Below are 102,475 nucleotides of genomic sequence, written 5' to 3' on the forward strand. Positions count from 1 at the left end.
ATATTTTTTGCTTTGTCATAACATACGCTGTTACTGGCTCGTTTAGTTTCTGATAGGTCGATTTGCAGAACAGAAACACATGAAAAATCGACAGACTGGAACCCAGGCTACTATTGACCAAGTTTAATGAAGATCCACTCAGCAGTTCAAGGGGAAATTCATTTAAAGATATTTTTATTTTTAACTCTCATAGTCCCATGTATTATACCAGATTATATCAGATTAAGCCAAACGCCCTTTTTTGAACAAATCTAAAAGAGCTGTACCGAGCCTCTTCCATATATCAAATGGAGACAATGGCCAGTCCCACCTACATGAGCAAAACAATGCAATCCTCCTTGAAAGAGGCATAAATCATTGATAACTAGGGCTCAGAATAAAATCTCAACAAATTTTACAGTTTTACACATTTATTAAAATAATTTGATTTGTGAATTCAATGTAAATGCAGACTAGACAATACATGATTCAGAGCCAAAACAATCACATAAACATGTTGCTTCAGAAATCAGTATATCTTAATGAAAACAAATCAAAATGAACCAGATGTGATTATATGTTACACATGTATTATAAAGATGTAATTATTCTTCGTTTTTTCTAGAAAAAGTCCACGAGTGACATTCTTATTTTGCAAAAATTAAATGTACCGGTACATTCTCCTTACAAATATCTATGTTCTATGCACAGGTATGACACCTGTTTTTTTAGTCTTTCTGACATATTTAAATGAACAACAGCTGTTTATAAAACTCAAATGCCCTCCATTATTTTCTTTTGGGAAAAAATGGATATATAATTGTTGTATGCTGTGGCCTTGACCAAAGCCCTAAAAAACAATACAGGTCATCTGCTGACTACATGCAACCACCCTATACGGTTGTTAGCCAAAGTGTTCTTAAATTATTTAGCTTAAACCAGTTTCTTGAGGTCACTGTAGTCTTGATGACTCCCATAAAAATACGGTTCACCCTCTGCCCACAGGCAATCATCCTATGAAGTTTGTTAACTCTATGCCAAAGCAGTCTGTAGTTACACAGCAGAAATTGTGTTCAGTCTTGGGAATGATATGTCCTTGACCTTTGACCTACTAACCCCCAAAACAACAGGACCATCTAATGGCCAAAGGCAAACATCCTATGAAGTTTGACAACTGTAGGCTAAAGCATTCTATAGCTACTTAGTGGAAACTGTTTTCTGTCTTGAGGTCACTGTAGCTTTGACCTTTGGCCTACTGACCCCATAACAACAAAGGTCATCTACTGACTGCAAGTCATCAACCTCTGAAGACTATTGTAAGGCCAAGCATTCTCTAGTTACTGACAGGAAACTGAATGATCTACCATTATCAATGAGCAAAGCAATACACACCCTCTACTTTGAAGAAAGGCATAAATACATACATCTTCTAAGGGACAATGACACAGACAAACTATATACAAATGAAAATATTTTAGTAATATTACTTTGTTTGTTTGCTTTGGGTTTAATGCCGTTTTTCAACAGTATTTAAGTCATGTAATGGCGGGCAGTTAACCTAACCAGTGTTCCTGGATTCTGTACCAGTACAAACCTGTTCTCCACAAGTAACTGCAAACTTCCCCACATGAATTACCAGAGGTGGAGGACGAATGATGTCAGACAAAATGTCTTTTATCAAATCGTCACGGAGAACATACGCACCGCCTGGGGATCGAACTCGCGACCCCGCGATCCGTAGACCAATGCTCTCCCTACTGTGCTAAGCGGGCATGTAATATTACATATTGCCATGTCATGTGTAAAACTCTAACAAACTGAATGTATTTTTTTACTTAAATATGCACAGGTCACTTTTTTGTGACTGGTGTCAATAAATGTTCTATTTTAGTGGATACAAACTAACTATCAGCCTATGCATGGCTGTGTCTATGTATGCTTTTTCTACATTCCTCAAATGTAAATGTAGTTTTTGTATTAGCACATAACTCTCAATACACTGAAATTGCATACTGAGTATACATAACTGAATGGAAATTACTTTCATTATGGGTCCACTACTATAAGAATGTACCTCTACAACTGCTTTTATGTATCTTCCATTCACAAGATTGTGCTGGAAAATTATCTTTTAAACAGATCTTTTAATATCTCTTCTCTCACACAGATCATAACACTTGCCTATCATTAAATACAATGACCAAGTTAAAATAATAATGCTGATAGACCTTGCTTTAGTATTCCAATCACAAGTAGATTTTATCAAATATAATTGTTAAATTACCTCAACTCATTTTAATACTAAATATCACATAAGCTCAAAGGCTTTTGCCGTAACCATACAAAATGGACATAAAAAGAAAATAAAAAGGTTTAGTAAAATATCCTAACCAAGTTTATTCATATAAAGCTTTGAATGTAGGACAAAAAATACAACAGTAAAAACACAAAGATGACCACTACCTGACATAATAACAAAACAAGACATCATTTACACTTACCAATTATGAATGCAAAATTAATACAATAAAAAAGATCAAAACATACTGCAATAATTGAAAAATGAAACCAGTCGTAAAATGGCTCCTATATTCCTCTCAGGTAGGGGTATTCCTCTGTTACTCTGTGGTAGAGGTTGTAAATGTTGCCAGGTTCTATTTTATATTGATGAAGCTCAATATATTCTAATGCATTTAATACAGGACATCTTTACCAGAATGAAAATATCTGAATTTCATAGTTGAGACATTTACTTTTAAGATATTAAAGGCACCTGCCTCCAGATTTTGCTAAAAATGATCTTTCTTTCGAAGAAAGAAACTAAAGTTTGGTAATATTATGAACACAAAATATGAATTTTTGTTTCAAAACTATTCTAAAAATGCTAAATCAAGAAAAAAAAAACAAGAGCACCGCCTTGCAGGTGCTGACGCTCATCTGATTTTTTTGTATAATAGAAAAATTGTCCTACTCACGATTTTCTAAGTCCAAAAAGGGCCACAATTCTTGCAAAAAGCAGGATGGAGTTATGTTTCTTGATGTACAGAGTCAGCTTATGATGGTGAACAACTGTTGCAAGTTTCAAAGCAACAGCTTTGATAGTTTAGGAGAAAAGTTTACCTAAACAAAAAACTTAACCAATAAATCTGATATTTTCTAAGTCCAAAAGGGGCCATAATTCTTGCAAAAAGCAGGACAGAGTTACGTTTCTTGCTGTACATGGTCAGCTTATGATGGTGAACAGGTGTTGCAAGTTTTAAAGCAATAGCTTTGATAGTTTATGAGAAAAACTGACCTAAACATAAAACTCAACCAAGAAATCTGATTTTCTAAGTCCAAAAGGTGCAATAATTCTTGAAAAAAGCAGGATGGAGTTATGTTTCTTGATGTACAAGGTCAGCTTATGATGGTGAACAAGTGTTGCTTGTTTCAAAGCAATAGCTTTGATAGTTTATGAGAAAAGTTGACCTAAACATAAAACTTAACCAAGAAATCTGATATTTTCTAAGTCCAAAAGGGGCCATAATTCTTGCAAAAAGCAGGATGGAGTTATGTTTCTTGCTGTACAGAGTCAGCTATTGATGGTGAACAAGTGTTGCAAGTTTCAAAGCAATACCTTTGATAGTTTAGGAGAAAAGCTGACCTAAACATAAAACTTAACCAGGCAATGCCGAGGCCGACGCTGACGCTGATCAAGTGATGACAATAACTCATCATTTTTAAAAAAAAAAATCAGATGAGCTAAAAATGACTGGGAATCTAACCCGAGCTGCCACTGCAATAAATAAACTTCCGCTGTTGTTACCAATGCCGCTATGGAGGATTAAGTGTTCATTACAAGTTAAATATAGATATTTAAAATCAAGGCAGTTTATCTTGAGTAAAGTGTTACAATCATAAACAAGAGGGTCATGATGACCCTGGATCGCTCACCTGAGTAATATGAGCTACATGTTTCAAATGTCAAACTGATGATAAAATATTAAGAAAGTCAGTAGGTCACATTCATGGTCAATGAAATTCAGTTTTACGATTGGTGTGCAAAACTGTGTATATCATCAAAATTTCAAGGCTGTATCTTTAAAAACAAGAAAGTAGGTCAAGGTCACAGTCAAGTGACATCATATTACTTTGGGTCATCAGGTAATTATAATTAAACAGTCTATGAAATAGGTTCAAGTGATTTTTTAAGTATTTTTCCTATATAACTCAGTGACCCCAGGGTGGGGCCTCTTTAACCCCAGGGGCATAATTTGAACAATTTTGGTAGAGGACTACTAGACAATGCATCATGTCAAATATCAAAAGCCTAGGTCTTACAGTTTCAGACAAGAAGATTTTTAAAGTTTTTTCCTATATAAGTCTATATAAAACTTGGGACCCCCAGGGCAGGGCCTCTTTTCACCCCAGGGGTACAATTTGAACAATTTTGGTTGAGGACCATAAGACAACGCTACAAACCAAATATCAAATGTCTTTTGATTGAGGACCATAAGACAATGCTACAAACCAAATATCAAAGGTCTAAGTGTTGTGGTTTCAGATAAGAAGATTTTTAAACTTTTTTCCCTATATAAGTCTATGTAAAACTTGGGACACCCGGGGTGGGGCCATATTTGACCCTGGGGGATAATTTGAACAATCTTGGTTGAGGACCACTAGATGATGCTACATACCAAATATCAAAGCCCTAGGCCGTGTGGTTTTGTACAAGAAAATTTTCAAAGTTTTCCCTATATAAGTCTATATAAACCATGTGACCCATGGGGCGGGGCCATATTTGACCCTAGGGGGATAATTTGAACAATTTTGGTAGAGGACCACTAGATGATGCTACACACCAGATATGAAATCCCTAGGCCCTGTGGTTTTGGACGAAGATTTTTAAACTTTTTCCTTTCGGTTGCCATGGCAACCAGAGTTCTGCATGGAATTCAATTCTTTGAACAATTTTGAAAGGGGGTCACCCAAGGATCATTCCTGTGAAGTTTGTGCAATTCTGCCAAGTGCTTTGCAAGAAGAAGATTTTTTTAGAAAATGTTGACGGACACACGACGGATGACTGATGACGGACGACTGACGATGGACGACGGACATTGAGCGGTCACAAAAGCTCACCATGAGCCTTTGGCTCAGGTGAGCTAAAAAGTAGTAAAAACAATTAATTCTCATGTGTTTCTATAACATAAAGTCTGTCAGTAATTAAGTTGCAAATATTCTTAAGAAATATAGCATTAATTTCCAGATATCTAAATAAATTCCTTTTTTGTTGTTGTCGAACGATCTGGAGGCCAGTGCCTTTAAGAGTAGGAATACATTTTACTGAAATCTTTAAATAATTTCCATTTCTTCAATGCTTCATACCCTAAAACGCAAGTGCTACATTGAAAAATTCTGAACTGTAAAAAATTTATTTTACTAGTATCTCAAATTGTTAATAAAATATTTACAGATCTGTCAAAATATTTCTACAATCCTGCAAACTTTCACACAAATATGGCAATGTCAGAACATTATTTTTCTTCCAAAAACTGAATATCTGCCTTAAGAATGTTTTATAGATAACCTGAACACAAACTTGATGTTATATATAATGCATGTCAAACATGTTTGATATGAAGTCACTCTTTCTTGTCTGTGGCGATTCTATTCTGTAACATTCGTACTTCCGGTTCATATCTGTCTATACACAATGTTCCATTCTCATCAAAAAATTCGGCTACTGACTTTGTAATTTTTCCACTTCGAGATTTCCTTGAGGTGCCATCTATGAAATTCATGCTTAATGTGTACTTGTCGTCGTATCTGCGGGAAAAAAAATAACACAATATAAGTCACGAAAACAGAAACATAAACATTTTGAGAAATATGTTTGTTTGTTGTTTTTGTAAGTCAAATCCAACACAGTTTAGGACTTTAAGTTATATGGTGATTTTCTGATTGTCATGGTGAAGAAATGAACCCAAGTGATCCCACTAGCATAATTTCATGGTGAAGGAATGAACCCAAGTGATCCCACGAGCATTATTTCATGATGAAGGAATGAACCCAAGTGATCCCACGAGCATAATTTCATGGTGAAGGAATGAACCCAAGTGATCCCACGAGCATTATTTCATGGTGAAGGAATGAACCCAAGTGATCCCACGAGCATTATTTCCTGGTAAAGGAATGAACCCAAGTGATCCCACCAGCATTATTTCATGGTGAAAGAATGAACTCAAGTGATCCTACGGGCATTATTTCATGCACAGGTAAGCACCTGCGTCAATTTAACAAACCTTCTGCAGATCAGCTGAATGACTTCCTCTCTGAGCACCAGTCCATACAGACTGGCTAGTTGCTCTTAGTCAGTAACCTTGACTGCTCAGGCAGACAGAGACCCCTTAACAAATGTACTCACCATGGGCGAGTGTAGCATTCCAATTCAATTTTGCTCACATGGACGCAATCCCTTCTATAAATGAGACTTTTAGGACATTTGTGTCTTTCACATTGAAAATTAATACATAGACATCACAGTAAAGTTTTCCTAAATTATTGCATTTGTAAATATACTACATGTATATTGAGACAGGTTTTGTCAAGGCATGTGCAATAAAATGGGAAAAACACATTCAACCTCTGCATTTGAGTTTGGTTTCAATTCATTACTTAGGCTGATTCCCGAACTGCTTGCATCGGGAGTCAGACTGCACCCGAATTTATTGAGTGGTGAAGTCCTTAAAAATATCGTAATTACAGTCTAACCTGTACTAACGGTCACCTCCGATCAGCGGTCACCTCCGTTCAGCGGCCATTTTATGACGCCCCCGACGGATTTTCCTCTATTTTATCACTTTATTCAGCGGCCACCTGCCGTCCGCGGCCAGCGGCCACTGAAATTGCCTCCCGACCGCCGTATTTGACCCCTTTCAGCGGCCATTTTTCTTCCAAAACCAATTATTTTTAGGCAATAATCGCCGAAGATACCCGATTTTGAGAAGCACGTGGTTGCTAAGTTTCGCGGGACTTCACCACAGGAACGACAAAATGACATGAGCTTCTCAATTAAAACTGATAACCAATCCCCTTTTGTTATGATCAAATGGCCAGTAATTATCGGTAATTAGCGTGTCACACTGTCACCTCGTGTCAATTTTGTTGTTCACAGTTTGACCTCGGTTAAAGATAATACTCGATAACTAATTAGTAGCATAATATTTGTGAATTTTTTTATACTTCTGTCATCAAAATACTATTAAATTTATAAGAAATTAATTGTGTTTGAAAAAAAATATAAACCACTCTATCTTTTACGGAACGTAACGGCAATCTTAGATTTAGCGTAGACAATAAGCGCCGAGAGTAGCTTCCCTTACCAAAATGGCGAAAATTGTAAACAAACTTGTTTTGAAGTTGGAAAATTGTCTGTAACAATTTTTGTAGTAAAGAAAATACGCCGGAGTTTTAGATTGCTAAGAAGACCATTCGTATTGCGAAGGCAAATGCACGTCATTGTATCCTGGTAAAATAATAATGGAAAACCCAAAAAGAAACGGGCTTAAAGGCTATAGACTGGTCAGAAGTCTGAAAAATACATATACTGGCTGCACCTCCGGTCAGCGGTCACCTGGCTTTAGCGGCCAAATTGTCTGGTTCCCTTGGCTGGCTGCTTAAGACAGGTTAGACTGTATGGGTAGTGGGGACCATCAGAAAATCATAATCATGGGTAGTAGTTCTCATAACAAGAGCTGTCCGTAAGACAGCACACTTGACTTTTCTCAGTGCTTGATACTGAATTAGAGCTTTGCCAGTAAAAACTTTATAAAACTTTAACCAAAAAATTCTAAGTTAAAAAGGGGCATAACTCTGTCAAAATTCAATCAGAGTTATGGTGATTATTTCTCCTGGTGTAGACTTTGATAGTAAATAACTAGTTTAAGTTTCAAGTCAGAAGCTTTGATAGTAACAGAGATATTTGACTTTATCAAAAACTTTAACCAAACATTCTAAGTTTAAAAGGGGCATAATTCTGTCAAAATTCAAACCAGAGTTAAGGGGATAGTTTCTCCTGGTGTAGACTTTAAAAGTAAATAAGTATTTTAAGTTTCATGTCAATAGCTTTGATAGTACCAGAGATATTTGACTTTATCAAAAACTTCAACCAATGGTGATGGCGACGGCGCCGCCGAGGCGACTGCAATAGCTCTATTTTTTCTTCAAAAAGTCAAGCTAAAAATTCTTTATGGGTGGTGGGTTGATTGCAAAAATATTAAAGAAAATATGGGGGATGGATGTTTGACAACTTCTCTTAATCAATTACAGACATTAATTTTTCCTTCATTTTTAACTTTAAGTCGCTAGACGTGCACATGTGCAGAGACTGTGCTCACGCATGTGGAGAAGTTGGACTGCAGACAATGTCTGCAAATGGATGCAAAAGATTGACTTTGGACAGCTGGAGGGGAAGTTTTGAGGTATAGAATGAATTCAGGGCTATGTTATTTATAAGCCGTTTTGTCAATTTTTTACAGATCATTTTGATCTGTTATATGGAAGACATGAATGGAATGTGCTTATGGAAAATCAGGTGGGTAGGGTATAGGCATGTTTCTATGCCAACACATTTGACGTTTACCCAAAAACTTTTTGTTGGTTTTGAGATTTAGAAATTGAAAACGATAAATACTACCACTGTTGATTATAGCAATAGGCCTCTCCAAGTTTGGATTTCTGTTTTGTAAATTTATGGCAAACTTTGCAGTTTTTGAAGGAGACTTCCTCAGGGCATGTTTCAACCTTCTGTTTACCCACTGGGAAGCTTCCTTGCATGAACAATTTTACACACCAAGCAATGTTTTGAACTTTAAATGAAGAGGGGCAAATGACCATTGCTTTTATGGAATCATCAACACACAGCAGTAGCTTGGCTCACTTCTTTTTGAAGAGACGATCAAGAGGGTATTCACTACAATATTTCACTTACTTTTTCAATATGGAAGATAATTCCCATCTGTTATCTGGGTCGACTCCTGCCCTGTCTTTGTCTAGGGCTACCAGAAATATCCCCTTCTCCTTGTATGTTGTGTACACTGTTAACACACCCATCAGGAAAAAATAGCTTGATATGGTTAAGGAAAGACATGAAATTAACATGAAAATTTGACAAATTGCTATCCGATATCAAAATTAATGTGTTTTTGCTAGTGCAGTGTCATTGTGTATAAAGGAGATATATTATCACGCATTTCAAACAAATAGCATGTTGTCTACATTTTGTTTTTGTCTGCTTTCAACAGAGCAAGAATGGCTTTATTACTGCAAACACACTAGCTTTCTGAAAGCATTTTAGTTTTCTCAAAAAGAGGTGATACTTCATTCTTCTCCAATGCACTGGTTCTAATCCTGGTTCCTGCTTATGTAAACAATAAATATTCAAAATGAGAATAAAATATTCAGACGGCTTTGCAAGATGTAAATTGTATACTAGGCATAATTTTACAAAATTCCCCAAACTGTAGCAAATTGTTTGTTTTGGGATAAGCACCATTTTTCAACAGTTTTTCAATTATGCCAATGGCAGGAAAAAGTTAACCTTACCAGCTTTCCTGGATTCTGTACCAGTAAACCTATTCTCTCCAAGTAATTTCCAACTTATTCATACAAAATAGATGTACAGGATGAATAATTAAGACACAGTCAAAGTCTTCAAACAAACTGTCACAGAGATGGTTGTAACAATCCCAAGTTTCAGAGATCTGCGCTCTCCTTATTTCACTAAGTTGGCAGAGAACGCTGTTTTTCTACAGTATTTTAGTTATGTTACGGCGGGCAGTTAACCTAACCAGGGTTCCTGGATTCTGTACCAGTACAAACCTGTTCTCCGCAAGAAACTGCCAATTTCCCCACATTAATCATAGGTGGAGGACAAATTGTTAATGAACAAAATGTCTTTTATCAAATCATCATGGAGAACATACAGCCCACCCGAGGATCCAACACACAATCCTGCGATCCGTTGATCAGTGCTTTCACAACTGAAGTAGGCATTGAGCTAAGAAGGCTGGTTGTGTAGTCAATATTCCAACACATGATAATGAAATCATCAGCATGAAGAGGTATAATTGTTTAAGAGAAAAGGCTAAAAAATTCTTTGTTTAAGAAAATAACTGTACAGAGACTGTCTGGGTGATTAAATGAAGAACTATATGACTGATTTTCAAATTAATGAGGTTTTTTCTTTTCTCTTTTACCTTAAATCAGTTCAGTTCTAGAAAGTGTTTTGGGAATAAATTTGTGAAATTTAAGCTTAATGGCCCGAGCAGTTTTAAAATTATATTAAACTATATACCGTAATTGAGCCACACCATGAGAAAACCAAGATAGTGCATTTGCAACCAGCATGGATCCAGACCAGCCTGCACATCCGCTCAGTCTCGTCAGGATCCATGCAGTTCACTCTCAAAGCCTATTGCAATTAGAGAAACCGTTAGCGAACAGTATGGATCCTGATCAGACTGAGCGGATGTGCAGGCTGGTCTGGATCCACGCTGGTCACAAATGAACTATGTTGGTTTTCTCATGGTGTGGCTCATATATCTGAATTTGCCTGTGCACCAAAAACGTAACATTTTACTTGAAGGCTTGTTTACAACTGCCCTTTATTTCTTCAATGCAAGTTCTATTGTTTAAGCATTCATCTTTTATGTAGCTTAAACCTTTTACATTTTAAGCAGAATACTTTTTTTCATTAATTACATGTACTGTAGATACCCATGTATAATGCGCACCCGTGTATAATGCACACCCCGATTTTAGCCCAAAATCCTGGGAAAAAAACATTTTTGGTCAATTTTTAGGTGGATGGAAAACGAAAGTAGAGTTTACATCGACAATGGTAATAAATTTTACCTCCGCGGCGGAGAGCAGCATTGGTCTCGTGGTACTATCGATTTTTGTTTTCTCGAAAATAAAACCAGTAAAATATTGTTATATTTGTTGTTCTTTCTTTTTTAATTAAATATTTTGAATAAATAGAAAGCAACTGTTTCAGTATTTTGGAATGGTATCTTTCAAAATGACATGAGCTTCTCAATTCAAACCGATAACAAAAGGTGCGATAGTCTTTTTGTTACGATGAAATAGCCATTAATTACCGGCAATTAGCCTGTCAACTCGTGTCAGTTTTGTTGTTCACAGTTTGATCTCGGTTAAAGATAATACTCGATCTTTAATTAGTATCATAATTTTTGTGATTTTTAAATATTTCTTTCATCAAAATACTTTTAAATTTGTATGAAATTAACTTTGTTTGAAAGAAAAATAAACCATTCGATCTTTTACAGAATGTAACGGCAATCTTAGATTTTAGCGGTTACAGTTAGCACGGAGAGTAGTTTCCCTTTACCAGAATGGCGAAAATCGGAAACAAAACTTGTTTACAAAACTTGTTTTGAAGTTGGAAAATCCTCTATACCTGTGTATAATGCGCACCCATGATTCGGGGGTGGTCCCGGGGGTAAAAAAAAACTGCACATTATACATGGGTATCTACGGTATATCTTATGATGACCATTTTTTCACATCATGTGATGGCATCCCCAGGGCCCTTTGCTGAATATAGTGAGAAAAAAAATATCATAATTTAAATGGTGAACACTACTTCATAACCTTCCAGCTTTTAAGACAAAATGTAGTCCCCTGTGCACCTGTCAGTTGATAAGTGTCTGATTTCTTTTATTTTTTATACAGAATGTTTTTTGTTTTTACTTTATTTTCCTGTAAAATTTTATTTTTATATAAAATTTGTGCAGAGTGGGATTTAAAAAAAAAAAACAATGTCCACAAATATTTGAATAAACATGCCTCAAACCATACACTTAGACCTATTATCGATCATAAGTAAAAAAAATTTGTCACACATACATTCACTATAGCATCTATATTCGATGAACTTATAAATCACAAGCTAAATATTTTCTGATTAGTATTTCTCAAAACTTTTCCCAAAGTTATTTACTTGTAATCTGAAGTATTTGCTATCATAAAACAAGAGCTGTCCGTAAGACAGCCCGCTCCACTATTTGGCAGTTTGACAGTAAAATGAATATAGTACGTTATCGGTTAATCGCATATCCATGATATTCGCATACGAACTTGAAGCACCGATCGATCCCTATATAATTACCTTTAAAGTTTTGCGCATAATTGCATTGAATTTTTAATCCGTCCCGCTTAATTGCATAAAACATTTGGCTAAAAGTCAACTAATTTGGTCGCAAACAGCGATAAAAATGATCAAAAGACGCTGACATTTTACTGTGAATTACTCTAGCCGATCAGCTGTTTCACGTCCCCTAGTGACAATCGGTGCGTGACAAATTCGTCAACGTGTGAATCACTCAGGTAAATTGGAAATTTAAATACGGTAAGTATGTACAGGTGACGTACTGTTACACTTTTAACATTCATTAAATAAAATAAAAGTTTCTGATATGAAATATAAAAAAAACAAACCCAAAACAAAACAACAAAAAAGATCACAATTTAGCGGCAGCGCGTTCCATACAACACATGCGATTCTCACACTTGTAGCAGTTCTTATGCTACACCGCTGATGATGTTCTACTTCCTTCTTATAATTAGGACAGTACTTTCGCTATCAATTCGTCGAAAATACTTCAACAGTATTGTCGTTTACAGCTTTATTTGTTTAAAACATACACAGGTATGATTAATCACTCCATTAGTGACACATTTTCCAATTAATGTTGCCGTATTGATTCAAAGTAATAACCATTGCTCCTAGAGCAGCCGAAGCATACCGAAACAGATGCCATACACGTGTATTCGGATAAACAAATAGCCCGGTTATTCGCATATTTTGCTTTGACAAATTGGGTATGCAAATAAGCGGACTCCACTGTATATGTCTCAATAGGAGACCTCTACTTCAAAAGGAAGATACATCAAGGGACATAATTCTGTCAAGAACACAAATTAGAGTTATTGGGATTGTTACCACACATGCAGATGATGATGGTAAAGATATATTTTGAGTTTCAAGTCATTATCTTATATAGTACCCAAGTTATGTCCAGAAAACAAAATTTGTTAAAAAATTTAAGTATGAAAGGGGCATAATTTGGTCAAAAATACAACTCAGAGTTATGGGGATTGTTACCATACATGCAGATGATGATGATAAAGATATGTTTTAAGTTTCAAGTCTTTATCTTATACTGCATTAAAGTTATATCCAGAAAGCGAAGATCGCAAAAAACACTTTGGGCATAATTCTGTCAAAAATACAATTAGTGTTATGGGGGTTGAAACCACACATGCAGATGATGATTATAAAGAAATATTTTCAATTTCAAGTCATCTTTTAAAGTACCAAAGATATGTCTATAAATGAACCTTTCCAAAAAATTTAGCATGAAAATAATTCAAGTATAACAACTTTGTGACCTTGACCTTGGGTATAATGGGCCCAGCCCCTGCACATATTTTGTTTGTCTGCTGAACAATGCTTATGTGAACTTACAGTAAGATATAAGCAATAGTAACAAAGATATGACAGAAAAACAAAGGCTGCCGAAAAACTTTAACCTTAAAATTAACCCAAGTATAACACCATGGTAACCTTGACCTTGGGTATAATGGGCCCAGCCCCTGTACATACTTTGTTTGTATGCTGGACAATATTTATGTAAAGTTACAGTAAGATATAAGCAATAGTAACAAAGCTATGACAGAAGAACAAGCTTTAACATTAAAAATAACCGAAGTATAACACCTTGGTGACCTTGACCTTGGGTATAATGGGCCCAGCCCACATACTTTGTTTGTATACTGGACAATGTTTATGTGAAGTTATAGCAAGATATAAGCAATAGTAACAAAGATATGACAGAAAAACAAAGGTTGGCGAAAAACTTTGACCTTAAAAATAACCTAAGTATAATACCTTGGTGACCTTGACCTTGGGTTATGGGTATAATGGGCCCAGCCCCTGTACATACTTCGTTTGTATACTGGACAATGCTTATGTGAAGTGTGAAGTTACAGTAAGATATAAGCATTAGTAACAAAGATATGACAGAAAAACAAAGGCTGACGAAAAACTTTAACCAAGAAAGGTCACGCCGACACCGACGCCGGGGCGAGTAAAATAGCCCCCCATTCTCCGAATAGTGGAGCTAGTAAAACTGACCATTTGAATTTTCAACCCCTATGTCAAACTTTGCCTCATTATTTTGCAATTCACCAATATGGCGCAGACTCCAGTGAAATACAAGATGAGTAGTTCCTCTGTGACAGTAAAGGATACGATAAGACACAAATGATAAGGACAGGTCGAGATTCTGGGAATGGATTGAAGTAGTCCCATATGAGGGCGAACATGGCAAATCCTACTGCAATGGTACATATAAACAGTCGTCCGTCCATCAAACTGTGGCTCTCCTTAAACCCAAACTTGTCCAACATCACCTGAAAAGTAATAACTGTTTTATTCAAATCACCCACACCAGGATAGAATATAGACATCTTTTATTGGCTGAAGGTGGGAATGGAAATATCTGACTTGAGGGTAGCTGTTAAGGCAGTAACAAGGCCCTGCTGAGTTACTACAACAGAGTTTCCCGAAAACCACATATTTCCATCTATACCTTCAACAAGTATTAGATTTAGTGCAGTCTGTATCAATAAATAGAAGAAATTAAGCAAAACAAATGCTTTTCTTGTAAGCACTACTTTATTATAGTAGCATGTGAATTTATGCATTCTTGACATAAATTACACCTTGTGAGTTATCTTACATTCTGGGGTGCATGACAAGCTTTTCAAGCACTGGCAAAAACAAGAAAATCCTGTCTGGCATGCAAGATATTATCGTCACATTTTGGTGAAATGACCAGAGAAACAATTTCTGTTCAACAAAAAAAGCATATTTTTCCGTCTTTGCTCCTTCTTTTGTTCTTAATTTAAAATTATAGTAAACTGCATTACCGTTTGAAAGAGAACACCTTTGAAAATCATTGTTTTTACCTTCTTAGCACCATCATCTAAAGCATTTTTCAAGGCAGCTGTGTCCCATTTGTCAATTTTGACTGGTTTCTCCTCAATGTTCTTCCACTGAAAGAGATACAACATACATAATGGTACCCCGTTCTACTTGAGGAGTAATACATTCTCAAAATGCAAGACTTTTGCACTAGCCATATGAAGCACACAGAATATATATTCAAAACCAGACAAAATTGATAGGTAGAAAGCCCTTTAAATGAAACAAAATTACAGAATGGAAATTAAATTTCACTGGTTGGACACAATACTGTCGTAAGTCCTTCTTAATTTAAAGGTAGTCAATCAGATTTAAGCAACATTTATGAGATTTTCAAGTTTTCATATTACTGTGTTACAGATTTATTTAAGGAACAAAGAGACCTATTAAACAGATACATATCATTCCTCATAAATGAGCCGCACCATGAGAAAACCAACATAGTGGCTTTGCGACTAGCATGGATCCAGACCAGCCAGCACATCCGTGCAGTCTGGTCAGGATCCATGCTGTTCACTTTCAAAGCCTATTGTAATTAGAGAAACTGTTAGCGAACAGCATGGATCCAGACCAGACTGCGCGGATGTGCAGGCTGGTCTGGATCCATGCTGGTTGCAAAGCCACTAAGTTGGTTTTCTCATGGCACGGCTCAAATAATGTTTACTCAATTAATACTAATGCTATAATAACTATATCTTGGATGGGAAACTCAAATTTTAAAAGTACTTCAAGTGAAAATCTTATATTAATGCACTCAGTGAACACAAAATTATTGAAGTTATTGTTTCGAACAAATCCAGTACAGGACCAAATTCTGAATAACCACCTTTAATATGAGTTACAACAGTACTGCTTTCAGTCCTCATAATAACTTCAAAATGAATCAAACTGAATCCTTAAAACTGAATCCTTCATCTTATTTTCCTCATTATTAATTCTATACACGGTCATAGCAGGACTACTGAAACTTTATAGTGCTCTTACTGACTCATAAAATGACAAATAAAGTGGTGCAACAGGCAGGTTTATTTTATTATCATGCCTATAGTTGCCTGAAAGTTAAATATGCATAATAAGCAGTTTCTTCAGCATTAGAAAAACTAAAGATATTCAAAATGCATTCAATATCATGCACATTCCCCACACCTTCCTCATAAAATAATACAATGTACGACCTAAGCAATCGTTAAGCAGAACAATCCTATTCTTGTAGTTAACTTGTCTGTATATTCCTTATTATAGAAAAAGTATCAGCTTACTGCTCCGCAAGTGACAAGAGCATTAACGCATTAACGATCTTAACAACTTGGTCGCGGAGGCCTCCTGTCATATGTTTCCGTTGTATAATATACTATGAAATAATAACAGAGCGCTAAGCAAGACAACTCTCTCCTGTAGCTGACCCCTTACTCTGACCAATATTACTGCACACACCACCAAACCTATACCTTTAGCACACTAAATTTCTAAAATGGACCAGTCCATCATTCATTCTGGGCAATACCATTTATGATTTGAAGGGGTATTCACTGAAAATCACTGAATGAATAGCGAACAGTGCAGACCATGATCAGCCTGCACGGATCTTGGTCTGCACTGGTCGCAAACTTAAGGCAGAATGACTTGCCGCCAGCAGGCTAAAGGTTAAGCTGTCAAACAAGGAAGAATTACAATGTTGCTTAAGTCAGGTGGAAATTAAAATGTCAATCTGGGAAGTTAATTCACAGACTGCTTATGGCCAGTGACTTCTTAATATAGGCAAAATATAGATATTTTATATATTGCTCCAAAGCTATATATTACCACAACTTGCGCTTTTATCACATGCAATTATATTACAAAATATATACTGGTAATACTAATAATATATATTGTTATACTGGACTGTATTTCTATCATGCAAAACTACTGTAACTGCATATAAACAAGAGGCAGATGTAGTTGTTCTTTATTGAGGTGACTATTACTAGACTAAGGCAAGCTGTGAAACATGTATTGATTACATGACTCAACAATAAAGTTACTGTAGAAAACGATGATTTTGCATGATAAACAAATTCAGTTATTTTGCAGATATTTATCCAAGCATATTCATTCTCTTGTAATTCACCCTGCAGTATAAAATCTAAATGTTTACATGTATATCATTATGACAACATAATTCAAAGACATCTAAAATCAGGAGAAATTACTGGATGTAAACTTATCATGTAACAACACAAAACATTAAATTGTGTTCATAAGGTAATGGTCCTTAGGCAATCAGCAATGCAAATATGTAATTAATTCTGTGATTTTGGCATTTCCCGGCTAGTATTGTAAGTTTAAACAGGTTACTTTTAAATTGACCAATCGCCAAACGTCCATTCGCTCCGCCTCTCAGGTCACGTGGTATGGAAATGCAAAACCTTCGACAAAGAAGCTTCAAAATGACGGATACGATAGTGCTGAAGTGATGTCCTTTACGATGCTGGCTAATATTTCTTTACTTACAAAAGATCATTATAACTAATAAGTTTGCATATTGTATTTTCGTATATTTCTCAAATTCTTATCTGAACTTCTATACTGTATTTTTGTATGTCCTCAAATACTACACTTCATTTCAACTATATAACGTTTTCAAATGTAAACCAGAAAATATTATAAAAGTGCTACATATTTAACACAATATGAACTTATTGAACAAATTTACGTGAGGATTAGTATACTTTCTGTCACTTTATTAACATTTTGTTAAATATTCTAAATTCTTGATATCATTTATTTATTCATTCAACTTTACTTGTGTTAATTCATTTAGGGTATGCAAACGGCTTCTCTTTTGTGGCTATTAAACTGAAATTAAAGAGGTGGCATTAATACTTATTTTTTTAAAAACTAGCTAGTACGTTTTATTTATAGGGGGTGGGTATGGGCACCCGAACAGTCACTGGTATTCCAGCAGGATTCACCCAAGTCCGAGGCTGTGCCCAGTTTGGGGATTCTTGTGCAATTTCATTATGAAGACATTTATTTTAGAATTCTTCAACATTTCAAACCTTCATCTATATTTGAAAACCTCAGTGGTATTTACTTTATCAATAACAGTCTTTTTAAATGTCTAAAAGCGTAAATCTTCATTATGTCTTGTATAGGTAGGGCAGTACTTAAAGATGTTCGAAAAAAAATGAAACACTAAATTTCTGACTTAAAAAAAGGGTTGCCGACCCAATCAGTTCTCTTTATCTGGCCATATAACGCTACTAGCGGTTGAACATACAAACATGTACTTGTTCATTCACAAAATAAGTACCTTAATTAATTTGGAAATCAGTAATTACCCGGTATATGTTTCAGCTTTATTAATTCATTACAGATCTTTTGTAAATATTCGCACTAATTTATTTTTGTCTTCGCCAAGTAGCTGTTAATTTTGAGTGTACAGTTCACTTTTTATTATATAATATGGTATAAATACATTGAATGTGGTGCTACATTTTAATAACTTTTAAATTTGATGTAAGATTTAAGGTCTCGAGTTTATTCATCTTCAGCCGACATACTAGGTGCTTTTTATTGTAAAAAGGCCAAAGTTTGCATGTGGCTGGAGACTCCTTTTGGTAAAGGGAAAGAAATAACTTGCACAACTCGAACTTCACTTCCACAGTTTAGCAATAAAACAGAGTTTTAACAAGATTTTAAAGATAGATGCTTAACTTATCTACTAACCTCGACAACCAGCTTGTCGAAGGAAAATGGCGGCAATAAGTGCTAAACACGTGTGTGTTAAATATCATTATCTGGTTGGATCATAGAAAAGTTTGATTGACAGGCGGCGACTGGTCAATTATATTAAATACCACAGAATCACTGTTAATGTCCGACAGAAATTTTATACCAAATCTGATTGGTCCAAGTCCTAAACACCTGAAAAGAGTCTCACATACAACCTAAACCAAGATGATTACATGACTTTTAAAGTGTGGTACTGAAAGCAGAAAAATCCTGCAGATCTGCGCAAATTGCTGTTTCGCTTAAAACAACATATTACGGTATACACGGTATAACACATTTTCTATAATTGTGAATATTGACAAGCACCAAATTCATTGCAAGATTAATATATCCATCTCCCTTGTAAATACCCCTAGGTCTGATCCTGAATCCATTATATCCTGCAATGTTAACAATATATGTATGCTTACATTTCTTTATTTACAACATAATTACAGTTGCACTATAAAACAGGTAATCCTGATTACTGTAATACAGAATGGAAAAAAAATTGAAATTTTGTCTAATTCTGATTCTTTGTCTTCAAATGGCATCCTGTGTACATATAAATGTCTTTATGCATGATGTTCCAATTTATAAGTAAATGAAATATACAATGCCAGATATATGTATAAACTGCAACATATTCATCATGATGAAAATACATTCTCTTGTATGATTTTTAATATAATTTATGGTGTAATATCATTTCACCAATTCTGACTTATTCTTATTACAGTTATAAGTACCTTTACAAGTCTTGCATATCCGTGTTCAACAAAAAAACAACACAATGTGGCAAGCAAGAGCTGTGGGAGGATAGCAATGCTTGCCTTGTCATTTGAATGAATGTAAAAGTAGAAATTAATATTTTAATACAATTTTGTATGCAAATCAGAGTTTTGTGACCTGCACAAAGCATGTCAGCTTATCATGGCAGACAAGTGTGTGAAGTCTGAAACGGGGCATAATTTCATAAAAGTGCAAGGAAGAGTTATGAAGCCTGTAAACTGCATGTCCGATCATCATAGTGAACAAGTGTGTGAAGTTTCAATCCATTCCCATTAGTGGGAATTGAGACACCAGCTTAAATTCCAAAACTTAAACAAGAGGACCATGATGGTCCTGAATCGCTCACCTCTTCCCACATGATCCAGTTTTGAGTATGACGTCGTTTTTTCTATTATTTGACATAGTGACCTAGTTTTTGAGCTCATGTGACCCAGTTTTGAACTTGACCTAGATATTATCAAGATAAAAATTCTGACCAATTTTCATGAAGATCCATTGAAAAATATGGTCTCTAGAGAGGACACAAGGTTTTTCTATTATTTGATCTATTGACCTAGTTTTTTAAAGCACTTGACCCAGATTCAAACTTGACCTAGATATCATCAAGGTGAACATTCTGACCAATTTTCATGAAGATCCATTCAAGGGTATGGCCTCTAGAGAGGTCACAAGGTTTTTCTATTTCAAGACCTACTGACCTAGTTTTTGATTGCAGTTGACCCAGTTTCAAACTTGACCTAGATATCATCAAGATAAACATTCAGACCAACTTTAATAAAGATCCCATGAAAAATATGGCCTATAGAGAGGTCACAAGGTTTTTTCATTATTTGACCTACTGACCTACTTTTTCATAGCACGTGACCAATTTTCGAACTTAACCTAGATATCATCAAGATGAACATTCTGACCAATTTTTATGGAGATCCATTGAAAAGTATGGCCTCTAGAGAGGTCACAAGGTTTTTCTATTTTTTGACCTACTGACTTAGTTTTTGACCGCACATGACCTTGTTTCGAACTTGACCTAGATATCATCAAGATGAACATTCAGACCAACTTTCATGAAGATCCATTGAAAAATATGGCCTTTAGAGAGGTCACAAGGTTTTTCTATTATTTGACCTACTGACCTAGTTTTTGAAGGCACGTGATCCAATTTCAAACTTGACCTAGATATCATCAAGGTGAACACTCAGACCAATTTTCATGAAGATTTCATGAAATATATGGCCTCTAGAGAGGTCACAAGGTTTTTCTATTTTTAGACCTACTGACCTAGTTTTTGACCGCACGTGACCCAGTTTCAAACTTGACCTAGATAACATCAAGACGAACATTCAGACCAACTTTCATACAGATCCCATGAAAAATATGGCCTTTAGAGAGGTCACAAGGTTTTTCTATTATTTGACCTACTGACCTAGTTTTTGATCGCACGTGACCCAGTTTCGAACATGACCTAGACATTATCAAGGTGAACATTCTGACCAATTTTCATGAAGATCTTGTGAAATATATGGCCTCTAGAAAGGTCACAAGGTTTTTCTATTTTTAGACCTACTGACCTAGTTTTTGACCGCACGTGACCCAGTTCCAAACTTGACCTAAATATCATCAAGATGAACATTCTGACCAATTTTCATGAAGATCTTGTGAAATATATGGCCTCTAGAGAGGTCACAACGTTTTTCTATTTTTAGACCTACTGACCTAGTTTTTGAAGGCACATGACCCAGTTTCGAATTTGACCTAGATATCATCAAGGTGAACATTCTGACCAATTTTCATGAAGATTTTGTGAAATATATGGCCTCTAGAGAGGTCACAAGGTTTTTCTATTTTTAGACCTACTGACCTAGTTTTTGACCGCATGTGACCCAGTTTCGAACTTGACCTAGATATCATCAAGGTGAACATTCTCACCAATTTTCATGAAGATTCATTTAAAGTTATGGCCTCTAGAGAGGTCACAAGGTTTCTCTATTTTTAGACCTACTGACCTAGTTTTTGATGGCACGTGACCCAGTTTCGAACTTGACCTATAATTTACCAAGATGAACATTCTGACCCATTTTCATAAAGATCCCATGAAAAATGTGTCCTCTATAGATGTCACAAGCAAAAGTTTACGCACGCACGGACGGACGCACAGACGTTCTTGACCTACTGACCTAGTTTTTGACGGCACGTGACCCACTTTCGAACTTGACCTAGATATCATCAAGATGAACATTCAGACCAACTTTCATACAGATCCCATGAAAAATATGGCCTCTAGAGAGGTCACAAGGTTTTTCTATTATTTGACCTACTGACCTAAGGTTTGAAGGCACGTGACCCAATTTCGAACTTGACCTAGATATCATCAAGGTGAACATTCTGACCAATTTCATGAAGATCTCTTGAAATATATGGCCTCTAGAGAGGTCACAAGGTTTTTCTATTTTTAGACCTACTGACCTAGTTTTTGACCGAACGTGAACCAGTTTCGAACTTGGCCTAGATATCATCAAGATCAACATTCAGACCAACTTTCATATAGATCCCATGAAAAATATGGCCTTTAGAGAGGTCACAAGGTTTTTCTATTATTTGACCTGCTGACCTAGTTTTTGATTGCATGTGACCAAGTTTCAAACTTGACCTAGATATCATCAAGGTGAACGTTCTGACCAATTTTCATGAAGATCTTGTGAAATATATGGCCTCTAGAGAGGTCACAAGGTCTTTCTATTTTTAGACCTACTGACCTAGTTTTTGACCGCACGTGACCCAGTTCCAAACTTGACCTAGATATCATCAAGATGAACATTCTGAACAATTTTCATGAAGATCTTGTGAAATATATGGCCTCTAGAGAGGTCACAAGGTTTTTATTTTTAGACCTACTGACCTAGTTTTTGAAGGCAAGTGACCCAGTTTGGAACTTGACCTAGATATCATCAAGATGAACATTCTGACCAACTTTCATAAAGATCCCATGAAAAATGTGACCTCTAGAGGGGTCACAAGCAAAAGTTTACAGACGGACGGACGGACGATGGACGACGGACACTGCGCGATCACAAAAGCTCACCTTGTCACTTTGTGACAGGTGAGCTAAAAAAAAAGAAAAGAAGAGGCCTATTTTGTAAAACAAGATAAAACAGAGTTATGGGACCTGTGCAATGTAAGTCAATTTATCACAGTGAATGAGTGACTGAAGTTTCAATCCATTCCCAAATGTGGTTACTGAGATACCAGCTTGTGTGCAAATCCTAACTAAACTGGACCACTGACGCACAGGTGAGTGCAACAGCACTTTGACTACCTATTCTTCGAATAGTCAAACTAAAAATTGTTTAAGTATACTTCATACATATTGACTGAAATGTGTTCTAACATATAATTCATTATATTTTTTATGTAAATTTGGAATAAATTAAGTCCATGAGTTAACCTTAAGAAATGATTTGAAGCTCTATGTATTCCATGTAAAAGTAACAGACAGAGTCACACAAAAGGCCAGCACATGTAAGAGCTTACGAGATTATAGTGCTTCGCAATTCAAAGTGGTAAAACCCTTTCAAGCTTATCTTCAAACAAGAGCTGTCCGTAAGACAGCCAAGCTCGACTATTCGAAATATTGTCCCAGAGGCAGGAAAATATTACCTAAAAAGGTTAAATATCAAAAGAGTTTTAAGTTCAAAAGGGGGAATAATTTGACCAAAATGCATATCAGTTATGGGACTTGCTGCTATGAACTAGTTTTATAACCCCTAAGGCACATGTGAAGTTTCAATTCAATATCTTCATTAGTTTTGGAGACAGAAACTCGCATGTAAAACTTTAACCAGAATTTTCAAAGTCCAAAAGGGGGCATAATTTGCCCAAAATACATGCCAGAGTTATGGAACTTGATCCAGTGAGGTTAGTAATTGATCTTGAAAAAGAAAAAATAAGTTTCAAATCTACCGTATATGCCTTTTAGTAATAGCTGTATGTACTTGCACGCAAAACTTTAACCAGAATTTGCTAAGTCCAAAAGGGGGCATAATTTGGCCAAAATGAAGGTCAGAGTTATGGGACTTGCTGCTATCAACTAGTTTTATAACCCCGAAGACACGTGAAGTTTCAAATCAATATCTGCATTAGTTTTGGAGATAATAACTTGCATGTAAAACTTTAACCAAAATTTTCTAAGTCTAAAAGCTTAAGGGGGCATAATTTGCTCAAAAAACATGTCAGAGTTATGGAACTTGACCCAGTGAGGTTGGTAATTGATCTAGAAAAAGAAAAAAAAAGTTTCAAATCTATATGCCTTTTAGAAATAGCTGTATGTACTTGCACGCAAAACTAACCAGAATTTTCTAAGTCCAAAAGGGGGCATAATTTGGCCAAAATGAAGGTCAGAGTTATGGGACTTGCTGCTATCAACTAGTTTTATAACCCCGAAGACACATGTGAAGTTTCAAATCAATATCTGCATTAGTTTTGGAGATAATAACTTGCATGTAAAATTTTAACCAAAATTTTCTAAGTCTAAAAGGGGGCATAATTTGCTCAAAATACATGTCAGAGTTATGGGTCTTGACCCAGTGAGGTTGGTAATTGATCTAGAAAAAGAAAAAATAAGTTTCAAATCTATATGCCTTTTAGAAATAGCTGTATGTACTTGCACGCAAAAACTTAACCAAGGTGTGACGCCGATGCCAACGCCAGGGTGAGTAGAATAGCTAGACTATTCTTTGAATAGTCGAGCTAAAAAGGTCCTTTGAGTAAGGCTAAACAAAACTAGACAAAGTTTTTTTTCAGGGTTTAACACTGTTTTTCAACAGAAATACAGTTATGTAATGGCGGACAGTTAACTTATTAACCAGTGTTCCTGGACTCCGTAGCAGTACAAACTTGTTCTATATAAGTAACTGCCAACAAGTGGAAGACAAGTGATTTCAGACACAATGTCTTTTATCAAATCGTCACGGAGAACATTTGCCCCACTCCTGGATCGAACTAATGACCCTGTGTTCCGCAAGACCTGGCTCTCCCTATTGAGCTAGGCAGACAGGTGCTTTAAAGCTTTTATATTCCATGTGAGACTAAAAGACTAAACAGTCTTAAATTCTTTGGCCTTGTGAATGGGATATTTAAAGTTACCACATAACTATATTGTTTGAGTGACCACATAAAGCAATAGTAGCAAACAATATTTTTGACATGTTGGCACATTGCATATTAATTTAATTTATGATCTAACAGAATCCAAGGGTATGATAATCCTGTAAATATTATGTTATCATACGCTCTGTCATGGGTACTTCATAATTATATATCTGATCAACCTTCTTGCAACATTTTGGCACTTTCTTTCCTTCATCTCTGACGACAATGTGTAAGCACTATATAAATTATGCGTAAAAAGGCTACTGATGCAATAGACAAAGCATCAAAACATTACTTCATGCATTACTTCACATAAGCTTGAGTATTTTACTGTTGGCATAAAATATGAAAAATCAACTTCCTTATTTTTCCCACTTGAAAGAATAATAGTTGTGTATATTACATGTATAAAACTAATAAAGAGTACACTTCTACAGCTACAGGTTACAAGCGGAGCCATTTTAAATCTATATATATTTTTTTTATTTTTTATTTTCATACACTAAAATTTACATTATAATATAAGGGTGCAGATGGGAATATCCGACTTGAGGGTAATGTTTCAGTGGTACCAAGGCTCTGCCCACTTACCAAGTAATCAGTTGCCAGAGAGCCAGATATTCCCATAAACGGGAAGTACATCATGATGTAATAAGTTCTGGTTATGTTTTATCATCTGCAGTGAAACATTCGGGTGAAACACAATATAGGGAGCATTTAGAATATCACATTGTTATACATGGTTTTCATAAATTTCCTAACCCTTTATTGCAATTTAACATTTACACTTCATAACACTAAATATGAAGAAGTTCTGTGCCAAATTTTATTGATCTAGCTCAAATAGTTTTCAAGCAGTGGCAAAAAACGCATCTAGAAAAAGTCATTTTTGAAGCGTTATGTTGTTGCACTTAAAATTTTCCATATTTTTCAAATAAAATAATGGTATGATATTATATATTTCCATGTAAATGTGTGTTATCAGCATAAAGACAATTTTTAAGGATTATTTTGGTGTTGGATTTGTTATGAGTGGATGAAAATTGTTGAAGCTGTCGAGAAAAATGTGAAATGGGTAAGATGATATGCAGTTTTTCACTGAAATTCCTTCCTTTTGTTATAATGAATAATTGCAATGTTAACATTATTTTTTCTTTAAGATTTTGGTCCAGAATCATTTCTCTGTTGTAATAGTACTTAAAGAAAAAAAATCAAAATCATGCATTTCTGAAATTTAATTGTATGAATTTTTGAAACTGAAAATCAGATTTTTATGAAAAGTTGTAGAGTCCGTAACCAATTGTATTTTGTAGATTTGTAAGATATTATGAGAGTCTTTACTGATTTTTTCTTATCAAATTTAACTTTTGACATTAAATTTTTATGCTATTTCCTTTATCGTTAAGTACATTTTTGCTGTAGCACCACTAATATGGTTACGGACACTACAAAAACCCTGTAGTGTCCGTAACCTGTCTTTCAATGGTGTAAATAAACATTTTTTTAAATTTTATTTATAGTTATTCTTATGAAAGTAATAACTGATTTCATAAGTTAATTAATCAACTTTATTTTTCATCAGCTTGTTGATGTTGCAACCACATTGGAAAACCCTTATTGTGGCATCTTTATAAACAGCATCATTTTCTGTTGCTGCAGCATGAAATGGAAAGATGTCATAGCAAACATGGAAGCGACGAGAGATAAAGAATCACTATTTTTTTCAATATGGAAGGTTCACTGATGATAAATTTAACAAAGTCTATGAATAATTTCACTACAAAAGGTAAATTTTGTCTATTTAATAATGCTACTTGAAACTGTAGTGTCCGTAACCAGAGCTGAAAAAATTAAATCTTGCATCTTTTTACAGAAAAATGAAAAATTATCATTTTAAAGTTTATTATTATTGAGAAAAAACAAATATATGTATTTGTTGACAAATATTTTCAGATATAAAAATATAGATACAGTTCAAAAGTGCTAAAAATCATGTTTATCATCTAAATTGCACAGATTTATATTAAAAATGTAAAGATGTGATAATGATAATTAACTGTTATTCACTAAGACAAATTTCTTCAGGAGCATCATTGTTAAGATAATTCAAATTCATGTAGCTTACAATAATGTTTCTTTTCAAAATGTTTCAGCGGGACGGTGTTATCTGGTTACGGACACTACAGAAATTAAAACAGTGTAAACAAGTGAATGAAGTATTGCCATGCAATACAAAGTCCCCTACTGGAAGGCACCTAATTTTTTCTACTGCAGTATAACATAATGAACTGATATCTGTCAATGATGTATAAACAATATTCTACTACATATACAATATGTTATAACATTATAACAACACACTTGGATTAAAATGTGCATATATAAAAACCCACAGTTGTTTTCATATTGAATTTTTTTGGCTGATTATAAAAATGTTATCATGTAAGTTATTTATAGTAACAACAAAGGGAAATTAATCTTTAAAAAAAAAAAAAAAAAAAAAAAAAAAAAAAAATTAATAATATAAGTCCACAAGAAACTCTTTACCAGGTAGAGATAGGTCAAAATACACCTAAAAATTGGATGTAACATGCATGCTGTACCACAGAAAAGTGGTCTCGATTTTTCTCTACTGCCAGTAATAAAAAGTTACAATAAAATCTATTTATAGTAACAACAAAGGGATGTAATTCTAAAAACAAGGGTGCCTCATGGTGGTGAACATTTGGTCCAAGTTACATCAAAATCCCTCCATGCATGAAGAAGAAATGTTCCATACAAAGTCATTCTTGAATTTGACCTTTGACTTCTAAATATGACCTTGACCTTAGACCTAGGGACCTGGTTCTTGCGCATGACATGTTGTCTCATCCAGGGGAATATCTGTGCCAACTGATATCTAAATCCTGCTTTGCATGACAAAGTTATAGACCGGACAGGAAAAAAATCCTCTTGACCTTTGATCTCAAAGTGTGACCTTGACCTTTAAGCTAGGGTACTGGGTGTTGCGCATGACATGTCGTCTCATCATGGGAAACATTTGTGCCAAGTAATATTAAAATCCCTTCATGGATGGCAGAGTTATGGACGGGACAGGAAAAAAACTCTGTTGACCTTTGACCCCCAATTGTGACCTTGACCTTTGAGCTAGGGGTCCGGGATTTGCGCATGACACGTCGTCTCATCATGGGGAACACTTGTGCTAAGTAATATTAAAATCCCTTAATGAATGTCAGAGTTATGGACCGGACACGAAACAGACCCTGTTCATGCTATGTTAACATTTGACTGCTAAGTGTGACCTTGACCTTTGAGCTAGGGGTCTGAAAGTTGTGCATGACATATCGTCTTATTATGAGGTACATTTGTGCCAAGTAATATTAAAATCCCTTCATAGATGGGAGAGTTATGGACCGGACAGGAAAAACACCTTGTTGACCTTTGACCTCCAATTGTGACCTTGACCTTTAAGCTAGGGGTCCAGGTTTTGCGCATGACACGTCGTCTCCTCATGGGGAACATTTGTGCCAGGTAATATTAAAATCTCTTCATGGATGGGAGAGTTATGGACCGGACAGGAAAAAAGCCCTGTTGACCTTTGACCTCTAATTGTGACCTTGACCTTTGAGCTAGGGGTCTGGGATTTGCGCACGACACATCATCTCATCATGGGGAACATTTGTGCCAAGTAATACTAAAATCCCTTCAAGGATGGGAGAGTTGTGGACCGGACAGGAAAAAAGCCCTGTTGACCTTTGACCTCCTATTGTGGCCTTGACCTTTGAGCTAGGGGTCTGGGTTTTGCGCATGACACGTCGTCTCATCATGGGGAACATTTGTGCCAAGTAATATTAAAATCCCTTCATGGATGACAGAGTTATGGACCGGACACGAAATTGCGGACGGACGGAATGACGGAATGACGGAAAAGAGCATTCCTATAGTCCCCAAAACTGGTTTTCAACCAGTAGGGGACTAAAAAAACCCCACAGTATTACTGAAATTTCTGTTTAAATTATTATACAACTTATAGTTCAAGTGAATAAATCTTTACGAGTATTAATGATTAAAAGTAATATCTAAAAACTTGCAAATGAAAGAAAAATCTCTTCAAGAAGTACAAAGTACAAACCATGTGATGACAGGTACATGTATATTCATTTAGATGAGATTTTATATTTATGTGATGGGCAAATAGTGTTCTATGTATGTCTGTCTGTCAGTTCATTCAAAACCTTGTGTGTCAAACTCCTCCCACCATTAGACTGCTCTGCTTCAAACTTTCATAGATGAACAGCCTTGATGTGTAGATAACCATAAAAGAAGGAATTTCTCAGTGACTATTTCAACCACAGTCATGATACTATGATGTTTTTACATAGAAATATTGAATAAATCTAGAAAAATCTTGTGTGTCCGACTCCTCCCACACTATTCGCCTGATTTGATTCAAACTTTTCAAAGATGAACAAGCTCAAGATGTGTATATTACAATAAAGCAAGGAATTTTTTCCTGTGACTATTTTACTACAGTTATGGCCCTTTGATAGTTTCTGTTTTAATCATAAGGAATATAGAGAAACAGTTTTATGTGTCCAACTCTTCCAACACTAGTAGCCTGATTTGTTTCAGACTTTCACAGATGAACAAGCTTGATGTGCAGATGACCGTAAAGGGAGAAATTCTTTCTGTGACTGTTTTTACTTTAGTTATGGCCCTTTGATAATTTTTGCTATATGGAATGTAGTATGATAGGGGAAAATCCTGTGTGTCCAACGATTCCCAAACTTTTAGCCTGATTTGCTTCAAACTTCAACAGATGAACAAGCTTTATGTGCAGATGACCATAGGGGAAGGAATCTTCTCTGAGTATATTTTTACTGGCAGCAGCTATGATCATTTTTGCTTTATAGAGAATGGCACAGTATGTGTGCGCATCTGTGTCGTATGGTTATAATATCTAGTTTTATATTGCAATTTAATTGCTTTATACGTATGTAGAAGTATTTCTGATTCACTGTGCATTTGTGATTCAGATATAGAGTTTTGATCTGATGAGGCAGCTGCAGTGCTGAAACTTAAAAGGCACCAAAATGCTGAATAGGTTAGAAGAGGTTAAATGGCAAGAAAGGCAGAAACTCAATCCAGGCCAATGTGAAAATTAAAAGAACAAGAGGACCATGATGGTCCTGAATCGCTCACCTCTTCCCACATGACCCAGTTTTGAGTATGACGTCGTTTTTCCTATTATTTGACATAGTGACTTAGTTTTTGAGCTCATGTGACCCAGTTTTGAACTTGACCTAGATATTATCAAGATAAAAATTCTGATTAATTTTCATGAAGATCCATTGAAAAATATGGTCTCTAGAGAGGTCACAAGGTTTTTCTATTATTTGACCTATTGACCTAGTTTTCAAAGGTATGTGACCCTGTTTTGAACTTTACCTAGATATCATCAAGGTGAACATTCTCACCAATTTTCATGAAGATCTCATGAAAAATATGGCCTCTAGAGTGGTCACAAGGTTTTTCTATTTTTATACCTACTGGCCTAAATTTTGACCGCACATGACCCAGTTTCGAAATGGATCTAGATATCATCAAGGTGAACATTCAGATCAATTTTCATGAAGATCCATTGAAAAATATGGCCTCTAGAGAAGTCAAAAGATTTTAATAATTTTAGATCTACTGACCTAGTTTTTGACCGCAGCTGACCCAGTTTCAAACTTGACCTAGATATCATCAAGATGAACATTCAGACCAACTTTCATACAGATCCCATGAAAAGTATGGCCTCTAGAGAGGTCACAAGGTTTTTTTATTATTTGACCTACTGACCTAGTTTTTTAAGGCACGTGACCCAGTTTCAAATTTGACTTAGATATCATCAAGATGAACATTCTGACCAATCTTTATGGAGATCCATTCACAAGTATGGCTTCTAGAGAGGTCACAAGGTTTTTCTATTTTTAGACCTACTGACCTAGTTTTTGACCGCACATGACCCTGTTTCGAACTTGACCTAGATATCATCAAGATGAACATTCAGATCAATTTTCATACAGATCCCATGAAAAATATGGCCTTCAGAGAGGTCACAAGGTTTTTCTATTATTTGACCTACTGACCAAGTTTTTGAAGGCACGTGACCCACTTTCGAACCTGACCTAGATATCATCAAGATGAACATTCAGACCAACTTTCATACAGATCCCATGAAAAATATGGCCTCTAGAGAAGTCACAAGGTTTTTCTATTATTTGACCTACTGACCTAGTTTTTGATGGCACGTGACCCACTTTCAAACTTACCTAGATATCATCAAGGTGAACATTCTGACCAATTTTCATGAAGATCTCATGAAATATATGGCCTCTAGAGAGATCACAAGGTTTTTCTATTTTTAGACCTACTGACCTAGTTTTTGACCGCACGTGACCCAGTTTCAAACTTGACCTAGATATCATCAAGACGAACATTCAGACCAACTTTCATACATATCCCATGAAAAATATGGCCTTTAGAGAGGTCACAAGGTTTTTCTATTATTTGACCTACTGACCTAGTTTTTGATGGCACATAACCCAGTTTCGAACATGACCTAGATATCATCAAGGTGAATGTTCTGACCAATTTTCATGAAGATCTTGTGAAATATATGGCCTCTAGAGAGGTCACAAGGTTTTTCTATTTTTAGATCTACTGACCTAGTTTTTGAAGGCATGTGACCCAGTTTCAAACTTGACCTAGATATCATCAAGGTGAACATTCTGACCAATTTATATGAAGATCTTGTGAGATATATGGCCTCTAGAGAGGTCACAAGGTTTTTCTATTTTTAGACCTACTGACCTAGTTTTTGATGGCACGTGACCCAGTTTCGAACTTGACCTAGATATCATCAAGATGAACATTCTGACCAACTTTCATAAAGATCCCATGAAAAATGTGACCTCTAGAGTGGTCACAAGCAAAAGTTTACGGACGCACGCACGCACGAACGGACGACGGACACCGCGCGATCACAAAAGCTCACCTTGTCACTTTGTGACAGGTGAGCTAAAAATGTGAGAGAAAGAAAGGATTGTAGAATGAGACAGTGACAAGAAGTAGAGAAGAGTAACTCAAAACTAGATTTGTTAAGAAAGCAGAACTAATATCAAAAGCACATGATGAAGGAAAAAGAGTGGAAAGAAATTTTTGTGTCTGCACAAATAGGATCTGTCATAGGAGATAAGAGACAATTTGTTTCATTTATAGATGAAACTACTATGACTGATAATAGGGCTACATTTTCAACACCAAGACATCTGAAAATTTGAAAAAAAAAAGTTACAAAAAGATTATAGATATGTGTACTTTCGTTAGATAATTCATAGTGTAGTGTCCATGACCATGAACTTAATTTCTTTTTTCTGGTTAGTGACATTCTTGAGTAAAAAAGTGTGTTAGTTGTGTGATATGAATACAAAGTATTGATAATAATGTATCACTTAGAGAACTTAATATTGCTTATTAAGTTACAAGATTTCATGAAAACAGGAAGTTTTCAGATTTTGCTATTCTGTTTTCTTTTTCATTGGTTTTAATTTGGCAAGTTGTATATTTTTGTCTGAAGAATATCAAATTTAAATACACTTTCCATTCAGATATCATTTTAACATTATACCAAGTAATTCATGAGTGGGTTTAATGTTTTTAACATAATCTAATGCAAAACCATCTTGAGGCTTTTTTGTAGTGTCCATAACCAATTACTGGTATCTATCAATATTTAGGATTTTTTTGAAAATTAATCACTTTCCCTTTAATCCAAGTCATTTTGTTTCAACAAAGACAGAATTTGTGTTGATTTTTCATTAAGTTTTCATCATTAACACTAGGGCTGTCATTGATAGAAACGATATCGATGTATCAACGATATTTTTTGGTCGATCGATTATCGATTCCCATTTTCAAAAATCGATATTTTACAGAGAGAAAAAACTACCCAAATAAACACTCAGACCCTAAAAAACAACTAAAGTTCACATAGTTGTAAATTTGGATAAATGCAAAAAAAGGAGTGAAGGCAAAATAAAAATGAAAGATGTCATTAATTTTTATGTATTTCTTTTATTTCATAAATACAAATACAACACAATCAAACAGAAATATGGAAAGTAGGCAATAAAACTTAAAATAGCATTTACAGGAAGGTATATAGTATGCATATGAACAAATAGGTTGTTGATCTAACTTAATAATCAATATATCGATGTATCGTCGATATTTGTCTTCTGATATATCGGTATCGTCGATACGTCTAAGACCCAATCAATGACAGCCCTAATTAACACCGAAACTGAAGATGTCAGATGATTTGAAATATACATGTTTTTTTAGCAACAAAATAATATCCAACAATATGTTTCTTTTTTCAGTATCTATGCCTTTCCCAGTCCTATTTTTGCCTTGCATTATGTATTTCCATGTGTTTGTCCTACAAAACAGTAAAAAAAGTTCAAGTTTATCATAAATTTGAAGCTTTATTTTACAAAATGTACCACTTGTAGTGTCCGTAACCAGCAAAAATATGCATTTCATCAGCCTTTAAAAATTACATTTCCAATGCAAGTACCAGGAAACCACTTAAGTTGCTTATACTTCAAGTACACTACTACGTAGAAAAATACTTTTTTTGCCAAAATTAAGAACTTATTTTTTCACCTCCAAGTGCAACACTACTGTTCCCTATATTGTGCTTCACCCGATTACATATTTTCAAAAAAGAATGTTTATTTCATCGAGAAATATATGACAAGGAACAAACAGAAACTAGAAAATGCTTTTGTAAAAAAGCGCATGTCTCCCCCAATGCAAAGTCCTATAGGCAAGAAGTCAATAGGGGTCAGGAGCAAAAATCAAAGAGACACTGATGGTTGGCTGCAATAGGGATCATCTACTTGGCATGTCCAGTCATCCCGCTAAATTTCAACACTCTTGGCCTAGTGGTTGTCCAGTCACTGTTCAGGCTCCTGTGACCTTGACCTTTGATCAAGTGACCTCAAAATCAATAGGGGTCATCTACTCTGCATGTCCAATCATCCTATTAAGTTTCAACATTGTAGGTCAATTGGTTCTCAAGTTATTTCCAAAAAATGATTTTACATGAACAGGCCACTGTGACCTTGACCTTTAACAGACTGACCCCAAAATCAATAGGGGTCATCTACTCTGCATGTTCAATCATCCTATGAAGTTTCAACATTCTGGGTCAACTGGTTCTCAAGTTATTGATCAGAACTGGTTATCAATGTTCAGGCCCCTGTGACCTTGACCTTTAACGGAGTGGCCCCAAAAACAATAGGGGTCATTTACCCTGCATGAACAATCATCCTATGAAGTTTCAACATTCTGGGTCAAGAGGTTCTCAAGTTATTGATTGGAAATGGTTTTCCATGTTCAGGCCCCTGTGGCCTTGACCTTTAACAGAGTGACCCTATAATCGTTAGGGGTCATCTACTCTGCATGACCAATCATCCTATGAAGTTTCATCATTATGGGTCAAGTGGTTCTCAAGTTATTGACCGGAAATGGTTTTCAATGTTCAGGCCCCTGTGACCTTGACCTTTAACAGAGTGACCCCATAATCATTAGGGGTCATCTACTCTGCATGACCAATCATCCTATTAAGTTTCAACATTCTGGGTCAAGTGGTTCTCAAGTTATTGACCGGAAATTCTTTTCAATGTTCAGGCCCCTGTGACCTTGACCTTTAATGGAGTGACCCCAAAATCGATAGGGGTCATCTACTTTGCATGTACAATCATCCTATGAAGTTTCAACATTCTGGGTCAAGTGGTTCTCTAGTTATTGATCGGAAATGGTTTTCCATGTTCAGGCCCCTGTGACCTTGACCTTTGATGGAGTGACCCCAAAATCAATAGGGGTCAATTACTCTTTATGACTAATCATCCTATGAAGTTTCAACATTCTGGGTCAAGTGGTTCTCTAGTTATTGATCGGAAATGGTTTTCAATGTTCAGGCCCCTGTGACCTTGACCTTTGACGGAGTGACCCCAAAATCAATAGGGGTCATCTACTCTTCATGACCAATCATCCTATGAAGTTTCAACATTCTGGGTCAAGTGGTTCTCTAGTTATTGATCGGAAATGGTTTTCAATGTTCAGGCCCCTCTGACCTTGACCTTTGACGGAGTGACCCCAAAAAGAATAGGGGTCGTCTACTCCAGCAGCCCTACAACCCTATGAAGTTTGAAGGTTATAGGTCAAATGGTTCTCCAGTTATTGCTTGGAAATGAAGTGTGACGTACGGACGGACGGAAGGACGGACAGGGCAAAAACAATATGTCTCCTGGGGGAGACATAATTATCAAGGAACATTCTGTATTTGATTTTTTAAAAATGGGTAATTTCTGCATGAAACTACATGTACCATATAGATAGATGTAGTTCTTTATATGTCGTGTACTGCACGTGAGTCATCTTTCACCCCGGGATATAAGATGAAACACCAGTCCAGCATGATAAGTATGATAATATTGTTACTGCCTTTGGTATCGTATCCAAAATGGAAGGTGAGAAAGCGTAACTACTATCTCAAAACAAATCAAGAAATAATAAATGTTTTAATTTTAGATAAGATTTAAAATGGCTTAATTACACTGATATACATAAAACAGGTTCAGTAACTTTTGCTTGATTCACATTTATTACATTTAGAGATTTTTACATGGTAGTAGTTTAATAATATGTCATTCTTAAGCATGTTAAGGTGTCTGGGTCTGGCTGTAGCAACTTTTTAAAGAAATGTAACCTCATTTTCCTTTATAGTGAAAACAAGAGTGCAAGAATGTCACAATATACGCCCGTCACAGCAAATTTCTTTACTCTAGCACCTGTATTTGCAAATGGAATTTTAACTTTGTGGTTGTTTAGTAATAACTAAGTGTTTTGTTTTTCTAAGTCCACAAAAAAACTCCTTACCAGGTAGAGATACCTTAAAATACACCTAAAATTGGAAAGTAACATCTATGTTGTACCACAGAAAAGTGGTCTTGGTTTTTCCCTACGGTCAATTATAAAAAAGTTACAATATAAGTTATTTATAGTAACAACTAAGGGAAGTTAATCTTAAAAAAAAAAAAAAAAAAAAAAAAAAAATTGTAAGTCCTCACAAAAATCTTTACCAGGTAGAGACTGGTCAAAATACACCTCAAAATTGGATGTAGCATGCATATTGTACTACAGAAAAGTGGTCTCGATTTTTCCCTATGACTAGTAATGAAAAAGTTACAATATAAGCTATTTATAGTAACAACAAAGGGAAGTAATTCGAAAGAAGGAAACTGCGCATGACACTTCGTCTCATGATGGTGTATAATTGTGTCAAGTTACATCAAAATCCCTCATGCATGAAGAAGAAATGCTTCGGACAAAGTCATTCTTGTATCTGACCTTTGGCCTCTAAGTGTGACCTTGACCTTAGACCTAGGGACCTGGTTCTTGCGCATGACACTACGTCTCGTGGTGGTGAACATTTGTGCCAAGTTATATCAAAATCCCTCTATGCATGAAGAAGACATGCTCCGGACAAGGTTTTCATTCTTGTATCCTTTGACCTCTAAGTGTGACCTTGACCTTAGACCTAGAGACTGGTTCTTGCGCATGACACTCCGCCTCATGGTGGTGAACATTTGTGCCAAGTTATATCAAAATCCCTCTATGCATGAAGAAGAAATGCTCCGGACAAAGTTTTCATTCTTGTATCCTTTGACCTCTAAGTGTGACCTTGACCTTAGACCTAGGGACCTGGTTCTTGCGCATGACACTCCTTCTCATGATGATGAACAATTGTGCCAACTTTCATCAAAATCCCTCTATGCATGAAGAAGATATGCTCCGGACAAAGTCATTCTTGAATTTGACCTTTGACCTCTAAGTGTGACCTTGACCTTAGACCTAGGGACCTGGTTCTTGCGCATGACACTCCGTCTCATGATGGTGAACAACTGTGCCAAGTTTCATCAAAATCCCTTCATGCATGTAGAAGATATGCTCCGGACAAGGTCTGTGGACGCCGCCCGCCCGCCCGCCCGCCAGGGGCGTTCCCATAATACATCCCGTTTTTCAAACGGGCGTATAAAAAGGCTCTTGAAAAAATCTTCGTGTAACCTTCTGGGCCATGGAAATACTTCCAGAATGCTTCATAATTCAAACAAAGGACCTATCAACATGTATATTTGATATCTAATTCAAACTTCCTGTAGCAACATTAACAAGATTTAAATAATTTCCTATTACCACTATTTGCAATTTTTATAATTTAAACTAAATAGCAGTAAGTACAATTAAAATGTAAAATAAGTTACGGAGCATCATGTGAATCAAACATTTACTGAATGAACTAAAAATAAAACTCAAGGATTTTTGCAGAGTCTGAACTGCCATACTTACAACAACATTGCAAATTCATCAATATTTCTTGTAGAAAATTATTGAAGTATTTAATTTTCTGGTATGGGAACAAAGCCATACAAAAACTCAAAGGCATGCTTGAAAATAGTCATTTATACATTCTGTTAATTTCAAGTGGCAAATATGACCAAAGAATATATATTTTTTTAAATGCTACTACCAATTTCTAATTTGTTAATCAGTTTTCTACATTCTGATGTACAATCTGAAATTCATGGTACTTTATGCCACTTAGTACATGTATTAAACTATCTTTTACAATTTCAACTGATATACACAATTGCTTGAAGTTATGGCCTGAGACAACCTTAAATTTCATTTCTATAAGAAAAAGTGCGAAACATTCCTGCCATAAAAAAACAAGAGGGTCATGATGACCCTGAATCGCTCACCTGAGTAATATGAGCCACATGTTTAAAATGGCAAACTGATGGTAAAATATTAGAAAGTAGGTCAGTAGGTCATATTCATGGTCGCTGAAAGTTAGTTTTAAGATCGGTGTGCAAAACTGTACATGTTATCCAAATTTCAAGGCTGTATCTTAAAAACAAGAAAGTAGGTCAGTAGGTCAAGGTCACAGTAAGGTGACCCCTAATTGCTTGGTGTCATCAGGTAATTATAATTAAACAGTCTAGGAAATATGATCTGATAATTTTTCAAGTATTTATTCCTATATAACTCATGTAACAAGTGACCCCCAGGGTGGGGCCTCTTTTCACCACAGGGGAATAATTTGAATAATCTTGTTAGACATCCTCTAGGCAATGCTACATACCAAATATCAAAGGCCTAGGCCTTAAACTTTCAGACAAGACTTTTTTCCCTATATAAGTCTATGTTAAATTTGGGATCCCCAGGACAGGGCCTCTTTTCACGCCAGGATTATAATTTGAAAAATTTTGGTAGAGGACCTCAAGGCAATGCTACATACCAACTATCAAAGGCCTAGGTCTTGTGGTTTTAGACAAGAAGATTTTTAAAGTTTTTTCCTATATAAGTCGATGTAAAACTTGGGACCCCCTTGGGCAGGGCCTCTTTTCACCCAAGGAGCATAATTTAAACAATCTTCATAGAGGACCATTAGATGATGTCACATGCCAAATATCAAGGCTCTACACCTTGCGGTTTTGGACAAGAAGATTTTTAAAGTTTTTCCTTTTGGTTGCCATGGCAACCAGAGTTCTGCCTGGAATTCAATTCTTTGAACAATTTTGAAAGGGGACCATCCAAGGAACATTCCTGTGAAGATTGATGTAATTCTGTCCAGTGGTTTTCAAGATTTTTTTTAGAAAATGTTGACGGACGGACGACACACGACGGACATTGAGCGGTCACAAAAGCTCACCATGAGCCTTTGGCTCAGGTGAGCTAAAAATATATATTTAAAAAATTATTTTTTTTTGAAAATGCTGTCTGACAGAAGAAACTTCAAACATCTGTGGCATTTATTAAATAGGCATTACCTCTGACCAATTTAGCATTGTAATAAATTGTGCAGCAGGAAAATATTTATTCATGATACTGTAGATAAGGCAGAATTCCACATTGAGGCTTTTTTTTAGCAATTTCATGTTTAACTACCTAATTCACAGTGTAAAGAATTCTTGAAACTTGGGGATATGTTGCAAATTAATATAGGAGAATAAGCTGAATTTTTAATATTTGAGCTACGCCATGAGAAAACCAACACAGTGCATTTGCGACCAGCATGGATCCAGACCAGCCTGAGCATCCACACAGTCTGGTCAGGATCCATGCTGTTCGCTAATGGTTTCTCTAATTTCAATAAGCTTTAAAAGCAAACTGCATGGATCCTGACAGGGCTGCGCAGATGCGCAGGCTGGTCCGGATCTATGCTGGTTGCAAACGTATTATGTTGGTTTTCTTGTGGTGCGGCTCATTTGTGAATAATGCTATTTACTAATTCAGCTTATTCTATAATAAGTGACGAAGTCAACCATCACAAGTATTACCCAAATTACTGAACACATCGATGGTCCCAAAGCCATTTAATGCTAGACAAAGTTTTTTGGAAGAAAAAAATTGCATGTGTCCCCATGTTTTAACAAAAAAATTAAAAAGGCCTTATTTCAGGAAATAAGACTGTGGAAGTAAATGTTAAGAGGAACATTTCACATTTTGGAGAATCATATGCTGAAATTATGAACAGGGATATGTAGACATTTTGCATGAAAATCACAGGGCCATAACTCAGAGAACAACAGCTGTCTAATGATAGCATGCCTGACTATTTGAAGCCTTTCCATTTTATACAAAATGTACTAGCTTACATACAAAAGTTTTTGTAACTAACTAACTTGTACGACAGGGATATGGAACCCGGCTCAGAATAGACAATTCATGATGCTAAAGACTTAAGAAGAGCCTGAAAACATTGGGTACCATAGTTTCTGAGGTACCTGCTTACATGTACGTTCCAAACTTTTACTAAAATTGTCTTAAGTAAATTACGGGCAATATTTTGTTAACATATAAATCAAGAGCTATGAAACCTGTCACATGGTGTCAATTAATGATGCCAAAAATGTATGTTAGTATATAAAAACATACAGTAAAGTATTTTCTGGGTAACCAGTTCACATTTGGCCTCTAAGTGTGACCTTGACCTTAGACCTAGGGACCTGGTTCTTGCACATGACACTGTCTCATAATGGTGAACATTCATGCCAAGTTATATCAAAATCCCACCATGCATGAAGAAGAAATGCTTCAGACAAACTTCAATTTGACCGTTGACCTTCAACTTGACCTTTGAGACAGGAACATGGGGTTTGCACATGGCACTCTTTCTCACTGAGGTTAACATTCATGCCAAATATAAACAAGGTGGGTTCATGCATGTCAAAGTTATGGTCCTGACAAACTTCAATTTGACCTTTGACCTCCAACTGTGACCTTGACCTTTGAGATAGGAACATGGGGTTTGCACATGACACTCCTTCTCATTGAGGTAAACATTCATGCCAAATATAAGCTAGATTGGTCAATGCATGTCAAAGGTACGGTCCAGACAAAATCGGACGGACGGATGCACGCAATACACCGATCCACCAAAAGTGATGACTATCAAGCTCACCGCAAGCGGGCTCGACAATAAAAAATCAAGAGTTTAACTTATGTTACTTTGCCAATGAGGTTATCAAAAGACTTGTGCGCGGTCCATTTTCTACATAGATCAGACCATACACATCAGATTCTGTATTTATTAATACTGTTTAGAACTCACTTAATCGCTTTAGTTTAATTACTGATCTGGAAAAAAGGCATTATCTGCAGGTATACTACTTTCATTTACAAAAAAAACTTTCAATATACATAAAGTGGTCAGGGTATTACTATCACCACCATTTTGCCCCCTTAACTAACCTGTTGTGTTTTCAAATCCTCCTACAAATAAGGAAATATCATTAATATTGGCAGAACGTTTTCCTGAAGCACACAGCTCACCACTATTGAAAACACGTGAAAAGAGATTCACAATAAAAAATGCATACTTTTTAATACATTTAGTGTTCTCTTTACAATGCCTTTGTGGGAATACTTTTAGATCTGTATTCAAGGATATTATCCTTGAATACAGACTTAAAAGTATTAAAACCACAAACCTGGTGGTATCCACTGTCAAGTTAATTTCACTGTCAAGAAAATTTTAAAGAGATTGACAACAGAATAAGTATGTATGCTACTTTGTTCAATAATTACATCTATAATTCAATGTAAAACAACTGACTGAAAGAAAATTTTAAGCCTTTCAACAACTACATTCTCTGTTAAGGTCACTTTAATTTAGATTTTTGGACCAAAGGGTCTAGCCGTCACAAAACCGGAAGTCTGGCCTGTAATAAATTTGAGCCGCACCATGAGAAAACCAACATAGTGCATTTGCAACCAGCATGGATCCTGACCAGACTGCACTGGACTGGATCCATGCTGGTCGCAAATGCACTATGTTGGTTTTTCTTATGGAGCGGCTCAAATTTTATGAATTCAGTATTTTTCAATTAAAATATAGTATTGTGCTTTAGATAGTAAGTTGCTTACCTACATCAGAAACAATTACAATTTTGTTATTGTGACAGGGAAAACATGGACAAAATTAATAGAAGTTTCAAAAATGAAATGTTGCATTAGAATATTTGGTAAATTTGGTAAAATATTTGAGAAAAAATAATGAGTCTAGAAGTGTTAGAAAAAACTCATTTTAACTGATTAAAATGATATAATATGCATTACACAAGTCATGACCATAAAAGATTTTTTTTCTTTTATAAATGTCAGCTGGGATAGTCTGTAAACTATAATAAACCTTTACACCAAAAATAGAAATTAGCGACTATTTCATCCAAGTCAGCCCCAAGTTGAGAATTATGAGGTATATTCAACCCATTTAAAGTTTCAACATTAATGAATATTAATGTTTAATTTATTGGAGTAAGTAAGTTTGACCAGAATAATATGACTTTTTTGGATTGTTTAACATCTTCGTTTTCCTAACAGTAAAATGCAGATACGGGTAAGGCTTTGCGGGATGACAACTATAAAATAACAGATCATAAAATAAGTCATCCCGAATGCCAAATAAGTAAGGCTACAGACCATGTATCTAGTTTACCAAACGGCTAGACATTTCCATTCTGGAAATTCTAGGGAATCACTTAGCCGAACTAATCCAACACATACAGTTTGTTTTATATTGTGATGGTCAGTGGCTGCAAATTTCAGAAATTAAAAAGCAGTCACTCAGCGACAGCAGTAGACCTTTGTCTCTAGGCAAAGAGTTATAAAAATAAATAGATCGGCAACTTGAAAGGCAGATAAAGCAAATCTCGCCAACATCCCGCGGCTGCAAACGAGATCTCGTTACCGGAAGTCTCCACGTGCCATTTTGTATGCAAATGATATGACACAGACACTGTCAGTTATTAATTATCACCGTATGACCACGCTTTTTTGAAAGTAAGAAACGTGTATTTATCTACCTATCTATTTATACTGCAGCGCTCCTCTCTGCGAGTATTATGTGCAGCTGCGCACCTGTACAAGAAGTTAAAAGTAGATTGGATCTGATAGGAGGATAAAAGTAATACACGGTGTGTATTGCAGTATAAATACAGTTGATAGTGTTAAAAACAAGAAGGATTTACAGATAAAAGCAGTTTAAAAACAGGTCTATCATGTTAAGCACAGGGATATAAATTAACACTCAGACCCTATTAGCCAACTGGGCTCCTTACAGGCAAATTCTAGGGGCCCAGCCTAAAAGTTAGGGGCCCAGCTATTATTAGCGGAAAAATATACAGTGGTTTAGATCGACAAAATTAATAATAAGTCTTGTAATTTGCTTCCTGCCAAAATAAATCAATTTCTTAAATATAATTACAGAACACTCGTCAAACTCACACTGAAAAGGGAAGTTGTAATCAACCAGTGCATGACATGTTCTAAATATAGGGCACAGGTTCTCAAACACAGACGCACTTAAAGTTTGAATGATTTTTGCAGCACTAGAGGATTTGGGTTGTTTATGGGCATTTTGACAGAGACTGCACGCTTATGGACATCTGAATTCTAGTATTTTGTTACATTGTCGAGTTACAGGACTCTCAACCCGTCACGAAATTATTACTTGTACAAAAAGTACAAACCATGTTGCGGTCGGTGTTCTATGCAGCCGCGGCCTGTTAACATCTCTACCATTTTTCATTAAAAGTCCTCATTGGCCTTTAGGTCTTTTAATAATCCTGATAATATTTCCTTTCGCCGCGACCGGCCGTTCTAAGCTCTTTAACAACCTTCAATAAACCTCTACTTTCTAGTGCTGTATTTCTATGGGCGCAGCCATTGTAAGTGACGGAGTAAATGATCCGCGTATTCCGATTGGCCGTAGTATATATCGGTAATTTTGATTGGTCGATTTAAGTGACGTAGTAGTGCATATTAATAAGACAGTCTGGGAAAAACCCAGAATATTGACATTAATAGGAGAATCCAAAGCCATTCGCCGGCTGGACGACTATTTTGGAAAATTGACTCGACCAGCTTCAAATCTGGTCGCACTGGGCGAGTGTTAATTTATATCCCTGAAGCATTGTGTACAAGTTTGGTCACACCCTGTTTAAACTGATTCAGGGTGGGGGCTTGCACAAGTTGTACTGGAAGGGCATTCCAAAGTACTATGGTGGCTGGGAAGAAAGAGTACTTATAGTAATTACAGGGAGTGAGGATCTGAGTATAGGAGTGGGGATGCATATGTCTTGTTAGACGGGATGGGGGACTGACATAGGGGGGGAGTGGCACAGCAACCAAACCATTCACTATCTTGTAGAACATATTTTGTGCTTAAGACTATTTCATATTAAAAAAATGTTGTTTTAGAAGCTAACATGTATTTTACATGTAGTTTTAAAGGTACAAATTGCAACTCCATGCTCGCTTCACTAAGATAACGACGAGTAACGCTCGGACGCGAGATTACAGCCAGTTGCCATTCTGTGTATTTTATACTTCTTTGGTCTAGGGAATCAATGTAACTGGTAAGTGTAGAGTCACTGGACCTATGCTCGCCCAGGCACATGCTCGCCCATTTTTTAATTTGATGCCAGATTGTGTAATAAGGATGCAAACTTTTATCAGATGTGTTGTTTATTTTTTGTACCCTTTGTGTCTCACTATCTGTCCTCACTTTTGAAGAGTTTCCGGTTCCGGTCAAGGTCGATAGCAGACGAAAATAAAAGTGAAAGTGAAACCAAAAGTGAAAGTGGCCAAAAAGAAACATGACTTAAAATAAATATTTTCAAAAACACTGGTTAAAAACTGTTGCAAAACTAAAGGTTAAACATATTATGAACTTTTTATGCAGTTTATTTCAAACTATCAGACCAAATAATGATTTTATATCAGCAAATATTCGTCGACTCCGGGCTGTCAAAATTGTTTTCGAAATGCTGCTTCCAGGGCAAAAACAATTACAGACAATTTTACCATCATCTTTTACATCTAGTTTATTTAAATGTAATTAAAAATATGTTTTTTATGCAATTTTGTGATTCGTCTGCACCCTACCCATAACTTCTAGGCAAGAATGCTGCATCATTAGTTTTTACAGTAAATACGTTTTGATAACTTCTATTGTATAACTATCATGCTTTTTGCGGGAGTAAATATGTTGTTGAGAATACTGATAGATTAGACTAAATGTTTATCTTGTCATTAAATACATAAATGGTTTTCTTTTAAAAATATATCCACTGGGCGAGCATGGGTCCTGTCCACCTGGAAAAACGATGGAAACAGTATAGTGGTGTTATGCCCGATTTTCAAAGTCCGGGATGTAAGTGTTTACTAAAAATTGGGTCATTTGAATGGGGCAATGCCTGGGTAGAACAAACAAGGCAAAGAAGTTGATATATAGTATTACAATAAAAATATTGTAATTTTAATGCCTTTTCTGGGCGAGGACTGGTCCAGTCAGTCTAAGTTGTAACATCCCTTTATATCTAAAAATACTGCAAAGCATTTCGAAACTAATGACCTGTTAAAAGATTATCAATTTCAGATGTTCTAAGAATGTGTCCAGTTAGAATAGGCTGAAACGCATTACTTTAAATATTAATGTTCAAACGGTTATGTGCCCGGACACTATGCAACATATGCATCGATACATATGGAATTTCCGTAAGTGTAAACAGATGTTAGTTATATCAAAAGTTTAACAAATATCACTCATTGAGATTACATTTAAATTGCATAACGTTTAAATTGTATCAGCATCACAGACCAAGGGTAAAATTGTGATTTTTACCTTTCCCATTTTGATTTCTGAAACAGGAAGTACACGTCGACTCACTGATTGCTCCCCCTGATTCCTGACTCTTCAATGCGAAGGAAAGCGCCAAAAGTAAACAACAGAAAATAAATAGGAAATGCACGTTGTTTATTCAAACATAAACTGTTTAAAGTTCTCCAAAATCGATTGCGTAATTGAACAATGCATTAAACCTTGGGCCATCAAATTATTATGGTAATTCATGCCTCTTTATTTCTTAGTGGTACAGTATAACTTGCGTCTGGGTACGAATATTCGTCCCAGATATGTATGTATGTATGTAGATTAGATTCGAACTATTACAATCTTGACTTCATAAGCAGCTATCTGACATACATAAGGTGAAGAGACAGTTGCATTTAGCAACACTAGTTAAGCACAAATCATCAAATTTAAATCTTATATGAACTGACTGGGCCAGCAACGTCTGTTGTAGTAGTTCTGGCTAACATAATTTACTTAAGTCTTAAGGCCTAAAAAAAAACATTTCTTTGTTTCCGGTAACATGCTCAAAAAAATTAGGGTAGGTAGGTCGGAAAATATTTTTTTTTTGACATTTTTTTTTATTAAGGGAGACTTTTCGGAAATTATTTTTTTGTCAAAAAATGATTAAAAATAAGGGGGTTATGCCTTTAGAGCATCAGTAAATTGATTTCTAACATCACTGGCCATGTTTAAAGCATAAAAAGTGCAGTTTTGCATCTTTTTGTTAAAAAGTTGAAAAAAATATTCTCTAAGGCCATAAAAACATTTAGGGTCGGGCCAAAAATTTAGGGTAGGTCGGGATACCGGAAACAAACAATTTTTTTTTTACGCCTAACTGATGATGTTTTTATTTTCTGATGGTCTTGTCCATTAAGTAATGGCGAAACCCAATTTTGTTAACTAACCAGTATCAAACCGCAACATCTCGCACTGTCTCTTGTGAGAAACTAATGAGGCCTAAAAAAAAAAGTTGTTTGTTTCCAGTGACATGGCCAAAAAAAATAGGGTAGGTAGGTAGGCATTTTTTTTTTTTTTTTTTTTTTTTTTTTTTTAACCTGCATGTAACACTACCGTAGTTTCAAACAGGGAGATTATAAACCTTATAAACATGCATCCTATTGTTTTGTTTGATTTACACCCGAATGTACAATGACTGATGATGTTTTAGCAATATAAAATGCCGTTTGATTGTGTATTTAAATATTATGAAATAAATATTTGCTTTACATGTTTGCGTTTTGTTGTTGTTGTTTTTTCATTTCCAGATTTATAAGCCCATCCGATTAGCTCAAGGTAGATCAGTCGATCTACGGATCAAGTGGTCATAGGATCATTGTGTCCTATATCATTCATAGGGGTGTAACGATACATCGAACTATCGATGCATTGCGATACTAAGTGTCCCGATAGCATGCATCGATAGAAAAGTCACGATCCAATAACAATCGCCGATAGTTCCTTCAACAATCGATAGTTTCGATAGTTTTGAAATTTTTGTAAATACAGAAATAATTAATAATTTATAAACCAAGAAACAGAGCCAGCTTTCATTTGCGCCTCGGAGAATGTTAACGTCTCCATTACAATAATTACCCTCACGGAATTAAACTACCAAAAAGGACTGAGAAGTCTGGGAGATAATTAATAAATTTAGTTTCTTAGAAACTTTGATTAAATATATTTAAATAACCTGTTAATTTTAGATGAGAAAATGTGCTATGGACATAGAGAAAGAAGGCTCAGTATATACTTGTATTATACAGCAAACTGTTCGGTAGGGCCCTTCATTTAGTGTTGGTACACCTTAATCCGATCCGTTAATTTTCGTCTTTTTTGATGCTTTGGTTTATTAAACATGTTGACATTCGCAACAAAATGGCCGATTCGTTTGAGTATACCTTGCATAGGTTTATTGTTTTACTTATTTTTCCAAAGCCAAGGAAGGCAAGAAATATTTAATGTTAGAATTATTTCTGTCCGTTTCAGTTATACAAACATCTCAATGTGTGTTAACAGCAATTATAAACAGTGCCGTCTCTTACACTGTGTAACAATGCCAGTTGGTAGCTTTACTGTATAAAATATGATGGCCGATAACTATTGCAATAGTATTGCAATAGTAACCTGCAATAGAATAGTATCGCAATAGTTTTTAAGCGATATCAATAGTATTGCAATAGTCAAAATTGGCCTCAATAGTCACGCCTAATCATTCATTCTCCGCCGCTAATTCATGTGGAGAAATTGGCAATTACTTGCGGAGAACATGGTTTATATTTAATTAAACGTGAAACTTGAATGAAATCTTGCTGTGGATTCTCTCTTTAAACAATATAATTTTAATATTGAATATTATACAACAACCAACATTTATATTTCAAACTAAAACCAAGTAAAAGCACACTGGCCAGGAATATGACTTGCATCTTTGATCTGCATTGAGATTAATACCATCAGCCCCTACCCCAGTCTAAAATTCTGGATTAACTGGAAATGCCAGACAATGAAATTTTGACTGGTATGCCCAAATTGTGAATTATTAAAGCTGCAAGTGGTTGTTCAACGTCTTACTACTACTATAAGTCCCATCTAAAACCTGACTTTTCAAGCCTCTGCAGGCCTCGACCTTGACTTTTTTCAGCAGGTCCACCAACTGCTGAAATCTAGTAGACCTGCTCAGACTTTAGTGGACCTCCAAACGTCATAACTTCAATTGACTTAAAGAAACAGGGCTTATTTCTAAAATAATTAAAAATGGAAGACTAGCAATCTGTTATCCCGAAAAATAATTATTTTGTAAAGTGTCCCAAAATATGGACACAATAATCATCATCCACCCGACGTCGACCCGTGTTGAAAGTGAAAAAAAAAAAAAAAATTAACAATTATCGGTAATTATTCTGATGATAAACTAAGTAATTAGCCTTGTTTTCATCATCAATTAACACCCCCTCAAAGAGCTAAAAGAAGTGTGTCAGTTATTATGGCATCTGAAGTGGAGATCAAAGCGGTATAGTTGCCCGAGATTGTCATGGCATTACGTCATGTTTTCGCGCCATGTGACACATCACTGTCTAATCGTACTTTCTCGATTCCTTAAATTGTTGAGAAGAAATCAATAAAAAAGTTTTTTCTTTATCTTTTTTTAAAAGGGAATGTGCAATATCCCGAATAAACTGACATGTAAATGTGTCAAACCGTGAACAATGATAGTGGATAGCCTACCTCTGTGACCTATTTGCCCTCAAGGAATTTTACATTATTGTTTGAAAATAATATCTAACAAAGTGTTGTGTCAAAAAATACATATACAATGAATAATTTAAAATTTACTAAAATCAGCAACAACATCATACTACTTTATTTTAAAACCACATTTCTATTTACGTTCACGAGGTCATGTAACCTATTCTGCCGTGCTAACAGAAATCTGTTTGCCAAAAATCGTTTTACTCCATGTATTTAAATTGCTGCCGCTTTTTCATTATTTAAGATTTTTTAATTGTGTTTTTTGTACATTTTGGTCAAAAGTCTGAATTTTATTACCATAGTATGTACCGTTTATTTACTTTAAGAAAGAAGTAAATAATCAAGATCACGCTGTTAGAAATTTTACAAAACATTATATGAAAATTTGATCGTTTTTAAAGAATTTTGCCTACATTCCTGTGGATATCTTATTAAAATTGTTATAGAACTCAAACTGTATTAGTTCTCAAGCGGTGTTGAAAATTTGAAGCGATTATATTAAAAAATGAATGCACTATACGCGTTTTTTTGTGTCAAAAGTAACCGCGATGTAAAATAGATATTACAATAGGGCGCACGTGCTTGTGGAATGGAAAATTACCAGCACGACGTTTTGATATTTTTACGATTCGCGGGTAAATTCCAGTTAATCCAGGTAATTTTGCCTGATGTAATTTCTCAATTTGGTAAAGTTACCACGAAAAAAACCACTCGCCCGATCGGTGGAGTAGTCCATTCGTGCAAAGAGCTATAAAAATAATAATATACTCATTTGCAAAAATATGCGGCCCGATTTTACCGCTAAAAAAGTTTAGGGTCGGCGGTAAAAAAATAGGGTAGGTCGGGTCACCGGAAACAAACAACTTTTTTTTTTACGCCTGATGTCATGCAACCGCTCGGAGCATGTGGTTATTTTTAAAAATCAGGATCAAAATTTTACCTATTTATGATCATAATTTAATCATAAACATAACCCTTTTCAATAAAATTAATAAAAAACATACCTTAGAATGTTTAAATTCCCAGAAAAGATCAATAAATAACGATTCTGTACAGCCTATTGGTTTTCAAAATCAGCGTTTTCTTTCCTTTTTTATAAAGTACCCCTAAAAGGACTTTTTCCCAATTGAAAAATACAATCTTTTTTCCCAATTATCATTTGAAAATTCCCCAAATGACCAAATTAAGTTTGCATTTTGATGATTGCAGAAGAAAAACTTAGTTACATTGACATTCACCATGATTTAACCATTTAAACAGTTTGTTTGATGCTATTTACATGGCGTGAATTAAAGGAAGAAGCATTCTAAATGATGTTATTAATTAACTATAAAAATTCCGAATCTGAGTTAAAACCCTGCTATTTTTCCCAATTTATCCGGTACCGGACCTTATCCCAAAAGGGCAAAAAAAATCACTGAAAATGTAGAGTACCCTGCATGATCAGGTGACAACTGCAATGGCGGACAAAATATTGCAGACATGGGTACCAATTTGAAACTTGTGTGTATAACTCGTGTTCTAATTATCCAAAAAATAAAATTAATAATATTTTAAAGTAAAAGGTGAGTCCATTGCATTTCATTTGATGAAATTATAGCGTGACAGACTTCTGGCACGATTCCTGGTTAGGTTTCAGTATAGGATTTGTTTCATCTTAGAGATCCGTAACAGCATACAAACATCTCTGACTCTGAGCTGAATTTTTTTAGCTACTGTCATAGCTGAGGTGTTTATATGCTGTCCTGGATCTCTGAGCTGAAATGAATCCCATATTGAAACCTAACCAGAAATCATGCCAGAAGTCTGTCATAATTTCCTCAGATGAAATGCCGTTGACTCACCTTTTACTTTAAAATATTTCTTATCAATTTTTCTTTTGATTTGACATAAAATTAGTCTAAATAATGAGACCTCGGTTATACCGATTTTACATTCTGATATTTTATGTTGTCTACCTAGAGGTCTCAACGAGAAACAATCAAAACTATGGTGGCAAATGTGATCGATGGAAATTCAGATTTATCTGTAGTCACGGAATTATTTCGGTTGTAACTGCTTACCTGTTTTAAATCGTAAATGGTAAATAAAAAATGTAAATAAATGGCATATTTATGAAGATTTTCTGTTTTTATAAAAATTAAACCTCTAACGATTCGAGTTGTCTTCATGTAATGGCGGCTGAAAGAGCGACCAATGAAAACTCTTTGTGTAATAAAAATAAATCTGCACTGTTTGAAAGCGGTATGTGAAATATCGATACTAAAGCCATTCCAAATTGATATGTCGTTCGTTGGAACGACCGCATCAATAATTTCATTCCCGAGAAAAAGAAGAAAAAAAATCACCCGCCCGCACGTATATGAAAAGTCTCCGAAATTGTTTTTATCTTATTATGCGGTCTGGAATGATAACGGTAAAACAGATTTTATCGCTGTTTTAATGCGTCAGGGTGATATTGATCGGATTTTATGCGTTCATTATACATGTAGCTGATGACCCAAACTCAAAAAGTCAGGAATTAGGGGTTGTTAATCATTTTGTTTTAAATCTTGAGTGTCCATGCTAGTGCCACACATCGCCTTCGATGTGCCGGTAGGTGATGAAGTAGGCACGTTCTATGATTGTTCAATACATTGAAAAGAATGAAGCCTGACTTGTAAGTTGTAAGACGTGCACGAGTGACAAGAATGCAATTAAAATATTTGGATTAAACATAGAACTATTGTTCAGATATAAAGTTTTCAAACCACTTGTTATCAGTTGTTCAGTTCAGTATGTTAGATTTAGAGCCAAAGCCGATTGCTATCTTAAAAAAAAAGTTTAATTGTTCAAGATCCTGACTGATCATTATATTATCTCGCCCCAAATCTTTTTGAAAGTAGATAATATATAACTTCTTTAGTACAGCAGTCAGATATTCTAACAAAATGCATTTAGTCAATTGTTTAAAAATTGTTTAGCTTTTCAAATAAGTAGTGTATATAAAAATAACTTTTAACAAAATCTGTCCTTTTATAACCCCAATTTTCCCTGGTGGTATATTAATTGGCTGTGAATTGATTCAAAGAAAGAAACTGAAAAGAACAGACCTCCCCAACTCTTAAATTTCTATGTCAATCAAATCACAATAAATAACACTTTTAAGGGGTAGGGGGGCATGTTGGGATGATTCTTTGTCCGTCTGTTACCATTTTTGACTGAAATGAACATCTACTGAAAAACCTTAAGCTGGCCTTATCTTATATGTTAGTCCACTCAGGTGCCTGTTTTGTCTTAAATATTCCTCATTCTCTGCCGTTAACTAGGCACGCCTTCAGATTGATGTAGAAAAATCAAAATTGAAAATTAGACACACATCCCTTAGTAATTATAAATACAAAATAAAAAAAAAGTTATTCAGTGAATTTTGGCAAGAATTCATTTGCAAAATCATTCATGTAGTCTTTAGAACATGTTTAGGCTATCTACTGTGATTGTCACACTGTTAATAATTGATTTTTTTTGTTATTTCTAAGGAAATGTTAACTTCATGTACAATGATAACTGCCTTCTCAAGGGTCTCAATAAGAAAAAAAAAATAAAAAAAACACCCGCTCGCTCCATGTAAAATCTACCCGCCTCTGAAAAAATCAAAATTGAGAAGAAAAAAAATGAAAAAAAAAATCGCTCACTCGCTCCTATTTTTTTTGAAAATTTTCCGAAGAACTATTAATGAATTTGGTATGGCCTAACCGGCGTAATTCGTGTGATCAAAAATGAGCATGTGAGAAAAGGTAAAGCAACTGAAGGTATTTGGCTTCAATAGGAAGTGAAGAAATGTCACCATTTCTGATTTTTGATTAGGCAGAAATTCATTTTAAGGTATCCAAACCGCAATACAACAAATATTGATGCCTGGTAGGCTCATATAAATTTTGGTATCATTTGAAAGTATGAAAAAAAAATATATAAGTTATGAGACAAAAATATGTCAGAATTTTTATTCTTTAACCTGAGCAATGCTCCTTGTGCTGTAGTGATGTAAAGGTAATGCTGAATTACTTAACTTGTACATCCAAGTGTAATCCATATAGTTACAGTTTTTAACGTGGGTGGCTACTAAAACTAAAATGTTTTTACTGTTTTTACGACGCAATGGTTCTACACCGTACTCATGTGTTTACCTGTGATTGGCCATTTTCCAATATGTAATACACGCGTGTTAAACCTTGGCATTTTTTAACTGCCATAGTTTGAAAGTTTCTCAAGGAATCTTGGTAATATATACATCATCGGAAAGGAAAGATTACAGGCTTTCTATGTATGTATTTCTTTTTTTGATCCATCGCTTTATTCTAATGTAATTCCCACCCGACGGATTCCATGGGGTATTACGTACGCATAGAAGAAAACCTTCCCAAGTTGACCCAAGACATTTTTTACCTTTTCCAGTTTGTACTCTGATGCAGGTATCGACAAGTCAAAAAAAATACAGCGATATTCAAATCTCTAGTACAATTATTTGGACTAACATTAAATAAACCATGCAACAAATTCTGAACATAAACATACAAATTCAGGTCTTTACACCTCTGGGACAATACACCCTGGGACTTTACACCTCCCAAACCTGAGACATTACTCCTCCCAAAAGTTTGGGATAATAATTTTATGTGATTTTAAAACTTGATGATAACCAGTACTTGTTTGTTTATTTATTAATTTATTCATTTAATAACAACCAATTGACAATCCTTTTATGAGTTTCCAGGTGTAATACAAGATGTTTACTTTGCTAACAATATGCTAATCTAATCATATCTCCACTAATGGGATTATCGACAGGTGCTAAAATGATTGCTTGAATAAACTGTTGATTGTTTAATTTCAATTTAATTCATTTCTCTTGGGTCATAATGTAACAGAGTTATGAATATGTTTATTGATTTTAATTGTGAATTTCTTTTTATAATACAATATTTAGAAAGGGTTATATACGAGGATTGTTCAAATATGAATGCATCTAAGCACATAAAAATGTATCCTTGATAGATTTCAATGAAAATTTTATTTGGTCCCCTCGAAGTATTCACCTCCAACAGATATGCAGCTTGTTTTCCAATCCATGTATTTGACATGTAAAAATTTGTTGTACATGTTATGTGTATGTTGCTTCAAAAATAAATATTGTTTAAACTAACAGATACGCAAAGTTTCAGTCTTCTAATCCAATCCTTGAAGGCATTTTCATAGTTTTTAGCTCACCTGTCACAAAGTGACAAGGTGAGCTGTTGTGACCGCTTGATGTCCGTCATGCCTAGTGCGTCGTCAGTCGTGCGTCGTCCGTCAACAATTTCTAAAAAAATCTTTTTCTTGAAAACCACTGGGCAGAATTACACCAAACTTCACACGATTAATCCTTGGTTGGCCCCTTTTCAAAATTTTTCAAAGAATTGAATTCCATGCAGAACTCTGATTTCCATGGCAACAGGAAGGAAAAACTTTAAAAATCTTCTTCTCAAAAACCAGAAGCCCTAGAGCTTAGATATTTGGTGTGAAGCATTGCCTAGTGGATCTCTACCAAATTTGTTCAAATCATGACCCCGGGATCAAAATTGACCCGGCCCCAGGGTTCACTTGATTTTACATAGGAAAATCTTAAAAAATCTTCTTCTCAAAAACCAGAAGCCCTAGAGCTTAGATATTTGACATGTAGCATTGCCTAGTGGACTTCTACTAAAGTTGTTCAAATCATGACCCCGGGGTCAAAATTGACCCCGCCCCAGGGGTCACTTGATTTTACTTAGATTTCTATAGGAAAATCTTCAACAAAATTTAAAAAATAAACCAGAAGGCCTAGAGCTTAGATATTTGACATGTAGCATTGCCTAGTGGACCTCTACAAAATTTGTTCAAATCATGACCCCCGGGGTCAAAATTGACTCTGACCCAGGGGTCACTTGATTTTACATAGGAAAATCTTCAAAAAATTTCTAAAAATAAACCAGAAGGCCTACAGCTTAGATATTTAACATGTAGCATTGCCTAGTGGACCTCTACAACATTTGTTCAAATCATGACCCCTTGGGTCAGAATTGACCCGCCCCAGGGGTCACTTGATTTTACATAGGAAAATAGATCTTAGATATTTGACATGTAGCATTGCCTAGTAGACTTCTACAAAATTTGTTCAAATCATGACCCCCGGGATCAAATTGACCCTGCCCCATGGGGTTACTTGATTGTACATAGAAAAATCTTCAAAATTTTCTTAAAAAAAAACCCAGAAGGCCTAGAGCTTAGATATTTGACATGTAGCATTGCCTAGTGGACCTCTACAAAATTTGTTCAAATCATGACCCCCCGGGGTAAAATTGGCCCGGCCCCAGGGGTTACTTGATTGTACATCGGAAAATCTTCTAAAAAATTTCTAAAAATCATCAGTTTGATATTTGAAACATGTAGCTCATATTACTCAGGTGAGCGATCCAGGGTCATCATGACCCTCTTCTTTCTAATTATACTATGAAGACACTGGACTGTTGCAGAACCGAGGTGTTTGCGCTGCACAAATTTTCGACCAGAAAGGTATTTTTTATGCCCCCGAAGGGAGGCATATTAGTTTTCAACTGTCCGTCCGTTCGTTAGTTTGTTCGTTCGTCACAACTTTAACTTTTTGCATGAAGGCACTTTACTTGCGAACCACTGCACCCAGGACCTTCAAACTTCACATGCTGATAGTACTTATTGAGTACACGACCCCTACTGACTTTGGGGTCACAAGGTCATAGGTCAAGGTCACCAGGTCAAAGGTCAAGGCACTGCGGGGGCATTTGTCACCATTAGTGACAGCTCTTGTTGAGCCTTGGGAATAAAAAGAAATCACATGGGGCTAGGTCAGGTGAATAAGGAGGGTGAGGGAGCACAACAACCTTTTCCTGCTTCGGAAAGTCTTGTACAATAGATGCCTTGTGCGATGACGCATTGTCATGTAGTAATCTGACATTGGCCAAACCAGTTGCGGGTCTTCGATTTTTGAAATATTTCTTCAGTTTTCGAAGAACTTTAGTCTTTTAAAACTTCGCATTTACGGAATAGCCTTTAGGTACAGCAACCTGAATGGCAGGACCCTGAGTTGTGAAGAATATGGCATACATTACCTTCTTGACACTCATGGTCCGCTTTGCAATGCATGGTAATTTGGAAACTGTTTAAGCAACATTTTTGCACATTGCACGCGTGCCTTTTTCTGCTCATCTGTCAACAGATGGGGAATCCATCTAGCACAGGTCTTTCTCATTTTCAAATTACGTTTCAGAATTGTTCGAGCTGCTCCTATTGAGATGCCAGCCATACTAGCTATTTGCCTAGCAGTGTATCTTGCATCAGTAGCAACTATTTCTTTCACTCTAGCAACCATCTTGGCAGACGTTGCTGTTTTCGGCCAACGGCCATGTGGTGCATCTTCTGTTGAAACTAATCCACATTTGAATTTCTTAAACCAACTAATAACTGTCGAAAAAGACATTTCATTATGCCTATAAACAGAAAAAGACATTTCATTAAGCCCATAAACAGAACATGTTTCATCAAAAATGTCTTTACACCCTATGCCAAGAATACAACGATTCTTAATATAGGACCGTATTTCAACGGCGTTCGCAGACCTTCTTCCAACCATTTTTGTATTAGTATACACAAATAGGCAATGGTTAGCGAGCGATAGACACAGCTAAAGTGAACGGATTTTAATGGGTGTGGTATCAATGTAAAGCTAACCTGTTTATCTACCCAATAGTCTTAATTTCCTCATGATTTTTGCATATTCAGCGAGATAACATTCTAGGTGCATTCATATTTGAACAATCCTCATATAAAAGCTTTTAGTCTCTGACAGTATCTTGTTCATAACTGAAGGAATTCAATTAAACCTTGATGTACTTGCTCACAGTGACAATGTTCATTATACATGTAGTGTGACCCATTTTGTACATACAAAATTTGGGTTTCTTGGTTAAATTTTTTGTTTAGGTCCACTTTTTCTCAAAATCTATAAGAACTACAGCTTTGAAACTTTGCACACTTGTTTATCATCATTAGGTGACTGTGTGGGTTAAGAACCATAACTCTGATATGCATTTTATCAGAATTATGACCCTTTTTGTACTTTGAAACTTTGCACACTTACTTATCATCATTAGATAACTATGAAGACCAAGAACCATAACTCTAACCTACATTTTGTCAGAATTATGGCCCTTTTTAAACTTAGAAATTCTGAACTGTAACTCACTGAGTCATTTCTTACATGCTATCCAGCACTTGCAGACGAGCGATGGCACCCGTAGGCGATGCTCTTGTTATATTTTTCAGTGATCTACTCTCATACATATGTTATAATATATCCATATATAATAAGAAAATTGTTTTATTCAGATTTGTTCTCTGGAGGATTTGAGACAATAATGTGACAGACAAAAAATCAAACATCTTGTGAAGATACTGTGATAATACACTGATGACAAGTGTAACAGCATTTGTAGAAGGCTGGGACTTTGTACAGACCCTTGGAGAGGGAGCGTATGGAGAGTAAGTCATTGCTATTTCTTACTTCTGTGAAACTAGTGCAAGCCATATGGTTTTGAGCTTGCCAATTTTAACAAGAAACCTACGGCTTTATTTAAGTTTTAGCCTGCTGGCGGCAAGCGACCAGTTCAGACCAAGATCAGCTTGCACATCAGGCTGATCATGCTATTCAGTTGGAAAATTTTCAGTGAACATCCCTTTGAATAATAAGTGGTACTACTCAAACTGAAAGAAATTAAGCAGGGAAAAGGTTAAGCTGAGACTTCTAATGCCATTTTAAAACTGAGATTGAACTGTTTTTGTCCATTTAACTCTTAATAATATTAACTTCAGTATTCATCTAAACCCTGTATTACTTTCTTACTGCAAGGTACAAATGTATTGTGTGAAATTACTTAATTTTGTGGGTATGAAATTTTGTGGTTTTGGCCAAACTGTTACTTTGTTGGGATACAAATTCATGAATTTCAACTTTTTCATTAAAATAAAATGAATCAGAATGGGATTTTTTGTACACTGGGGGTTTTAATTTTGTAGATTGATGTAATCATGAAATCCACAAAATTGTGGTCCCTGATGAAAAATATTTTTTTCTTTCTTTATTAGAGTGAAGTTGGCTGTGAACAATGAAACCCAAGAAGCGGTTGCTGTTAAAATCATCAATTTGGAACGAATGCCACAAGCTGAAGAGAATGTCAGAAAAGAGGTATTGAATATTTCCTTCTAAATTTGATTAAAAGGGTAGAGGTACTTCATCTTAAAATGTCACAAAAGAGGAAGTCACTGTGAATGTTGGACTTAAAACTGAAAGTGTAACATGTAACATAAGAGGTAGCAAATGATTAACTTAAAATATCACAGTAGAGGTAATGATTGTATGACTTAAGCTGAAAATGTCACTGATGAGGTAGTGAATGTTAGGCTTTAAAGGAATACTCGGTGTTTTTCCAAGACACAGAAAGAGACTGTTTTATCAAATTAAATTTTGCTATGGTGAACACTGTAACTGTGAAGTTGCAAAAACATGACAAATTGCTGATCAATGATCTGAACATGAAATTCAAATTGGCATTATCTTTTATTATGGCAAAAATGAATTACATTACTTATTTGAAGAGAAAAGTGTGCTATTACATTTAATAGCAAATTTCATTTCCTAACATTACATATTTAGGTTAAGTTAGAATATTTATGAAAATTGTGCAGATATGTGGTCAAAGTAAGAAATAATTGACCTATTTTAATCAAATATGTCAGTAAAATGTAAGAAACATGGATTCCACATTAATGAAAAGGATTTGGGCCACACCATGAGAAAACCAACATAGTGCAGGCTGGTCTGGATCCATGCTGTTCGCTAACTATTTCTCTCATTGCAATAGGCTTTGAAAGCGAACAGCATGGATCCTGACCGGACTGTGTGGATGCGCAGGCTGGTCAGGATCCATGCTGGTCGCAAATGCATGTTGGTTTTCTCATGGTGCAGCTCAATTTTTAGTTTTCCACAGGTCTCTGAATCCCTTTAACATAATATGTCACTGAAGAAATAATGTAATTTAACTTAAAAATGTAACAGAAGAGATAGTGAATGATTGATTTTAAGTTTGAATTTCACAGTAGACATAGTGAATATTTGTCGGAAGAGGTAGTGAGTGATTGATTTTGATTTAGAAAATGATTAAATTTGTAAGTATTTGACTTTGGAATGTCCTTGAAGACGTACAATGATTGACTAACTTATAGGTCTACTCTAATTTCAGTTTACAGGTAATGAGTGAGAAGTTGATTTTTTAGCTTGACTATACAAAGTTTATGGAGAGCTATCCTACTCACCCCTGGCGTCGGCATCTTTCCTTGGTTAAAGTTTTTTTTACACTTCCTCTTTATTCTCCTGATCTCTGTACTTACTTGATGGATTTGCTTTAAACTTGAAATAGACATTCCTCATCACCACCCACATCATATGGCACAAGGGCCATAACTCTCACACAAATATTTCTTGAATTATCCCCCCTTTTTAGCTGACCTGAGCAATGCTCAGGTGAGTTTTTCTGATCGCTCGATGTCCAGCGTCCAGCATCTGTCTGTCGTCCGTCAACATTTAGCTTGTGTATGCGATAGAGGCTGTACTTTTCAACTGATCTTCATGAATTTTGGTCAGAATGATTACCATGATAAAATCTAGGCCGAGTTCGAAAATGGGTCATCTGGGGTCAAAAAAAAATCCAATCTTAATGAAAATTGGTCAGAATATTTGTTTCCATGAAATCACTATGTCAAACATGTTTACACTGTTATGATGTGTTTATCAGGTGAGCGACCTAGGGCCATCTTGGCCCTCTTGTTACTTAGAATTTCAGGTGAAAGTTTTAATGCACTTTCACTCTATCTCAGTTATTCCTAAATGGATTTGATTCAAACTGAAAGTAATTGTTCCACATCATCTCCCACATTATATGACACAAGACCCATAACTCTGGTACCAATAATTCATGAATTATCCCCACTTTTTACTTAGAATTTCAGGTTAAAGTTTTGATGCACTTTCACTATATCTCAGTTATTAGCTCACCTGAGCCAAAGGCTCAGGGTTAGCTATTGTGATCACTCACCGTCCGTCCGTCGTCCGTCCACACTTTCCTTTAAACAACATCTCCTCCTAAACCACCAAGCAAATTTTGACAAAACTTCACAGGGATGTTCTTTGGATGGTCCTCTTTAAAAATTGTTCAAAGAATTGAATTCCATACAGAGCTCTGGTTGCCATGGCAACTGAAAGGAGAAACATTAAAAAATCTTCTTGTCCAAAACCACAGATCATAGGGCTTTAATATTTGACATGAAGCATCATCTAGTGGTCCTCTACCAAGATTGTTCAAATTATCCTCCTTGGGTCAAATATGGCACCGCCCTGGGGGGTCACATGGTTTACTTTGACTTATATAGGGAAAACTTTGAAAATCTTCTTGTCCAAAACCACAAAGCATAGAGCCTCATTATTTGGTGTGGAACATCATCTAATGGTCCTCTATGAAGTTTTTTCAAATAATGCCCCTGGGGCGAAAAGAGGCCCCGCCCCGGGGGTCCCAAATTTTACATAGAGTTATGTAGGAAAAAAATCTTCTCGTCTGAAACCGCAAGATCTAGGCCTTTGATATTTGGCATGTAGTGCCTTGTGGTCCTCTACCAAGATTATTCAAATTATTACCCTGGGGTGAAAAGAGGCCCCACCCCGGGGGTCCCAAGTTTTACATAGTCTTGAATAGGAAAAAACTAAAAATCTTCCTGTCTGAAACTACAAGGCCTAGGCTTTAGATATTTGGTGTGTTGCATTGCCTAGTAATGGTTATATTGCAGTAATTCGGTCAAAAATGTGCTTCCGTGGTGTAGTCGAAAGAAGTCCCTAATAAATAGATCCTATTGTTAGCTCGACTCGAATAGGGGAGCTATCCTACTCGCCCCGGCGTCGGCGTCAACGTTAGCGTGAGCGTCACACAAATGTTAAAGTTTGCGTACCACCCCAAATATTTTCAAAGTCCATTGAGATATTGCTTTAACATTTTGAATATTTGTTTACCATCATCACCCCAGTCTGTAAAAAGGAGGAGGCAACTCTATCAAGCATTTTGACTGAATTATTGCCCCTTTTCGACTTAGAATATGCTTATTGTAATGTTAAAGTTTGCGTACCACCCCAAATATTTTCAAAGTCCATTGAGATATTGCTTTCATATTTTGCATACTTGTTTACCATCACGACCCCAGTCTGTAAAAAGGAGGAGGCAACTCTATCAAGCATTTTGACTGAATTATTGCCCCTTTTCGACTTAGAATATGCTTATTGTAATCGGGGCCAGATGGGTTTGATCCAAATTTAGATTAGTTGTTCAACATCAACACTCACATCATATGACACAAGGGCCATAACTCTTGCACCAGTAATTTATGAATTATTCTCCCTTTTACTTAGAATTTCAGATTAAAGTTTTGATACACTTTCGTTACTAAATGGATTGATTCAAACTTAAAATAGTTTTTTCACCTTATCACCCACATCATGTGACTCAAGGTGCATAACTCTGGCACCAATTTTTTCATGAATTATGTCCCCTTTTACTTAGAATTTAAGGTTAATTTTGATGCATTTTCACTATATCTCAGTTATTATGAAATGCATTTGATTCAGACTTGAAGTAGTTGTTCCACATCATCACCCACATCATATGACACAAGGTGCATAACTCTTGCACCAATATTTTATGAATTATGCACCTTTTTGCTTAGAATTATACTTATATAGTGTTTTGAACCTCTCTTATTACTTAATATTTTTGACACAGACTTAAGCTATTGTGCAATATCTTCATCCACCATTGGAGTTATTAAACACTCCAGTGACAGCTCCAGTACATGTATCCTCAGATGTGCCCAGTTACACTATCCAGCATCGAAATAGTCAGGATTATGTACAAAAATGTTGAACCATGAGAGCATGATATGAGTTGGGGGTTTGTTTTGGTCACTGTTTAGGTATGCATACAAAAGATGTTGAACCATTAGAGCATAATATCAGTTGTTTTTTGGGTCACTGTTTAGGTATGCGTACACAAGATGTTGAACAATGGGAGCACAATATCTGTTGTTTTTTTGTCACTGTTTAGGTATGCGTACACAAGATGTTGAACCATGAGAGCATAATCAAGTTCTATGGTTTCCGTAAGGATGACAGCATACAGTATATCTTCCTGGAGTATGCTAGTGGTGGAGAACTGTTTGACAGAATAGGTATGTACAGTGTATAGAACAGGATTAGACTCCATTTGTTAAATTCATATTTTCATCCCCAGTCATCACAGCTTGAAGACTGATAACATACATGCATCTTCATACATAAATCTCTGAAACCTTTCAAAAAAAAAAAAGAAATGGTGTTGACAAAGGGATTAGTTTGCTGTTTTTATCCCCTCTAAAGGCAGAGGGATATTGTTTTTGGCGTTATCTGTCCATGTGTGAGTGCATCCAACCTTTGCTCACATTAGTATTATCTCACCCCACCCTTTAAAAGAAGAGTTTTTTCCCATTGATTTGTTTGAAAAAAGAAAGAAATTATAATTCAAGAAATGTTGAAGCTAGAATCACCAAAAGTCACTGAATGACATAATTATGCCCTTAGCTCACATTTTGTATCATCTCCCTTGTCCGAGTTAAAGCAAAGTTTTTACCCTTGATTTGATATTGTTTCAGTTCAACAGCTTAACACAGCTGGCCACTGAGACTTCTCTAGAGGCAGTAGAGAATGTTTAAATCTGTGACTACTATTATTGATGAACATGCAATCATATTTTTTTTTTTAATTTTCAGAACCTGATGTAGGCATGCCTGAAGTTGATGCAAGTCGTTATTTTAAACAACTCATCAGCGGAGTAGTGAGTTCTTTGTTTATAAGTTGACAGTGGTAAACTTAGTCCATAGGACCTGGGTTCAGTTCAAGACTGGCCGCTGGAATTCTGAAATATCCCACTTTTAAATTACTAGTTATAACCCCTTGGGGCTAGCAAGTTGTATATCAGTGTTCTACACCAGGCATGTTAAAGAACCAGGCTATCTATTAACATAGCTAGGCTATATTCAGTATCAAAAGATTTCTGTCTCTGTTCTGTGGGATTATTCTTTGTTTGTCTCTCTGTTCAGATGGATGAATTTCTCCCCTTGAGTCGCTGCGTTTGTACATAAAGCACCTTCAATCATGGAACTTTAGGGTGCTATATAAATTGTGTTATAAAAAAAACTATTAATATATTTGGTTAAGACTTACACCTGTACCTTTAAATTTATCAAGATGCATAATCAAACCATGCTCATATCGTTTTGAAGTTTTAGCTAGGAAGGGCTTGCTTGTTAGTTTCATCATGTTTTGCTGTATGAGAATTGAAAGGGTAAGTATACTTGTAAGGGAGCTTGTTTGTTTGAACTTCAAAATGGGGTTGGGTCTTATTATATTTGCCAGATAGTTTTATGATACCTAGTTTGTCAGGGATCGAATTTAACTTTTTTCCCACCAGCAAATTTTTGCTAGTGCCATTTTTTTCCACTAGCAAAATGACGGGTTCTACTAGCAATTATTTAAAAGCTGTTTACATGCTAAATTTATTAAGTTGTTTTATTCGGTTTTATATAAAATTTCATGGTCCGGACAGGCCGGGACTGTCTGGTTTCGAAAGTATGATATGAACCAAAGTTACTTGATGATTCTTTGGACGTTTGGCTGGACTTGGAAGTTTTAGGTTTTTTCAGGTCACTGCCCCTTGTGTTGCTAGAATTTCCGGTCTCCCTGGGCCTTTTTTTGCACAAAGAAACTTGTTATTTTCCTCTCTATTTCTGCAGAACTTCGCGAATCACCAACCAAAATGAAAACAAATATTGTGTAAGGCTTACTTAGATATCTGATAATTACATTTGTATAAAGCAACAGGCGTCTACAAGAGGTCACGTGATTATCGGTAAATTAACTACCCCAAAGGAGGTTTTAAAGAGCAAAGGACAATTTGAGCGAATTCTATGATTTTAGAACATGATCGCGAAAAAATTCGAGTGCCATGATTTTCTACTCTCATTATTTGATTCTTACTCTAATTTCGCAAATTAGAGACCGCTAAATTCGATCCCTGTTTGTGTGCTAATATTTTGATATTAGATATAATTAGTTAATTCTTTCATGTGAGAAAGTCATCCTGCTGGCTTACAGAAGGTTGTTGGTTCTACCCAGGTGTCTGTCCATGATGAAATATTGTCCTGAGAGGCAGCTGTGGGTCTTCCTTCACCATCTAAAGCTGGAAAGTCACCATATGGCCTATAGTTGTGTCGGAGTGATATTAAACCCAACAGAAAGAAAATAATTTAATAAATGTTCACAGGTGAACACAGACTACTATATATATACAAGAAAATTGCAGTATGAGAAGGTACCATAATTCATAGAGCTTACATCCATTGCTAATTTAACTGTCCATGAACAGACAGGTAGCAACTGTTGGGTTGCACATATAACTAGCTGACACATTTCTGAGTTCACATTTATGTCATATGGAGAAGCTGACACAATGTCATGTCATTGTTCATTTTGCTTTCTCAGCCTTACAGTTCTTAATCTTGATGTCATTATTGTAAATATTCCTAATATATACTTGTTTATGTGTAACTGACTGCTTTTAACTTCACATAGCAAAACAAAAAGAAAACAAAAAACAAAAGCATTGACGAAGTTGTGAAATTGTAATTTCCTTTCAGGAATACCTACATTCAAGAGGTGTTACACACAGAGACTTAAAGCCAGAAAATCTGCTCCTGGATGACTTTGGCAAGTACCGGTAGTTCATATCTTGCAACAATACTCAGTCTGTTTAGCTGATCTTAGGAAATCAGTCATGTCATACTTTGTGTTAATTCAGGATGTTTAGGTTTAATGTTTCTCACAGATGACAGAGCTACGAGTGAAAATGTAATATCTATTGTTCACTAGTGGATCATACATGTAAAACAAACATATTTCTTTTTTTATGTTTTTTCAACAGGTTTAAACAAATCTTGCATATTTTAGAACTGTGAAAACTGTGAAATTACCATTATTATTCACATGTCACCAATTCACTTGAAAACGTATAACTATCATGTAATATTGTCAATTTACAGACAACCTTAAGATATCCGATTTTGGTCTTTCAACTGTGTTCCGGTATCAGGGTCGGGAGAGATTACTAGAGAAGTGTTGCGGTACTGTACCGTACGTAGCTCCGGAAGTTATCAGTCGTAAACCCTATCATGCTGAACCAGCTGATATCTGGTCCTGTGGTATCATTCTGGTTGCCCTGTTAGCTGGAGGTATAAGTCATTAGCCATAAATATATGTTTCTGCACAAGATTAAGATATAGTAGCTTTACTTGAAGTCTTTCTGTTGCTTATTAGTTAACTTACCTGTGGTCACCAGGGAGCATCCTACGTTAAAATTTTAGGGAGAAGTGACTTCTCCCTCCACAGAATTTAGGGAGAAACCAAGGAATTTAAGGAGAAGTTTCGGCATATAGTTTTCAGTTTCCCACCTATATATCCTATTTCTGTGGGTCTTGCTATAACTTATAAACAGTAACTATCTAAGGAAATTGAATATTGCATTATTATTATCATGAATTTCTAAATAAAGTACAAACTGCGCTATGAAAAAGTTGCCTTTAAATTTTTATCCGAAATTTACACGTCCGAAACTCTTAAATTTATCAGGTGCACGATTGAATCGCCGTGAAAATTTTCATTCATGTTTCGATTCTCGTGCTATAATAATGCCCGATTCTTGCATCAACTTGTTCAGATTTATACATTTAATTGATTTATTTATTAACCTTTTCGAAAATAATACCAAGCTTGTAGATATTGGCGATCTTTTTACAATATTTTGTACGGCAGTTCATACGTTCGCGGGATCGTTTTTTTATCCACAGCACCCGGTCAATTCATTTACAGAAATTGGCCATTTTTGAAGTAATTTTTGAAGTAATTTTTAATGAAATCAAGAAATAATATACAATTGATGCATAAGATCATGCACTCGAAGTTTATCAGCTTTTTACACGACGATTTGAAAATGTTCAAAATGGCGGCGGCTTACAGTATTATTGATTAACCACAGTGGAATATTAACGCTGTGATTGGCTGAAGTTTGACAGGCGAGTAGGCGGTGTTGACAATGGATTTATCGGTAATTAAATCTAGAATATGCATCAAGTTTTACAACTTAAAGAAATCAGATTACAACACTCTAAAAATCTCGGTGATTCGGATTTCGCCCGGAGGCGATAAATAGGCGAAGTGGCAAGACTTTAAAGCGACGATATCGTTCAAATCGCCTTGTAGGATGATCCCTGGTCACACATGTAAAAGTGTTGATGGAAGTTAGGGATATATTTTAACTGGAGCAGGGTAGGGTTAAACCCATACCTGTAAAGCAAGGAAGCTATAGACAAAAATACATTACAACTTTTTGTTGAATAAGGTCAATCCCTCCAATCTTACAAAAGTTAAGTTAGGTAAGTTTTCTAGTCAGCTCATAGATTCCATATATCTTTAATTTGGTAACTGTAGATTTGATGGATTTTTGGCTGGCTGCATGCCACACATTTCATTTTGTGTATTTATAGCCAGCTTTTTGGAGAGAAACATGTATGTCAGAGATTTATCCCTACATCACATGATACAATTTAACAAAATTGTCTTGTACTTTGAACTAACATAAAAAGGGAAGCAACAATAGTACATTTTCTCCTGTCCTGCTTTCAGAGTTGCCATGGGATGAGCCAACATATGGTTGCCAGGAATACTGTAACTGGAAGGACTGCAAGATTACATTGAGTCCTTGGAATAAAATTGATACCTTAGCTCTTTGTAAGTTTTCATACCCTTTTCTCAGTTGATGTTATTATTGTATGGACTGCACACACAGTGAAACTGTATTTTTCAGACAATTTCTTGTTCACATATTTTTAGGCTCTTTTTTGTATCAGAATAAATACTTTAAAAGTAATTTGAAAGTGCAATGGGATGTGCAACATGCTGGTGCTATCCAAGGTTTCATGTGATCCAATCGTAGAAAATAAAAAGAAAATATCCTTGGACCACGTAAACTACTAGAGCTAACCCAGATGCCAGAGTCATTGATATTCAAGGTAGCTGTGTTTCAATGTGTATATACTTTTTGCATTAACATGGTGTGAAATTTTTAATTCAAAATGATCAGGATTCTTACCTTAAAAGTTCGACCTAGCAATCAGATGGAAACTGATGAAGCGTAGTTAGCTTGAACTATGAGTCTCTGGAACAAATGTTCTTTGGTGTGTCTGGTTGGAAAAAGGACTGTACTTTGTATTAAGGTAAATAATTATTTTGTTGTTGCAGCATTGTTACGAAAAGTATTGGTGGAAAATGCCAGCAAAAGACGTACAATAGAACAGATTAAAAAACACCAGTGGTATAACAAGAATTTCAATAAGAACAAAGGTGAGTGTATCTAGATCAATGCTGTTGTTAAATGAAAAGTGCTGATTAAATTAAGTCTGCTTTTTCTATATGGAAGACATGAAATGAGTGGAGTGTCAGGCCTGAATTTATTGAGCAATTTGAATAAAATGATACGACAACAGCTTCTGGCATGCACAGGTCATCTACATTTCAGTGACGTCTGCTTATCTGCCCACGTTACAGTTTATGCAAGTTTCACATTCCATAAATGTGAAATTAAAGCCAAATTAGCTGTTATTCAATAGCCTAACTTAACAAAATAGAGTTATTATTGACTTTTAGCTTGACTATTTAAAAAATAAGTAGAGCTATTGGACTCCCCTGTGCGCCTGCGTCGGTGTCCTGAGTTGGTAAGGTTTTTGTATGTAAGCTGGTATCTCAGTAACCACATGTTGGAATGGATTGAAACTTTACACACTTACTCACTGTGATAAACAGACTTTCATTGTACAGGTTCCATAACTCTATTTTGCTTTTTCTTTTACAAAATTGTGCCCCTTTTTCGACTTAGAAATTTTTGGTTAAGGTTTTATTAGCTTACCTGTCACATAGTGACAAAGTGAGCTTTTGTGATCACCCTTCGTCCGTCGTCCGTCGTCAGTCCGTGCGTGCGTCAACAATTTCTTGTCTGCACGATAGTGGTTTCATTTATGATTTTATTTTAACCAAACTTGCACACAACTTGTATCACCATAAGATCTCAATTCCTTTCTTGAACTGGCCAGATCCCATTATGGGTTTCAGAGTTATGGCCCCTGAAAGGGCCAAAATTAGCTATTTTGACCTTGCCTGCACAGTAGCAGCTTTATTTATGATTTGATTTTTACCAAACTGGCACACCACTTGTATCACCATAAGATCTTGGTTCCTTTCTTGAACTGGCCAGATTCCTTTATGGGTTCCAGAGTTATGGCCCCTGAAAGGGCCAGAATTAGATATTTTGACCTTGTCTGCACAATAGCAGCTTCATTTATGATTTTATTTTAACCAAACTTGCACACAACTTGTATCACCATAAGATCTTGGTTCTTTTCTTGAACTGGCCAGATTCCATTATGGGTTCTAGAGTTATGGCCCCTGAAATGGCCAAAATTATCTATTTTGACCTTGTCTGCACAATAGCAGCTTCATTTATGATTTAAATTTGATCAAACTTGCACAAAACTTGTGTCACCATAAGATCTCAGTTCCTTTCTTGAACCGGCTAGATCCTATAATGGGTTCCAGAGTTATGGCCCCTGAAAGAGCCAAAATTAGCTATTTTGACCTTGTCTGCACAATAGCAGCTTCATTTATGATTTGATTTTAACCAAACTTGCACACAAATTGGCTATTTTGGCTTTTGCAGCCATATAGAGACTTCATTTATGGTTTTATTTGATACAATCCTCCAAAATATCTTCAACAATAAATCTTAGATTCCATGACAAATCAGATCCAATCGTAGGTTCCAGAGTTATTTTATATCTTATTACCTCCCCTGATTGTAATCAAAATGGATTTATATCAGTAAGTACTTATAGGACTTATTTGAAATTTCATTATTGCCATTAGTTGGACTGAGACAATCAGGGTAGATAACTATGGACTGATTTTATGTCAAATTACCTCCCTTTATTTCAAATTAAAATGGGTATATCTCCGTAACTAATGAAGATACTGATCTGAAATTTCATTTATGTCAACAGATTTATTTGGCAGAGCCTTCTTTTGTTCACTTACATTTTTTTTAGCTCACCTGTCACAAAGTGACAAGGTGAGCTTTTGTGATCGCGCGGCGTCCGTCGTCCGTGCGTGCGTCCGTAAACTTTTGCTTGTGACCACTCTAGAGGTCACATTTTTCATGGGATCTTTATGAAAGTTGGTCAGAATGTTCACCTTGATGATATCTAGGTCAAGTTTGAAACTGGGTCACGTGCCTTCAAAAACTAGGTCAGTAGGTCTAAAAATAGAAAAACCTTGTGACCTCTCTAGAGGCCATATATTTCACAAGATCTTCATGAAAATTGGTCAGAATGTTCACCTTGATGATATCTAGGTCAAGTTCGAAACTGGGTCACGTGGGGTCAAAAACTAGGTCAGTAGGTCTAAAAATAGAAAAACCATGTGACCTCTCTAGAGGCCATATTTTTCATGAAATCTTCATGAATATTGGTCAGAATGTTCACCTTGATGATATCTAGGTCAAGATCGAAACTGGGTCACGTGCCATCAAAAACTAGGTCATTAGGTCTAAAAATAGAAAAACCTTGTGACCTCTCTAGAGGCCATATTTCTCAATGGATGTTCATGAAAATTGGTCAGAATGTTCAGCTTGATGATATCTAGGTCAAGTTCGAAACTGGGTCACGTGCGGTCAAAAACTAGGTCAGTAGGTCTAAAAATAGAAAATCCTTGTGACCTCTCTAGAGGCCATATTTCTCAATGGATCTTCATGAAAATTGGTCAGAATGTTCAGCTTGATGATATCTAGGTCAGGTTCGAAACTGGGTCATGTGCGGTCAAAAACTAGGTCAGTAGGTCTAAAAATAGAAAAACCTTGTGACCTCTCTAGAGGCCATATTTTTCAATGGATCTTCATGAAAATTGGTCAGAATGTTTACCTTGATGATATCTAGATCAAGTTCGAAACTGGGTCACATGGGGTTAAGAACTAGGTCAGTAGATCTAAAAATAGAAAACCTTGTGACCTCTCTAGAGGCCATATTTTTCATGAGATCTTCATGAATATTGGTCAGAATGTTCACCTTGATGATATCTAGGTCAGGTTCGAAACTGGGTCACGTGGGGTCAAAAACTAGGTCAGTAGGTCTTTAAATAGAAAAACCTTGTGACCTCTCTAGAGGCCATATTTCTCAATGGATCTTCATGAAAACTGGTGAGAATGTTCAGCTTGATGATATCTAGGTCAGGTTCGTAACTGGGTCATGTGCGGTCAAAAACTAGGTCAGTAGGTCGAAAAATAGAAAAACCTTGTGACCTCTCTAGAGGCCATATTTTTCACGAGATCTTCATGAAAATTGGTGAGAATGTTCACCTCGATGATATCTAGGTCAAATTTAAAAGTGGGTCACGTGCCTCCAAAAACTAGGTCATTAGGTCAAATAATAGAAAAACCTTGTAACCTCTCTAGAGGCCATATTTTTCAATGGATCTTCATGAAAATTGGTCAGAATTTTTTATCTTGATGATATCTAGGTCACTTATGCTCAAAAACTAGGTCACTATGTCAAATAATAGAAATAACGACGTCATACTCAGTTCAACACTGGGTCATGTGGGGATAGGTGAGCGATTCAGGACCATCATGGTCCTCTTGTTTAATTACTTCCCTTTTGCGTAAATATAAATAGCTTATTTATTATTGGCCGTAGGGAAAAACTGAGACCACTTTTCTGTGGTACAACATGGGTGGTACCTCCAATTTTTAGGTGCACTTTGACATATCTGTACCTTGTAAGAATTGTTTTTTCTTTTTGGTTAAATTTCTTTCCTTTGTTGTTCCTGTCCTTTGGACTTAAATAATTTTACTGAGGACCTTCTTGTCCTCAAGTGCAATGATAACAGGTGAGCGATATAGGGCCATCATGGCCCTCTTGTATGTAAGCTGGTATCTCAGTACCTACTTATAGGAATGGTTTGAAACTTCACACACCTGTTCACTGTCATGATCTTACATGAAGTGCACAGGTTCCGTAACTCTACCTTTGCATTTTTACAAACTTATGCCCCTTTTTCAACTTAGCAGTTTTTACAGTTGTAGTTAAGTTTTTGTTTTTAAGCTGGTATCTCAATACCCACTGATGGAAATGGATTGAAACTTCACACACTTGTCCACTGTCATGAGCTGATATGCATTTTACAGGTTCCGTAACCCTGTTTGCATCTTTACAAAATAATGCCCCTTTTTCGACCTGTATTCATTCACTTGACAAGGCTGTTGAATAGTCGAGCGTTGCTGACCTCCGACAGCTCCTGTTATTGTGACTATCTACTCTGGCATAGCCTGCCTTCTTAGCTCAATAGAGAAAGTGCAGAGAGTTTGATCCCCAGGCAAGGCAAATGTTCTTTATGACAAATGTTAAAGAATTTTTGTATGAACTCATTCGTCCTCCGACTCTGATTCATTTTGTGGAGAAGTGAGCAGTTTCTTTTAGAGAGCGAGTTAGTACTGGTACAGAATCTAGGAACACTGGTCTGGTTAACTGCTGTTACATATATGGAATACTATTGAAAAATTGTAATAAACCCAAAACAAACATACAAATTCTCTGGTGCATATAACATAGTGAAACACACCTGTGATATTCATTAAGTTGAATTAGATTAGCATGGTCAGATCAGAATTACCCAAATATTACTCTGTTAATTGATGAACTGAAGCGTATTGACATTTTAAGAAAGTGTTTTGAAATATATTCTACCGGTATGTTATCGGGTTTAGGTAGATACCCTTCAAGTTCTCCAACAGATTCACCCTGCGGTACAGGGCCATTCAAAAGAATGTGCTCAGGAGCCAGTATGTCACCTACAAGTCTGGAACCTGATAGGTGAGTCAGTTGCAGTATTCCATTTTTAAAGATACCCTGTTCACATCTTTCCCTAAAACAGAAAATGTTATGATACTGTAAAATCTGGTAAATAAGCGTATACGCTTATAATAACTTTAGTGACACTTTTATGCGCCTATTTTTGATATGTGCTGATACTTAAGCCAAAACTATGCGCTTATTTTTGATATGCGCTTATAGACAAGCCGTGTGCGCCTATTTTTGATATATCAGGAATATTGACAGTGCTAACCTTGGTTTAGAAAACGAAAATAAAACATGGTCATTGACATGCGCAGTGAACTACTTCCTTTTATTGCCCAAGCCTACAGTATTTATACATAATGACAGCATAATGAACTTCAGATTTACAAAACAATGACAAACTGTTATGACAACGCAGACAACTTTTCTGGTATTCAAACTTCTACTTTCATTTACTGAAAACAAAAAAAAGCATGATTATCGTAAACAATTATCGTTTATCGGACAATAGACGTTAAAATCTTTTAACACCCATCGGCTATTTAACAGGTAAGAACACTTATCACCTGTATTTTTGATTAACAATTATCACGGTATAATACCGTTAAATACGTCTTGCTGCATCTGTTGTTTGTTTACCAGTAATCGGATATGCGCCTACTTTCGAGACAAAATTATGGTAAGGGCATGACATGCGCTTATTATCCCATACGGAATAACGGTAAGGCCGTATGCGCTTACTTTTGATATGCGCTTATATTCGAATATGCGCTTATTTACCAGATTCTACAGTACGACATTTAAATATAGAAAATCATCTTCAAATAAATTTAATTTTACTTAATATATAAACTAACTGTGTTTGTTGAACTACATTCACAATTAAATTTCACAAATAACAGTCATTTGTGTTAATCTTCCATTTATACTGTGAACTGTTTACATAAAAAACATGTAAATTTTATGTTTACATTTATACTATGATGCTCATATCTGAAAGTATAGATTTGAGATTTATATATCTAACAGTTAAAAGCTAGCCAAGTTGTATAGTATAATATTTGCAATACAATCTAATTTATAAGCCATATTTTTATGCAGTTAACATTTTAACTAAGAAAATATATTTAATTCTCGTGCTCACATTTATGATTTTAAACAAGTACAAGGGCTGTTCAAAAATAATGTAGACTTTGTTTCAAGCTTTTGTATACTTTAATGAAACAAAACAAGAAATACACCATCATGATTCACAATCTTTCTACTAACTTTCCCTGCAAATTTGACATGATTACAATCATACAATCAGGAGTTACACCTCCTCGAAAACAGTCACTTGCACTAACCTGACGCACGGTGATCATATTTCAATGACATTAACAACATTGTGACTTCATCAAAATGATTTCATTAAGTCTGCATTAATAAATATTTGTATATTTCGTTTATTATTATTGATAAACAATATCTGTTCATAAGAAGTTGTTTGCTTTGAATACTGAAAACAGTATGAACACTTAGCCAAGCATCTCAGACAGGTCGTGCACTATGAGAGTTTGTCTTTATCCAAGGTGTAATAGATTGACATTAATGTTGAATCACAGATTTTTTGTTTTCTCTGTCAGTCTTCCTTGTCTTTTATCAATTCCGGGCTATTTGCTATTCGTTTGTACCACTTGAAGATCTAGACAAAGATGACTGAACATTGTGAACTGGCGTCTGCTTCATCAGTTTATAAATTTTAGTCTGTGTTTGCCAAAATCTACGTAACTAAGCGATTTTCTGATTACCTATGTGTGCCGATTACGACTTTACATGCGTTTGAACGGCAATACTCACTTAGTTCAAACGTTTATTTCTGCCTACTGCATACTTTCTGTGTATGTCGCCTTGACGTGTTGCTGCACTTTGCCGTATTTTTAAGTAAATAAGTGGACTATTAGTTACAATAGTACTGGTCTAATTCAAATCATGACAGATGAAAAAGCGACTGCGCTGGTTATGTGTAGCTATGGTAATTAAAACGTTCTTAGCGCTTCGCACATCAACAAAAATGTTACAAAAAATGTGTAACCAAATTACACAAAGATTGGGAATTACAATTATATATCTCACATTGCACAGTATACAAAAATTGGCTTTTGACAGCAAAAGTCTATGTTATTTTTGAACAGCCCACGTATATACTGCTCTACTTGGAAAAAAGTATTTTTTGCATTTAGTTAAACAGTTACCAAGATTGTAATCATGTAATAAGAGTAGCTGATTAGAATGAATAACTAAGAACAGTTTGTTTCTCTGAATTTCGGTGGATAGTTACCTTCTTCTGGAGTATAGGGACAAATAAAGTTAACAAGATAATGCATAAAAATATGGTCACCTATTGTATTTTGCCTGAGACTGCCTGGACTGAACCAGTTAATGTTCCATGATCATTAGACATTAAAATTGGGACTTACTGTTGCAATAACATGCGTGCTTAGTTCAGTGTGGAGAGATCAGATCTACGAATTGCGTGGTCATGCGTTTGAACCTCGGACAAGGCACATGTTCTCCATGACAGTTGATAAAAGACATTGTGTCTGTAATCATTTGTCCTTCTCTGATTCATGTGAGAAAGTTGGCAGTTACTTGAGGAGAAAAGGTTTGTACTTGTGCAGAATCCAGGAACACTTGTAAGGATAATTGCCCATTGTTACCTAACTGAAATACTGTTGAAAAATGGCATTAAACCCATAGCAAACAAACAAAATACTGCTGTAATATTTCAGTGAGCTGTCATATATACCATTTTAAGATTGTGTAATATAAACTTCATGTTATTAAGTACATAATGTAGCATGAATTAAACACGTAGTATGATATTTCAGTGACATGTCACGTATATGTAGCTCTCAGCCTGAATTGCCGCCAGTACCACTAAAGTCTCAGTCTGAAAACCTGACATCAGGTGGAGAGGACCTCGGGCCTGTCATCAGTTTCTCACAGCCACTTCATCCAGACCATATGTTACTGTCTAGTCAATTCCAGGGTACACCTGGCAGCTCACAGGTAAGTGAGGGATCAATTCATTGTAGAATTCTTCTGATGGGTAAGATTCAATATGCATCTGAGGTGTGAAAATTAAGAACATTAAAATTTTAACATAGTTAAGCCATTCATGTTCAAAATGTACTTACAGAACCTAAGTCTTAAGGGTTAAACATGTAAATATATGCATAGCAAGCAACTTGATAAAGATAAGGTTACGCATTTCAGCAGATGTTTAAGAAACAGACAGATTTTCTGCATACATGTACATTTACATTAACCTACTATAAGGAAAGGTCATCAAATTACATCATTAAGTTGACTGCCTAGGTAGCCTAGTGGTAGAGCATCCACTTTGAGTGCGGGAGGTCGTGGCTCCGATCCCCTGCCAAGTCATACCAAAGATGTAAAAAATGGTGCTAGTAGCTTCCTTGCTTGGCGCTCAGCATTAAGAGGGTAGTGTTAGGACTGATCAGCCTAGTGTCAGTATAATGTGACTGGGTGAGGTATCATGTCACGTGTCTACGGCTTGATATTCCAGTGAGGCAGCACTATAAAGTTGGGCATTGTGCTCACTGCTACAAGTAGACACCATTGTTTTTATGACTGAAAAATTGTTGAAAAAGACCTTAAACCCAAACACACACACACATCATTTGGTTACAGAGGTGTCCGTGGTTGTTAAAGGCTTGAATAGTTGACTAATTATTTGCATATCATTGTGTATGATTCTCAAAGTTTGTCGTCAAACAATTAAAAGAAGTAAGAAGAATACAGTAAAAACTGTCTACAGTGACCAATCTTTGGAGAATATCTAAAAGGTCATTGTAGATAGGGAGTCTCTGTACACAATCTGACAAGGAGAGGTCTTGGTTTTAGACAAATAATACATGTTCTAGTTAGCATTTTATTAAGGACCTTTAAACACTCTAAAGAATGGAATATTTCAAATGACTTTTAAAGTATAGTTTAATATAAATCTTATTTGAAAGTTCATTTACAGTTCTGGAGAAGTTTTCTCCCTTTGAGAGGGTGGGTTGAAATGTTGTTATAAAGGTTCGAAGTCGGGGTTCGGGGCAAAGAAATCACAGTTGCTGTACGCATTAGACGGGATCGCTAGAAACAAGCCAATTTTAATGTGGGATGCATCGGGAGGAAATAAAAAGGTCGTTGTAGACAGAAAGTCACTGAAATCAAGGGGTCGCTAAGGCAGTCTGTGCTGTACATACGTTACTTGACATGTTCTTTCAGGTTCTTGATCTTTCAGGTTCTTGATCTAATACTTGATTATTTCAGACCCCAATGCAGAAACTTGTTCGTCGTATGACGCGATTCTTTGTAAAGACGGACAAAAATGATACATTGACAGAGATGGATCGTATCTGTGAGAGTCTCGGATACGCCTACAGGAGGAGCAGTCCTGGTGTGGTGAGTACACTTGTACTCTGTTTTCTCTGTTATGGATTTAATTTACATATTTTTATACGCCTGTTTGAAAAACGGGACGTATTATGGCAACGCCCCTGGCGGGCGGGCGGCGTCCACAGACTTTGTCCGGAGCATATCTTCTACATGCATGAAGGGATTTTGATGAAACTTGGCACAGTTGTTCACCATCATGAGACGGAGTGTCATGCGCAAAAACCAGGTCCCTAGGTCTAAGGTCAAGGTCACACTTAGAGGTCAAAGGTCAAATTCAAGAATGACTTTGTCCGGAGCATATCTTCTTCATGCATGGAGGGATTTTGATGAAAGTTGGCACAATTGTTCATCATCATGAGACGGAGTGTCATGCGCAAGAACCAGGTCCCTAGGTCTAAGGTCAAGGTCACACTTAGAGGTCAAAGGATACAAGAAAGAAAACTTTGTCCGGAGCATATCTTCTTCATGCATAGAGGGATTTTGATATAACTTGGCACAAATGTTCACCACCACGAGGCGGAGTGTCATGCGCAAGAACCAGGTCCCTAGGTCTAAGGTCAAGGTCACACTTAGAGGTCAAAGGGTACAAGAATGAAAACCTTGTCCGGAGTATTTCTTCTTCATGCATAGAGGGATTTTGATATAACTTTGCACAAATGTTCACCACCTTGAGGCGGAGTGTCATGCGCAAGAACCTGGTCCCTAGGTCAAAGGTCAAGGTCACACTTAGAGGCCAAAGGTCAGATACAAGAATGACTTTGTCCGAAGCATTTCTTCTTCATGCATGGAGGGATTTTGATGTAACTTGGCACAATTATACACCATCATGAGACGAAGTGTCATGCACAGTTCCTTTCTTTAGAATTACTTCCCTTTGTTGTTACTATAAATAGCTTATATTGTAACTTCTTCATTACTAGTCGTAGGGAAAAATCGAGACCACTTTTCTGCAGTACAACATGCATGCTACATCCAATTTTGAGGTGTATTTTGACCAATCTCTACCTGGTGAAGATTTTTTTGTGGACTTCCATTTTTTTTTTGGATTTTTTTTTTTTTTTTTTTTTTTTTTTTTTTTTTTTTTTTTTTGTAAGATTAACTTCCCTTAGTTGTTACTATAAATAACTTATATTGTAACTTTTTTATAATTGACCATAGGGAAAAACCAAGACCACTTTTCTGTGGTACAACATAGATGTTACTTTCAAATTTTAGGTGTATTTTAAGGTCTCTCTACCTGGTAAGGAATTTTTTTGTGGACTTAGGAAAACAAAAGACTTACAATGATTACTAAACAACCACAAAATTAAAATTCATTTGCAATACAGCAGCTAGAGTAAAGAAATATGCTGTGACGGGCGTATATTGTGACATTCTGGCACTCTTGTTTGCATTATATTACCCCCACTTATCAAACTTTTGATTTCTCAGGACTTGTCCTAATTTAAGGCTTTTGATTGTTAGAATTTCCCTATATAACTCTATTGAAAAAGAGCATTTCAGGCTTTAGAAAGAATGTTTTCAGGTTTGACATTTCAAACAGAATCCTAGGCCAAGTTATGAAATACATGGTGCGGCTATATTTGAGTGTCATAGGTCCAGCTGTCAGTCTGCCATTTCTTTCTGGAGGCATATCTCCCAAACCATTCAGTTAGTCTTTAAGTAACTATACATAAATTGGTTCAATGGTTTATGCAATAACATACAAGCAGGAGCCAGGTCAGAAGGTTCAAAGTAAAGATCACTCTTTAAGGTCAAAGGCCAAATTACTTTTTTTGTGTCTGTTCTATACATTCACACCCACTAGAAGAATTTCCATCATGTTAGTTTCATTTGTTTATCTCATTACAATGACATGCAGAGAGAATCTTCTAGGTCAATAGATTGAAGCCCAAGGTCACAGGCCAAAGGTCTATTATCTTTTTCATACCTGCTAAAAAGTCTGCTAGCTTCATTTGTTCACCACCGCAAGACAACACATAGAATGCAAGACACATGTCACTAAAACCACTTTCTTGCCCTGAATCAATGCAGCATCTTCGGGTATTAATCACATTTTAGTGATAGCTATATTTTAATTTTATCTTGCGATTTTGTAAGTATGTGCCACATTTGTTTAGTTGATGTACCATAGCTGTAAGCATATATCTCTATAGATCCCAAGTGACACCATCTTGAATCTGCATCTTTACAGTCAGTCTGTATCAGTTGCCTGTCAAACAGTCTAGTAAATTTGCCTGGCAATCATCTCATTTATTATTTGGTGGCATTGCAATTCACAGATTCTTACTCATCTTGTGTACATGTAAAGAAAAGATTTTAACCCTTACCATGCTAAATTTCTGGTATGAACTTGTCCATCTTTCAATTTGGACAGTACCGTTAACTGTTAAAATGGGTACTTACCAAAAAGATACTGACTGAATGGCAAACAGTGCAGGTCATGATCAGACAACACGGAATTCAGATGTGCAGGCTGATCATGATCTACAATGGTCGCAAAGGTAGGATCAATCATGTCCTGCATGATAAGGGTTAAAGAGGCCATACTCTGCAGAGTACAGCTCTTTATTGATTTGTAATAAATAGGAGACTGTCATAGTCCAGAGTTTAACATCCTGTGGACACATTGCAAGATGATATTTAACACTGCATTTTTAATTTTGATATTGTATAATATTTCAGACAACAGTAACATTGAAAGATAAGAGAGGGATGCCTTTGGTGTTTAAGGCCTGTCTCATGGAAATGGGAGAAAATCTGTTGCTGGACTTCAGGTTATCTAAGGTAAAATAATAAAGATAGTCTTAAAGACACTCAGTGTCTTGTTTAAAAAGCTGTTACTGTGCCGAGTTATATTAATACATATGATACTTTTGAATTCCTTTATTACTTACTTATAGTAATGTACTGTAAAATGAGCAATTTTTGTTGGGAATTTATTCTTGCTGTTATCATGATCTGTCCATATTTGCAAATATAAAAGCTTGTAATAGTGTAAATTTTGTTAAGTGCATGTATAGTCCTTATATCACAAGTTGGCTAAATATCGCAAAAATTTCTACCATGCGCACCAATTCCAATTCGAAAAGTAGTGAACTCTTGACCTTGTGAAAAATGTCTGATGTTACAATATACAGTCGAATACCATTACCTCGATATTCAAGGGACTGTAAAAATTGCATCGACTTATCCGAAGTTCGATGTAACGATATCGGCTATCTGGGACTGCTTTGTACATGTGTCGGACGTCTATATTGTCGTTATACCCAATGCTTTTTTCAGAGGGTTTGAAAGGGGAAAGAAATAATATAAAACGTAAATGCGATTTTAATTTTATTGACAAATAAATCATCTTTATTAAATACATACATAAAACTTTTTAATTTTTTAAAATATACATTTAAACATGAGCATTTTTATTCCTTCCCGAAACAAGTCTGAATGCAGCGGTTATGTTCCTAGTTGAGTAGTCATTGTGATTGCGCTTCGATAACGAAAATTTGCAAGTTAAATACGCATTTTGTTACTCCATCCTAAATGGCAGATTTTTACCCCGTAAAACAGAAAATATTCATCCAAATTAGTTGTTAAATTGGAAAACAGCATTTTAGCTTGCACGCTGTTTTATAAGACTAATTATTGGGAATTAAATGCAAACTTCCTGACATTTAACTTGGATTAAACATTAAATAACAAACAAAACAAACACACAAACTAACTTGAATATGATTAATCCATCACCGGACAACAGTAGGTTGATTTTCACACCTTACAAATAACATTAATATTTTTTGACAAGCTGTGATATCAAAGAAACCAGGTGTAAAACAGTACAGGTAAGTCGACGGGACTGAAAAATCTCATCGAGCTAAACAAAATATCAAGCTAATCATATCGAGGTAATGATAAATAATTACATTAAGATAAATAGGGGAAAATCGGGACAGATTCAAACACATCGTGCTAACCGGAGTACCGAGCTAACCGATATCGAGGTAACGATATTCAACTGTATATGCAGTTTACTTGACTTTATTTATTAGGTATGAGTACATAAGTCATTGAAAAATCTTATTGAAATTCATCGTTTGTAACTAGTTAATTCAAGATTTTCTGCCACAAAATGGTCATGATGACTAGAGATATCATATACCTTGAGCATTTGCACAGCACATTCATGATTTTGTTCATATTTTTACTTAATGCAGAAGATAAGCACTACTGATTCCCTCTGATTATGTGTGATTTAAAAAATTGATGAATAAACAATGTCAGAAACCTAAGTTTGTCTTGTAACTACACAACAGATTTGAATATTCTGTAATACAGAATTAGAAAGTAGAATTGATAAATTGTTTGTATTTTTTTTTCAGGGAGATGGTTTAGAGTTTAAGCGACAATTCATGAAAGTGAAAAACCAGATGAAGAAAATAAGCAGTAAAGTTCCGCCTTTGTTTCCATTAGTACCATCACAACAGCCATTGTGACATCTGCACTAACATTGTATCATCCATTGTCACTTGACCATTTTGTCATAGCAGTCAGTTTAACCTAATTATAGCAGTCATTGCCTTGACACCACAGCATCCATTCTGACCTTCACCTTGGCAACATGGAGCAATCGTGACTTTGTATTTACATTGGAAGAGCCACTTGCAACCATTACCTTGACATCACATCAGCCATTCTGACCTTCATTTTGACATCACAGCAGCCATTCTGACCTTCATTTTAACATCATAGCAACCATTCTGGCAATCACATTGACATCACAGCAGCCATTCTGACCTTCATTTTGACATCACAGCAACCATTCTGACATTCACCTTGACATCACAGCAGCCATTCTGACCTTCATTTGACATCACAGCAACCATTCTGACATTCACCTTGACATCACAGCATCCATTCTGAAATTGACCTTGACATCACAGCAAGCATTCTGACATTTACCTTGACATCACAGCAACCATTGTGATGTTCACCTTGACATTGCAGCATCCATTCTGATCTTTTAACTTGACACAGGAGTAATGGTGACTTTGCATTGGCATTGGAAAAGCCGTTCACCTCAAAGTCACAGCATCCATTCTGATATTCACCTTTAGTACAGTGATTGTTACCTTTTTTATGACATTAGATTTTAGATTTCCCTAGTAATAGTTGCAGCATCACCTTGCCATCACAGCGACTATTTTGAACTTTACCTTTCAACCAAAAGAAGCTCCCTTGAGCTTCACCCTCCAATCACAGTAGCCATTGGTACCTTTATACTTTAAATTCATTAATATTTGTTAGGACTTATTTTCATGAATTTCCTGGTTGTGTCAGTTCACAAAATTAACATTTGTTTATCTTTGTATTTTGTAATCCATGACTTGAAGCCCATATGCATTAGCCATTTTGAACAAAACAATGAAATGTTTTGCCAACCAAATTGAATGAATTCACAGTATTAGCATTGCATTAAATATTACTGTTAGAGTAAATGTTTTTCCTTGGTTTCTCTTTAGACAATTGGTTAAGGTTGCTGACTTCAAATCACTTTCTCTTCAAAGTATAGGTTCTAAACCTCATTTGGGGTGTAGATTTTTTCATGTGAGGAAGCCATCCAGCTGGCGTACAGAAGGTTAGAGGTTTCAACCCAGCTGTTCAGCCATGCATAAAATAACACTCAGAGCTTCCCTTGTAAAAGCTGGAAAAGTTACAATATGACCTAAATTGCATCAGTGTGACAAACACATCCTGGAGGCACACCTCAAAAACTGTCTAATTGATTTTCATTGTAATAACAGAATGACATATGACCAAGGTCACTAAGTCCAAGATCATTGTTATACTTGGAGGTGAACTAGCTTAAATTTCTTGTCTGCGACACATATTTTAAAACACTGGAAGGGTTTTCATGAAAGTGACTTGGTTGTTAAGAATCAAGCTCAACCCAGGTTATTAGGTCCAAGATCAAGGTCACATTTGGAGATCATAGGTCAAATACATTGTTTCTTTTATGCTTCATATCCTTCAAACTGGCGGAAGGATTTTTAATAAAAAAAAGCATCAGTTGTTAACCATATCAAAATGATTTGTAGAGTGCACAAATCTTGTCACGGGGTCCATGGTCAAGGTCATACGTGGAGGTCAAAGGTCATGAAACGGGTATTGATCATTGATCTACGAGTATTGATTACCTTCTGACTGACTGATCTAGTTTTAGTCGGTTTTTGTCGAGCCCGCTTGCGGATGCGAAGACATAGTTGTCCAAATGGTTGTTCGGTGTATGTGCGTGCGTCCATCCAGATTTGTTTGTCCGGACCATAACTTTGACATGTATGGAGCAATCTTGTTTATATTTGGCATGAATGTTAAACTCATTGAGACTGCGTGTCGTGCGCAAACCCTAGGTTCCTATCTCAAAGGTCAAGGTCACACTTACAGGTCAAAGGTCAAATTCAAAAATGACTGTCCGGAGCATTTCTTCTTCATGCATGGAGGGATTTTGATGTAACTTGGCACAATTGTTCACCATCATGAGACGGAGTGTCATGTGCAAGAACCAGGTCCCTAGGTCTAAGGTCAAGGTCACACTTAGAGGTCAAAGGATACAAGAATGACAATTTTGTCCGAAGCATTTCTTCTTCATGCATAGAGGGATTTTGATGTAACTTGGCACAAATGTTCACCACCATGAGACGGAGTGTCATGCACAAGAACCAGGTCCCTAGGTCTAAGGTCAAGTTCACACTTAGAAGTCAAAAGTGAGATACAAGAATGACTTCGTCTGGAGCATTTCTTTCTGATGCATAGAGGGATTTTGATGTAACTTGGCACAATTGTGCATCATCATGAGATGGAGTGTCATGCGCAAGATCCTAGAATTACTTCCCTTTGTTGTTACTATAAATAGCTTATATTCGTAACATTTTTATTAATGGTCGTAGGGAAAAATCAAGACCACTTTTCTGTAGTACAACATGCATGTTACATCCAATTTTCAGGTGAATCTTGACCTATCTCTACTGGTGAGGATTTTTGTGTGGACTTAGAGTTTTATTTTTTTTAGATTTACGTCCCTTTGTTGTTACTTTAAATAACTTATATTGTAACTTTTTGCAATCTTTTTTTTATTTGGCATAAATGTTTGCCTCAATGAGATAGGGAGTGTCATGTGCAACGCCCAGTCCTTTTGACAGCTGGTAGGCTCGACATGTTGCCCGTGGGCATCTAGTTAATTATGCACTTTGTTAGTTTGTTAACTTGAATTTATTCAAGTGCTCTGTAGTCAAGGAAGCCCATATATATTTTGTGGGTTTACTTAAGTTTTGTATCCAAAACCATTTGCCATCATCTGTCTTAAAAACAAACTCTTCTTTAAGTGTCACTGGAAGTTTTCAATGGCGGATTTATTTAGATTATAGAGGCTAGGTAGTTCTATATAGGTACCCCATCTGTGTAATGCATGGTAGAGCATCTGTGGTCTTCTTCCAACAATACAAGCTGAAAAATCGCTATATGACCTTAAACACAACAAGTCGAATCATATCTGGAATGGACTTTGGTCAGTTTCTGTCACACCTTGACCAGTGGTAATATGTCTAGTTTGTTTTAACAATGATGTGACTGTTGTTTGTGATTACAATATATATAGTTTTGATGATAACATGTATTAATATAGGGTATCACTTGTTAAACTGGTATTTGAAATTATTATAAATATGTATGTAATAAAATGATGAGTAAACTGTATTTTGTGTTAATTTCAGAGAAGGGTATAAAATGAAATCATTTTCTGATTGCTTGTCAACATATCAAAGTAGTAATCACTTTGAAACACCAGGAAGACTGTGTGGTATCTTTTAGACAACCAGTGAAAATGTCATACAAATTATGCCAAATAATGACAGTTTTACCCATAGTGGTGCTCAGCAATTTCTGTGCGTTAATGTAATCAATGTGTCCTACTTTGGTATAATTCTTTGGCCCTTTATATAGCTTGAGCATACTAGCCAAGAAATTCAGAAATAGGAAGTGGAAAATGCGTAATCAAATGAAAATAGCAGAGTGTCTTTACAGGTCAACCAATATTATAGGAAGATGCCTCCATATATCTTAATGGCAGAATATTCAAAACTGCCATGTCTTGAATAGTTGGTCCGGTAGTGTATAAAAATATATATATATTATATTTTGATAGACAGTTGTCATTAAATGACCAATTTTGGAAATAGATACAGTTTAAACCAAACGGCCAATTTTGATTATGTAGAACAGGGTTCCAACGCTTCCTGGAAAACTGGAAAAGTCCTTGAATTTTTCATTTCATTTTCATGGCCTTGAAAGTACTTGAATTTTAAAGAAAGAGCAAAAAACCTGGAAAAAGTCGGGAATTTTGTTCTTTCTGTATGCTAACAATATTGCCAGTGTACATAAAAAGCAAACATATTTAAATAGAGAAACACCGGCATTGCTATCCCTGTTCTTGAAAAATTCGCGTCTTTAAGATTCTCTTCACATCAATTGAGATTTTAGTGGTGTTACACCTACTTAGTCTATACGGAGTTGTCATTCTTTGTAAAGCGTCTGGTGATTAAGATGAAAGAAAAACGTGGCACACTTTGAAAAATGATTTCTTTCCTACAAAGAAGAGAAATTGTGCAAAGCTAGTGTAAAATACGACCTCAGAAGTCTGAAAATTGACAATAAATCGGTATTGCCAGATGACTGCATTGTCCATGCTTATAATCTGACTGAAATAAATCTGACAAATTGCAGAACACCCTCAAAATTGAATCACAAGGTAATAAGATGCTTATCAGCACAAGAAGTCATCTAAAAAGCAACCTACTGACAACTTTGAAACTACTGGAACCTACAATGTCCGGATCAAGTTGGGTGCTCTACCTTTGAACCACGAGGCGCTCTATTAGTCCTTTAATTTTGTGAAAATATCCTGGAAAAGTCCTTGAATTATTTCCATGGAAAAGAGTGGGAACCCTGGTAGAAATAATCATTCACAAATGATATTGAGACTCCGGGCAATACATGGGGATACTGCATTAGTCAAACTATGACTGGCCTTTAATTACTTACTTTTAAGCTCACCTGAGCCAAAGGCTCAAGGTGAGCTTTTGTGACCACTTCTAAAAAATCTTCTTGAAAACCACTGGGCAGATTTACACCAGACTTCACAGGAATGATCTTTGGGTGGCCCCCTTTCAAACTTTACCAAAGAATTGAAATCCATGTGGAACTCTGATTGCCATGGCAACCGAAAGGAAAAACCTAAAAAAATCTTGTCCAAAACCGCAAAAACATCTGATGATCATCTATGAAAATTCCTCAAATTATGCCCCTGGGGTAAAAAGAGGCCCCCTGGGGGTCTCAAGTTTATCTAAGACTTTTATAGGGAAAAAAAATCTTGTCTGAAACCACAACTGTTACACCTAAACCTTATATAATTGGTATGCCCTGTTGCCCTCTACCAAGATTGTTCAAATTATTACCCTGGGATGAAAAGAGGCCCTGCCCCAGTGGTCCCAAGCATAGACAGTCTCAATGAACCCTGAAAATAAAGTTTTTAAACAATAACTATATACAAATGCAATGCTTATGTTTCTTTTTTTTTCTTTCCTTTTTTACCAGTATCTTTTAAGTTACTCGATTAAATGACGAATATTACACACATTTGGAAAGTATGTTTTTAATAACGTGTCAAAATTAAAGTGAAACCAAATTTTGTAATCATACAGTTTGATTTATGTTAATACCTCAATCAAAGGTGCAAATACAAATTGATAAATATACTGCATTTATTTGATTCATTAGCTAACTTGAGCTCGACTATTCAAAGAATTGGTAGAGTTATGGACTCGCCCATGTGCCGTTGTCCGCATCCCGATTTGGTTAAGTTTTTGTATGTAAACTGGTATCTCAGTAACCACTTGTGGGAATGGATTGAAATTTCACACACCTTCACAGTGACATTGCACAAGTTCCATAACTCTATTTTGCCTTTTGGCTTACCTGTCACATAGTGACAAGGTGAGCTTTTGTGACTGCTTAATGTCTGTCGTGTGTCGTGTGTCAACAGTTTGTAAAAAAATCTCTTCAGAACCACTTGGCAGATTTACACCAAACTTCACAGGAATGATCCTTGGGTGGGCCCCTTTCAAAATTGCCCAAAGAATTTAATTCCATGCAGAACTCTGGTTGCCATGGCAACCGATAGGAAAAACTTTGAAAATCTTCTTGTCAGAAACTTTTGGCCGGATTTCAAAAATGTTTTGTAGAAATGATCTCTAGGTGACCTACCAAAATTGCCTAAGCCATTTTGTTTTGGTAAACACTTATTCACTTTCATGATCTGACATGCTATGCACAGGTTCCATAACTCTACTTGGCATTTTTAGCTCACCTGAGCCAAAGGCTCGTGGTGACATTCTGTGACCGCTCAATGTCCATTGTCCAAACTTTGCAGGAATGATCCTTTGGTGGCCCCATTTCAAATTGTTCAAAGGATTGAATTCTTTGCAGAACTTTGGTTGCCATGACAACCGATAGAAGACACTTCAAAACTTTTCTTGTCCATAACCGCAAGGCGTTGGCATGTGGCATCATTTAATGGTCCTCTATGAAGATTGTTCAAAATGTGCCCCTGGGATGAAAAGAAGCCCCGCCCCGGGGATGATAAGTTTTACAAAGACTTACATAGGAAAAGACTTTAAGAATCTTCTTGTCTAAAACCACAAGACCTAAGCCTTTGATATTTGGTAAGTAGCATTGCCTTGTGGTCATCTACCAAGATTGTTCAAATTATTAACTGGGGTGAAAAGAGGCCCTGCCTCGGGGGTCTCAAGTTTTACATAGACACTTTAAAAATCTTCTTGCCTGAAACTGCATTGCCTTGTGGTCCTCTACCAAAATTGTTCAAATTATGCCCCTGGGGTGAAAAGAGGCCATGCCCTTGGGGTCCCAAATTTAACAAAAACTTATATAGGGAAAACAATCTTCTTGTCTGAAAGTTCAAGGCCTAGGCCTTTGATATTTGGTATGTATCATTGCCTAGTGGATCTCTAACAAGATAGTTCAAATTATGCCTCTGGGGTGAAAAGAGGCCCTGCCCTGGGGGTCACTTGTTATATGAGTTATTTAGGGATAAATACTTCAAAAATTAGATCATATTTCCTAGACTGTTTACTTATGATTACCTGATGACCCCAAGCGATTAGGGGTCACCTGACTGTGACTTTGACCTACTGACCTGATACAGCCTTGAAATTTGGATGGCATATACAGTTTTGCTCAACGATCTTAAAACTGACTTTCAGTGACCATGAATGAGACCTACTAACCTACTTTCTAATATTTTAGCATCAGTTTGCCATTCTAAACATGTGGCTCATATTACTCAGGTGAGCGATTCAGGGTCATCGTGACCCTCGTGTTACAAAATTATGCCCCTTTTTCAACTTAGCAGTTTTGGTCAAGATTTTGTATGTAAGCTGGTTTCTCAGTACCCACTAATGCGAATCGATTGAAACACACTGACCTGATATGCATTGTACAGATTCCATAACCTTGTTTGCAATTTTACAAAACTGCCCTTTTTTCGACTTTTATATTTATTCAATTGACAAGGTTGTTGAATAGCCGAGTGTTGCTGTCCTGACAGCTCTGGTTATGGTTTATACTAGTAAATGCAGTCTTTGTGTCGAGCAGCATATTTTGCAATTGATATCCCAAATATAGTTTTCGTTACTTTGTGATTTACTTAAACTGGTACTGTTTCCAGCTGCGGGGGCCTCCGTGGCCGAGTGGTTAAGGTCGCTGACTTCAAATCACTTGCCCCACATCGAGCCTCACTCGGGACTTTGAATTCTTCATGTGAGGAAGCCATCCAGCTGGCTTACTGAAGGTCGGTGTTTCTACCCAGGTGCCCGCCCGTGATGAAATAATGCACGGAGGGGCACCTGGGGTCTTCCTCCACCATTAAAGCTGGAAAGTCGCCATATGACCTATCATGTGTCGGTGCGACGTTAAATCCAACCAAAAAAAAAAAAAAGTTTCCAGCTGCATTCGCTTAGACTGGATATGGGAATGGTCATTATGACTCCTGCTGTGGGCTGGAATGGAAATAGTTGTTACATATAAAAACATCTTTGAAAGATATCTTTAACCATAATTACCACTTTCTGGAATTATTTCTCGTCCTTTGCAAAGAAATCTCAACAGCTTATGATTTTCTTAACATAACTACTGACAAATCACCGTTAATTGGTTATTTGACAGCATCATTTTGTTAACGCATCTATTGAAATATATAGTCTGCCTATGTATCCAAAAAAAGAGGCCTAGAAATTGCCTTTGATGGCATTTTTTGTTAATGCCCGACAGCCATATTCATTGTTAACTTTATAAAAATGGGAAACTTTTTAGGGGTGCTGTCGCCTTCTAAGGGTCATAGTAAGGTCACAGCACAAGCTCAAAGGTCAATAAGTGCATATTTATTTTTGTTATAAACTTCAGATTTTCGCCATTTTTTGCTACATTCTAATACAAACTTGACATTTTTAGCTCACCTGAGCAATGCTCAGGTGAGTTTTTCTGATCGCTCGATGTCCGGCGTCCGTCGTCCATCGTCTGTCGTCCGTCGTCTGTCAACATTTAGCTTGTGTATGCGATAGAGGCTGTATTTTTCAATTAATCTTCATGAATATTGGTCAGAATGATAACCTTGATGAAATCTAGGCCGAGTTCGAAAATGGGTCATCTCGGGTCAAAAACTAGGTCACTAGGTCAAATCAAAGAAAAACCTTGTGTATGCGATAGAGGCTGCATTTTTCATTTAATCTTCATGAATATTGGTCAGAATGATAACTTTGATGAAATCTAGGCCGAGATCGAAAATGGGTCATCTCGGGTCAAAAACTAGGTCACTAGGTCAAATCAAAGAAAAACCTTGTGTATGCGATAGAGGTGGTATTTTTCAATTAATCTTCATGAATGTTGGTCAAAATGATAACCTTGATAAAATCTAAGCCGAGTTCCAAAATGGGTCATCTCGGGTCAAAAACTAGGTCACTAGGTCAAATCAAAGAAAAACCTTGTGTATGCAATAGAGGCTGTATTTTTCAATTCTTCTTCATGAATATTGGTCAGAATGATAACCTTGATAAAATTTAGGCCGAGTTCGAAAATGGGTCATCTCGGGTCAAAAACTAGGTAACTAGGTCAAATCAAAGAAAAACCTTGTGTATGCGATAGAGGTGGTATTTTTCAATTAATCTTCATGAATATTGGTCAGAATGATAACCTTGATGAAATCTAAGCCGAGTTCGAAAATGGGTCAACTCGGGTCAAAAACTAGGTCACTAGGTCAAATCAAAGAAAACCCTTGTGTATGCAATAGAGGCTGTATTTTTCAATTCTTCTTCATGAATATTGGTCAGAATGATAACCTTGATGAAATCTAGGCTGAGTTCGAAAATGGGTCATCTCGGGTCAAAAACTAGGTCACTAGGTCAAATCAAAGAAAAATCTTGTGTATGCGATAGAGGCTGTATTTTTCAATTGATCTTCATGATTGTTTTGATGAAATCTAGGCCGAGATCGAAAATGGGTCATCTCGGGTCAAAAACTAGGTCACTAGGTCAAATCAAAGAAAAACCTTGTGTATGCGATAGAGGCGGTATTTTTCAATTGATCTTCATGAATTTTTGTCAGAATGATTGCCTTGATGAAATTTAGGCCGAGTTCGAAAATGGGTCATCTGGGGTCAAAAACTAGGTCACTAGGTCATATCACGTAAAAACCTTGTGTATGCGATAGAGGCTGTATTTTTCAATTGATCTTCATGAATTTTGGTCAGAATGATTGCCTTGATGAAATCTAGACCAAGTTCGAAATTGGGTCATCTGGGTTCAAAAACTAGGTCACTAGGTCAAATCAAAGAAAAACCTTGTGTATGCAATAGAGGCTGTATTTTTCAACTGATCTTCATGAAATTTAGCCAGAATGATTACCTTGATAAAATCTAGGCTGATTTCGAAAATGGGTCATCTGGGGTCAAAAACTAGGTCACTAGGTCAAATCGAAGAAAAACATTGTGTATGCAATAGAGGATGTATTTTTCAATTGATCTTCATGAAATTTGGTCAGAGTGATTGCGTTGATGAAAACTAGGTCGGTTTTGAATATGGATTATCTGAGGTCAAAAGCTAGGTCACTAGGTCAAATTAAAGAAAAATCTTGTGTATGCGATAGAGACTGTTTTTTTCAGTTGATATTTATGAAATTTGGTCAGGTTGATTGCCTTAATGAAATCTAGGTTGAATTTGAATATGGGTCATCTGAGGTCAAAAACTAGGTCACTTGGTCAAATCAAAGAAAAAACTTCTGTATGTGTTAGAGGCTATATTTTTCAGTTGATCTTCATGAATTTTGGTCAGAATGATTGCCTTGATAAAATCTAGGTCGAGTTTGAACATGGGTCATCTAGGGTCAAAAACTAGGTCATATCTAAGAAAATGCTTGTTTTATCGCAAGAGACCAATTTTTTGGTCCAATCTTAATGAAAATTGGTCAGAATATTTGTTTCCATGAAATCACTAGGTCAAACATGTTTTACACTGTTATGGAGTGTTTCTTAGGTGAGCGACCTAGGGCCATCTTGGCCCTCTTGTTTGGTGATAATTATGAATCTGAGAAGTAAAATAAATTACTTCAAATAGATTTATTGCATTTGAGACTGGCAAAATTCAAAACGACTAAGGTTATTTCTATAGAATAAGCTTAACTTTTCGTACGTTCTGATATTTTGTTTATTTATGGACGTTATCTTTCTCGTGTTTCTAAAACTTCCGTTTTCAGGCTAACAATTTCCATAAAGGCTGATTGGTTACCTGTATGATTGTCTGTATGAACAGTACGCTAGGTAGAAAGAAATCTATGGCGCGTATTTTATAAAGACTAGTAGAGTCAAACTTCGTTTACACGAATTCGGATTATCCAATTACTACTTTTGGCTCGAACTCGGCGTCAGGTCTATATAATGTATATTTCACGTTTGCTTGTACTACTGATATCTTGGACACATTTTGCTTGTCCCGTCGAGCTCTAGCAAACATATTTTGACTGTACTAACTGTGGACAAATCTAAAGTTTCCTTCGGAAGCATAGAACTCAAGGACGTAAAAATAGCAAACTCGCTTTGATTAAGTCTGTTTTACAGATGTGCAAATTCTCGCAAGCATTATCTAAAATGATCTATGCTGTCAATCAAAACTATTCAGAAAAAAGGTTAATTCCTGCCATTCTTCAAACACCGTGTCATAAACTGTCAAACATTTTGTTTACATTTTTGAAACAGTCAAAACATTTCAGGAACAGTACGTTCATTTCATTTCTGCAAACATCCATTCCACAGACAACAAGGTTATGACAACCAGTCATGTCACTACACATGCACTCTTTGTTAAATATATGACATATAAGAGTAAAACATAGTGTAAATTAAAGGTAACCATTAATATTGCAACATGCTCTTAGTTCATACATCTTCATAAAAGCATAAATACAACAGATGTCTTTGTCATTCCTGTATAAATTTTTTAAAGTCATCTATGGTCAGAAACCGCAACAGGTCACTTTCACAATATCTTCGACATTTTTAAAACATTATATCAAAGAAATTTCACACCAAACAAGATGTGATTCCGAGCATGGTGCATCATACCCAAACTGAAGCAATATTTCATTGGCCACGCAGCCGTCATTTTCCATACAAAGTCCATTGTCGAGTTGAACTGATTCCCAGATCGTGAAATTCTGTTCGTTACCATGTACCTCAGTCCATATTGTTAGGTTAGTCGATGTCGCTGTAATGAAACAGGAAAGAAAGAAAAAATAAACAATCAATTATACAACAAATTTGCCTTAAAGACAGCAAAAAGGTAGTAGGATCTGATGACCCCCCTCTTTCCACATATTTCTGAAGTAATGAACATTTAAAATTAACTTGCATTTATATAACATTCGAGCCGATTATAATAAAATGTTTTGACTTTAAAGTTGTAGAAAAAATAAACTAGTTTTGGGAATTCTGGTGGGGGCATTATGTTATGTAACTCCTTCATATACTTTTGTCTATATGATGCAGCCAACTTGTTACAAAACTTACAATAGCCATTTTTATAAACTTTTCATCATTAACATCATCATCATCATCATCATCAACAACAGCAGCAGCAGTATCATCATCATCTTTAGTAATCGCCATACTGTAGAAGAGCATACTATAGATTATCTTGTGATTCTTACCACCAGCATTTTACAATACTTTAAGCTATTTTATATAAACATAGCCACTGCTTATACAGTCAACTGACAAACATATAGGAAGTTGGTTTAATATATACCACCAATATTATGTAGCCAACCTTTACAATACTTACATAACTGTTGTTGCAGCCAACTTATCACGTAACCGTTCTCATCAGAGCTTTCAATGGTAACAATATTTCCATTTAAAGTCTCGCAGTGCGCTCTGTAAAATAAAGTACTATGTATCATTTCAATAAGGCTAATATCATTTTACGAAGAACGTAGTTTTAACAAGTATTTTTTTTTAACAAGTTTATTTCATATATCCATTAGGTCATAGACCCATGTGTCAATTTTAGTATATACAAATGATGCGAATAATATGAACGTACGAAATACAGTATGATCTTTTCTGTTTTGGTGGAAGATAGACATTTCGTTCATCAAGAGAGCGACATACATAATATTTTTGATAGTGGCGCAGCGTGCTGGAGAGAAGACATGAGTTTTATATTTCACCGAAACAAACTAAATACAGTCAGAACTCGGTACTTTGTACTTCAAGGGACAAGGGACCGAACACCTTGGCTGTATTTGGTTTTAGTGAAAGGTGAAAATCGCGTCTTTCAGTGAGCATTGTACAGAGTTTCTTATCTTTGTTTGTGTAGGGGGGATAGAAGTGCTGTATAGGAAATGTTGTAAAACAACATTTCCAATACGTGTCTCGATTTGTTTACTTTCTATTAAACAAAGTCTCGGCTGAAAAACTGTGGGTTATTTATTCACTAATTCATTTCCTGATTACCACAATTATTACGTCGGAGCGTGTTAGACGGATAGCGGCTTATCATGCTGGAAAAGAAAATCACCATAAATCGGCAAATTATATGATGTGGTTACTCGGCTCAAGGATGTACCATAATAATCCTTGATAACGTGTTCAAATAGAAAAACATATCTCAAACAGTGATTGTCGCGTGAATTAGTCCATTGCTTGTCGTTTGGATCGGACGTATTATTATATTATTCAGGACTGTGCTCTTCGTGTGTATAATTCCTTCGCATTTACACTCCAACAAAGATTTTTATTCAATGAACAGTCACTGTTTGGGATATATTCATTTTTTAAGTTACATACGTTGGTAAAGAGGAAACAAATACGCATAAACCAAATCAAATGCTCTGACTAGTGGCGTGAAGCGGGATTTGAAATGTTGGTTGTGTCGTGTGCGGGTGCGTGCAGTGCGTGCGTGGTGCTTGCGAAGATAGTTATGACGAGACGTGGTGAATAAGTAGGGACAGCTTGGTCATTAAATTTCAACCTGAGAACGTAAATCGTCAGATGACGGCGGCGCCCGACGCCGCAGGATAGGGTTACGCAATAACCCTCGCATTTCATCCAGTTCGCGGGAAAAAGATATACGCGTGAGAAAAGGAAGCATGGAGGATCAAATTTATGTAAAAAACATGTTACGTCGTCTTTATGTGATATGATAAAAATAAGTCAGTGGTATGGCACCCCTGTCGTGAAGTTTATTCTACGGATGTATAATACTTTTGTACATCTGTGTTAAAACGCTTCTGTTTCTAGATACATTTCTTGGTAAAAACATGTTTTCTTAATAAAAATGTTTTTTTTTTTAATTTTTTTTTTTTTTATTTTTTGTTTTTTTTTTTTTTTTTTTAAAAGGTTTTTTTATTTTTTTTATATTTTTTGAAAAATACAGATAGGATATTTTACTTTTCGTTCGTGTCAATTGATTATTATCACGTCGTTCATTGTGTATGTCAAACGACACAAGGAAGTAAAAGTGTGGTAACAAAGGAAAGTAGAGAACAAAAGTTGTATTGCGTAGAGATACATGTAGTTGTTGCGAATAACGTCGCCACTAGTAATAAGTAAGAAGTGCCGCCCCTTTTCTGGAGAGACGCTCGCGTGCAGTCGGGGAGAATGTTCCTAAGAAACAGAATGACAAGGAAGTAGATTCTAATGTAAAATACTACAAAATATGTACAGTTAATAAAAAGAATCTTACTTTTATTATACAAATGCTCAAAAAAAAAAATGAAATATGATAATTTTAATGATTAGATAGAAATGAGTCAACACTTTCTGAGTTCATGCGAAATACGATCGTCAAATCAGCACGATTGCTGATTATTAACTGTTGCCCACATCGCATAAATTTCAAAAAAAAAAAAAAAAAAAAAAAAAAAATCAACTCGCCTTTATATTGTTAGTATGCAAAACATTTAAGATTCGACATTGTTAGGAATACATGAAACTATATTATTTTATACAATACATGAAAGTGTTTATTTTTGCCTGTGGTCTTTCGTTATTTTTCGATGTTTCTCGCCGAATTTGATGATACTGATAAAGGGATGAGGACGGTTTCTAATTTCTGATATGAATTGTTACATGCGCAGCAAAGAACTGTATATTGGGTAATTTTAGTATCACGTCTATTTCACGAAATGATAGACAACAGGCTTGTTCGCGTTATCGCAAATTCTCGCTTCGTAGTTAAAGTTACTGTCCAATAGAAGGAAAAGCGCTTGTTTGCCTAAAGTTTCATAAACATATCCGGTATGTTAGTTGTCCCAAAATAAACGATTTACACTGTATGTACAGTTTACAGATTGCGTTCTTATTTATTTACTAACTTCTTAAAATCAGTAAAAATTGACGGTGGTTGGGCAGCATGGACGGTATGGGGCACATGCTCTGCAACTTGCGGGACCGGGACAAAGACTCGAAAACGTACCTGTACAAAACCAACTCCACATTATGGAGAGCTCCGTGTTCAGCAGGCGGCGTTTGAGAGTCCCAAAATGTAAACGCAAAAAAAAATGTCAGGGTATACATCTAAATTTCAATTTTTAGGTAAATATACAAAATATTCCAGTGACTGAAACTTGATAGTTTTGTAAACAATTGCTATCGCATCTATTTGTCAATTAAAACCATAAAACAAGAAAATGTGTCCAATACTTTGGCAAATGAAAAATGCGCTTTGTTGAACAATAAACAATAAACAATAATAGCTAAGTGCTCATTTAAATGATTAACTGGATACATGTATATCAATGGATGAATGCCTCCTTTAAATACTAAACTTTCCAGGAAAGTTGTGCAATTTTCTGAAAATATTATCGCAATAATTTATCTTTTTTCAGATATTTTTATTGTTTTATCTGAAAACTACGGTGGTATGTTTAGGACAGGCATTTATTTTTTTAAGATTATATTATCTCATGCGAACTACATCTTATCTTAAGTGCTCAACATATTATCTCGTGCGCACGACATCTTATTTTAAGCGATCAACATCTTATATCGGGCGCACGAACATCTTATCTTAGCGATCAACATCAATCTAGTGGGCACAACAGTTTATCTCGGAGGCTCGATATTCGTGCTCACTACATCTCTATCTTAAGCGATCAACATCTTATCTTGTGCGCACGGCATATTATCTCGAACGATCAACATCTTATCTCGTGCGCATGACATCGTATCTCGAGCGATCGACTTCTCATCTCGTACATACGACATATTGTCTCGAGCGCTCGACATATTATCTCGAGCACTCGACATCTTTTTTCGTGCACACGACATCTTATCTCGAACACTTGACATATTATCTCGTGCGCACTACCTCTATCTCGAACGCTCGACATCTTATCTCGTGCGCACGATATCTTATCTCGAGCGCACAACATCTTATCAATATAAATTATGGCCGTTTTGGTAACTCAGATCATCAGTAAAAAACATATGACAGCCACGTTAAATTGCTTTTTTTCGATAATTATTGTAAACGCCTTCACGATGTTTGCAGGGTTATAATTTAAATAGGCCAAACAAACTGAATAAAAAAGGCAGCATAATTCTGATCGATGAGCAAAGATATCAATCTGAGTCCTTGACTAAAAAAAACAACAAAAAAACAAAAAATAGTATGTAGGCTTCTGTCACAAACTGACATATGGGCCTTAATGTATTTGTAGTTTAAATGCAGGTATTACATCATCTTTTTGTATATTTTTGAGTTATTGAGGTAAATGTCACATTTTACGCATAAAATACCTCTCATGTTTTTCTGTATTTCATACTTTCTTTATGTTTTTTTCTGTATTTCCATGTAAATTTTAGTAAATTCGGTTTAGTAATAAGGAAGTTGATATGTTCTAAACTTCTGTAATTATGTTTTTAACCCCAAAAAGCACTATAAACGGGCCTTTCGGCCTTAAATTTGTCAATTCAAATCCGCGCCAAAGTAGTCAAATTCTCCCGGCGACATCATGATTTCCGTGATAACGTAAATAGTCAGAGTTCACGCCTATGCCGTGAGTCCCGTGTAAATCCAACATTTTGGCGGGCACAACTCTACAAATAGACTGGACTAGATATCTTTAGTGCACACCATTTCTGACAGTCTTAAGGCGAAATTATGTCACTTTGATTTTTCTTGGAAGAAATTTTGCTTGATCGAGGTGAGAATTTTTTTTGTACAATTTTTGAATTACGATTTTTATTTAGTAAATTTTTGTTAAGTCTACAGAATTTTGTAAACATTTACTTTTCGGCAAGATATTTAACTAGTTTCGGTATGCCAGGCTAATTTATTAAATTTTCAGACTTTTGGTAATTTATTTCGAAAGAGGAATCTAAAATGTTTCGTTTGCATAAGCTGTAAGATTTGTGCTGAAAATTGTGTAACATGATTATTAGAAAATTACCTTTGTCATAAATCGTATATATCAATCCTTTCGTTGTATATTATGGAACGCCGGTACTGCATTGCATTGTAATGTATAATCGTATATGTTGGCAAGTATAGTACGTGCATTTGATATGTTAATGTAATTTGAAATAATTATGTGCAGTCTATAGCATACCATACATGTCCGTTTTGTTGTATGGTAGTTGACATTACATTCATACCAGCGATTGCATAACGTTTAATTTGCATTGCATTGTGTTAATTTGTTGTTGTAAATAAAAGCTGCATCATTTCCTTATCTTTAATTTCTCATCGTAATCTTTTCATATCTTTTCCATATTTTTACTTTAGACATGTAAGTAATTAATTTAAGAAACAATGGAAGTAATAAGTGACGTATTGTTACAATCACGTGACGTTAGTAAAACTTAGTAGAATATGTTTTGTTATATGTAGTCATAACTACGGAGGTATGGTGTACCAAAGAAAGAAGCAAGTTTATTCCCTTATTAGTTTTTGCTAGGTTGCTCACAATTGTTATATATGTTTAGTTCTCCACAGATGACTTTTTAATGGTGGTGAGCCCACAACCCGGGAAGAACTTTACCGAGGTTGGCTGTATTTTACTCGCCTGGATGTAATTTTCCCAGTGCAGATATCTTTCGTCCCATGGTTGTGCCTTAACCGCAAAGACGCTGATTTTCGTAAACAACTGAGATAGTTCAGGGATACAAACACCTACCAACATGGGGAGCCAAAAGGAAGTCAACGTTTTCACGGTTTAAAGGGACTTTATTTTAAGATATGTTGTAAGAATGTGCTTCTTTAAGTTTGAAGTAAAAGGTAACATCTATGAAACGTCAATAGAAATGCACTGTAATTTATAGGACTGTACATTTTCTAGAAAACAGATACTGAGCTCAGATTTTTTGTTCGTTCTTTTTTTCTAATAAGATTTTTTCTTCTTCATTCATTGTAAATAATCATATTCTGTAAATAAACTTGTAAATATTGTAATGAGTGTTAAGTTGTTCCGAGAGTTGCTGTCCCCGGTTCGTCCATCCTGTCACAGCTTCGCCCATATATTGCATGCAGTTTTGTAACTTTTCTTTGCAAATTTATCTGTCGAACTGCGATTTGTTGCTATTCTAATATGCAGTAAGCATCATTGATTATATTCATTCAATTTCGAAGAAAGGATGACCAAATATATGCACTGCTCTCCCAAATGATGTAATAAACTTGCACATGTACTTGTGGGAAGTTTAAATAACGTCAGACCCTAATTATCAACTTCTTCGTTGTTTTACTGATGACCTAAATACACACAAAGGGCCTTAATATATATAGGTAAGATGTCGTGCGCTCGAGATAAGAACAGAACAGAACAGAACAGAATTTTATTTCTAGGATTTGAACATACAAGTTCCTCATCCGTCACATGTATGAAAAAGAGTAAATCAAGGTCTACATAATATACAAACATATAGACATATAAGAGTACAATATACATATAAAGATGAAAAGGAGAGTGATCAAATTTCTTTCAAGCATCCAGCTGAACATTTAATAAAGAGTCTCTAATTTTTAATGCTTCTTGGATATAAGTCGAAAGTTTATTTAAAGTTTTGTTATTTTTGGCACTAAACAGTTCAGTTAGTTTCCACATACTTGGTCTCTTCCAGTAGTATTGCAGTATTAGAGTTTTTCTTAAATTAGCATATTTAGGACAAATCAAAGTAAAATGATATTCATCCTCTACCAGTCTATTTTCACCACACACAAGACACAGTCTATCGCCTCTTTCAAGACGATTACGTCCATATCTCCCGGTTTCATCATGTAGACAATGCGCCGATACTCGCAAATTTGTTAAAGCATATCTATTTGATTTTGATTTCATTTTATCAAGGTATTTTTCATATCCAAACTCTGGTTTTAAGTATTTATACAACGTCAGTACTCTATTTGCATTTTTATTTTCGTTCCATTCTTGTGTAAAAGAGTCAGTCAGTCTCTATTTAATTCTGAAATGAATAACTTTGGTGATGTGCACTGCTGAGCTTCCCATATGTATCCAAAACCATGCTGATACAGCAAAGTTTTAACACAACTAGCCCAATTTCTTTTACCTATTTGACAATCTGCCAGAGAACATTTATACAATACATTTATAACACAATTATTACTTTCTAACACTTTAAGCCAATACTTAATTATTCTCACAAATCTACTGACATACAAAGGATACCGCCCTAGCTCTCCGTATATACATGCATTGCTAGTATTCAATTTAACATTTAAAACTCTTTTACAGAATTTAAGATGTATACGTTCTAGTTCTTTTGACTTAACAAAACCCCATATTTCACTGGAATAATTAAGCACGGAAGTAACAAACGAGTCAAACAGTTGACAATACATTTTTGGACTGAAATCGAACTTTTTCAGATTGTACAATAATGTATTCATTGCTTTAATGCCTTTTCGGGCAAGAGTACTTTGGTTTAGCTGAAAAGAGCCTGTTGCACTGAACACAACACCCAGGTAATTGAAACTATTCACCTTTTCTAACTGAATACCGTTGTAGTACCATTTTTCGTTTGGTTTTAAACGACCTCTTTTCTTAAAGACAATTATTTTAGTCTTTTCGGTATTTATCTCGATACCCCACCGATCACAATATTGTTTTAATAAATCTAAATATTCTTGCAAACATTCTGGTGTTTCTGCTAAAATTGCCATGTCATCAGCGTACATAAATAGTATAAGTGATATATCACAAATGGTGATGCAATTTAGATTTGCCAGGAGATACAACTCTAAATCATCCATAAAAAGAGCAAAAAACAGAGGAGAAGTTATGTCCCCTTGTTTCAAGCCTATTGCAATGTTTATGAAATCTGAATATTGTTCACAATGTTTTATTTTGCTTCTAACTTTATCGTACATAGCCCTAACTATCCGTAGCATTTTTCCTGATATTCCAAGTTTATACAGTTTATACCATAAAGCGTTTCTGTCAATTGAATCAAATATCTTTTTCATGTCTACCATTGCAGCATAGAGGCGTTTACCATTATTTAACATGTGTTCGACTAAGCTATGTAAACAAAATATTTCATCAACAGTTGAATAGCCGGCACGAAAACCGAATTGAGTGTCTGAATTTTTCCCATGCCTTTCACTCCAAACCATAAGCCTTTTATTTATTACGGATGCGAATAGTTTTGCTATGCAGCTTATCAGAGTAATGCCCCTGTAATTATTTGTGTCATTTTCATCTCCTTTCTTATAAATCGGTATGATTATTCCTTCCATCCATTTATCGGGAAAATGGCCGCTTTCGAATATCAAATTAAACAACTCGGTCAGATGGCCAAGAATAATATCACCGGCTTCGAGGAAGTATTCGTTTATGATATTGTCAATCGAACCGGCCTTGCCCCTATTAAGTGCTTTAATGGCTGACCGCACTTCATCGGCACTCACTCTACAATCCAGTTTACTGAAGATGGGATCATCTGGATCTAACTGTCGCTCGCAGAACTGACTAGCTTCCTCATTTATCGTAATGTTAAGCTCTTCCGACAGAGATTTAAAATAGTCATAAAATTGTTGTGCGCTTATATTTTGACCTCGTTTGACCTTTCTCTTTGAAAAATATTTCCAGAACTCTTTAGGCTGTTTACTTCTCAAATTTGTAATCTCAGTCATTTTCCGCTGCTTGAACAAACGTTTTTTCTTTTTGATAAGCCGTTTATACTCGCGTTTCTTTTCGAATAGATACTGTCTATTTTCGACCGTTTTAGCAGCATTAAAATCACGCAAAGCGTCCAAATACTCTATTTTCAAATTATAACAATCCCCATCAAACCAATCAGCCCTACGTACCGGATTCAACGGATTCATAACATTATTTTTTGGTACGCTTTTATAATGAGAAAAAAGTGGCAATGCAGATCTGTTAATAGCATCCACAAATTTATTAACTCCATCATTTATAGACTGTTTATCAAGGGGCGACACTCCTTCAAGAATTGCGTTAAATTCAGGCAGCTTTGTAATCAGCGATCGTCTAAAGTCCAACTTTTTCTCGTGGTCCCATCGAATAAATAGACCATCGTCACTTTCGTCCGACAAATAATTCGTCTGCACATTTAATCTATCCCACGTAGTTGTATAGTGTAACGGGGCATGATCCGAAAAGGTACTGAACTCGCTCACTTTGAACGAGGTAATATATTGAAAATCACTTTCTTTACATAAAACATAATCAATTATGCTATTGCCCTTGGGACTTATGAATGTGTAAGCACCATTAATCTCAAGACGGCCGTTACAAATCCTTAAGCCGGTAGATTTACAAAGGTCAATGAGTTGTAACCCTTGTGTATTGTGCACTCGGTCCATCGATACCCGCCGTAAGGCCTTATCTGGAACATATTCCTCTGCACCCAAGGACGTAATAAACATATCATTATCGATAAAGTCTTGTTTCAATCCTACCCTTCCATTAAAATCTCCAGAGACGAATACTGTGCCTAACTCTTGAAAATGATTAATATCAGATTCTAAAATATCAAATAAATTACAGTTAACAATATTATAAGCCGGTGAACGTTCACCCCATATGTATGCACCACATATAAAGACATCTTCCTTAAACGAAAAGAAGATCTTATACAGCTTTATCCACACAATAGTATCAAAATGGTTCCTAACAACTGATATCCCATTTTTCAAAGACGCTTTATATAACAGAACTATTCCGCCGTTATTACGCCGCGCTTTTTTATTCTGAAACTTCCTATAGAAATTATGTGACACATAGCCGTTTACATTTATAATGCTGTTCTTGCCTGTCCATGATTCTAAAAGAAAAACAATGTCAAACTTAGATAAATAATTACGGAAATCCTCATCTTGAAGTTTGTCTTCTGTTATACCATTATAATTCCACACACAGATTTGTAGGTCACCCTCCTGAAAAACCTATTCGACCTTTCCGTAAGGACCGTCGGTGTATATCTTGCCGTTGACAATCAACTTATTGTACTTAATGTAAGCAGTTTGATTATCTTCCCTTGCTTTTTTCATTATGGGAACTAACTTTCGTCTCTGTGCTGCGACATCTGTGGAGTAGTGGTCACGCATATAATAACCCGAATCTGTACTAATATTCTCTCGCTTACCTTTATAACTGATAGTTTGTCTTTCAACTCTTTGAATACAATCACAATATTTCTATGGCTTCTGGGTTTTTTACGACCTATTCTATGGACACGCTCCATTTGAATTGCATTCACATCCATTTCTGAAATGTTCAGTGTGTCTTTCATGAAACTGCGCACTAATTCTTCCGTTTTATCAGGTTGTTCGTCATTTTCTTCAGATATACCTCCAATGATTAAATTGCGTGTCATAGATCTTGATTCCAAGTCCGCTAAAGACTCTTTCAGTTGACTGTTCTGTTCTTGCAGTTTCTTCACCTCCTCTGGCCTTTTCAACATCGAA

At 35.8% G+C, this 102,475-nt stretch overlaps 2 protein-coding genes across 4 annotated transcripts; one reads left to right on the forward strand and one right to left on the reverse strand.

Moving 5' to 3' along the window:
* Nucleotides 1–392: 392 nt before the first annotated feature.
* LOC123554180 (signal peptidase complex subunit 2-like) lies at nucleotides 393–45,095 on the reverse strand. Of its 3 annotated transcripts, XM_045344137.2 has the most exons (7): nucleotides 45,030–45,090; nucleotides 40,595–40,615; nucleotides 19,156–19,185; nucleotides 15,013–15,099; nucleotides 14,294–14,454; nucleotides 8,948–9,082; nucleotides 393–5,784 (listed from the first exon to the last, which is right to left on the reverse strand). In XM_045344137.2, exons 1-7 carry the CDS (start codon nucleotides 45,036–45,038, stop codon nucleotides 5,601–5,603), a joined length of 627 nt encoding a protein of 208 aa, XP_045200072.2. In that variant the 5' UTR covers nucleotides 45,039–45,090; the 3' UTR covers nucleotides 393–5,600. The 3 variants fall into 3 exon arrangements, with proteins under 3 accessions (XP_045200072.2, XP_053404324.1, XP_053404325.1); XM_053548349.1 differs by lacking the exon at nucleotides 19,156–19,185 and having other exon boundaries at nucleotides 45,030–45,088; XM_053548350.1 differs by lacking the exons at nucleotides 19,156–19,185; nucleotides 40,595–40,615 and having other exon boundaries at nucleotides 45,030–45,095.
* A 4-nt stretch (nucleotides 45,096–45,099) lies between these two features.
* Nucleotides 45,100–83,654, forward strand: LOC123554179 (serine/threonine-protein kinase Chk1-like). Its single transcript, XM_045344136.2, has 14 exons — nucleotides 45,100–45,248; nucleotides 56,706–56,858; nucleotides 57,462–57,561; nucleotides 61,517–61,640; nucleotides 62,217–62,281; nucleotides 64,143–64,212; nucleotides 64,545–64,733; nucleotides 66,184–66,288; nucleotides 66,799–66,900; nucleotides 71,366–71,471; nucleotides 74,327–74,507; nucleotides 75,783–75,914; nucleotides 78,594–78,695; nucleotides 80,285–83,654. Exons 2-14 carry the CDS (start codon nucleotides 56,788–56,790, stop codon nucleotides 80,396–80,398), a joined length of 1,461 nt encoding a protein of 486 aa, XP_045200071.2. The 5' UTR covers nucleotides 45,100–45,248; nucleotides 56,706–56,787; the 3' UTR covers nucleotides 80,399–83,654.
* The last annotated feature ends 18,821 nt before the right edge of the window (nucleotides 83,655–102,475 follow it).

Source organism: Mercenaria mercenaria, chromosome 7, assembly GCF_021730395.1.
Source record: "Mercenaria mercenaria strain notata chromosome 7, MADL_Memer_1, whole genome shotgun sequence".
NCBI lineage: Eukaryota > Metazoa > Mollusca > Bivalvia > Venerida > Veneridae > Mercenaria > Mercenaria mercenaria.

What these genes read in the sequence shown, in the direction of transcription:
- LOC123554180 (XM_045344137.2), bottom strand. An exon ending in TAGATGATGGTGCTAAGAAG is followed by an intron (nt 14,455 to 15,012) that starts GTAAAAACAATG and finishes ATTACTTTTCAG; the next exon opens with GTGATGTTGGACAAGTTTGG. An exon ending in CTTATCATTTGTGTCTTATC is followed by an intron (nt 9,083 to 14,293) that starts GTATCCTTTACT and finishes AACCATATCAAG; the next exon opens with CTATTTTTTCCTGATGGGTG.
- LOC123554179 (XM_045344136.2), top strand. Translation starts at nt 56,788, where the DNA reads ATGACAAGTGTAACAGCATTTGTAGAAGGCTGGGACTTTGTACAGACC. An exon ending in AAGAGAATGTCAGAAAAGAG is followed by an intron (nt 57,562 to 61,516) that starts GTATTGAATATT and finishes GTCACTGTTTAG; the next exon opens with GTATGCGTACACAAGATGTT. An exon ending in GGTTGCCCTGTTAGCTGGAG is followed by an intron (nt 64,734 to 66,183) that starts GTATAAGTCATT and finishes TCCTGCTTTCAG; the next exon opens with AGTTGCCATGGGATGAGCCA.